This window comes from Esox lucius, chromosome 25 (assembly GCF_011004845.1).
Source record: "Esox lucius isolate fEsoLuc1 chromosome 25, fEsoLuc1.pri, whole genome shotgun sequence".
Classification (NCBI taxonomy): Eukaryota; Metazoa; Chordata; class Actinopteri; order Esociformes; family Esocidae; genus Esox; species Esox lucius.
The window spans coordinates 1,281,381-1,425,559 of NC_047593.1; the positions used below are offsets into that span (position 1 = coordinate 1,281,381).

At 40.5% G+C, this 144,179-nt stretch overlaps 4 protein-coding genes across 7 annotated transcripts; 2 read left to right on the top strand and 2 right to left on the bottom strand.

Moving 5' to 3' along the window:
• The first annotated feature begins 29,321 nt into the window (after window positions 1–29,321).
• Window positions 29,322–39,284, top strand: ufsp2 (ufm1-specific peptidase 2). 2 transcript variants are annotated; one of them, XM_010888559.4, is made up of 13 exons: window positions 29,322–29,440; window positions 29,957–30,026; window positions 30,204–30,220; window positions 30,321–30,387; window positions 31,669–31,729; window positions 31,900–32,054; window positions 32,621–32,813; window positions 33,623–33,769; window positions 33,853–34,017; window positions 34,502–34,626; window positions 34,737–34,813; window positions 38,688–38,812; window positions 39,114–39,284. In XM_010888559.4, the coding sequence occupies exons 5-13, from the start codon at window positions 31,688–31,690 to the stop codon at window positions 39,198–39,200; spliced, it is 1,116 nt and encodes a 371-aa protein (XP_010886861.2). In that variant the 5' UTR covers window positions 29,322–29,440; window positions 29,957–30,026; window positions 30,204–30,220; window positions 30,321–30,387; window positions 31,669–31,687; the 3' UTR covers window positions 39,201–39,284. The 2 variants fall into 2 exon arrangements, with proteins under 2 accessions (XP_010886861.2, XP_010886860.2); XM_010888558.3 differs by having other exon boundaries at window positions 30,204–30,387.
• ankrd37 (ankyrin repeat domain 37) lies at window positions 38,924–43,754 on the bottom strand. The gene is made up of 4 exons (XM_010888560.5): window positions 43,553–43,754; window positions 43,017–43,166; window positions 40,778–40,869; window positions 38,924–40,062 (listed from the first exon to the last, which is right to left on the bottom strand). The coding sequence occupies exons 1-4, from the start codon at window positions 43,577–43,579 to the stop codon at window positions 39,825–39,827; spliced, it is 507 nt and encodes a 168-aa protein (XP_010886862.1). The 5' UTR covers window positions 43,580–43,754; the 3' UTR covers window positions 38,924–39,824.
• A 1,612-nt stretch (window positions 43,755–45,366) lies between these two features.
• On the top strand, window positions 45,367–90,121 carry cfap97 (cilia and flagella associated protein 97). Of its 3 annotated transcripts, XM_010888563.4 has the most exons (8): window positions 45,367–45,581; window positions 46,136–46,496; window positions 60,007–60,179; window positions 63,772–63,940; window positions 67,830–68,220; window positions 68,417–68,709; window positions 83,027–83,195; window positions 89,177–90,121. In XM_010888563.4, the coding sequence occupies exons 2-8, from the start codon at window positions 46,170–46,172 to the stop codon at window positions 89,287–89,289; spliced, it is 1,635 nt and encodes a 544-aa protein (XP_010886865.1). In that variant the 5' UTR covers window positions 45,367–45,581; window positions 46,136–46,169; the 3' UTR covers window positions 89,290–90,121. The 3 variants fall into 3 exon arrangements, with proteins under 3 accessions (XP_010886865.1, XP_028974214.1, XP_019899489.1); XM_029118381.2 differs by lacking the exons at window positions 83,027–83,195; window positions 89,177–90,121 and adding an exon at window positions 70,543–70,582; XM_020043930.3 differs by lacking the exons at window positions 45,367–45,581; window positions 46,136–46,496 and adding an exon at window positions 49,608–50,060.
• Window positions 90,122–90,323: 202 nt separating this feature from the next.
• slc25a4 (solute carrier family 25 member 4) lies at window positions 90,324–92,806 on the bottom strand. Its single transcript, XM_010888561.5, has 4 exons — window positions 92,594–92,806; window positions 91,322–91,808; window positions 91,072–91,212; window positions 90,324–90,909 (listed from the first exon to the last, which is right to left on the bottom strand). The coding sequence occupies exons 1-4, from the start codon at window positions 92,702–92,704 to the stop codon at window positions 90,752–90,754; spliced, it is 897 nt and encodes a 298-aa protein (XP_010886863.1). The 5' UTR covers window positions 92,705–92,806; the 3' UTR covers window positions 90,324–90,751.
• Window positions 92,807–144,179: the final 51,373 nt, after the last annotated feature.

The window sequence follows — 144,179 nt, forward strand, 5'->3', positions numbered from 1 at the left end:
TTTATTAAGGGAGTATGGACATATAAACAGACATTTAAATATATTGGTATTAAATGCATTTTCTGAGAATTTATATTTTATGTTTTGACTGCAAATGTCACGTCCATAACGCTGGAATTGCCCACGTACTGTTTACCTGAAATAAGAAAAGTTAAAACTTATTACAGTTGCGGAATTTTTCCTGCTCTCCTGACATCTTGCAATGATTTCTGGGTTATCAGATGCGTTCTCGCTGAACAAGTCACCAACCCATGCATCCTCGTTAAAAGAGGCGGATGAAGTACACATCCAGGCATTTAATGCGTTCTTGGTAACTTGCATTATTTGGATTGGAACCGAGAAGGTGCTGGAAGATGGCAGCTTATGCACACAAACTTTTGCAAGCTAGTTATCGATGTCTCTATTTTTACGGATATCTCAAAATTCTCTTGTCTAAATATACTCAGATAAACCAAAATAACATTTTAACACGATATTGTACATTTTTGAAATAGTAAATAGTTAAAAAAAAAATATGTCAAGATCAAAATCTACCTCAGGAAATTTCTCTACAAACGCTAAAGGACCTAGCACCATTGGCAGCAGTGCCAAGGTTACTACAAGTGGAAACTCTTCTGACCACAACTATGTCCTAAGTTCGCCTTCAGTGGGACCGAACGAGAAACGAAGGGATTCATCACACCTTTCCCCTATTAAGGGACTTCGTTCAAAAAAAGATAAGCACGAAGAGGAAGAAGGTATGGAATCGGGAGTGGAGGATGTTTCCAATAGGATACTCCTTGATGCCATCAACATGCTTACAAACAGATTTGATAAGCAAGACAAGACCCTCGAGGACACAATTGCTCAAATTAAGCAATATAGCCTTATAATTACCAATGCAACAAAGGCAATTTAATTTAATGCTACGGAGATAAAAGAAAATACAGAGAAGACTGTCAAAAGAAAGTGTCACTACTCCTCAAAGACAACGAGGAAATGAAAACCAAAGCTGCGGAACTGGCGTGCTATAAACGCAGATGGAACCTCAGAATAAATGGAATGAAAGAGAATCATTCACACGAGGAAAATACCAGAGAGGAAATCATCCGTCTTCTAGCAAAGATTGCACCCCACTTGTCAGGGAAGCTCGAGGATGTAGTGGATGTTGTGCATTGGATAGGTCGGAAGGAGGAAAAGAAACATAGACAGGTGATTATACAATTCAGCATGCGTCGATACCGAGGTAAGTTTTGGAAAATCACAAAGACAACTCCCGTATGCAAGGAACATGGCATTCGGTTTGCTGAAGACTTTATATCTCAGTAGAGAAAGTAGGGTACTTATATTTTAGTTCGATAACACTTTACAGGCAGTTCTTACATATTAGTTAGCCTGTGTTACGAGGTTATGTTTCCGTTAAAACATTCTTTACAACGAGGAAAACATTCAAAGACAACGAGGAAATGAAAACCAAAGCTGCGGAACTGGCGTGCTATAAACGCAGATGGAACCTCAGAATAAATGGAATGAAAGAGAATCATTCACACGAGGAAAATACCAGAGAGGAAATCATCCGTCTTCTAGCAAAGATTGCACCCCACTTGTCTGGGAAGCTCGAGGATGTAGTGGATGTTGTGCATTGGATAGGTCGGAAGGAGGAAAAGAAACATAGACAGGTGATTATATGGAAAATCACAAAGACAACTCCCGTATGCAAGGAACATGGCATTCGGTTTGAAAGTAGGGTACTTATATTTTAGTTCGATAACACTTTACAGGCAGTTCTTACATATTAGTTAGCCTGTGTTACGAGGTTATGTTTCCGTTAAAACATTCTTTACTATGCACTTCTTTGAATTCACAAGGTCTTAAAAATAGTATTAAAAGGAAAGCAATTTTTCTATTTTGCAAAAGCCAAGGTTCGCACTGTATTTTTCTGCAGGAAACCCATTCGAGCCCAAATTAATGTACCTTCTGGACTAGTCAATGGGGTGAAAAAACTTTGTTTAGTAACGGTTCAACTCACTCTGCAGGTGTTGCAATTTTGTTTAATAATTGTCCTGGGGATATTATGACTTCTAAAGTTGATGAAAACGGGCATTGGGTAGTAGTGGTTTTAGATATTGAGGGGACTTGAAAAGAGGCATCAAGGAAGGAATGTTAATAACTCACTATATATTAGGGGGACGGAAACAACGTAAACAAAATTAATCACTTGTGACAACTGCTCCCTCTGCTGCTTCACCTCCCCCTGCAGCGGATGGGCTCCGGCGTTCGACGTCACCGGCCTTCTGACACCATCGTCCATCTCATCATGCTTTTCACCTGTGTCCTGTTTAACGCACCTGTTCCTCATCCTCATCATTTCCCCCCAGTATATATGTTCCCTCTGCTCCCCCTGTCTTTGTGTGTAATTGTCTCTATATATAAGAAAGAGCAGTGTACGCTTCGATTCTATTAAAAACACTGTATAACGATCACGCAATTCTCCTGCTCCTCCTTTATCCACCCCCCGAAGATGTGACATCACTGACGAATTGTTTTGTTTTTATAAGGAGTAATATTCCTCGTCTTACTCTTTTACTGATTGCAATGGTGTTTTTGAGAAGATTAAAATAAATATTCCTACTATTGATCTCCAGTTTAAAGAGGTCTGCGAGGAAATGCTCAGAATTGAAGAATTAGACAAAGCTGTGGAGAAATTAACCCCAAATAAACCGCCTGGCAATGATGGCTTAACATCACATTTTTACAAGTTTTTTTGGAATGATTTAAGAGAGTTGATCTTTAATGCATTCAATGTATTGAGAATAATTGTCTAATGCCCACTATGAAGCAAGGTACAATTATACTACTACCTAAACCCAGTAAAGATAGCAAATGCATTGATAACCTTAGGCCTATTACCTTACTGAACAATGACTATGACATGTTTGCCAATAGATTAAAGGACAGCATATCTCAAATTGTAAGTGAGACACAATCTGGTTTTATAAAGGGGAGGTCAATACACAATAATATCCGACTGGTTCTTGACCTAATAGACTATGGGGATATGATAGAGGATAATGGATGAATTTATTTCTTGGACTTTAAGAAAGCTTTTGATATGGTGGAGCATAACTTTCTTTTTGAGTGTCTTGAACATTTTGGATTTGGTCACAAGTTTCCTGATACCATGAAAATGTTATACTGTGACATTAGCAGTTCAATTTCCCTTCCTCATGACAAGTCTCAACGTTTTAATAAAGACTGTGGAATTTGTCAAGGATGTCCTATCTCGCCATTTTTATTCATTTTAACTGCAGAAATGCTGGCCATTCTCTAATTATAAGTCAACTGGCTGATGATACAACTTTATTTCTCAATGACAAGCAGCAAATCCCCATGGCTATTGAACTGATAAACTTTTTCTCAAGTGCCTCAGGTTTAAGGCTGAACTTGAACAAATGTGAGCTTATGGCCATACATGACCATCCCCTAGAATAACTACATAATATCCCTGTAAAAAGCACAGTTAAGTATCTAGGGGTCTTTATCACAAAGGATGAAGAGGCAAGCATTAAACTCAATATTGAGAAAAATTATGCTAAAGCCAAAGCTGTTCTTAATAGTTGGCTCCAAAGAGACCTGTCCATATTTGGAAGAATTCTTCTAACCAAAGCAGAAGGCTTATCCAGAATGATATATCCTGTTTTGTCTCTAGCTATCCTACCTAAGTATATTAAAATGGTCAACCAAGTTAATTTTAATTATATTTGGAAGAATAAAGTTCATTATATAAGGAAGGGTGATTCTCTAAAGCCATATGAGGAAGGGGGATTGAATGCTATTGATTTTGATTGTATGAATTATTAGAACTGAAATGGTTATAATCTTTTCTTTGCAATTTGGATAGCCTATGGTTTAATGTCCCGGTTGCAATCTTTAAAACTGTTGGAGGAATAGACTTATTAGTTCGATGTGACTTCAGTATAAACAAGCTACCTCTAAAACTCTCTAACTTTCACCAACTCAAATCATCAAATCAAATGTATTTATAAAGCCCTTTTTACAACAGCAGTTGTCACAAAGTGCTTTACAGAGACACCCAGCCTTAAACCCCAAGGAGCAAACAACAGTAGTGTTGAATTTCAGTGGCTAGGAAAACCTCCCTAAGAAGGTCGAATTTAGGAAGAAACCTAGAGAGGATCCAGGCTCAGAGGGGTGACCAGTCCTCTTCTGGCTGTGCCGGGTGAGATATTAAGAGTCCAATTGGAATAATAAATACATTTCTCTGGGCTAAATCCAGAGTCTATTTGATTTTAGACTAGGTCAGAAGTATGACCAGGTGGAAAAGGACAGGGACAGCAACGGGCCCCCCAAACCAGGTAACCCGCAGGTGTGGACCAGGACCTCATCTCCTCCTAAAATTTTAAACTGGAGGAGACTGAAAAAAAGTTTGTAGTGCATTCTTCATATCCCCCAGCACAATAATATAGCAGCATAACACCTTGGAACTAAGACGGGGGGGGTCCGTTGACAATGTGGCCCTACCCGGGGGAGGCCCCGGACAGGGCCCAACAGACAGGAAATCAATCCACCCACATTGCCAGGCATCAACCAAAGGGACACCCACCAACTGCAAGCCCCCTGAATGAGGGCCGAGTATTGCTAGCAGCGTACAGCCCGAGTGCGCAACAGAGAGTCAACAACAAGCCAGTGACTCTTCCCCCGAAAGGCATTGGAGGGAGGGCATCCCAGTGGCGACGAGAGCCCACCTGGCAAGACAGCAAGGGTGGACAGTATCAAACCTACTGGTCACATTCATGCCCCCGGGCCAGGCTGCACCTAATTATAAACCGTGCTGTAGAGATGAGTTTTTAGTAGACACTTGAAAGTTTGCACTGAGTTTGCATTTCTAACCTTAATTGGCAGATCATTCCACAGGAGTGGAGCTCTATGAGAAAAGGCCCTGCCGCCAGCTGTTTGTTTAGAAATTCTAGGTACAATTAAAAGGCCTGCATCTTGTGATCTAAGGTTACGTGTAGGTATGTATGGCTGGATCATTTCAGCAAGGTAAATAGGAGCAAGTCCATGTATTGATTTATAGGTTAAGAGTAAAACCTTAAAATCTGCCCTAAACCTAACTGGCAGCCAGTGTAAGGACGCCAGGACAGGAGTAATGTGTTCAAATTATTTTGTTCTAGTTAGGATTCTAGCAGCCGTGTGCAGCACTAACTGAAGTTTATTTATTAATTTGTCTGGATAACCAGAGAGAAGAGCATTGCAGTAATCTAGTATAGAAGTAACGAAAGCATGGATACATTTTTCTGCATCAGTTTTTGATAGAAAGTTTACAATTTTTGCAATGTTTCGAAGATGGAAAATAAGCAACTCTTGAGACATATTTTATATGTTCTTCAAAGGAGAGGTCAGGGTCAAGGGTAACGCCAAGGTTTTTTTACAGTTTTTTGGGATACGACCATGCAGCCGTCCAGGTTCACAGTGAGATCTGCTAACAACGCTATTTGTTTTTTGGGTTAATTTCTGTTTTCTTTGAGTTTAAGAGCAAGAAATTCTGTCATCCACTTCCTAATATCTGAAACGCATGCTTCCAAAGTAGCTAATTTAGGGGCTTCTCCATGCTTCATTGAAATATATAACTGTGTGTCATCAGCATAACAGTGAAAGTTAAAATTGTGATTTCGGATTACATCGCCCAGAGGGAGCATATATAGTGAGAACAATAATGGGCCCAGAACCGAGCCTTGAGGAACACCAAAGCATACCTTTGACTTGTCAGAGGATATGGCATCCACACTAACAAACTGATATCTTTCAGATAAATAAGATTTAAACCAGGCTAGAACATGTCCACGTAGCCCAATATGGGTTTCCAGTATCTCTAAGAGAAGGGAGTGATCAATAGTGTCAAAAGCAGCACTAAGATCAAGAAGCAACAGGACGGATGCGGAACCTTTGTCTGAGGCTATTAAAAGGTAATTTGTTACCTTCACGAGTGCAGTCTCAGTACTATGAAGGGATCTGAAACCGGACTGGAGTATTTCATAAATGTTATTTGTCTTTAGGAAGGCATTCAGTTGTTGGGAAACACATTTTTCGAAGATTCTTGAGAGGAACGGGAGGTTCGATATTGGCCTATAATTGTTTAATATGTCAGGTTCCAGATTAGATATTTTTAGAAGAGGCTTAATTTCCGCTATTTTTAGTGAGTTTGGTACGCATCCGGAGGAAAGGGAGCAATTTATTATGTTCAGCATTGGCTGACCTAGCACAGGAAATAACTCCTTAAAGGTCCCATGACATGCTACTTTTTGTAGGCTTTAATATAGGCCATAGTGGTCCCTAGTACTGTATCTGAAATCTTTTTTCAAAAATTCAGCCTTGCTGCAGAATTATAGCCACTACAATACAGTCACAGAAAGAGCTTCCTTCAAACGGCCCGTATTGGTGTCTGTGACTTTAAATTTTAATGAGGATGAAAAAGGCGGGGCAAGGTGGTGGGTGGGCGTGGCCTTTACTATCTTGCGGCAAAGGTAACGCCGGTATGTCTGGATCATATTGCAATGGCACGAAGACACATTGAAGCATTTCAGTTTGACCCAGAATCCGATCCAGATGGAGAAGCAACGGATGAAGAAGTTGCAACACAGCGCCTCCAGAAGGATGTTTCCGAATGGTTAGTTAAAAATATGAAATCATTCCACTGGTTCTTCTGTGGCATGTACGAAGGAAGTAAAAAAAGGCTTCGTTGCTCATCTCTACATCCTATTACTGAGCAATTATTGTGTTTCCTTCGCTCAAAAGCCATGATGCCCCTCCTCGTCGCGTAGACAAATTGAAGTCGCGCTCACACACATGTGTGCCTCACACCTGGCTCTATTTAAATTCTTTCTCTGGGCGGGCAAAGCAGAAAAAGGGGAGTTACCATGGGAGTTAACAATTTCTCCTTGCAACGTCACAAAGAGACGGGTCCAGATCAGCCTGTTTGATTCTCCGTTTTCTCCAAGTCAGAGAAAGATAGAAAATGCTCAATTTACACCGAATGGAATTTTTAGAAAATTTGGGACCATATATAGGCTAGGTGAACTCATATTAATGTTAAAAAACCTCACAAAATGAAAATTTAATGTCAGGGGACCTTAAAGTAATTTTGTTGGAATCGGGTCAAGCTGAGTTTGTGGGTTTAGAACTCATTACAAATTTTGTAAATGCGTCGAGCAATACGGTATCAAAAAATTCAAGTGTCCCCATTGACACCTGGTCAGGGAGGTTCAGGAACTTTTTTGGACAACTGAGATTTTGAGGACCATAACTATTTAAGGACGAGTCAGTTATTTGTTTTCTAATGGTGACGATCTTTTCATCAAAGTAGTTCATGTATTCATAACAACTAAAATGAAGACCCACTTCACTTGCTAAGCTTTGCTTTTTTGTTAACTTTGCAACTGTATCAAAGAGAAATTTTTGATTGTTTTTGTTCGCCTCAATCAGGTTGGAGAAATATGCTGATCGAGCGGACATGAGTGATTTTCGGTATTGTAGTGTACTGTCTATCCAGGCTAGTCTAAATACTTCCAACTTGGTGGAGCGCCACTTTCGCTCAAATTTTATGGAGGCTTGCTTAAGTGCTCTAGTATTGTCTGAGTACCAGGGAGCAAGTTTCTTGTTGCGTATTTCTTTTGTTTTTAGTGGTGCAACTGTCTAATGTATTTCGCAGTATTGAGTGTAGATCCTCGATTTGATTGTATACAGATTTATTTACTCTGTCGTTAATGAGCGAACTTGTAAGAATATCAAGGAATTTATTTGTAGTCCGAGAATTTATATTACGGCTTTTGAAACTCATTGTTTGGGGGGCAAGTGGATTTCTTGTTTTAACGGTAAATGTAATAAGACAGTGATCCGATAATCCAGGATTTTGGGGGTAAATTATTAGATCTACAATATCTATTTCTCATGGCAGGACTAAATCTAAGGTGTGATTGTGGCAATGTGTTGGACCAGAGACATGTTGGATGAAACCCATTGAGTCAATTATGGCTTCAAAGGCTTTTTGAAGAGGATCATTGGACTTTTGCATATGAATACTGAAATCGCCAAAAATTAGAATACTATCTGCCATGACTACAAGGTTAGACAAGAATTCTGGAAAATCATTGAGGAACATTGTGTATGGCCCGGGGTGCCTATAAATAGTAGCTATGTAGAACGATTTATTGGCTTTATTTATTAACTTTCATGAGTAAATCTTCAAAAAAATGAAACTCAGTGATATGTTTGAGAGTAAATTTATATATACTGTCATAAATATTAGCAACACCCCCTCCTTTTCGGGACGCACAAGGGATATGATCACTAGTATTACCAGGAGGAGAGGCCTCATTTAAGGCAATTAATTCATTAGGCTTTAGCCACGTTTCACATAAACCAATAACATCTAGTTTATGATCAGAGATTAATTCATATACTGCAACTGCCTTTGGAGCAATAGCACCAACAAGTGCTATTGTATTGGAAATTGGCATACAAACACAACTTCACCCCACATAACACACCAATTTGGAATAACAGATGTATATTATACCGTAACAAAACCTTATTCTTTGAAGAATGGATTAGAAAAGATATCTGGTCTGTCACAGATTTGTTGGATGACTGTGGTAATATTCTCAACTATAATAGTTTTATGCACAAATATGATTTCTTGTGCCAACCCAAACAGTTTTGCTCAGTCATGAATGCTATAACTAAAGGATTTTTATTGTTAATTAGAGGGATGATATTATATTCAGCAATTTCTCCGTTCCTCCCAGTGCAACAGATAGGTTGTAACCGGTGTAGGTGCGTGAAATAAGGAGCCAACGCAGGGAGGTAGTTCAATTAGCAATATATATATTAACAAAAGCACGCGTAACTCTCAGGCGCACAGGCGCAAAACAAGCGTGCAGACAGCTCAGATACAAACGTACACCGCACATAGAACAATACCACACAAAGACAGCCAGAAACACAGGAACTTATATATGCGATCTAATGAGGGAATGGACACCAGGTGTGTGCAATAACAAGACAGGACAGTGCCGTGGGAGGAGGAGCGGCGTGGCTAGAAGGCCGGCGATGACGCGCGCCGAACACCATGTCGGGAGGGGTGGCGCGCGTCCTCCATGCACGTCCTCGTTACATAGGTGGTGATTGCTTACGAGATGAAAGATGCAATAACAAACACATTAGGCAAACCTTATCTAAAACCATGTTCCCAGAACAGCTTTAAAGAAGATATATCTGTCAGTTCTTTGATATACTAACTACTAAAAAGATTACAACAAAATACCTATCATTCCCTATATCACCCAAAGTAAAAGAAAACCACTTTAAAATGTTAAATGATATCTATCCATCTAATGGGTTAGTTTTAAGTTTAATATTGAGCAAAATGACTGTGTGTTCTGTGGGGACAGCAATGAAACAACCGAACATATATTTTTTGAGTGTGATTGTGTTGCCTCTTTCTGGATGGAGCTGGATGATGTACTTAACAGCAAAACTATTCATATTCCCTACTTTACTTATTCTGTTATAAAATTTGGTTTTGTTGAAGAGAAAAGAGAGAGTTTTCTTGTCAGTAATGTAATTCTATTAGCTAAATTCTTTATACATACATTTAGGTTTCTTAAAACCTCCCCCGTGGTAGATATTTTCGAACGAGAGTTTTATTTGTTCGCTCACTAAGATTTGTTAAAACCAAGCCTGCTATAATACTAATTGCTGACCTTGAAACTTTCAAATTAATATGATGTTATGTGAATGTTTTGTAATATGCTCTTTTATTTTTATTTTATTCATAATTGTCATCGTAGTTATAATTTTATGGTGCATATGTATAATTTTTCAATGCGTTTTGAGAATGTCATCAAACTATGTACAAGATGGAAACATTTTAATTAAAAAAAATGATAATAAGAAAAAAAGATTGGAACCGTACTTTTGCCATGAAAGATGACGTCAAACGAGTTCACAAGAACACAAGTACGGACAAAAACGCAGATTGATATATGACCACTGTCTTCCTACCGAAAAGGGTTCCAGAAAGCGTCTGGTTACCTAAGCTTGTTTGCTCTGCAATATAAGATTTGGTATTTGCGATCTGTAGAGGATTTTTTAAAACAGACGCACAAAGGAAGTATATTGTGTTGTTTAACATTGTATGTGTGTAACGAGGACGCGCGTCACCGTGGTGTTCGGCCTTCTAGCCACGCCGCTCCTCCTCCCACCGCACTGTCATGTCTTGTTATTGCACACACCTGGTGTCCATTCCTTCATTAGATCGCATATATAAGTTCCTTTGTTTCCGGGTGTCTTTGTGTGGTATTGTTCTATGTCCTTTGACTGTACCGGAGTACGTTTGCACGCTTTTGTTTGCGTGCCATTTTTCACTGTTGTTAATACAAAGAAACGTTCATCGCCTCCCTGCATTTCGCTCGCCTTTTTTTCAACAAACTCCACTACACACACCTCGTGACAACGTGACTCATTTAAGTTTCAATGTACATGTGGGGCATCATTTTAATCAGGAGAATGTCCTCTTTTTAATAAAATATGGCTTGCGCCATTCAATGACTTCAAACGCTAGACTAGAAATAGTCAGAAAAAGCGCTTTTTTATATACTTCCACATAACGCGCAATTAATACCATATAGGACCAGATGTTTACTTCCTATGCCAGTTGTTATTTTTCAGTTTTGTTGTGAAATGAGGTAACAGTAGTAAAATAAACGAGGGGACCTGTTTTGGTGCTTTTTTGAGGCTATGGAATTTTAAGCTTCATTCAGGTTAGAGGCTGAACGAAGGTTAGTTTCAATTCACTTGCTATGGGGATGCGCTAGCGTTCCAGCTCAGCCAGCATTATTTTGCCGTTTTTGAGGCTAGGGTGAATTTTTAATGCGTTCTATTGTCCTGCCTAATACTACACTAAAAAGGAACACGTCGCTAACTAGCTTAGCAGATAGACGGCCGGCACACCACAGTAAACTACTTACCCTCGTAGTTGTGCAGATAACTCAATACGTAGAGTTTGAATCCCTTGTTCGCTTGCTTGTTGGAGCAGGGGACCAGGCATCAACAATTCGATGGACATCACTAATGCTTATTTTAGGCAGGTCTTAGAGACAAGACCTGCCTAAAACTGAAACTGAAATTTTGGGTGACCCGGGTGATTGCATAAAGTAAACCGGAAACTGATATGCCGACTTCTGGCTAAAGCGGAAGTTTGTCCATATGCTTGTGCACAGAGCCTATTTGTTGGACGTCTCTGAACAGTTACTAGCTACCCATACGGAAAATAAATGTATTTTAAATATATTATCTGAATACATTTGGTAAATGTATTTTGCAATTGGCCGCTTAAATATGTTGATAAAAAATGTATTCACATAAACGTAGTTTCGGGGCTCTTTAGCCATCCTGTCAGGCGCTCTACCCATTGCTCCAAACAGATGTGTGTTTGAAAGGAATAGGGTGACTTCAGTTTGAGTGGGACATCAGGTTGAGTGGGACATTTAAGCTCATGGGTAGTATACTCTGCCAATTTTGCAAGCCAATCACAACAATTCATATTGTATTGTTGCTGATTATGTGCTGGTGAAGGTTTATGTGAAGGTCTTTTATTGGTGTGACATTATCATAGTGGGTATGCTTTTATTTTTCAAATAGCCTGACCATTCAATGTTAAGCATGCTGACAAGTGAAAACATGTTCTACAATGATAAGGATGCCATTCTCTCAGTTATCATGGAACAATAACACTTTTTGTCTTCAAACAAGCTCATTTTAAAACACAGTGAAAATGTGTCGACTGTTTTCAAGATTTATACAAATCAGATTTTTAGCACTGTCCCGCTTAATCTGACAGTGGTAGATAAAGTGGACAGTGGTTTTCAGGTAAACTGGGACACTGACTAACTAAAATGCAGCACAGTAAACATTTGATCAATAATGATTCTCAATAAATTATGATTTTTACATGATTTTGTTGAACATATAAATATAATTGTAGTTGTAGGGAGCTCATAACACCTAAAATGAATTTTCCCACACAGCAAGGAGAGGGGTAGAGAAAGGAATGAGGAAAATGACAGAACAAACAAAGAAAGCATAGAAGTCTGAAATTTAGGATACTTAATCTATGGAGTGATTGCTGAATAAGAAGGCCTATGAAGCAGTATCAAGAGCAAGAGCCTAAGCTTAGAGTATCAAGAGCAAGGGCAGAATCCTAAGCTTAGATTTGTGGCAAGGTCATGGAACATCCCAAAATCCACACTCTAAAGGCATACTAAGGGACAGGTGAAAAGCTCTCACCATGCCCCGGGTAGAGGCACCTGGCTCTCACCAGAAGCTGAGAGGTAGTTAGCAAACCTAATCCAAATCCTTGCACAGAGAGGCTTCCAAAGATTCTGCACATAGAGGCTTCCCTATTATTCTTTAAAAATTTTCAACTCTTAATTATAATTACAATTAAATAATATAGACCATATTAGACTGTAACATTTGTTTAAAATCCAATTTATTGTTGACTGGTATGTACAAATCTTTTAGAATGCTTATTCTAGCAGGCCTTGTAATGGGTGTCCCACTTAAACTACCAATGTGTCCTACTCAACATGAAACTTACATTGATAATTCCTGTCCGGTAGAAACGCCGTTCTCGTTAGTTATCGTGGCTCAGCCGTGACATCACGTCATATAATTTTATATATTAACGATAAACTCATCCGCTTACATATAAACGCTGGCTATTGTCACCATATCGCCATTAATCTGTTCAACATTTAACAAACACAAGACCATAATACAGTAATCAAAAATCAGATTTCACAAGTTGGTCATTATGAGAATACAGCACATCTTACCCGGAAGTGACAGCATACGCCAATACTAACACAAACCGGTAATCGCAAATACTACAGTTTTTTTTTAACCTACGTTGCCTATTATTAAACATTTCTACCAATGTGTGGAAAACAATCTCGCGTTGATCCCCGTTGTACAATTTCAAAAGACGCCTTTACGAATGTTTTAATTACCTGAAATAACATATCCTGGCCGTCAACAATTCACTGTTGTTCATGCAAATTTAGACGCTACCTTGGGGTAACTTTGTAACGTTTTGCCATATAATGCAACTTAAAAGTTAATGCTGACTTAAAACAAAAAAATGGATTACAAAACTCACGATTGCTCATACATACACATGTACCAAAATCCTTGTTTTTATTTTCAATAATATTTTTTAACCCAAACCGCGACACAATCCCCCTATGCGTAATGTTTGGTTGGCCCAGGCTATGACTGTTCCTTCAAAATAATAGCATTGCTCATGTGATGTTTGTTTACTGTAGTGCTGTGTTGGACTACAAACTGTGAAACATGGGATGATTTTCGACCTGCATATACTACAGTTTGTAATAGTGGTTATTAAGGGACCATTACTACAGGGCAGATATCATCTTAAGGCCCATCTCTTGTTAAAATGAAAAAATGGGCTTAAACTCTCCAATTCGTAAGTCCTGACCCCTTCTTTATATCTCACAAAAAGCATGTTTCCCACATGCAATTCTGTTCTTGTGGAAAAACACCATGCTACACGCACATTGTAAAACATGGACGTTTACATCTGTTGTACCACTTGGCAGTGGACCCCTGGCTCCCTTTTGTTGAACACCAAACATCTTACAGCTGACACAACATTTATTTATTGCCTGGGAATTTAATATTCCGGAACCCTAAGACACATTTGTTAAACATCAAACATAACTCACCTGTTATAACACTAGTCTGGTTCGCTCATCAGGCGTTGTAAAGCATCGATTACAAAGTCACCGGGCATGCATACGTCACCCCAGAAGTCCCGCCCTAACACACGTCATACAGGAAGTCCCACCCTAACACACGTCATACAGGAAGTCCCATCCTAGAAACCGGATGTCCCGCCCATCTGTCACATCAATCTGGAAGTCCCACCCTCCAGGGTCATAAATCACCATTCTGACACATTATACCCTACATTTACAACTAGTGTGTCTTGCCTACAGTCAAGCATTGTGGTGGGAGTGTCATGGTCTGAGACTGCATGAGAGCTGCCAGCACTGGGGAGCTACAGTTCATTGAGGGAACCATGAATGCCAACATGTACTGTGACATACTGAAGCGGAGCATGATCCCCTCCCTTTGGAGACTGGGCCGCAGGGCAGTATTCCAACATCCCCAAACACACCTCAGAGGCGACCACTGCCTTGCTAAAGAAGCTTAGGGTAAAGGTGATGGACTGGCCAAGCATGTCTCCAGATCTAAACCCTATTGAGCATCTGTGGGGCATCCTCAAACGGAAGGTGGAGGAGCGCAAGGTCTCTAACATCCACCAGCTTCGTGATGTCGTCATGGAGGAGTGGAAGAGGACTCTAGTGGCAACCTGTGAAGCTCTGGTGAACTCCATGCCCAAGATGGTTAAGGCAGTGCTGGAAAATAATGGTGGTCACACAAATTATTGACACTTTGGGCCCAATTTGCACACTTTCACTTAGGGGTGTACTCACTTGTTGCCAGCGGTTTAGACATTAATGGCTGTGTGTTGTGTTATTTTGAGGGGACAGCAAATTTACAATGTTATACAAGCTGTACACTCAATACTTTATATTGTAGAAAAGTGTCATTTCTTTAGTGTTGTCACATGAAAAAATATAATAAAAAATGTGAAGGGTGTACTCACATTTGTTAGATACTGTAGGTACAATGCTGTGATATTTTTTTTTTCTAGACTTTATCCATGTTTTTGTCTTCAACAACTTTTCTTTTAACAAAGAGAATATGTTTTTTTATGTGTTTGAAAAACAGTTTTGCAACACAAAATACATGCTCACTTACAGGGATGTAAAAAAGAGTCTGATGCGCCTTATGTATGTATAGGAGATTTCTGGACTCTAAATTTCAATTCAAAAACGTTACCGACTCTTGACATTTTGCGTTTGAATTCCTTTCAATGTATATTAGATGTTTGCTAGTGAATCCTTGTTTAATGTGCATAGTTTCTGATATCTCTATGAAGAGTTTGAGCAAGGGTCTTATTTGACTACATATAGCAAAGTTCAACTATTCAACCCTTCATTACTTTAGGGAACCTGGTCTGAGAGACTTGTCATACACAAAGCTTGTTTAAAAATGTTATGGATGTTGTGCTTATGTAAAGAATAAATGTATTACATTCTGTTTCATAAATAAGTGAACATACAGACGGGTGACAAATGAAAGGAAAAACCTGAATAAATGAGTGGAGGAACATAATGAATGCAGATGCTTCCATACAGGTGTACTGGTACAATTATCAACCTATCAAGCCGCGAAGCATGTATAAAAATGTTGTGCAGGACCAGTTAACCTCGATTTTGGATCAAAATGGCAAGAGAAAAAGATCTAAGTCACTTTGAAGGAAGGTTCATTAATTGGATGGCATGGATAGCAGGGGCTTCAGTCACAAAGACTGGTTAATGTTTCAATAGGAACAGTGACAAAGTTAGATCTACATTTAGATCCATGGGACAGACATCACTAAATAGGGTTGGAAATGTATGTCAAAAGCACACATTGAATGACTGTGATGCTCATGCATTGTTGTGATATGCAAGGAAAAACTACTGAGAATGTCAATGCAGGACATGATCAGACTTTCAGGATGAATAACCTGTTGAGAACAACACAGAGAAATACATTATAGTAGGGTCGCAGTGCATTAACTCCTCATTACAGAGGGTTTTCCTGTAATTTGTCATCCATCTAAACCAAAAACAAAATGTCTCTCATTAAGGTGTTGGGCCACCACGAGACACCAGAATGGCAACAATGCACCTTGGCATAGATTCTGCATGTTTTTGGAACTCTGCTGGAGGGATGGAACACCTGTATGGTAGGGTTGTATCATTCAGTACACCTGTATGGTAGGGTTGTATCATTCAGTACACCTGTATAGTGGGGTTGTATCATTCAGTACACCTGTATGGTAGGGTTGTATCATTTAGTACACCTGTATGGTAGGGTTGTATCATTCAGTACACCTGTATGTTAGGGTTGTATCATTTAGTACACCTGTATGGTAGGGTTGTATCATTCAGTGCACCCTTATTGTGGGGTTGTATCATTCAGTAAACCTGTATGGTAAGGTTGTGTCCTTCAGTACACCTGGATGGTAGGGTTGTATCATTCAATACACCTGTATGGTAGGGTTGTATCATTCGGTACACCTGTATGGTAGGATTGTATCATTCTGTACACATGTATGGTGGGGTTGTATCATTCTGTACACCTGTATGGTAGGATTGTATCATTCAGTACACCTGTATGGAAAGGGTTGTATCATTCAGTACACCTGTATGGTAGGGTTGTATCATTCAGTACACCTGTATGGTAGGGTTGTATCATTCAGTACACCTGTATGGTAGGGTTGTATCATTCAGTACACCTGTATGGTAGGGTTGTATCATTCAGTACACCTGTATGGTGGGGTTGTATCATTCAGTACATCTGTATGGTGGGGTTGTATCATTCAGTGCACCTGTATGGTGGGGTTGAATCATTCAGTGCACCCTTATTGTGGGGTTGTATCATTCAGTACACCTGTACGGTAAGGTTGTATCTTTCAGTACACCTTTATGGTAGGGTTGTATCATTCAGTACACCTGGATGGTAGGGTTGTATCATTCAATACACCTGGATGGTAGGGTTGTATAATTCAGTACACCTGTATGGTAGGGTTGTATAATTCGGTAAACCTGTATGGTGGGGTTGTATAATTCGGTGAACCTGTATGGTGGGGTTGTATAATTCAGTACACTTGTATGGTAGAATTGTATCATTCTGTACACCTGCATATTCTGTACACCTTTTCAGACAATTTTACTTGTCTGAAAAGGCCCAATAAATAAAAGCCTATCAGGATTTCATGAATTTACTGTGTATGTGAGGTTGTTTATATGATTCAAGGCATGTTGACACAGAACATTAGTGGTTTGCCATGTAACTGCATACATACAATGCAAGTAAATATCCATCAAATACAAATTCAATTCAATTCAATTTATTAATGGATAGCCTCTTGAGATGCAGCATCTCATTTTCAAGAGGGTCCTAGTACCAGAACATAAATCCAAAATTCATGACTAGTAGCTTACACTCACCTAAAGGATTATTAGGAACACCATACTAATACTCTGTTTGACCCCCTTTCGCCTTCAGAACTGCCTTAATTCTACATGGCATTGATTCAACAAGGTGCTGAAAGCATTCTTTAGAAATGTTGGCCCATATTGATAGGATAGCATCTTGCAGTTGATGGAGATTTGTTGGATGCACATCCAGGGCACGAAGCTCCCGTTCCACCACATCCCAAAGATGCTCTATTGGGTTGAGATCTGGTGACTGTGGGGGCCATTTCAGTACAGTGAACTCATTGTCATGTTCAAGAAACCAATTTGAAATGATTTGAGCTTTGTGACATGGTGCATTATCCTGCTGGAAGTAGCCATCAGAGGATGGGTACATGGTGGTCATAAAGGGATGGACATGGTCAGAAACAATGCTCAGGTAGGCCGTGGCATTTAAACAATGCCCAATTGGCACTAAAGGGCCTAAAGTGTGCCAAGAAAACATCCCCCACACCATTACACCACCACCACCAGCCTGCACAGTGGTAACAAGGCATGATGGATCCATGTTCTCATTCTGTTTACGCCAAATTCTGACCCTACCATCTGAATGTCTCAACAGAAATCGAGACTCATCAGACCAGGCAACATTCTTCCAGTCTTCAACTGCCCGATTTTGGTGAGCAAATTGTAGCCTCTTTTTCCTATTTGTAGTGGAGATGAGTGGTACTCGGTGGGGTCTTCTGCTGTTGTAGCCCATCCGGCTCAAGGTTGTGTGTGTTGTGGCTTCACAAATGCTTTGCTGCATACCTCGGTTGTAACGAGTGGTTATTTCAGTCAAAGTTGCTCTTCTATCAGCTTGAATCAGTCGGCCCATTCTCCTCTGACCTCTAGCATCAACAAGGCATTTTCGCCCACAGGACTGCCGCATACTGGATGTTTTTCCCTTTTCACACCATTCTTTGTAAACCCTAGAAATGGTTGTGCGTGAAAATCCCAGTAACTGAGCAGATTGTGAAATACTCAGACCGGCCCGTCTGGCACCAACAACCATGCCACGCTCAAAATTGCTTAAATCACCTTTCTTTCCCATTCTGACATTCAGTTTGGAGTTCAGGAGATTGTCTTGACCAGGACCACACCCCTAAATGCAATGAAGCAACTGCCATGTGATTGGTTGATTAGATAATTGCATTAATGAGAAATTGAACAGGTGTTCCTAATAATCCTTTAGGTGAGTGTAGAAATACACGGCCTTGTGTATTTCAGAGACAAAATCATATCAACCCATGTTGGATAGCCTTAGTTAGATGGCCAGATAATAATATGATGGTAACGCATCCAAGGCAACCTACAGAATTGACTTGTACACAATGATATGAATGACTGCGTTAACCACACTATGTAGACTTTAATGAAATGAACACAATGTACACTAGGTAGCTAGCTACACAGCCTCTTACACCAGAGTGTAGTGCATGCCACTCTCCAAGGGGCATTACGAGATGAGACTCACGGGAGTAGTACATAAAACATTACCACGCTTGATGTAAATAAAATGAACGCAACTTATTCCACAGCCCCTCCCCTTTCCCCGCCTACATTTGCTATGCTCGTTTCCCGATTTCCCAGTAGAGAACCAGAAACGACAAATGCGGAAATCTGTCAATGTTTCCCTAACTGAAAACGGATTACAAGTAGGTTAAGTCAAAAAATGAGGACTTGTTTGCCTGTTTAGGATAGAATAACGATTGGCGACTCCATACACGGACCATTAAGTCTATTTTTGTTATGAATCCAAAAATGATTAACCAAAAACAAAAGTATCTGTAATCCGATTCTAATATTTTAGTTGATAACATAAAGTATTACAGTTACTGATTTCTTGTAATCCGTTACTCCCCAAGTCTGCTTAAAATATATGGCTGTTCAGCCCTTCTGATGTAGATTTTCTTGTTTTTTAAACTACTGTCTTGTTGCATCCCCCAGGTGTACATCAGATTCACTTATATGTCGTGGAGCTCCTACCCCTAGAGGGGCTTTAGCTCCTAGTGGTTTACCCTGTCCACGTCTGCGGCCGTACTGCAAACCCATTATGCAAGATGCAACAGCCAATCAGGGCACGCCTGCCCATATATAGGACCCGTGAGCCCAGAGAAAGCTCTCCCTTTTTATTCAGCAAAAGCTTGCTGAGTTCCTACTGATTACTCTTTTCTTTGCTTCAGCCTGATAATTTTTGTCGTCGGCATTGTTTTGTTCGATGTCTCACAATGAAGAAAGTTTTTCACCGCCGCTTGCCGTTGCGCTGACCTTTCACCGGATCAGGACCCTCAGGTTTCCTGCCTGGGACCGGCTCACGCTTGCGAGGTTCTCACCGACCCCCTGGCTTGCTCCTCCTGGGCTGCTTTGTCCCTCTCTACACGTGTAGACAGGGCAAACTTTTTAGAACAGGAAGTGGACATCTCCATCGTGTTGGATTCCATCAGCGACGACAACGAGATGTCTGAGGAGGACGCTCCTACGCAGGACCCAATCCCCCTGACTCAGACCCAATTCCCTTCCCACGTGGGTTGTGGTGGTGGATCTTGCGCTTCTCCCTTTCTCCGGGGAGAACTGGATGATGACCTCTCTTCTGCTGCTTCTCTCCGCCAGCCCCCTCTCCACATTTCAAACCGGTGGACTCCCCTGTACTTGAGGGGAGTTTAAAGCCTTCGCTGAGGGTTCCTGGTCTGTTCCAGCTTCCGCCAGAGCTCCAATTAAGTCCTACGGCACCTTCACCAGGGTCTACAGTAGGCAGAATCCCATCAACTCGGCCATCCCTCCTTTAGAGCCCGAGTTGGCCGCGCATTTCCTGACTTCCTTGGGCTGGTTGGGGAAGAAGCCTGCATTGCCATCCAACAAGGAATGCTACACGGGGCAGCTATGGGATAAAGTTTACATCCTGAGATCACAGGTCCTGGCCGCGGCGAACAACGTTGCTCCTCGCGTCGGCGGCCTTCCATATTTTAGACTGTTCACCTACTCCATCGTCATGTGACGTCAAAGAGGTAGCGGGTAATCTAAAGGCTATCCTCCACCTTAACCAGGCTCAGATGGTTCGCACCGGACGCGCAGTGGCTTCTTCCATGGTCGGACACCGTCACCTGTGGCTGTCTTTGTCCTCCTTATGCAACGCCAATTGTAGCACCCCTCGTGAACGAACCACTATCCCAGGAGTGCTTGTTTGGTGATACCGTTCACACTGCCATAGCTTCCTTCAAAAGGGCAGACGAAGGAGTTCTCGTCACCTCCCCCTGGTGGCGCTGTTCTATGGCGACACGCAGCAGCAGTTGTGCACGTCGTGTTTGTTTTGGTCATGTTTGTTTGTTTGTTTGTTTCTAACGATTGTGTGTGATTACTAATATAGTTCATTATTATTTAACTGCCTCGTTTGGAAAACAGAAAACAATGACAATGACTTACCTAAGACTGACCGGTTTTCTGCTTATTCTGACCCTCTTTGGTCACTTTATGCGGGTGCCCTGTTTGGAGTACCACCTCCGTTACAATCGGGAGTTCCTACTGTTACTCCAGGATACAGGAGGAGGAATCGTGGACCCAGCTGGAATCTTCCCGGCGGAGATCATCGGGCATGGTCCTTCCAATGGAGACCAGGGAATGAAGCCAACAAGGACGCGGAAAAGAGGTAGTCGTGGCGGGGTCCGTCGGAGGATCAAAAGACAGGGTCATCGGAGGATCCCTCTGCCCTCAATAATCCTCGTCAATGTACAATCCCTCCGGAGTAAGGTAGATGAACTCCAAGCAAATGCCAGATTTGTATCAGACTACAGGGATGCATGTCTTATTGCACTGACTGAGACGTGGCTTAAAGAGCAGGATCTACAACCCGACTTGGAAATCAATGGTTTTGGAGTACCGCTGCGACTTGATAGGGACCCGGCAGCAACAGGAAAATCACTTGGTGGTGGTCTGTGTTTGTATGTTAATAAGAGTTGGTGCAACACCGTTACGGTCAGAGAAACTGTATGCGCCCCTGACATTGAACTCATGTCTGTCTCTCTCCGTCCTTACTATTTGCCGAGAGAGTTTCCACAGATATTTGTCACACTCGTATACATCCATCCGAGGGCGAATGCTGATATTGCATCAAAGACAATTGTAAAAACTGTGCAACGGTTGCAAAGTATCGCCCCTGACGCGCCAAACTTTATAATGGGCGACTTTAATCATTGTAAGCTTGGTAAATCGTTGGGTAACTTTTCCCAATATGTCACCTGCCCTACAAGACATATGAAATGTTTAGATCTCTGTTATGCTACCGTTAAAGGAGCCTACAGATCATTTAGTAGAGCTCCCCTTGGTCTGTCTGACCATAACGTTGTTTATTTGGTTCCGGTCTACAAATCTGTCCTAAGGAGAACAAAACCCGAACGACGTTTGGTTCCGGTTTGGTCTGACGACGCTACATAGGAGCTAATAGACTGTTACTCATGCACAGATTGGGACTTATTTAAGGAAGAGTGTTCAGATTTGGATGAACTTGTTGAGACTGTTTCTGCTTACATAAGTTTCTGTGAAAATGAAATAATTCCTAAAAAGGCCATATCTGTTTTTCCTAATAACAAACCATGGGTGTCAAAATCTGTTAAAAACATTATTAACCAGAGAAATATTAGCTTTATGCAGGGGGATGCTTTATTGTATAATGACCTGCAGAAGCAAGTTAAGAGGGAGCTTAAATTAACTAAACTTAAATATAAGGACAAAGTCGAATCTCTTTTGAGCAGTGGCCAGTCTCGCCTCGCATGGAACGGTGTGAAATCTATGATGGGTTTACAAACTAATCATAGAAAAAACCTTTCCTTTGATGGCAAGACAGATTCTGAGCTCGCTGATGTATTAAATATTTTTTATAACCGCTTTAATGTTTACGATTTTACTAAAGAATTATCTGTGTTTAGGGAACCATGCCCAGAACAAAACGTGTCTATCACTATAGGTAAGGACAGGGTTCACAAAATTCTTAGGGGGGTGAAGGAAAGGAAGAGCCCTGGACCAGACAATATTGGTGGCCGTCTTATTAAAAGCTGCGCGGAACCATTATCGGATATACTTGCCTTTATATTCAATAAGTCACTGCAATTACATCGGGTACCTCATCTCTGGAGAGAGTCAGTGATTGTGCCTGTGCCGAAAACCAAAGGACCCAAATCAATTGACGATTTTAGACCAGTGGCTCTTACATCGCTTATTATGAAATCTTTTGAAAAGATTATTAAACAGGAGATTGTAGCACTAACACAGTCTCACATTGACCCTTTACAATTCGCCTATAGGGAAGGTAGGGGAGTCGAGGATGCGACGGGCAGCCTGCTCAATACAGTTTTTAACCATTTGGAAGGGTCAAAGCAATTTGTGCGATTATTATTTATTGATTTCTCATCAGCTTTTAACTGTATTCAACCCCACATTTTAGCTGATAGACTTTTAAAGAATCACAACATCAACCCAGGGCTAATAGCCTGGTTAGTAGATTTTTTAACCTCAAGATCTCAAAGGGTTAAAGTTAATGGTGACTTTTCTGGCAATCTTCTATCTTCTACCGGCTCCCCCCAAGGATGTGTCCTCTCTCCTCTTCTTTTTGTTTTATACACATGTTTTACTCTTGTTTTATCGAGTCTGTCTTAACCTTTTGTTTTATCTGCTGGTTTGGTTCCTTGTCCACAAAAAACAAAAAACGACTAGAGAGTATTGTGAGGACGTGTAGTAAAATTGCAGGCATTAACTTCTCCCCCCTTTCTCACACTTATTCCAACCGAGTAGCGAAGAAGGCCCAAGCTATTGCAGCTGACCCTAGTCATCCTTTGTGCTGCCAGTTTAAGCTACTTCCCTCAGGCCGTAGGTACTCCATGCCCAGATGCAGGTCAAACAAATTTAGAAACTCTCTTATCCCGACTTCTATCTCGATTTTAAACAAATTGTCAGAACTGTTTTTTATTGTATTGTTTTCTAAATAGTGTGTTTTAGAGGCTTAGAGATTATGTGTGCTTCTACACTATGGTGTATGTGTGTTGTGTTTTTGTGTTTTTTTCTGCTGGCTGTACAAATAATTGCCCCTCGGGGACAATAAAGTATCCTTGACTTGACCCTGGCTAGCTGTTCTACCCATTTGGCCTCACAATCTCCATGGCCTCCTCTACTCATCGCCCGGGCTCCTCTGCTAAGCCCACCAGCGCCGCCAAGTCTCTGCTGCCGCCTCTTCTGCTGCCTCGGCGCCTCCTCCTCCTACTGCTGCGACTCCTGCTCCTCCTACTCCGTGTGACATAGGCAAACTGCTCCCAGACTAGATATTCCGTGGCGTGGAGCCACGGCCCCTGCCTCTTCCTCCATCAGCAGAGTAAGGGCCGAGTCTGACGGCGTCGCAGATTCGGCCCGACTATCTTTTCCTTGCAATAACCAACTAAACGTTGCTCGGGTGTAAGTTGTGCTTTTGTGCAGACTCGGACGGTGTCTGAGCCTGTTAAGTCACTTGTACCTTTTGCATGCCTTAGTTTGCCTCCATTTGTGGCTATTAGAGAATCAGCAAGTGCTCTCTCTGTCTCTATGTCTGCCCCATTGGATATGAGCAGTGGCGCGAATGAGCGTCTTTTTCCTCATTCTCGCCCTGCAGCCTGCAGGTCTTCTAATGTTTTTGCTTGTGCATGCTCTATTCCTTTCTCTATGCAGTGTAATGGTAAGAACTATGTTAACTATGTTCAGGGTAGTGAATGTTCTCAGGAAGTTATAGATATAACTACTTTCCCCTCTCTACCTGCCACCTCCGTGCCGGGCTCTCAGAGTGCTCTCAGAGTTCTGCCCGGCACGACCGTGTTTACATTCACTTGCCTTCAGTGAAATGTTTGCCTATGCAAATGCCAGGCTCCTCTGTCTCCCGCCGTTCGTGGTCTACCAAGCGTCCTGAGAGTTCACTTGGTGTTACAGATGTAACTGTGGTGGCTTCTCAACCTGCTCGCTCTGACGGGATCAAACACCAGGTAACGTCGCCGTCTCTCGCCTCCGTCTCACTACCTGTTTCTTCTGATCACCTCATTCCCGTCTGCACTACTCAGTGTCTCCTTAACAATGCGTCCCCACTCAGGGTGCATCGTTCGTGTATGTAAATGCCGGGCTCCTCTCTCACTCAGGTTCCCTATGAGTGAGAGCGTGATATCAATTGTACAGTGGGATAGATTAGTGGTTAGTGCACTTGGCTCTCGTTCAGTAGACCTGGGTTTATCTCCTGATGCGGCTTCAGATTTTTCTCATCTCTTTCTCTCCCTGCCCTCCTTGGGCTGTGCCTCTTCCTCTCTGGTTGAGCTTGGCGGCGGTAAGGGCAGAGAGGGAATTCAAACCTGACCAACGCCTCCCAACTTCATGCTCTTCCTCATCAGATCAGTATGCTCCCCACCAGTCACCTGCTAGAAGCCTTCCTTCCGGGAGATTTCTGTTCAAGGATGCTTACATCCATGTCCCGATCTTTCGCAGACACAAAAAGTTTTTCAGGTTTCCCTTTCAGGGAAAGGTCTACGAGTATACAAGGATTCTGTTCGGCTAGGCTCTGGCTCCATGCACCTTCTCCAAATGTTTGGAGGCTGTGCTGGAACCCCTACACAGGGAAGGCATCAGGATCTAGACGACCTCCTGATTCTAGCATCATCCCTGGAATTGGCCTGGATACACACTTTCCGAGTGGTGTCCCTTATCACGCAATTAGGTCTCGTTGTGAATTGGAAGAAGAATGTGCCCAGGCCAGCCCAGCAGGTTTCTTACCTGGATCTGGTCATAGACACGCGCACGATGAGAGCGCACATTTCAGACACGCGGCCTCTCAATCTGCTCTCTGCCCTCAAGCTATGCCGACCGCCCTGCAGGCGCCCGGTTTGGGGCATCATGTGTCCTGGTGCGCACTCTTGCCCTTTACGTAGAGTGCACCAGGTCTATCAGACTGACTCCCCAGCTGTTTATTTGCTATTCGGATTCCCGGCTGGGTTGTCCACTTTCTAAGCACCGTCTCTTCCACTGGCTTTGTGACTGCATCACTTTGGCCTACAGAGAGTCTGGTTCTGTTGTTCCGGAGGGTCTCCCTGCACACTCCACGCGGGGTGTTGCTGCCTCCTCTGCTGTTTTTCACGGGGTCAGGTTGGATGACATTGGCGCTGTGGTGTCATGGTCGTCGCCTTCTGCGTTTCTATTTACTAGACGTGTCTCCATCACTTGATTCAGTTCTCTGTGCTGCTGCCTGAGATCTCTGAATTTTGCTAGGGAATCTAGTGCTTTGCCTTGATTCTATCTTTTCCCTAACAGTACAGAATCCTGTAGCCTGCTTGGTTCAGGGGTATTGTTACTGCCTGCCAATACACATTTAAATGTTTTATGTATGCCCATGCCCCTCATCTCGCGATGGTGGTGCATGAGTGTTTTTTGTTGAGCTTATGTGGAACGGATACGTTTCTTGCTGGTTGGTCCGGCAGGTAGTACATCCTTGGCTCGCTCGTTAGTTACCGGGAATGTAACTCCGGTTATCTGAGTGGAGCGGAGCCCCCTAGACCTGTTGCCCTGTCGTCTCACGAGTTATGCTGAATAAATTCTTGGGTGGACTGACTGACATTCTCTTTTAGAATTCTCTGATACAGCCTACTTATCAGTGCAACTGCATCACTATGGTCGTGGATTTGAGACCTATTCGTGCCATTGGTGGTTGTGGCTGAGGGGGTTCCCATTGAGTGGCGTGTATTAGGCTAGGTTCGTTTTGGGAAGGGGGAGACAATCAGCATAGGGTATTTTGTTGTGAAACTGCAATTTAGCAACATCTCAACTTGCTAAATATAAGATAATGCAGGCAAGGAAATAATTTTAGTTTTGTAAAGTAAGTGGGTCTTCCTACTTCATCTATCCTAATAACCTGGTTTGACCAGAATAAATCGGGTCATCAGAAAAGATCAGCCGGTAAAGTTTCTTGTCTTGTTCCCACTTGATTACACTAAAATTAGAGATGCCTTAAATGCCGATGTCCATATAGATGGAAAGAGGTTTCACTGTATTTCAATGTGATTATATATGTGTCTGTTCAAGCTTGGGCAGAGACATTGAGGAAATCTCCTTTAAAAAGTAAATGTCGGTATAATTCAGTGGCTGATGCCTCCTGATGACTCTGAGAGTTGTGATCCCTTGATCAACCAGGTCAACGGGAGAGATCAGGCAATGAAACTGGCAGTCCCACCCAGTTCTCAGTTATGTGAGTGACTAGCAAGAAGGCAATAGCTAAGGCTAAGCTAGTTCTGAAGGGACTAGTTATAGTGGACGAAATGTGTCTACTGCAGTATTGATAATGAAGACTGATGTTCCTGAGGGGTTGACAGAGGGAGAAAGAGAGATGGAAACAAATGAAATACAGCTCAAACAGCATGCCTCTATGAGCAGGAATAGTAACATTTTCTTGGATGATTTCAAGCATATGACAACTTTCATATAATCCCTAACACCCTGTTCAGATTGTGTGCTTTTCCATCTCCCCTCATAGTCCCAGTATCTTTTTATCTAAACATGAACCACACAGAAACAGAGCTGGTGTTTAAAATAAGGATGGTGAGAGAGACAAGCAGCCCTGTAGCAAGGTATTCATATTAAAGGAACCGTATGTAGGATTGTGGCCAAAACTGGTACTGCAATCACTTTAAAAATACTGTAGAGCGGTGTATCCCCTCCCCCTCCCCCCTGACTCGAGGTTGCCAGACAAGCTGCAGGATTCAGAGGAAACATAGGCTGCTTCTACGAGCTTCCAATGGCAAGTGACGACAAGTCGTACACAGTAAGCTTTTTTTCCTGTTAATTATGTTTATGCTTAATTAACAGAAAAAAATATATTTTGCAAAGTAATTATGTATTGCAAAAATGTACTAATTGTCATTAGTCAAATACAATCGTAAAGATGTATGCTTGTATGTGTCAGTACATTGTTAGAACAGTAGCTGTTAGTCTAACTTGTAACGTTAGGTATCTGTCATTAACGTAATTACAAGCACAAGCCTATGTCACTATGTGTAACCGATATCAAAGATTCAGCTATTCATTTAGCTGACGCTATAAGTGAAAGCAGCCATCTGTATTTTTTTTACTTACCCTGCAGCACACGTACATAACGCTAAAATATGTGATGTGAAAGATTACATGACATTATACTATTTTTGGCTGTAGAACTTGCATGAAAAACAAGTAGGCTACAAAACGTTCCAAGTGGGCAAAGTTTTTTTACATCATAGGCTACAAAACGTTCCAAGTGGGCAAAGTTTTTTTACATCATAGGCTACACTATGCTTTTCATTAGTTTTATGGACATTAGAAAAAGTTATTTTACCTTGGAATTGCGCCTAGTGCTTCCAAACCAACCATAGTGCATAGCCCAAAAGGTAGAGAATGTTTATTTTGAGTTAGCACTTGTACTGCTCTCACTTGTTCCAGCCTGATTCAGACTAGTACAAAAGTTTTTGTCATAAGTAGACTAAGAAATAACCAAAACATTTGCCACAGCAAGTATAACGCGGGACAAATTCAATATCACCAATGGCTATCACAGGGTTGTTTTCAGTCCCATCAGAAATTATTTTGAGTAACTTCTTAACATTAGCAATGGTCATAACAGTTCAACTTGCAGCATGTGTAACTTTGTCCACAATATACACGAAGAACGAATGAGGAATACTTTTTTCCGAGGTGAAGTTAGGCTTCTGTCTCAATTACGTTTCAAATTGCCATAATGGGTGTGCTAATGTTGTTTTCCTCAGCGTCTCAGCATAAGAACAGAGAAACGGGCTCTGATAATGCATTGCTAATGTAAGCATACGTCCATATGAGCTAACGTAACGTTAGTTTGCACGAACATGCATAACTTTGTTCGACTGTCATGAATATATGAAATGTCCATTGACATTAAGTACAAGTTAGTCAAACATAGATGAATCATACCAGTCCAGAAGAAAATTTGCAACGTTGGCGTCTGTCTTCAAATTCTTCTCCGTTTTCAGCCATCTCCATCTTTCAAAGGCATCTCCTATACAAATTCTTGTTTTATTTCGGACTTTGTCACAACATATTTCGGAATTATAACGAGGTCTTTTAGATTTCGTAACGTTAGACATATTTATCCGACTAGAGTTAGGGTAGGTTAGAGCAGAGCTGGCAACCCGGATCCCGAAACACTACTGACTTCGTGATTGGTAGATAGGTGGAGGGTGGCCAACAGGCCAAAACACAACATGACCACATCAACATCAGTTGAGGGCTGCAACTCTCACTTTTAAATGACAACATCCTGGCCAGACTACAGTTGTCAGTGATATAAGTATTTGAAATGAACATGATTTCTTAATGTCTAGTGACACATCAGGGCCATTTTATGATTCATTGAAATAGATTTCTTACATACGGTTCCTTTAAACATGTCTATGAGCGGCACCTGAGGACAACAGTGTGAGATATGCAGGCCTAGATATACTGTACAATATACATAGAAAAGGATGCTGAAGAGAATGAATGGAACTACATGTAAAACAAGTCTTGGACTTATACCTAAAATGAGCGTTGTCACAAGCAGTCCACTCCATAGGGTGCCTAAATTGGGACGCAGGTGCTATTTGGGATGCATAGTATGTAAACTAGTTAGCTGGAAGGAAGATTACCAGTCCATTACGATAACCACGCAGTTAGCTAACTTGTCTAGCCACAAACAGACATGATAATTGTGTTTTCAACTGGCTGTGAGTAGTTAGCTAGATTTCCCAACATTAGCTTAAACGTTTCCATAACGTTTTCTATCTGCACCCGATGTAAACGAAATGAACGCACCCTGTTCGTCAGCCCCTCCTCTTTCCCCGCCTACCTTGACAAGTGCTCGTTTACCAATATCCTAAGTGAGAAATATAGAACGAATAGTGTATATTTGGATTTTTGAAGTATGCAATTGTGTAGGATTTTTCGGGTACTATAGTTTTCATATGTGTATTAAAGATTAAATGTGTGTACAGCGAATGTCTCTAGAATGTGTGAATATGCAAACAACTTCACCTCCTTGAACACATCTCGTTTAGGAGGGCGGAGCTATTCTTTCTCGAAGATGTAACTCTTTGGTTGGGCCACGTCACATGACAACAAACATGTCTGACTTCGGTGTTCGGTCTTTTTCATGAAAAAGAAATCAGTATATATCATATTTTTCTAAAGCATACAGAATGGTACGTGTTACATGAAATTATTATACAAATATTTGCCTTGTTTAAGTTTGTTCAAATTGTGCTTGCCGCGTATTATAACCCAACTAAACACAAAAAAAGTAACCAGCTAACTAGCATATGCCGAACAGTTAGTATACATTAATGGTTAAATAGCTAGCCAGCGACGCTAGTTAGATTAAACTTTTCTTAACATAAGGAGACTCTTTGCTTACGATATATTTGATGTAGCTAGCTACAGTACATACCATCAAAAAGTGTATAATACTAGAATCTATGTAGACTACATCACAACTACTGTAGTTCCCATTATTACTTACAAATAAAAAAAAAATCATTGAAAATAATAATGATGAACCGGAACAAAAACTATAGGGTTTCACCAATGAACTGAACCAAAGAGTAGCTAATACAACACAAAATACCGTTATAAAATGGCCTATTATTTAATGGGCAGAAATGACCGATGGCTTTATGGAGAATAGAGAACAGATCATCGTTTTAACTTTCTTTCTGTAGATAATTGGAAATATCCTTTTCCGCCTGAAAGGGTCTCTGGAATTCAAGTGCCAGTTGAACACCACAAATGGTAAGTAGAGTCTAAATTTGTGGTTGTTAGAGAGAATAAAAACACAAGGTCCAGATATGATGGATATCTCACAAAAATGTTTGAAATTGTAGTTTTAACATGTATGTTCTTATTTTGGCATTTTGGTTCCATGTTGTGAATGAAAGTATACAATGTCTGTCTCTTGTCTCATTGCAGAACCACACATACAAAAGGTAATCTCGAGGACCTTTGAGGACCTCTGCTCTCAAGTGAAATCAGAATCACTTGTTCTCAGTGTCTGTAACAGTCCAGTTTTTATTTGGCCTAACAAAGGAGGACGTGCAACGCCTGAATGTTTAACTCCAAACAGTCCATGTAAAGATCTCCAACAATTTATCCAGTAAGTCATGCATCACAGTTGGCAGCATCTTGTTCCACATTTATTTAGAGTCCACTATTTAACTGTTGTAAACATGGTAATATTTTTATTAAGTAACTACGTGTAATAATTAGTTACCACTTAATTAGTTCAACTTGATGAGTACATGGCCTGCAATCTCTATGTAGCTTATGCAAAATACTGTAAGTTACAGTGAGGGAAAAAAATTATTTGATTTTGTATGTTTGCCCACTGACAAAGAAATGACCAGTCTGTCATTTTAATGGTAGGTTTATTTGAACAGTGAGAGACAGAATAACAACAACAAAATCCAGAAAAACGCATGTCAAAAATGTTATAGATTGATTTGCATTTTAATGAGTGAAATAAGTATTTGACCCCTCTGCAAAATTTGACTTAGTACTTGGTGGCAAAACCCTTGTTGGCAATCACAGAGGTCAGATGTTTCTTGTAGTTGGCCACCAGGTTTGAAACATCTCAAGAGGGATTTTGTCCCGCTCCTCTTTGCAGATCTTCTCCAAGTCGTTAAGGTTTCAAGGCTGACGTTTGACAACTCAAACTTTCAGTTCACTCCACAGATTTTCTAAGGGATTAAAGTCTAGAGGCTGGCTATGCCACTCCAGGACCTTCATGTGCTTCTTCTTGAGCCACTCCTTTGTTGCCTTGGCTGTATATTTTGAATCATTTTCATGCTGGAATACCCATCCACGACCCATTTTTAATGCCCTGGCTGAGGGAAGGAGGTTCTCACCCAAGATTTGACGTACATGGCCCTGTCCATTGTCCCTTTGATGCAGTGATGTTGTCTGACATCCTTGGACAGCTCTTTGGTCTTGGCCATGGTGGAGAGTTTGGAATCTGATTGATTGCTTCTGTGGACAGGTGTCTTTTATACAGGTAACAAGCTGAGATTAGGAGCACTCCCTTTAAGAGTGTGCTCCTAGTCTCAGCTCGTTACCTGTATAAAAAACACCTGGGAGACAGAAATCTTTCTGATTGAGAGGGGATCAAATACTTATTTCACTTATTAAAATGCAAATCAATTTATGAAATGTTTTTCTGGATTTTCTTGTTTTTATTCTGTCTCTCACTGTTCAAATACCAATAAAATGATAGACTGATAATTTCTTTGTCAGTGGGCAAATGTACAAAATCAGCAGGGGACCAAATAATTTTTTTCCTCACTCTATGTGCAGAAATGCTGGTTCAGGTTATTACATTATTGTGGAATGAAAACCGAAGTAAATGGAAATATTGTCCAACCTCTTTTTTTTTTTTTAGGACCGATGACCAGGAAAGTATGAAATCTAAAAAGAAGGAGAAAACAAATGCATCAGCAGCAGTATGTGTGCTTGTTTTATGGCAAATTGGCTTGTTTGGTTACCTAAGTAATTCTATAGACAGTTCTTCATGCAAGCCACCACACATTTTTATGTCACTTGTGTGTCATTTACAAAACTTTTTGGGTCATATTTTTCTTTGGCCTCATTTGTTTTATTATGTGTCTTTCAGGTTGTTATAAACCTGAACCTTATGACTGAAGTGACAGAACCAGCCGACCTCTCAGCAACCACCCTCATGAGATGTAGTACTAAACACCACTTCCTATACACTGCTATGCCCATGGACTGCGTGGTCAGTTTGCCCTCCAGTGAGAGGTTATCAGTGTATGTAATCCTGAATTTCTCTAAAGCAGGGATCAGCAACTAGGTTTGGCCTAAAATTTGCGATCCATACTTAAACAAATTCCCAGGGCCCAATTCGTAGGACATGCTGTTCTAATCTAAAAACATTTTTAACACATTTGGTGAGAATCTCCATTCTATCACAATAGCATAGTAATTTTTACTTGGTTACAACGATAATATCACAGAGTCCTCTATTAAAACTGGGGGGTTTAGTGCATTGTTTGAAAAAATCAGTTTGGTGTTTATTTTTCCTCAAAGAAAAGGTGGATAATAAAAAAATATTCAGGGAAGAATGAGCATACATGCACTGTAGGCATTTTTACCATATTAAAACCAGTGTTTAGTTTGCAATCTTTACTTAGTATGGTAACAGAGATATCAATCAACAAACATTTGAGATTAATGTAGCTCACATGACAATACAATACATTCCTGACTGAAGTGACATAATAGAAAAACACAGGTTTTAAAAAGTGCAGTTTCTCATCACACAATAGGACATTCATTGTTTTAAATTTGAGACTATTTCTTTGTCATCCCTGCAGTGTGTATGATGCTCTTGTGGTGGCGCTGTGCAGCCAGCTGGATGAAATGAAGAAAGTGATGCTGCGGCACATGAAAGGAATGACCCTGTTGATTCCACAGCCATTCCACTTCCTCCTCCCAGACCCTGTGGGCCTGGTGACGGTGGTCTACCCTGCGGGTGTGCCCGATAGCCAACTGGAAATACAACGCAAGGCAAGGGCCAAATTCTAGGTGGAAAATTGCTATCCACGTATATCAACCCCACTATTTCCTAGGCAGAGGATAAACAGCTCATAGCTATACTCCTTTTCACTTTTGTTTGTTGCTTTATCACTTGAGTTGACTAAGAACACATTTTAACTTACAGGAAAGACCAGTGGCTTTTAAATTTACAGAATAGTTCTAATGAACTATTAGAAGGCATCAGTAAACCTTTTTGCTGTTTGACCAATGACACTAGCTTAACCATTGATCTCAATCAGTTTCATGGGGGAGTCTATTTATAGCTTTAGATTTACATCTTCCTGGCCTGGCAAGCATATTTTCTATTTACAAACATACAACACATGCTGATCTAGCAGCTGATTTAGCGTGGCCAGCTAATTTTCTATCCACCTATGCAAGCACATGTGTTAATGGACATTGTATATCTCTGTTTTGTCAAAACATTCATAGTGGGGCCAGAGAAATCGCTTGTTACACTGTCCCCCTTCAAATTTCATCTGTGGTGGTTGAAATTGCTGCCCTAACCTTGTTCAGCAGATCATGTTTACCTAACTGAATACTAGCATTATTTTAATTGTGTTAGTGATTTGTTGGAATAAAATCCTGCATATTAATTTCACCATCTTACACTTCCTGTACACTAGAATTGAGAAAAATACACACGTAGCGTTTGCAAAATGTAAACGACATACTTGTTTGTGAAATATATAATTCACATTTTTAAATGCTGGTTTTATATTTGGATACAATTGTGTACAGTACCAGATTAATTTCATAATGCTGTTTTGTCTGTGTAGGAGCTGCACAGTCGGTTTGAACTGCCAGGCAACCGGCCGTATCTGAGAAGAGCCAACAGTTTGCATTTCCCTGATGAGCCCTACAAAGATGGCTACCTCCGAAACCCCCACCTCCACCTTAAACCACCAACCCTAGGGAACGGCAAGGTTGGTCAGCACATAGACACAGCATCTAATGCCCACAGTAAATGCGCTTAGCTTGGTTTTCCCTTGGCTCTATCTCTTGCTAGCTGTACTTGGTCCAAGGGGTATACAGCTACCACCACTACATGCAGGACCGTGTGGATGACAATGGCTGGGGCTGTGCCTACCGATCCCTCCAGACCATCTGCTCCTGGTTCCAACAGCAGGGCTACACGGAAAAGGCGGTGCCCACCCACAAGGAGATCCAACAGGTAGGACACGATCACTCCATCCCATATCAGTGCCTCCACATACACAATTGTAGAGATCAGAGAGGGTTGGAAAGGTGTGTGAATTTGGGCTATCAATTCTATATAATATACATTTCCTTTTTTTGTGTGTATATTTGGTGAAGCTATGGTTATCAGTTTGTCCAGGAGGTGTTTTTCCCAAAAACTTAACTTTGAATTCAAGGCAGCAGATGGTCCTTGCTAAAAATGTTGACCCATGCAACACAGCAAGATTTGATAGGAATTAGTGAAAGCTTTGAGAGTATCCATTCTAATTTCACACTAGTTGGCCTGTAACTTCATAACTGGTAGTTAGGGCAGTATTTGGTGATAAGATCTATTAAATGCATTGACTTGTAGTCTCCTCATACATCTGTAGAGGCAGGACTATACGTAGTGCACTTTTTAGGAAAAAAATATTTCCAATTCAGTTTCCTGAGATAATCTTCCTGACGCTGTCACACAGGCCCTGGTAGATGTCGGAGACAAGCAAGGTTCTTTCGTAGGCTCTCGCCAGTGGATTGGCTCCATTGAGGTTGCAGCCGTGCTGGATCAGCTGCTGGGGGTCACCTCCAAGATCATGTTTGTGAGGTGAAATCAATGGTCAATTGTTCAGTGCCACAATGTTAAGCATTTTAGGGAAAAGGCTTAGCTCTGCTTCTTAGATTTCACTTTTAATTGTATGCTTGTATTTCCTAAAGCCAAGGCTCTGAGCTGGCCTCCAAAGGTAGAGAACTGGCTAACCATTTCCTTTCTGAAGGGACTCCTGTTATGATTGGTGAGTGAAATCTGCAACTATTAAGACATTTGCTTGAATGAAATTTATTGATTTAGAATGTTTTTATTTATATTATAGAACAAACTATTATGTACATTATAGATTATGTAGATTTACTGACAGCAGTTAAGAGTTAAGTATGTTGCTCAAGAGCATAAGAACATTTCAAATTTCACTTATGTTACATCTAGGTATGGGACGATAGACGATTTTAGTACTAGTCGCGATGGAAATTACTTACGATTATGAATTGTGGAGAAATTCCATAAATCGTGATAATCGTAACTCTGGATAATCCTCATGAGTTACTTGAAAAAGTTCTGCCAGTATCTGAAGTTTCCCTGACTGCTTGTTTTATTTTACAAATGGAGCACACATCTCACATTGTAGAAGAATATTGTCAATTACAATAAAAATCTAAATTAAATTCTTACATGTCATTGAGTTGGGATTGTATTGTAATGATATAAAGAATAGACTAATTTTCCAATTCCTGGATTTTAATTTCTTTATTTGGAGAGAATTTAAGTAATATTAGATAGACAGGTCTACTACCTGAGACAGGTCAACTTTTAACTAACCTTGACCAAAAATAAATGCTGATAGATATTACATATGTTGTTACTCTTAAAATGCATGATGAAAATATGTTTTGGGGAGTATGCCGAGACCCCCCAAAACAGGGCTTAGCCCCCCCATTCATGATTTTCTAGTGACGTCCCTGGATTCAACTTTGACATTGAACAAGTACAGTACAACGAGATGCAGTTAGCATCTAACATGAAGTGCGAATAGAAGAGGGCAAAAAATGTACTTGTATTAACTATAATGTACACTGAACAAAATTATAAACATCACTTTTGTTTTTGCCCCCATTTAACATGAGCTGAACTCAAATATCTAAGACTTTCTCTATGTACACAAAAGGCCTATTTCTCTCATATTTTGTTCACAAATCTGTCTAAATCTGTGTTAGTGAGCACTTCTCCTTTGCCGAGATAATCCATCCACCTCAAAGGTGTGGCATATCAAGATGCTGATTAAACAGCATGATAATTGCACAGGTGTGCCTTAGGCTGGCACAATAAAAGGCAACTCTAAAATATGCAGTCCTATCACACAGCACAATGCCACAGATGTCGCAAGTTTTGAGGGTGCGTGCAATTAGCATGCTGACTGCAGGAATGTCGACCAGAGCTGTTGCCTGTGAATAGAATGTTCATTTCTCTACTATAAGCCAAAGGCGTTTCAGAGAATTTGGCAGTACATCCAACCGGCCTCACAACCGCAGACCACGTGTAACCACACCAGCCCAGGACCTCCACATCCAGCAATCATCTCCAAGATTGTCTGAGACCACCCACCCGGACAGCTGCTGCAACAATCGGTTAGCATAACCAAATAATTTTTGCACAAACTGTCAGAAACCATCTCAGGGAAGCTCATCTGCATACTCGTCGTCCTCATCAGGGTCTCGACCTGATTGAAATTCGTTGTCGTAACCGACTTGAGTGGGCAAATGCTCACATTCGATGGCGTCTGGCACTTTGGAGAGGTGTTCTCTTCACAGATGAATCCCGGTATTCACTGTACAGGGCAGATGGCAGACAGCATGTATGGTTGAGCGTGTGGGTGAGCAGTTTGCTGATGTCAACATTGTGGGTCGAGTGGCCCATGGCCGCGGTGGGGTTATGGTATGGGCAGGCATGTGTTATGGACAACGAACACCGGTGCATTTTATTGATGGCATTTTGAATGCACAGAGATACCGTGACAAGATCCTGAGGCCCATTGTTGTGCCATTCATCTATGACCATCACCTCATGTTGCAGCATGATAATGCACAGCCCCATGTTGCAAGGATCTGTACACAATTCCTGGAAGCTGAAAACATCCCAGTTCTTGCATGGCCAGCATACTCACCGGACAGGTCACCCATTGAGTATGTTTGGGGTGCTCTGGATCGGTGTATAAGACAGCATGTTCCAGGTCCTGCCAATATCCAGCAACTTCGCACAGTCATTGAAGATATTTGAGAGAAACAGGCCTTTTGTGTACATAGAGAAAGTCTTAGATCTTTGACGTCAGCTCATGATAAATGGGGACAAAAGTGTTGCATTTATAATTTTGTTCAGTATATGTTACAGATGTGACATACAGATGTGCAATGTATAGATGGGCAATGAAGGCAAATGCAGTAGAAATGGCGATTCTAAATGCCACTAAACATCCTCTGCAATGTATTATCAATGAAGCTGGCAACCATATACATTTAGAGATTAACATGTTATTATAGTATTAATTATTTAAAACCTTCTTAAAAATTATTTTATTATAATGGAATTTAAATGCACCAGAACAATATTGATGTAATGGAAGAATATCCAATCAGCCGTTTTGGGATTGTTATTAATTGGAGTAAAATTGTAAATCTGGATAATCTTGGCCAGGATAATCGTGGCATGAAATTTTAATATCGTCCCACTCCTAGGTACATCACACTGTCAGATTTGCCTCTACCTAGAATGAATACTTGTTATGTGCAGAAAAAAACCTTAAAGTGGTTGTTCTGCATATCTCTTTAAATCCTACGATCTGGGTCCAGATGGGTGCACTAGTACATCAAGTTTTATGTGAAAATGACACGTTAACATCTACACTGCTCAAAAATGTAAGTGAACACGTAAATCACTGTTCCCACTTGTGTGAATTTCATCATGGCAACTCATAATGTGACTCAGTAGTGTGTATGGCCCCCACGTGCCTGTATGCACTCCCGAAAACGTCTGTGGATGCTCCTGATGAGACGGCAGATGGTGCCCTGGGGGATCTCCTCTCCTCCTGGATCAGGGCGTCAGTGATCTCCTGGACAGTCTGTGGTGCTACTTGCCGACAGCGGATGCACCGATAAATAACATCCCAGAGGTTTTCTGGTCTGGGGAACATGAGGGCCTGTCAAAGGCATCAATGCCTTTGTCATCCAAGAACTGCCTACACTCTCTGGCCACATGAGACCGGACCAGCGTAAGGTCTGACGATGGGTCTGAGGATTTCGTCCCGGTACCTAACAACAGTCAGGGTACCGTTGGCTAGCACGTGGAGGTCTGTGCGACCCTCCAAGTGTATGCCTCCCCAGACCATCACTGACCCACCGCCAAACCGGTCATGCTGGATGATGTTGCAGGCAGTATAATCACCACAGCGTTTCCAGACACTTTCCCGTCTGTCATATGTGCTCAGTGTGAACCTGCTCTCATCTGTGAAGAGAATGGGGCGCCAATGGCAGACCTGCCAATTCAGGTGTTCTCTGGCAAATGCCAGTTGAGCTGCATGGTGCCGGGCTGTGAACACAGGTCCCACTAGATGTCGGGCCATCATGCCACTCTACTGGAGGTCCTTTGGTAGGGCCCCGGCAGTGCTTCTCCTGTTCCTCCTCGGATACCGGTCCTGCTGCTAGGTTGTTGGTCTTCTACGGTCCTGTACAGCTCTTCTTGTGTAACGGTCCATCTCCTGGTATCTCTTCCATGCTCTTGAGACTGTACTGGGAGACACAGCAAACCTCCCACCCTATCCATTGAGTGAGCCAATCATAATATTTTGCATTAAGGGAAGATCTTTTTCCAAAACATGTTTGAGTAAGTAAAACTCCCAACTTCTAGATGTTTGCAGTTTCTGGACTGGGTTGTGGTGCACAGGGCATCACATTTAAAGCATGAACCAATACACTGTTCCTAGATCTGTTTGTTCTCGACTGTCCGTCACTGTTAAACATGACCATTTCATAATAAGTTCTCAAGTTAGCAGAAATAGACTTGGCAACCAGCCTACTGACATTGCATTTGATCTAACCTGTTACTATTTACTTCCACCCCAGGAGGAGGCGTCCTAGCACACACTATCCTTGGAGTGGCATGGAGCGAGACCACGGGTGAGATCCGGTACCTTATTCTGGACCCACATTACACCGGGGCTGAGGATTTGCAGGTCATCACGGACAAGGTACTGGATGGTTTTGTTAAATACTGGAGTTAGGTATTATCTTCAGACCTCATCCAGTGTAAATGTAGATTTAGTCTAAAATTCTGAATGAATCCCTCTTAAATACTGCAATTACAGTGCATAATTTCAATTTATTTAACTTCAATTTACAATGAAATAGCTATAAATGTAACTAGAAGCTACTATAGAAATTGTTATTGCAGTCTGTATTCTCAAAGTGCAGTCAAATTGTCATTCCCTACATAGATAATTTTTTTGTGCAATCCCAAAATGGAGAGTTGACATCCGTTTCTTTCCCCAGGGCTGGTGCGGATGGAAGAGCCCGCAATTTTGGGACCAAAACGCCTACTACAATCTCTGTTTGCCTCAGAGACCCAAGACCATATGAGTATGTATTGGTTTCAACATGTACCGGGACTCTTGTCCAACAGTAGTTACACATCTCTGAAAATAAATGAACATCAGAAGTAAATGTGCTTTTTTTTTTGTGTGTGTGTGATGAAAGTTTCAGTTTTTATCTCAATTTCCCATTCATGAAGAAGTATGGGTGTGAATCATTGGAACTCAAAGATTCATTGTAAACAAAGTTCTGTGTAAATATATTTTTGTAACTGGTGTCCAAAGGTCTTGAGGCTGACTATATTGAGCCTACATGACTTCCATACTTTTGTAGTATTATGCAGCATTACTAGTTATTTTTTTAGTACAATAATCACACGTGTTGTTCTCTGAACCACCACCAATACATAGTGGTCTCTGTCACCATTGGTTGCAGGAGAAGGATCCTTTCTGCCCATATCCATTTCAAACTTAAAAATATCAACATTGGCTGAAACTTTGCCAGTCATTGCCATGCTAACATGTGATCGACTCACTGAGACAACCCGGTTAAGGGTTATGTTAGAGACAGTTCCTGGGACTGTATAGGTTGACCTCCTGCATCCCTGTCCTGCATAGAACATTTATAAGCATTGTAAACCTTTAAAAAGTCTTGAGGTTCCTTGTTCAATCATCAGTCTCGAGCCCTTTTTCTGTCTTGGGTCCCGGTAGAAAAGTGTGCCCTCTTTTGTCCTGCCACCTTACTACATGGGAAACTGGGTAGTCGGCAAGCTGCAAGCCTGGTGGGTATCAAAGTCCTGCTGCTTGCCAGGAGTCGCGTCATTCGGAGTGTGTTCAGGAATCGTCCGCACTCCACAAATCCATAAGACCATGCCAAATCTTCAGCAGTTCTGCCCTCATTGTTGCAAAGTCTGCATGGGAAGTGTTTGTGGATAAATATTAGGGATCATAAAAGCAACTGGGTAGATGGAAAAAGTATACAAAGTAGTTTAGTTTTCCTTTGGAACTCTCATTGGTGAGTAATATGTTTAGGGCTGTCACTAATGACTATTCTGTCAATACTTACTATAATAAAAATAAAACTGCACAATATTTATAAAACAATTCCACATCCTTCATTGCAGGTTTGTGGGTTATGATTGGTATTGCAATACATTACAATGACTGAAATACAATTGCATATTGCATCTTGCATATTTTCCAAATAAAACAAATCCTGTACTTGGCAAATAATTTTACACAAAGTGGACTTTCATTGCTAAAGAAAGATACAGTAAAGAATGAGTCTCTGTAAAACTTTACCCTTTATAAAACTGCAGCTTGTTTGATAGCGGATGCGACCATTGCTTCCAGCAAATACATTGACACTAACTTAATTAACATTAAAATAAAACTTCAAGTAATTTAGCAGGAAGTCTGCCTCAGTAGCTATGTTCCCTTTTACTTTTTTGGTTGGGACCATGCAAGACCGTCTTCAATGTTCACCACCTTTTTTAATAGAAGCCTTGTAAATTCTAAAGAAAGGATATTTTTAAATCAAAATACTTGAGTTACTCAAATCGTGACAGCCATAAAGATGTTTACAAATTAACAGGAACAATTTTTAATGTGAACATGGACACTCACCCAAGTTTTGCATCCCTGGCAACGAGCACACTGATGCATTCCAAACTGCCAGCCTTGGCAGCTTTATGAACAGGTGTCTCCCCATTGCTGTCCTTCAATGGAAAACAGAAAAATGTACATGAAGACTGGTGCCTTAATAAACATTGATAACATATCCTCACTTCCCAAGCACCTGGCCACCATTTCTACTGTAAATGTATTTCATTCTAAAATCCTTCCACAACTTTTAGGAAAATCATTTCAATTGTTTTTTGTCAAAAATGACTTCCAATGGAGACCGGACCATTCAGGAACACTCAAACCATCTTGGAAAGCTATTTAAGCCTGCCTTTTGTCACATCCTGATTGTGTTCACAAGTTTTGTCTTGCCCCACCCACTCCAGATGTCTCCCATCTGCCCATTAGTCACTTGGGTATTTAGCCAGTGGGTCTATGTTCATCCTGTGCCAAATCTTGTGGGTTTGTACCGAGGGTTCCCCCAATAACCCTGTTACCAGTTCTGTTCCTGCCCTGTGCCATTACCTCTGCCTGTCCCGGACTTCGAGATCTCTCTGCCTGCTACCTGCTTGTCTCTTTGCCGCCAGCCTGTGTACAGATCTCCTGCCTCTCTACGACTACCCCAGCCTGTACATCAATGGGTCTGCAGTAGAGAGAGTTCACAACATCCGGTTCCATGGTGTCAAGATCAGCGATGACTTGACCTGGTCGCATCACTCTAACATCTTGGTGAAGGAGGCCAGGAAACGGCTCTTCTTCCTACGCCGATTAAGGAGATTTGGCATGGATACTATGATATTCTCCAACTTCTACAGATGCACTATCGAGAGTATCCTGTCCGGCTGTGTCACCGCCTGGTATGGCATCTGCACCGCCCTCGACCGTAAAGCACTTCAGAGGGTGATTAAAAAAGCAGAGCGGATCACTAGGTCTGACCTGCCATCCCTGCAGGATCTCTACAGAGAGAGGTGTAGGAGGAGGAGCAAAAAAATCATTACAGATCCCAGCCACCCATGGCATGGACTGTTTACCAAGCTGCCATCAGGCAGAAGGTACAGGAGTATTCCGTCCAAAACTAACAGGCTACGAGACAGTTTCTTTCCTCAGGCCGTAAGGCCGCTCAATTCAGGAACCCCTCCTCCCTTCCATCCATAGTCCCATGCACACCTGTCACTTTATATCATGCTCATCTGCCAATCATATCATGCACAGCTGTCACTTTTACATTGCACTACGGTTGTACAGTTGTATAGTTATAATTGAAGCATGTTTTTTGTGAAGTGTTATTATTGATAGTTCGTGTTATCTTGTTATATAATTACTGTAACTTTTTTAACTTTTAACTTCACTGTCAGGATTAGGAAAACCAAGCATTTCATTGCCATAATTTGTTATGGCAAATGACAAACCTTTTGGACTGAACATGAACTACCTCCTCCGCCAGCCTTTGTACCGATCTTTTGCCTGCCCGTGACTCCTCTCTGCCTGCCACTTGCCTGTACCTCTGCTGCCAGCCCGATGTCAACCCTGCCTTCTTCGACTACTCTTCTCCAATATAAATCATTATTTATTTGAAACAAGTCACCTGTGTCCGTGTCTACCTCCGAGCGTGTAACATGATACTTTGCATTGCAATTTGATTATTGTCTTATAGACAAACACATTATCCACTAACATTTTAGTTTGGTGTTGCAACATTATTTTAATTCTTGAACTCCCCTGCCAATTACAAGTGTCAAGTATACCCATAACATAAAGCTGTCATCACCACTGGTACATACCATTACAGCGAAAACTAGGTAGCTCTATATGGAACAGTAATTAATGTGTAGGTGTTGAATACTAACATATGCGCAAAATTTATTTTTTCTTACAAATATATTTGAACATGAAAACAATGTAATCTCAAAATAATAAAAAATTGAATACAAAATGGAATCACATTTTAATAATTTACCATTTTTAATTCAGTAATAAGAGAATTTGTCTGAGGTTTCAATACTTATGCAAGACACTGCTAGCATACACTAGCGCAGTTTTACTACAAACATCTGGCTACTCTTTTTGGAACATGACTGATATATTAATATAATAGCCTAAGTTGAATACAATGGTCAATATTTGATTTATCATGTTGGCCTAATATTTAGACAATGATTTTATATATACAGTGTTAAATGTAATTAACTTTATATTACTGTTTAATTTGATGTACCAAAAACATACAATTGAGTGGCAGTACCTGCTGATTTGCATCTGCTCCGGTTTGCAGTAGCCAATGCAAACAAAAGGCTTGGCCGCCACATGCCGCCAAGTGTGCAGGAGACTGTCCCAATTCATTGCTGTAGTTGACAGCATCTCCGCCTTCGAATAAATTACTTACACAGGCCATCTGCATAACAAAGGAAACAAAGAATAACATTTGATGAACGAAATGTGTATTTACATCTGCTGCTACTATGTTTTTCTGATATGTAGGCCTATTTAGGCCTAAAATAATAGTTTTAAAATGGGGCTACATTGTCATTGGGGTCATATGAAATTACCAGTGTGATAAATTGCGTTGCAACCTTATATATATATCAAGTCACTGATTATAAAAGGAGAAACTAACGGTAATTGACAAACCGTGATGAAAACTTCTAAAAGGCTACTCCGTTTAAATTAGTCTACCTTAAAACTAAATAAGAAATCAAATGACACAACTGCAATAAAAGTTGTAATGCTGCACTAAAGAAACTAAATAGCCTATAACGTCGTAATGCAACACATTCATACCTGTGAGTCGGAATCAAGAAGAAACATGGTCAGATGAAATAGCCAAAATCAAAAATGCCTCTTCCACAACCAACCACTCCTTCGTTGTAAATAAATGACTACATGTGATAGAAAGAACACAAGCACTGAAGTACAATCAGCTGGTCACGTGACATTACATTTACCAAGCTCCATGAGCGTGCGTCTAGCCCGCCCTATCCATATAAACACATAATGGACAAGGAGAGCTGTGCGAAATCACACGTACGCACTGGCAGTGGTGTGGCTGTGCTGAGCTGGGATAGTGTACCAGAGTGCTTACGCAAGGGCATAGGAAGTGGTCTGACATGGGGAAAATGGAGGGCACATTTCTTGACTTTTTTCGAAAAGGTAATAGAAAATTCTTAATTTACCAATGGACAAATAATAAGTCTTTGGCCCATGGAGATCCAAACTGTATCTAATAAAAACATAAATATTCTGGGTTGCTATCTTATATTGTTTAGTTTTTTTTAGGACACCAAATTGCACTTGTAGTAGCCACTCTTCCTGAGGCCCACATAAAACATAACATGACAAATGCAGACAAAAAATAATGTAGGTATCAAACCTAAATTGCATGTACCTGCAAGTCCAAAACTAAACAAGTGCATTTGCTTAGACCTATTTACAGACATGCTCAAATTTGTTGGTACCCCTCCACAAAAAATTAAGAATGCACAAATTTCCCTGAAATAACTTGAAACTGACAAAAGTAATTGGCATCCACCATTCTTTAATCAGAATTTGCTTTTTTTATTTTTCAACATAATATTGTAAATAAGAAAACAAATGAAAATAGCATGGACAAAAATGATGGGACCGCTAACCTAATATTCCGTTGCACAACCTTTAAGACCGGGTGTCTCTGTAAAGCACTTTGTGACAACTGCTGTTGTAAAAAGGGCTTTATAAAATAAATTTGATTGATTGAATCACTCTATAGAGTCTGCTAAACATTTCCTACAATACTTTCACTGCTGCGTATTGAATAGCTTTTTCTGTATGAGTCAATATGTAATTCATATCTATTGAGTTACATTGTAGCCAATGGTATGGGCGGAGTAAAACACTAGCATCAATTGTAAATACACAGTCTCCCACAGTCTCTTACATTTTTTGCATATAATCACTCTATAGAGTCTCCTGAATATTTCCTACTATACATTCACTGCGGCGTATAGAACAGTTTTTTTTTTATAGGGCAATATGTATTTCATATCCATTGAGTTACATTGTGGCCAATGGATGGGGGGAGTAAAATGCTAGCAACAATTGCAAATACACAGTGCCCCTTGATTTTTTTTGCTTATAATCACTGTATAAAGTCTCCTTGACATTTCCTACAATACATTCATTGCGGCGTATAGAATAGTTTTTTCTGTATGAGCCAAAAAGAGCGTGGGGAAATATTGTGTTGCTAGATGTAGCACACCATTCCCCATGATTAGACATGTTTGTCTTACTCTACACACTCTCCTGAACATTTCCTACATTGCTTTCTCTGTGGAATATTCAATAGTTTATGAGCTATGAGGCAATATGTATTGCATATTCAGTCATTGGCATTGTCTGAATTTTGCCCTTGGAACGTGTTTTAATAACCACTTTTTATTGAAATTATTCTTAAATATGATCATATTTGAATTGTTGTCAATGTTTTCAGAGGTACATTTCTTAAATAATTAATAAACTATTTATGTCAGTTTTGAAGTTATACGTTCGTCTCTTTTATTTTGAAAAAAAATGCTAATTTTCGTGACCCGGAAGTGTTTCTTTAATGTTGCTCACAAGACGCTGATTGATGGCGTTGCTTAGTTACTGTAGCTAGACTGCTAGCCACTGAATCCACGCATGAAGCCTTGCTAGCTAGTTACCTGCCATAGTTACATGTATATGCATTTGTTTTCAAGCATATCGAGGCTACTTGCTACAAAGTAGTTGGTTAGGTAGCTAATTTACCTGCCTATTTGATTTCCCGCGAGTCTTAAAATCTGCGTGCTTTTGACAGGTAAGTTAAGGTCTCTGTACTAGCTAGTGCGTTTTGTAGCGTAGCTAATGTTAGCTAGCTAGCAACACTATCGGGTCACAAGGCTACAGTCACTTCAATACAAGCAAAGTACAAGCAAAATACTGAATTGATACTGTAGCTGTCTGCCTTTACGGCTAGCTAGCGATTATAAAGAAACGTCTACATCATATTCTGCTGTACTTTTTTACGCTCACGAATTGTTAGAGCTCAGGTTAGCTTTGATTTGAGGATGTGGATGTTGTAGTTAACGTATTTAAACTTTTTACTTTAGCTACCTATCCATCATGTGAAAGTCAATGTAAGAACTTAAAGCACGTAAGCGGTACTGTACTACTAGTAGTACAGTATATAGGCTAGAACAGGTAAAACGTTAATGTACAATACTGTATACGGTATGTAACATTGCTAATTATGGTTTTATTAAACATCTTAGGTCATCTAACTGTAGGCAATGTTGTCGTTTGGCTTTTTAAATAATTGTTAACCAGTTGAGAGTTTTGACCATTAAACATTTTCCCCTTACTTCCCTTTAGTCAACAACCAGTGTTGCTGGAGACATCACCTGATATGTACAGCCCCAAAGAACTGGAGGGCGAGGTCGACCACTCGTTTTTTGACAGCGATGGTGATGTTGAAGACAGTGGCATTTACAAAGAGCAGAGCATTAACAGTGAAATAGGGAGTAAAAGAAGCTCTCTAGCTAAAAAGGAGACAGATACACAGCCAGATGCTCCCCAGGCTAAGGGCATTATTGGGACAAAGAGGTCCAATGCTGGGACTAGGGACCCCAGTCCTTTAGAATTGATACCTCAACCAGCGACAGAAGAGGAGAGTCAAGTCGTTGGGGCCGAAGACAGGAGCTGGTCTTCTAGCATATCCTCCACTAAATCAGAGGTAGGCATGCTTACCTCTAGTCTGTAGTGGGCAACTTGTAAGATACACAGGGTGGATAAGGGTTTGAATACAGTCTTTAATAATGTCCCTCGAATCTTGGGTGTAAATCTATTTGTATTCCAACATCAGCTTTTGTAATCACCTCTTTTGTTTTGATTAAAACATTCAGTACAAATTTGCCCATTATAAAAATGCTCAGAATGTAAAGTTTTGGAACTGAATGCCAAAACCATCAAGAGATCAGGGTGTTTAAAAAGTGCAAATTTCTCCATAATCCCATAATACCACTATTATTCATTGCGAGGTCTGCTGGCAGCCACTGGTGGCCTTCAGTGCTCCATCAATCAAACAATTCAATCTTATTTATTTATAAAGCCCTTTTTACGTTATTACAAAACACCTGGCCTTAAACCCCAAGGAGCTAACAACAATGCCCTCATGCCCTCCTAAGTTCAAAACGGGACGAGACTGGGAAAATTCAGAAAATGCGTTCTTCATACCAACAAGGATTTATAGTGGAGAAGGAGAACGGACCCTTCTCCCCCAGCACAATAATATAACAGCGTAAGACCTTGGGACTGAGACAGGGGGGTCCGGCGACACTGTGGCCCTATCTGGGGGAGGCCCCGTTCAGGGCCCAACAGGCAGGAAATCTATCCACCCACATTGCCAAGCATCAACCAAAGGGACGCCCACCAACCGCAACCACACTGAATGAGGGCCGAGTATTGCCAGCAGAGTACAGCCCAATTGCACAAGTGCGCAACAGAGAGACAACAACAAGCCAGTGACTCCACCCCCGAGAGGCATTGGAAGGAGGGCATCTCCATGGCATATCTTCTCCCATTGCATTATGGATTGCTTTATTTTGTCCTTGTGGCCCTCACACTAATCGCGTTTCAAATGTATTTATCAAATGTACTGAATAACACAGCGTCTTCCTTCTCAATGAAATTCTTGTGACATGGCACCTGACATCTACGTAGTAAGAATAAAAAAAATACTGATAGCAAATTATATAGCAAAAATAATAATAATATACATAACACTGTAAAACTAGCAGCTATTAAAAAGAGTACTGTAAGGTAAGGGTAGTTGTATTGAAAAGGGTAGTAGTAGTGAATATTATAGATATGGTAATAATATACAGGTGCTGGTCATAAAATTTGAATATCATCAAAAAGTTGATTTATTTCAGTAATTCCATTCAAAAAGTGAAACTTGTATATTCTATTCATTCATTCCACACAGACTGATATATATTCAAATATGTATTTCTTTTAATTGTGATGATTATAACTGACAACTAATTCAGTATCTCCGAAAATTAGAATATTACTTAAGACCAATACAAAAAAAATTGAAAAGTATGACTGAAAAGTATGAACATGAAAAGTATGAGCATGTACAGCGGTCAATACTTATTTCGGGCTCCTTTTGCCTGAAATACTGCAGCAATGTGGCGGGGCATGGAGTCTGTGGCACTGCTCAGGTGTTATGAGAGCCCAGGTTGCTCTGATATTGGCCTTCAGCTCTTCTGCATTGTTGGGTCTGGCGTATCGCATGTTCCTCTTCACAATACCCCATAGATTTTTTTATAGGGTTAAGGTCAGGCGAGTTTGCTGGCCAATTAAGAACAGGGATACCATGGTCCTTAAACCAGGTACTGGTAGCTTTGGCACTGTGTGTAGGTGCCAAGTCCTGTTGGAAAATGAAATCTGCATCTCCATAAAGTTGGTCAGCAGCAGGAAGCATGAAGTGCTCTAAAACTTCCTGGTAGACGGCTGCGTTGACCTTAGACCTCAGAAAACACAGTGGACCAACACCAACAGATGACATGGCACCCCAAACCATCACTGACTGTGGAAACTTTACACTGGACTTCAAGCAATGTGGATTCTGTGCCTCTCCTGTCTTCCTCCAGACTCTGGGACCTTGATTTCCAAAGGAAATGCAAAATGTACTTTCATCAGAGCACATAACTTTGGACCACTCAGCAGCAGTCCAGTACTATTTCTCTTCAGCCCAGACGAGACGCTTCTGACGCTGTGTCTTGTTCAAGAGTGGCTTGACACAAGGAATGCGACAGCTGAAACCCATGTCTTGCATACGTCTGTGCGTGGTGGTTCATGAAGCACTGACTCCAGCTGCAGTCCACTCTTTGTGAATCTCCCCCACATTTTTGAATGGGTTTTGTTTCACAATCCTCTCCAGGGTGCAGTTATCCCTATTGCTTGTACACTTTTATTCTACCGCATCTTTTCCTTCCCTTCGCCTCTCCATTAATGTTCTTGGACACTATTAATTTAGTTATGACCTTTTGTGTCTTGCCCTCCTTGTGCAAGGTGTCAATGGTCGTCTTTTGGACAGCTGTTAAGTCAGCAGTCTTCCCCATGATTGTGTTGCCTACAGAACTAGACTGAGAGACCATTTAAAGGCTTTTGCAGGTGTTTTGCGTTAATTAGCTGATTAGAGTGTGGCACCAGGTGTCTTCAATATTGAACCTTTTCACAATATTCACATTTTCTGAGATACTGAATTTGGGGTTTTCATTAGTTGTCAGTTATAATCATCAAAATTAAAAGAAATGAACACTTGAAATATATCAGTCTGTAGAATGAACGTATACATTATACACGTTTCACTTTTTGAATGGAATTACTGAAATAAATCAACTTTTTTATGATATTCTAATTATATGACCAGCACCTGTACATTACAAAGTAAACTAGCAGCAATTTAGGAGTAAGAATGGGAAAATTATCAATATGGGTCAAAGTATTGTATTATAGATATATTTGAGTGTAATATGCTTATGAATGGCGCATGAATGGGAATATTCGAGTGTACATTGAAAATACCTGAATAGATATCACAGCATCTGGAATGTTCATGTGTGATCAGTATGATCATGAATCAGTGTTGTTGGTTGAGGAGCCTTATGGTCTCAGGGAAAACAGTCTTCAAGTACATGCCCCAATGCACTGGTAGCATCTACCAGACAGCAGCAGTGTGTACAGACCAAAGCCTGGGTGGCTGTGGCCTTTGATGATGTTCTGTGCTTTCCTCCGGCATTGTGTTTTTTAGATGCCTTGCACGGAGGGAAGATGGCAGCCGATGACGCGCTCCACAGATCTTACCACCCTCTGGAGGGACTTGCACTCCACAGCAGAGAAGTTGCCATACCAGGCAGTAATGCAGCCAAGATCATCTCCTTAGTCTTGCAGATGTTGAGAGAAAGGGTGTTGTCCTGGCACCATGTAGCCAGGTTCTTACCTCCTCTCTAAAAGCAGTCTCATCAATGTTGGAGATGAGAACCAGGATGGTTGTGTTGCCTGTGAATTTGAGGATGGAGTTAGAACTGTGCATGGCCATGCAGTCATGCATGAAAAGGGAGTTCAGGAGAGGACTGACTATGCAGCCCTGCGAGGCACCGGTGCTCAGAGTCCGTGCAGAGGAGATGAGGTTGCCCATTTTCACCAGCTGGGGTCTGCTCGTAAGGAATTCCAGGATCCAATTGCCAAGAGAGGTGTTAAGTCCCAGGGTCCTGAGCTTAGGAACAAGGTTAGTGGGCACACTACTGTTGAATGCAGAGCTGTAGTCCACAAACGGCATATGTGTTGCCTTTTTCCAGGTGAGAGAGGGTGGTATGTGTCATTAGGGTGATGGCGTCCGTAGATCAATTGGGGCGGTAGGCAATTTGAAAGGGGTCCAAAGTGTCAGGAAAGGTGGACCACGTGTGAGTTTTCACCAGCCGCTCGAAGCGCTTCATGATGATGGAGGTCAGTGCTACAGGGCGGTAGTCATTCAGGCAGGTGATGGAAGGTTTCTTTGGTACAGGGATGATGGTTGTCTGTTTGAAGCAGGAGGGGACTGCAGACAGAGGATGGGAGATTGAATACAAAGATGCAAACCTCCGCTAGCTGGTCGGCGCACCCCCCTGAGGACACATCCTGGAATGCCACCTGGCCCTAGTGATTTCTGAGGGATCACTTTAAGAGCTCTCCTCACGTCAGCCATGGTTAGAGAACGAGTGCAGTCGTCCTGGTCCTCTGCCCGCCTCACCGAAGCAATTGAGTTGGTCCCCTCAAACCGTGCATAGAAGGTGTTGAGCTTGTCAGGGAGCCAGGTGGTGCGACAGCCATCACTGCTATTCCTCCCTTTGTAGTTTGTGATGTGTCGCAGTCCACACCACATGCATTTGAGATCAGAGCTGTGGTAATTAGACTCCAACTTATCCCTGTAGTCTCTCTTTCTATCTCTGATAGCCTTCCGTAGATATCTGGAGGACCTGCTCTGAGCTTCCATCCATCCATCATCTTCCGCTTATCCGTGGCGGGGTCGTGGGGGCAGCAGTCTAAGCAGGGATGCCCAGACTTCCCTCTCCCCAGACACTTCCTCCAGACACTTCCTCCGGTGGGACGGGACCGGAACACCTTCCGAGGAAGGCGTTCCAGAGGCATCCGGAACAGATGCCCAAGCCACCTCAGCTGACCCCTCTCGATGTGGAGGAGCAGCGGCTCTACTCTGAGCTCCTCCCGGGTGACCGAGCTTCTCACCCTATCTCTAAGGGATTGCCCAGCCACCCTGCGGAGAAAGCTCATTTCGGCCGCCTGTATCCGGGATCTTGTCCTTTCGGTCATGACCCAAAGCTCATGACCATAGGTGAGAGTAGGAACGTAGATTGACCGGTAAATTGAGAGCTTCGCCTTGCGGCTCAGCTCTTTCTTCACCACGACAGACCGATACATCGACCACATTACTGCAGAAGCTGAGCTTACCACGGATATAACCATTAACCCACGACTTTTGGTTGGGGAAAGTCCTAACATTGACCCTCGGGACGACATCATCAATGCTCCTGGAGATTAATGCTGTGACAGAGTCTGTGTATTCATCAATGTCCCCATTGGCTGCATCACAGAACGTCTGCCAATTTGTTGTTTCAAAGCAGTCCTGTGACGCAGGATCCCTCATTCCAGCAATGAACAGACTGAAAAAACGGTTTATCCTGTTTTAGGTATTGTCTGTTGGATGGGAGGAGCAAAATCAATGTATGATCAGCCTTACCAAAAGCAGAGCAGGGATAGATTTGTAGCATTTTCATATTTGTGAATAACAATGGTCAAGAGTCTGATCACCATGGTTAGGGAAGTTAATGTGCTGGTGGTATTTTGGCACAACGTTCCTGATACTTGCCCTGTTGAAATCGCCAACAACAATGAAAACTCCGTCAGGGTGAGTGTCCTCTAGACCAGGGGTATGCAACTGGTTCTGTGCCAGGGTCCACCATTCTGACTAACAAGTAATCGGCGGCCCACTTGTGTGGGTCTGGGTGTGGGTGGGTGGGGGTGGGGGGGTACTCCTTACCTGTTAGTGGGATTTCTGGGCGTGGTGACTTCCACACAGTCTGTCTATTCGTGGTGATATAGTGGTACATAGTGACAGCCTCATCATTCTCTGGTTCCAGCCTTGCCCTGTACTTGTTCTTTAGATATGCCAGTGTGGAAAAAACGCTCTCACAGAGGTATGTAGTTGGAAAGGGTAAAAGACACCTCACTGCTTTTACTGTAAGCTCTGGAAATTCTGTCTGGCAACTTATCCAGAACTTCTCAAGGGGTTGTGTATCATACATATGCCTCCTGACAGAGTCTGTGGACATCTCTATGAGCTGATCCTCTTCTACAGTAGATAAGCTTGACCCTGCTGCTGCATCATCACTGAATGGGAGCAGGATCCATTGAAGTACTTTCGGAATTGAAGCACAAGCTTCCTCAAATGCTCACACACAATGGCCCTCATTTATCAAAAGTGCGTACACCAAATTTCCAGCGTACACCTGGCGTACACCCAAAACCACGGTGACTTTGAGATTTATCAATATGGACGTTGGCGTACGGCACTCTCAAATCCTACGCCAGCTCAGGAGGTGGTGTACGCCCGTTTTGAGTTAGTGCGGAAATGTGCAGAAAAAAAAATCCTAACGCACTGACAAACTAAAAGATATGATATATTATGACCCACTGTAAAAAAAATAAAAACATAATTACAAACTTCAGTGTTTATTTTTGTGCAACATGGACTTCAAGGTTTCATTTGTGTGACTTTACCAAAGCATTTGACTTATATGTATTCCTTCAGATGCGAGCCTGTGCGCTTTACATGACGTTTCAGGGTTAGGCCCGGCAGTTGCGCATGGACTGGTTTCAGTAATAAAAGGCTTTAAATTACCAAAATATAATTCAGACTGACAAAATAATAAAAATGACATTCTTCTTCTTTTAAATAATAATAGAAATAATAATAATAACGACATTCTTCTTCTAAATAACAATAAACGTCATTAATAATAAATATCATGAAATAATAAAACGAATATTACAAATTGTCATGCAATTATTAATGTGAATGAATGGTACTCCACATCACATCATCATCTTTTATTCCGCTTTTTAAACTGCCTAAGCGGAAATGAAACAATTTTATTTCTTTCTACCTCCCTGATGATCGTCTCAATCTCCACGTCAGAGAAGTTTCTCTTTTTTGTCGTCTTCCGTGTGTATGGCGTAAAATGAGGGCGTGGGGGAAGCGGAGAATTGAATATATAGGGGCGTGTTGTTCTAATGACGATCGTTTTCAGCCGCTGCATTTATCAAGGGCAGGTATTGCGTACACCTGGATTTTAAAGGTACGCACAGCTTCATAAATCAGGCGGTGAGAGGAGTGTAAGCAAAATCTTACGCTCACATATACACCCGTTTCTACGCAAGAATGATAAATGAGGGCCAATGTCTTTAATGTCAGTGCTGTCAGAATATTCCTCAACTGAAGGGAACATAGCCAAGTTACCACTCTCCACTCTTTCTATCCTTCTTTACATTTTTTTAACAAATGCCTCTAGTTTTTCGTAGAGCTGCAGGACGTTTGAATCTCTCCCTTGCATTGAAGTGTTCAACTTGTTAAGCTCTGCAAAAACATTGGTGAGATACGCCAGCTTAGTTAACCAGTGGCTGTCCTTGAACATGTTAGCCAGTTCAATGCACTCCTCCTCGCACAGGAAAGTATAGGTAGCGTCATGTAGTTCAAACACACGGGCGAGCACCGCGCCGCGAGACCGCCATCTCACCTCTGAATGGTAAAGGAGAGAGGTGTGTTCACTTCCTAAGCCTTGACATAGGGATACAAACAGGCGTGTATTTAATGCTTTTCGTTTTATCAGGTTTAAAGTTTTAACAACAGCATCAAACACCTCGCTGAACTCAACACTGAGGTCTAGGGCCACACACTTCTGCCATGAAATATTGTGTTCTTTGAAAAAGTCATCAAGGGCTGAAAAGATCTCGGCACCTGTAGTTCGCCCTAGCAGTGGTTTGCAAAAAAGAAATTCCTTGCACATTGCACTATTATCCTCGTATCGCACAAATGCCAAAAGTCTAATTGAATGGAAAATCCCTGAACTGATCGAAGTTTCTCTATCAGCTGCTCTCTCACATCATTTGCCATTTCCTCAATGCATTGTGCAACTCTGAGAGCCACCAGATATGAGGCTTTCAGTGCATTTTCACTGACTTTTGCACTCTTTCTCATGAGTGTCTGCTGTCCTTTGAAATCACGCAGCATCTGTTGCATATACTCAATAGGCTTGGCCTTCAAGAAGCTGTGATGTGTCTCCATATGATGAGAGGGTTTCGACGGTTTCATGGTTTCATTTGAAAGCAACGTTGAACATATGAAACACAGTTCTACCTCCTCTCCTGTTTTGTCAGTCGTTACTGTAAATCCATATTTAACAATTTTCACTGTATTTTCTTTTTCGTTTCCCTGTTTCCTCCAAAGTTGTAGCTTTGTCTGAAAAGCATGCAGCAGAAGCCTGTCCATCTGTCCTGACATCTGTCACTTTCCTCACTAAAAAGCGATCCATGCTGGACAGCTCCACTCCAAATTCACCAATATTAAGCGTCTTTTCAATGAAACCTCAATAATGTTTTTCCTTAACTCTGAGATGCTGGTCTATTTCGCGCACAAGATTAATGTGTACGTATATGACGTTGGGGACGCAAAACACAATGTTAGCATAGCATAGAATAGACCTGATAGGTGCAAAGCTAGCCTATCCTGTGTCAGTTTGAATCTCAACTCCACTATATTATTTTAGATATTTTCATAAAATTTAGTATTCACACCAATGCGCAAATATTCTGGAAATGTTTGGCAAAATAAATTATGGAGAAAAAAGTGATTTCAATAGTGAAATTACCTAGGCTGGAATGCATGTCACGGACCACATGCAGTGCCGCAGCAGACCACCAGGGGGCTGCGGACCACCGGTTGAAAACCCCTGCTCTAGACTATTTATTACTCTGTATAAAGGCCTTCCAGCGTGCACGTTTTTTCCGCCATTGGGGGAATGTAGACTGCAGTGATTATAGTCGAGCTGAATTTCCACGGGTGGTAGAAGGGCCATACCTTAACAGTCAGTAGCTCCAGGTCTGGTGAACAGTGTGTAGCAGGAACTGCAACATCCGTACCCCAGTGAGAGGTAACCATAATGCATTCCCCTCCGCCCTTATGTTTACCTGACTCTGAAGATCTGTCCTGCCGGTAGATAGAAAAACCAGCTAGGTTGGATATAGTGGGATCCAGCCAGGTCTCTACAAATGCTAGCACACAACCGTTTGAAATGTCTTGTTGAAAGTTAATCTGTGCGCGTAGTTCGTCCATTTTAGTGTCCAGGGATTGAACATCTGTGAGTAAAATGCTCGTTAATGGTGGATTGCAGTATCTTGTCCCAGATTTACATAGGATATCGGCACTTTTGCCTCTTCCTCTTTCTAATATCATTATCCTTGTAGTAGTTGTGTTCATAAATTTGCAAAGCCACATGCCTGCACATGTTTATTGGTCAATAGCAGCCATATTTTTTAACCTACTGGCCTGGCTTATATAGCCTTTGTCCATAGATGCCAAATATAAATGTACGTGAAGATCGGTCATTTGGTGCCATAGGAGTAGCGTTTTAAGTGTTTTTCACCAAATCCACAATGGCGGAAAATCCATCATGGCAGACTTTATGGGTCCCATTGGGAAAAAAAAATCCTAGTGAGGAGATAGACCTATGTACCAATTTTCAGACTAGCTTACATGGGACTAGCTCACATGGGCTGGGCATGGTGAGCTTGCAAGAAGTGCAACTTTGGAGGCTTGTGGCAGTGCCACCCGTTAGGCCGATTTGCATGGCATTGCATAACATTGCATCCATACATTTTATCTTATGGGAATCTGCAAAAAACACCTTAAAACGGCAGACAAATAATAATTATAATAATTATAATAATAACCCTTAACAAAACAATAGAGTTTTACCAGTGAACTGCTGAAACCCTAAATGTGTAGGAATACAGAATTTATCACCATTTATTTATAATTATAATAGTACGTGCAGAGGGGATTCAACAGGTGCTGTTGTCAGATATCAACTCATTTTATTTTTGAAGGTATAAAGTGAGAGGAGCATGTCAATCGTAAGGGTCTTTTGTAACTCATTCCAGTAATTCGCAGCAACAAACTGAAATTAGTATTGAACAAAAGAAGAGTAGGCTTTAGGTGTAACCAGAGTGTAAGAGTGAGCGTTTTATGTTTGTCAGTGCCATGGGCACCTGTTCATTTATCTCAGAAAATGTCTCCCTCTTGGGCTTTTCACACACTGAGCTGTGTGACAGACAAAAAACATACAACAGTTGTCCTGTGGGCGTTTATAGCTTGATGATGACAGGGGTTGACTATAAAATAGCAGGAATTGTGCATCTTGCATTCCACAAGAGGTCCAAGGTCCTTTTCACGGATGGGTTATTTCCAATTAAGCATCTGAACACCACAGAGTATCTAAATGTTGTTGCTGACAAGGGGCAACCTTTCCTGGCTAAAGTTTATCCTTTGTTAAATGGATACTTCTTGCAGAATAATGTACCATGTCAAAAATCATAGATTTTCTGAGAATTGATCCAGAAACATCAGGTTCAGTTTAAGTGCCCTGTGCATTCCTGAGGCTTCAACTCAGTGGAGCTGTAGAAACCAATGAAAACAGAGAAATTACTTAACTACTGAGAATAGTAGTTACCACATTTTCATTGTTGATTTTGAGAACTGCACTTTGACTATTGGCTTGTTGTAGTCCAATCACAACTTGATCAAAGTGGGGCTACAATAACGTTAGACACTTAAGGAGATTTAGAAGATATTTCAGATAGCCTGGTGTTATAAGGATTGTTCGACCTATATTCGTATTTGGGTGAAATAATACTTACCTTGAGTTGTTCTTGAAGGCCCATGGAGTCATTTTTCACAACAAGCTTTTATTCAACCCTGTCCCAGCTTGGATTTTGCATTAATAGCATTGTCCATATACATGAATTGTGATTATACTTCCTGTGCTACAAAAGCTGCATTGCAAGCAGAAACCTACTTCAGAGTACTTCCAACTAAGATTTGTGGTGTTGTTTTCCTCAAAGATCATTTCAATGTTATATTCCTTGAAATAATGTTTTTATTTTCACTATTTATCTTATTTTCAACTGAACTGATACTTCCTGTGTTTACCCGTCAGTTTTGTTCACAATCCGCGTTTTTTCAAGTTTCAATTTAAATTAAACAACCGTTAATAGTGTTGCACATTTTTATTATTGTGTGTGCTCTTTTCAGGCCAGGGAGATCATGCAACTGTATTCTCTAGAATACTATAGTAGGCATACACAGGGCTCAAGATTAACGATGGCCGTGATCCCGGGGACGATACAAATTATGTCTGGGTCGGTTCAACACAGTCTTTGGGGTGATTAGGGGACGATGGGCCAGAAAAATACAAAAGGCATTCACCAGTGGTTCCATACAAACATGTTTAAACACAAGGCCGATTAAATCATATTTAGCTTAAAAGTTTGTTAACTATGAATAAGTCACATTACAAGTGATTCAATGCGTTCATCGGGAAGATGGCAGCGTGTCGAGAGAACACTGTTCTCAAATGATCACTTGATTCTATCGGTTTTTGTAGTGTGACCAATGGATATATTGACTATAGTTAATGAGGGAAAATGAGAGGAAAGATGCAACTATAGGATTGTGCCTTACTGCCTTCGGACAGTCCAGTAAACGTTATGTAAACCAAATAAGAAAGAAATGCAGGTTTCATTGGTAAATCAGGAAGTCTTCAAAATGATCCACTTTTTTTTCTATGGTCGGGTTTTGGCTATGGGCTATGAGAAAGCTAAGATAGGTACAAACCCGATTCCAAAAAAGTTGGGACACTGTACAAATTGAGTAAAAAAGGAATGGAATAATTTACAAATCTCATAAGCTTATATTTAATTCACAATAGAATATAGATAACATATCGAATGTTGAAAGTGAGACATTTTGTAATGTCATGCCAAACATTGGCTTATTTTGGATTCCATGAGAGCTACACATTCCAAAAAAGTTAGGATAGGTAGCAATAAGAGGCCGGAAAAGTTAAATGTACAGATAAGGAACAGCTGGAGGACCAATTTGCAACTTATTATGCCAATTGGCAACATGATTGGGTATAAAAAGAGCCTCTCAGAGTGGCAGTGTCTCTCAGAAGTCAAGATTGGCAGATGATCACCAATTCCCCCAATGCTGTGGCGAAAAATAGTGGAGCAATATCAGAAAGGAGTTTCTCAAAGAAAATTGCAGTTTGAAGTTATCATCTACAGTGCATAATATCATCCAAAGATTCAGAGAATCTGGAGCAATCTCTGTGTGTAAGGGTCAAGGCCGGAAAAACATACTGGATGCCCGTGATCTTCGGGCCCTCAGACGGCACTGCATCACATACAGGAGTGATACTGTAATGGAAATCACAACATGGGCTCAGGAATACTTCCAGAAAACATTGTCAGTGAACACAATCCACTGTGCCATTCACCATTGCCGGCTAAAACTCTATAGGTCAAAAAAGAAGCCGTATCTAAGGATCATTTAAAATAGACTGTGGCAAAGTGGACTAGTGTTCTGTGGTCAGACGAATCAAAATTTGAAAACTGGGACGCCATGTCATCTGCACTAAAGAGGACAAGGACAACCCAAGTTGTTATCAGCGCTCAGTTCAGAAGCCTGCATCTCTGATGGTATGGGGTTGCATGAGTGCGTGTGGCATGGGCAGCCTACACATCTGGAAAGACACCATCAATGTTGACAGTTATATCCAAGTTCTAGAACAACATATGCTCCCATCCAGATGTCGTCTCTTTCAGGGAAGACCTTGCATTTTCCAACATGACAATGCCAGGCCACATACTGCATCAATTACAATGTCATGGCTGCATAGAAGAAGGATCCGGGTACTGAAATAGCCAGCCTGCAGTCCAGATCTTTCACCCATAGAAAACATTTGGCACATCATAAAGAGGAAGGTGCGACAAAGAAGACCTAAGACGGTTGAGCAACTAGAAGCCTGTATTAGACAAGAATGGGACAACATTCCTATTCATAACTTTGAGCAACTTGTCTCCTCAGTCCCCAGACGTTTGCAGTCTGTTATGAAAAGAGGGGATGCCACACAGTGGTAAACATGGCCTTGTCCCAACTGTTTCATGTGTTAATGCCATGAAATTTAAAATCAACTTATTTTTCCCTTAAAGTGATACTTTTCTAAGTTTAAACATTTCATATGTCATCTATGTTGTATTCTGAATAAAATATTGAAATCTGAAACTTCCACATCATTGCATTCTGTTTTTATTCACAATAGTACAGTGTCCCAACTTTTTTGGAATCGGGTCAGGTTTGTAAAACGTTCAGGTTTGAAACAATGATAGCACCAGACATAGCACATTTGGTGCTACTGGGTTCACTTGTGTTTCTCAGCGCGAATGGTGCAGTAAGGAGGTCAAGTGCTGTTTGCTGAAACCCGCTAAATGCTGCTTGCAGCTTTAATTCTATATATTATTCTTCTATGACTGATATAACATTCACCCTGTATTCAATGGTATGTAATGTAGTGTCAACCAAAGACTGATGTAAAACCAAACCTTCAGATGATCTTAAGTAGAAATAGGAGTTCTGTGGTAATAACAGTTTTTCCATTGGCAACCGTTTCATGGATATATTTTTAAGTTAACTTTAGGGAAGCTGTTATGTGATTGAATTCCCATTAATTTACTCTACAGGTAAAGGTAAAATCTCCAGAAAATGTAGAATATGTAATTATAATAGATTGTGAATGCACCCTGATTGCTGGACACTTTCATTAAGCATCATGCAGTAGTCTTGTACCAAGCAAGTCTGAATGGCATCATTATTCCTCTTGATTTCTACCATTTCTATTCCTCAATTTCTACCAGGGTATGCAAACCTCTTTGAGCACAACTGTAAATGTATAATATGGATTATTTAGAATTCAGGTAATTTAAAACAGCAGTCACATCAAATGCAGTCGTCTGTGGTATGTTGTAATAATTGAAATGGTTGTCAACTTGGTTTATGGTTGTAGAAGGACGGAAGCGTGGAAGGGGAGGTGTCCAGCATTCACTCTAAGATCTCCTGTGACATCCGCACTGCGTCGTCAGCAGAGGAGCAGGAGGAAGGCACAGATGATGATGAGGACGGTTATCACCAGAGCCAAGACGAAAGCGAGGAAGAGTCGGGGAAGCCATCCGGTCCAAGGTTCAGACATTTGATAATTTGAATTTTAACAGCCCAAATTTGGCAATGTACACACAGAATGACGCGATTAGGAATAGCAGTAGTTACTGGTTTTAACTTTTAGACAGTTTAGAACTTGATTTAGATGGGGCAAATTATTTCAAACCTGTGCTTTGCAGTTATTGCAAAACACTGAAGAGGTGTTCCCTTCTGCCAGTCAACAATTTTTATTTCAGCTGTTTCATGAATGATGGGATGTAATAGTTATTGAAAAGATGAAAAGTACCTTGGTTGAAAACATTTTCACTTCTTTCATGTTTACTGCTTTGCTTGTATGTCTAAACAGATAATTAACATGGGTACAATTTGTCAAGGGAGTAAATTTGCAGAATGTTTCCTATTGTGAGAGAGAATGCCTTACAAAAGGAAACTACAATTATAAATGGTTCAATCAGGGGTCGTATTCAAAAAACATCTTAAGGCTAATTTTAGGACTCTTACATTTTTGGTCAAAGAATATTTCACAAAGTGTTTTAGCATGAGAAAACAGCTCCTAACTCTGTGAACAGTTAAGGGGAGTCAAGAGGACTCCTAAGTCACTAAGACCAAATCACGAACCATCCTAAAATGGCACAGAAAAATTGCAGCTTTGCGCTACAGACAATCTACATATATATCTCCGTTATCTGTCAGTAGAATATTACATCAAACAGTAAATGCCCTCCAGAACCCACATTGTCCGACAATTCTAACGGTTTCCTCTTGATGTTCGCCAACTCCAAAGAAACAAAGCCGACCTCATGGCCATAGCTGTACCACCCGTTGTAGTTGGTGCTATAAACTGGACACATTATTGCACATTAAAAGATTAACACACATTTGTTTACAAGCTGCCAGGCATGTAAGAGGCTGAAAATTAGCTTAACTAATACTAACTCTAGTTAGTAGGGATGTAACGATGCGCTCCTAGACGGTATAAAATCAATGAAAATATGTGACGATTCAAGTCGGTGGAGATGTTAAATGAATCGTGATTCACATTTTAAACAGCGGGGTGATGAAGCTGTATACTTTGACCTCACTTTATAGGCGCGATAGCAGCGAGCATGTTGTACGGCTTAACAATAGCAAACATGGTGGGGGCAAGTGTGGATGTTGATATTGAAGATGCCTCGTTCAAATCAGAGTTGTGGCGGCATTTAGGCGTTCTGAAGACTAAAAATGAACGCTGTGAGGTAGTAACAGAAACTGCAAGAAGATTTTAATATACACTTATAGCACAACAAACATGATGCAGCATACAAACCGTCACCACAGTGAGAAGCTCCAGTCACCTCCGCCTGCACGTAAAAAGGCCAAACCACACTGACTGGCGAATTTGCAGCCCCACTCGCGGCGACGAGAGCGACAGCCACGGAGATAACAAGGTGCATCTGTGTTTTTATGGCAAAAGATATGAGGCCGTTTTCTGTCGTAGAAAATGAAGGATTTCGGCTACTGTTCAACATATTGGAGCCCAAATACACCATCCCATCACACCCCCACTTTAGTGTCTCTCACTGTGCCCTTAAAGCATATGATCGAGCACAACATGGCATCCAACGAAGAAGACTCCCTTACTGTGAGCAACATGAAGAGAGCCATACTGAACAACCTTTCAGACCGATACACTTCAGAGTACAACCACCTGCTGGAGTGCACTGTATTAGACCCCAGATTCTGGGCTCTGCCTCATCTAGAGAAAGACCAGCGCGAGGATATATTCCACAGACTGAAAGAGAAAGCTGCGCTGTTGTTGCAGAACCAGGTGTTGTATTTATTTTACGCTCTTTTTCTCTAAATAGATTTTTAACTTTTGTGTTAACTTTTGCAAGAGTAATGATACAAATTAAAATCAATAATATTAAAATATTGCCTTTATAACAATGTAAAACTCCTATCACTGTTTTACTTAGATTTTACTGAGCCTTTTTATTTCTGCTTTTCCTCTGTGCAGAATGAAAGTGAAGAAGGTGCCAGTGGCCACCCCCCTGCAGCAGAGCAGCCTCTTGACCAGACAAACTGAACAGGAGCTGAGCTGAATCAAACTCCTTCCAAGAAAACAGCCTTGGAAGACACTTTCGATGAACCAGCTGCACTGCACATCAGTCAGATTGATGCAGAAATGTATAAGCACACAGCTGAAACATCCATCTCCCTCAATAGCTGTCCACTCAAGTGGTGGAAAGAGATTGCTAGGATTTACCCACTGCTCTCCAGCCTAGCAAAAGCATACCTCTCCACACCAGCCAACTCTGTCCCAATTGAAATGTTTTTTTCATCAGCAGGGGACATTGTAAATGTGCAGAGATCTCAGCTTTTGCCGGATAATGTAGATATGCTGATATTTCTTTTAAAAAACATGTAAAAAGAAATCCAAGCTAGGATAGCCTTAGTTTGTTTATATGAAGATATTTATTTGATTTGTATTATTCATTTATTTATTTTATTTGGGATTTGTTTTAAAATTTCTATTTAGTTTTGTTATTACATAAAATATATATCACAAAGAAAGTTGAAGCATTTTGTCTGATTGAGAAATAATAAAAGGACAGTTCATTTTTTGTCTTAAATCTCATTTTGTGGAAAACTGTGAGAAAATCGCATCGTGAAACCAATATCGTGAATCGAGTTGAGTGAATCATTACATGCCTACTAGTCAGTATATAATTCTTAGTTTCATGTTTAAGCAGTGACACATTTTTATTTGAATATCTTCATTTCTATATGGCAGCATGAAACATCCTTCAATAGTATTGCTATCATGAATTCACTGACAGAGACCCCTACCCTATCAGCCAATCACTCTGGGAATAGTAAGTAAGCTTTTTCATGGAACACAACATCATCCATAGCAACGGGGTCAACCCCGCCCTTTCTCTTAGCTTAAGATTTCTCCCCATTCCTTAGTAAAAGTTGGTCTCAGCAGCTTTGTGAATACGTTTTAAGAGGAAACTCTTAGCTAGAAACTTGTACTGCCCTTTGGGAGCCCTGTTAGTGGTAAGATATTTTTTTTTGTGAATACAGTCCCTGGAATTCAGTTTATTAAAAGAGACTCTTGGTGTCAAAAGTATTTCATTCCAAGCCAAGCATCTGAAGGTTTTTGCTCTTTAACTTGTTTGGTTAATTAAGGTGACTGGAATTCCTTCACGTGGTTGTCTATCTCAGTAGAACATCAATTGAAAGAAAATACATTTGTGAAATTAGTTTGGTAACCATGCTATAATGTCAATTTCTTTTTAAATGTACGTATTAGTAACTTTCAGTTAGCAGCATTTGCCATCTTGGACAGGTTTTCTTCAGAGAAAACGTATATTCTTAATGATCATTTTGTTAAATAAAGAATAAATATGTGAAGACAATTTTATCAACACAGATTTTGCCAATTGGTTTAAATATAACTTTAATAAATAGAACAGACAAATAATTGGAGACGTTTTATTCGTTCTATTTCTATGGATTTGTCCTGTGTGATAGCCGTAATCCAGGTAGACAGCTAAATGTTCCTTATTTAGACTGCCATGTAATTTAGTCGAAAGCATAGATTTTTCTGATAATTTTTTGTAAACCCAAGGTTGATACCTGGACCCAAAGGGACACACCACAGCCATCCCAAGAAGCCTGTCAGGAAGCTTCGCCACAGGAGCCTGTCCCCATCTTCCAGTTCGTCTGGATCGGAGACAGACGACAGTTACAGCAGTGGGGAGAGTAGTTCGTCCGAGCCCCCTCTCTCTGTGGACATGGTAAGATCACAACTTTTTCTTGTTTTAATGGTTTAGGCTAATCATACTCCAATCCGTCACTAGAATGGGTTGGACTGCTGCAAGGCTCTTTACTAATACCCAGTGGTTGTTCAAAGGAGGGTTGGGGGACAATTCTGCATGTTAAGAGTTTTCAAACTGGGTCTATGCTAAGTCACACAAACCTATTTACTAGGAACTCAACAAAAAAGAATGTTCCACTGATGCTGAAATGGGGAGAGACGTTACTAGTAGATCTTGTTCTCAATACAAACCATTGATTTAAGGTTTTCTGTAAGAATTCTCAGATTCATTGAAAAGTTGAAGGTTATTTTTTTTAACGGATTAACGATTCAGTTGAATGGGCACTTTTGTTCCATTCTTTTTATTTATATGCATTTTGCCTCTGTACATTAGCTTCCTCCAGGTGGATAACTTTGGATAGGAACTGCTTCTGTTGATTTAATACAATTGGGTTGGATAGGGCTTAAACCATTTGAGTCACAGGCTGTTCCAATTTGTGTGAATTTCATCACGGCAACTCAATTTGACTCAGTAGTGTGTATAGCCCCCATGTGCCTGCATGCACTCCCGACAACATCAGGGCATGCTTCTGATGAGACGATGGATGGTTTCCTGGGGGGATTTCCTCCAAGACCTGGATCAGGGCATCAGCAAGCTCCTGCACAGTCTGTGGAGCTACTTGGTGGTGTCGCATGCATTGATACATAACTTCCCAGAGGTTCTCATTTGGATTCAAATGAACGAAACAGGCGTTCAATTGAACGATAAAACTGAACGAGTCAGTCATTCACAAGGCTTTTTTACTTAGACAAAGATAGCGGCTCCATGCTTGTTTTCATCTGGTTTTTTTCATTACATGAGTAATCAACTAACTATATTAATTATTATAGTCTGAGTTCAATTATCAGTTATAAACATGTCTTCATGGTATTCCTGCCTTATCTGTTTTTCTCTGCGAATGTACATAGACATTGATCGGATAAGTGAGCTGGAGGACCCGATATGAAGCAAGTGGATCATGTTGAACTCCGCTGTCAAATGTTTGAATGAACCATACAATTAAACGAGTCACAAGAAAAAGGGGCTTGTGAATCCCGAATCCCTAAAAAGATTTGTTCAAAACAAACAAATCGTTTGTGAACTGCTTGGTCCCCAAGAAGAAAACTCGGAATGTCCTCCTCGTGCTCTGGAATTCGTTTTTTTGAAGAGGGGATCGTGCCAATTTTCAAATGTGTGTTCAGCATGGAATTTGTTAAAATATGTGGGACACTATTTGTCCATTTCACTATGACATCAGCCCGAAATTAACAACCGCCAAGCTCCAAATGCGGAGCAATAACGTCCTCCGTTATTATTAAGTGGGGTAAAATATAAATGAAACAAATTATTTGTGGTATAAATCTGGATGGCGATTCATGAAAAGCTTTTAAAGAATGATTAATTAAGGGGGAGTACTTCGGTTAGTTGGGAATTATGTTAAATCAGTATTGTCAAATAATGTTCAGTTGACAAGGAAGAGAGACTGGTATAAATGGATGACGTTATAGCAATGCATAAAAAAAATGCTAAAAAAATTATGTTTTGTGAAAATTTGGGGTTTGGAGATAAAGGAGTTTCCAGAGGCTGGTGATGAGTTATTCTGTGTATGGCCAGTATGCTAAAGATAAAAGCAGAAACAACTAATTTTAGTTGGAAATAAAAACTATCTCAATGAAATGTACTGAAATGTATGTATAAATGACACAAGAAGACAGTTTATTATTTTGCCCGTTAGAGGATATGCTTGACTGGTGGATTTCTTCATGTACCAGTCCCCTTGGCAGGTGAGCCAAAACATTTATTTCAGACACTGATTGTAGTCACAGGTGGGTTGTATGTTCAGAAAAAAACTCCCCACAAGTGATTTTGATGGATGGCTGCTTTATTTCCACATGGGTCCCATGCACTGAGTGATGCCATATCACTGTTTCTTAACCTTTTTTGGGCCAGCGCCCTCCTATCCATTATGCAGGTCACTTACCCCCGTCAAATAAAATGTAGGGTACTTGTTGTTATTGTTATGATGATTATTATTGTTGTTACTATTGTTATCAAAAATCATCAAGAAAACACAAGTGAATGATAAACAACAGTTGTATTAGTTTCCCAGCGAATTTTACATTAAAATCTTAATTAAATAACAGCCAACACAGAAATGCCAAACAATCATTCTTATGAAATGTTCCAACGGAAAACAAGCTGGCTCTTATCAAAGGGTAAAAGCAGAAGGATTAACTTTCAAAGGAAGGAAGGTTAGTGAGAGCCCTGCGGCTGGTTGTATTGATAATTTAACTAAAAAAAAATCCTCATGTTTGAACTGCAGAGGTGTAGGCCAAACATGGAGTAGGAAGCTGGAGTCACTTCCACTGTAATCCACTAGATGTCAGCAGAGTCTGGGTAAAGTTTCAGGCCATTTGATATAAAATTCAGTGATCTACTTACATTTGTAAAATCAAGGCCAAAGTGTCCTTCACAGATTGGCCACTTTGTGCTAATTGGACACTTTGGACACATTATGAATTTTCAAGTTACACAACATACATCAATGCAAAGGTGATTAAAAATAAGGGTTACACACTCCCAGGAATGTTATACATGATGGAAATGTTGCTTCCCTTCATAAAAGTACTAACAGGAGGCGCGACAAGGAGGCGGATCCAATGCCTCCTTACACATAGATAAACCTTTTACAATAAGGGCCAAGTTAGCAGCCAACACTGATCTATCATCATATGTGCAAACACCACAGTCAACACACAAAGTGGAAACAATACTATTTAGACACCATTTACTTTACACTATTTAGATTGTTCTAATGATTCCAAGATTCCACGTAGTGAGAATTATAAAAATATAGCAAGAATATAAACAAAGGAGATAACGGCACTTGTAGCTCCCTCCAGTTAACAGACACGGACACAAGGCGTTCTTGTTTACGGGCATTTATTGGTCGAATTATGTAATCTTCAATGCCATCAAACATGCCGTGAGAACTAAATGAAAACGTAGAAATCAAATAAGTTACAGAAATAAGAATATTCTCACAGAGAATTGCACCTTAATAAATAAGCAACAACGTCAAATTGACCGTTAATCCGTCACACAAATATGCTTTACATTGATAATTACATATTAAAAAAACTATTCATACCTCATTGGCCGCGTTAACTCCAGGGGAGTGAAACGGGTAAACAAAGGCAACTTCTCTTCGTGTGTCTCTCGGTGCACTTACAAATGTAATAACATTACCAAAACCCTTAACGAGCTGCAGTTAGCTTGGTGTAATATCAAATAAAAACGTCTGAACCAACCGAACCTCAGAACAATAGTTCCGCTATATAAGCCTACATAAACAAATCAGCTTGTACACATATTTCAAAGTACAAGAAATGCAGATAAATATAAATATATAATAATATATTTAAACGTGGTTTCTTATCAAATTAAAACTATTCTTTTATGGAACTTAAATTATGCAACTGTCTCTGCTGGCAGCTACAGCGCACACTCTGATGTCAAACAAAGGAGATAGCAGTGCAGACTGTCTACACGTCAACACTGAAATAGGAGTTTTTCAAATGATCTGTTCTCAGTGACCTCAAACATGGTTTGTGTGTGGACAAAAGGCCAAAACATAGAAACAGTTAAGTTTTAAAGAATAGCGGTGTACGTGTGGTCTAGGCCTAACAGTAAGGATAAGTAAGGATACTCTGGATAAGAACGTCAGCTTCTGCTAAACAATAAAAGGCAAACATGTACTTTTTACGCTTGAAAGATGCAATTTCTTTTGTCAGAACATCTCTCAACACACAATTTATTGTTCCATCAGGTGCATCCCGGAAGCCCAGATCCCCACCCCAGCCTCCCAACCACACAGACATTCACATCATCCTCTCCCAGACGAAGGCCACCCCGGCTTGGGTCGGCAGCAGACAGCAAAATGCTTCACCCCATCACCGTAAACGCCACCATGGAAGAAGAGGAGGACACGGTGACTGACGTAACCCCACTGTCCACACCAGACGGCAGCCCAGTCCAATCCCTCAACCTGGGTGTAGGGAGGAATATGATGGTGGTGGAGGCGGAGTATCAGGGGGCTGGGGGTGTAGGTGTCAGGCAGCATCAGCATCAAGGGACTGGGGGGAGCGCTGCCACTGGTAATCTCAGCAGTATACCTCCGGAAGAGGAAGGGGGCTCCTGCGACCCAGATTTGGATTTAGGTGAATAAGTGGTGGTGATAAGCTCGGGCTGATTTTGGCAGCTGTGGTCAGTAGAGGAGGGACGGAAATATCTGAGTTAGGGGCAGTTCAATGTGTTTTGAGTATTTTCAACTGAAGATTTGTAACAAATCAGCCAGCAAACTAGGGATGTACTCTTCCATCTCATCTGACCTTTTTTCCTTTTCCCTCTCTAAAGCCTTACTCAGTCGCCTAGGGAATGACCTCACCATCCACTGCCCCAGTAGAGGCGGAAACAGGAAGAACTACTCGTTCAACAACGACGAGGTGCGGCACATTGACCGCGAGAACCAGAGGCTGCTGCACCAGCTGTCTCTCCGTTCACGACCTCGCAGCACAGGGGCAACCAGCACCAATAGCAACTCCCTGAGAAGGTCCAATGGACGGGGTGGGGGACCTCCTCCTGCCCGCCTCTACCACAGCGCCCTCAACCGGCAGCGTGAGCAGCAGCGCATCGAGAAAGAAAACCTGGTAGGTGTTCTTTTTCTGTTCTGTTGGGGGTGTGGATTTGTTTTAGTGTCACAATTAGTTTTTCTTTTAGTTGAAATCATCAAATTAAACTTTTTTTTTATATAGCAAATGTTTTACATAAAATGAAATTAAGTGTAAATAGACCATACTTTATATAAGGCCACACAATAACTCTTAATTATTAGTAAATGGTCTATTAAATCTATTAAACATAGGGTAACCAGATTTTCCCAGGTCAGTCCCGTATTTCAGTCTGTTTTTAGGTGTCTCGACTTATTATATACGTTTTGTCCCGTATTTTCCTGTATTTTGATTGGTCTGACCTACTGCCCTACTGTTCCTTTTTTTATGCAGTCTAACAAAGATCCAATCACATTTTACTTCTCACAAGCTGCCAAGCTTGGTACAAGGTATGAGGTGTGGGTGCATCAAGTGTGCCATGACATTTTGCTCAAATGATAAAACATGATATGTAATACAAAACAGGATTGTCCCATAAACATTAAATCCAGGCAACATTACAATGAATAAAAGTTGCAACTATTATACTAATTCACAGCCTCCACTATTTTAAAACAAAAGTAATGCTGCGCTTACTTAAACTGAGCTCTAGTCCTCTGTCATTTTGAGAATGTCTACTCCATCATTCCACCTCTCTATACAACAAATATTTTTTGGACCTTGATCAAATACACGGGGCTAATATGGAAAGACCCGGACAGACATTACTGAATCAAATAGGATGTTTTTTTTTTACCCGGAGCCATTATGTATAACAATTGGAGCTGCAGTGTGTTGAGTCTTTGAATGTATTTTTTTCGGCGAGCATGTTCGTAGTCAAAGTAGCCCATCCATCATCACCAGTACATCCAGAGATAATGGGCTGGTTATTGTGACTTTTTAAATTTTTCCCCCTCAAAGATTTCAGTTTGTTTTTCAATTGAATTGTTCACATTATAGGTCACATTAAAAGTGGAAAAGGTTCTGACATGATTTATCTTTGTCTCATTCTTTTACATCTTATACACACACACACACACACACACACACACACACACACACACACACACAGTGGGGAGAACAAGTATTTGATACACTGCTGATTTTGCAGGTTTTCCCACTTTCAAAGCATGTAGAAGTCTTACATTTTTATCACAGGTACTTTTCAACTGTGAGTGATGGAATCTAAATCCAGAAAATCACATTGTATGATTTTTAAGTCATTAATTAGCATTTTATTGCATGACACAAGTATTTGATACATCAGAAAAGTAGAACTTAATATTTCGTTTCAGAAAACTTTGTTTGCAATTACAGAGATCATACGTTTCCTGTAGTTCTTGACCAGGTTTGCACACACTGCAGCAGGGATTTTGGCCCACTCCTCCATACAGACCTTCTCCAGATCTTTCAGGGGCTGTCGCTGGGCAATACAGACTTTCAGCTCCCTCCAAAGATTTTCTATTAGTTTTAGGTCTGGAGACTGGCTAGGCCACTCCAGGACCTTGAGATGCTTCTTACGGAGCCACTCCTTAGTTGCCCTGGCTGTGTGTATCTCGCTATACCTGGCCCCATCCATCCTCCCCTCAATACGGTGCAGTCGTCCTGTCCCCTTTGCAGAAAAGTTTAGACCAAAAAGCTCTATTTTTGTCTCCTTAGACCACATGACCTTCTCCCATTCCTCCTCTGGATCATCCAGTTGGTCATTGGCAAACTTCAGACGGGCCTGGACATGCGCTGGCTTGAGCAGGGGGACCTTTCGTGTGCTGCATGATTTTAATCCATGACGGCGTAGTGTGTTACTAATGGTTTTCTTTGAAACTGTGGTCCCAGCTCTCTTCAGGTCATTGACCAGGTCCTGCCGTGTAGTTCTGGGCTGATCCCTCACCTTCCTCATGATCGTTAATGCCCCATGAGCTGAGATCTTGCATGGAGCCCAAGACCGAGGGAGATTGACCGTCATCTTGAACCATTTTCTAATAATTGCGCCAACAGTTGTTGTCTTCTCACCAAGCTGCTTGCCTATTGTCCTGTAGCCCATCCCAGCCTTGTGCAGTTCTGCAATTTTATCCCCGATGTCCTTACACAGCTTTCTGGTCTTGACCATTGTGGAGAGGTTGGAGTCTGTTTGATTGTGTGGACAGGTGTCTTTTATACAGTTAACGAGTTCAAACAGATGCAGTTAATACAGGTAATGAGTGGAGAACAGGAGGGCTTCTTAAAGAAAAACTAACAGGTCGGTGAGAGATGGAATTCTTACTGGTTGGTAGGTGATCAAATACTTATGTCATGCAATAAAATGCAAATTAATTATTTAAAAATCATACAATGTGATTTTCTGGATTTTTTAAAATAGAAATTACAGACCTCTACAAGCTTTGTAGGTAGGAAAACCTGCAACATCGGCAGTGTATCAAATACTTGTTTGTGTATATGTATATATGTTTGTGTGTGTGTATGTTATAGGGATGACATGTGGCTGGTTCTAGCTTTCTCTTAAATAAATGTATTTCATAATTCTTAAAATGGCCATCTTTGTGGTTTTAGTGTTCCATTTAATTGTTCTTTTTAATGTGAACATTTTTGTTGCTGTAGGATGTGTTGAAAAAAAATACACTTCTCAAAAGTATCCGTAAGATAGTGAAAATTATCGAGAGTCGCTACAATGTTATCCAGTGATCCTTAGACCAGTATTTTTCAACTCATTGCAAAAGGGAGCAGTTCATCCCTGATTAGTTTGAACTAGCCTACAAAGCATTTAAATGCCCATTACAAAGTGAGCAGGCAAAATACATGTACTTTATTTCTTATGGGATTCACATTCAACTGTTGGTCATAACAGAATGGCACAATCCTAAAACAAAACATGGCAAAAAATAAATAAAAAAAGAACTGACCCCTGTTCAAAATTCTGCATACACTTAGTTCTCAATACTGCGTATTCCCTCCTTTAATGACAGCTTGCAGTCTTTTGTAATAGTTGTCAACGAGGCCCCTAATTCTTGCAGGTGGCATAGCTCCCCATTTGTCTTGGCAAAATGCTTCCAGGTCATGCAAAGTCTTTGGTCCTCTTGCATGAACCGCACATTTGAGATCTCCTCAGACTGACTCAATAATATTAAGGTCAGGAGACTGCGATGGCCACTCCAGAACCTTCACATTTTTCTGCTGTAACCACTGGAGGGTCGACTTGGCCTTGTGCTTAAGGTCATTGTCGTGCTGGAAAGTCCAAGAGCATCCCATGCGCAGCTTTCGTTCAGAAGAATGCAAATTGTCTGCTTGTATTTTCTGATAACATGCTGCATTCATCTTGCCATCAATTTTCACGAGTTTCTCTGTGCTTTTAGAGCTCACACACCCCCAAAACATCAGTGAGCCACCACCACTTGCTTCACAGTGGGGATGGTATTCTGTTCACTATAGGCCTTGTTGACCTCTCTCCAAACATAGCCATTATGGTTGTGACCTTATAGCTCTATTTTGGTCTCGTCACTCCAAATTAGTGTGGCAGAAACTGTGAGGTGTTGTCAGGCATATTGTAAACAGGCTTTTTTGTGGCAACTCGACCATGCAGTACAAGTGTCGTCGTATTGTGCACATTGAAATAACCACACCATCTTTTTCCAGAGCTCCCTATATTTCTCCTGGGGTTACCTATTGGTTTTTCTTTGTTTGGCTGTTTTGGCTGAAATCATCTTTGCCATTTTTCACGTCTGTCACCTTGTGTGTCTGTAACAAGGCCAAACATTCAAGGGTATGTAAACTTTTGATCCGGGCTATTTGGGGGATTTCTGTTAGAATTATGATTTAAAAAGGAGCCAAACAAGGATGTGATAATAAATGGCTATATCACTATCTTAAATAAGAGAGTTTTTTGCATGATCAGTCATATATTCTAAATCAATGCCAGAGTTTCACAGTTTCTGCCAGGGTATGCAAACTTATGAGCACAACTGTATAATGAAATGACCAAAGTGAAAATACCAAAACAGACGAAACTGTTGGTAACGGTACGCATCCCGAGCATATGTAAATTAAGTGAAAGGGCAGATTTTGTGATTGGACAATAAACTTTCTATGGTTTTGTACTCGACCCTGTTTTACACTGGTTATTTTGTCACCATGTTTCTCTGGCTAGCCCCCCCTTTTAATTTTGTTATTTATAATGTAATAAATTTTCTCCGGTGGGACTCGAACCCACAACCTTCCAATCACCTCATGATTTTGTGCATAGTAAAAGACCAATGCCTCCTATTATACAAGTGTGACTTTTTTCGTCTGTCTGTGTGCTCATTTAAGTGTGTTATTTTTTGGTTGTTGGCCAAGATGTAAAATAATTTTCTGTAATCAAATATCTCAAAAATGGTCACCCTTGATGGAGTAAAAAAGGCTGTATGAAATAGACACCAGTAATTAGCTAGAGTATAATTTCTTAACGTTTGTAAATATATTGTACATCATTAATGATTCAAGGGAATCCAACAAAACTTGTTTTGGGTATTATATCTACTCTTTGCTTGATTCAAGAAGGTAAACATTTTTGTAATTGTGTTTGTTTCATTTCTCATTTCATTTGACTCCACCCCAATGTGATCGACAACAAATTATCTGCCTTTTTTTTTTCATTTTTATACCGCAGTGAAACAATGCCATGAAAGGCCACAATACAGTTGAGTGTAATGTTAATGCAAAATTAATTTTAATAGATTTGTATTGATTAGAATGGTGGAAATAATTCTGACATCTTTTGATATCTTTTTAATAAAGAGTTTTTTCTCGGAGCAGTTGTATTAGTAGTAATTAATATACAAAGGTTTTGTGTAACATATTGTTTGTGAATTTTAAAGCCTTTCATGCTCATTTTTTATTAAGGGTGTCATTTTGGATGTGCCTTTTTAGCCATTGTGTGTATGTATAGAGGAAGGGCCTATTCAGGGAGGATTGTTGGTGGGTGTTTGCTGTCAGTGTCTGAGAGCACTGGCCGGTCAGTGAAAGCAGACACGGTGCGGCCTCAGAGTGACGGCAGCAGGTGGTATGACAGTGGTAGAGGCAGTACAGATTAACATAGAGTTAATGTGCCCTGCAACTGCCAAACTTTACTACCACATCTCTGCACTGAGAGTTTTATACATGATTAGATCAATATCATTTTTTTTGTAGTACATTTACACATTGCCAGAATTGCACTTATTGTTAAAGATGTTGCTAGTGGTTGACAACATAGGGACTGAATACACAAAATGTACTATAAAGTCGAAATGCAACTTGACAGTTCCCATTTTGCATTTTTTTAATACTATGCCCAAATCACCTTTTGAAATCAATTGTCACCCTTTTAGCTTCAATTTTCCAAAGTCATCCTATGTCAAAAATCACCCATATCTGATACTGTTTTTGTGCAATATCTAGTCAGTCTGCTGGCTGGGACAGGCTGTACAGTACTCCAGCTGTCTTAAAGTGCTCTCTCACTTTCTTGCTTACTCACGCTTTTACTTTCCAACCCCTCTTGAGTAGTTTCCTCTCCCTCTTTCACTTTCCCTCCCTCCTTTCTTCCTCCCTATTCTTAGTGTGGTAATTGAATATGCTGTGTGACCCACAAATACCATCGCTCTCTTAAATGTACTCTCACTCAGTAAGTCACACACAGACAGACAAACTCTCACTTTCTCCATTTGACTACTCCTAATTTGTCCAGCTTTGGAGTTGTTCATCATAGTTTAGTCTTTTTCTCTGACTGGACACTATGATGATAAAAAATTGTATCACTTTATTTTAATGGTCTCAAGTGTTTGTAGATTAAGTTCATTAAGTGCCATCTACATTTCAACTAACCGTCCACTAACCTTGACTGCTATTCAAAAGATTAAACCGTAACCCTAGCACTTACACTAACTTTAACTGGTATTCTAACTCTAACTGGAACCTAAGAATTTGCATATCAAGATAGCATCTTGGTCATAATTTGGCCCTATCAAAATAAAATGAGGCTTAGGGTGGTCCTCTTGTCTGCCTCTGCACATGTAATAACTAGGAATTGTTTTAGATATAGTACAGGTCAGATCTGCCTCCTATGGACTGTGGGGGAGGATTCATAACCTTTCGCCTTGTTTCCATTCCCAGCTCCACCTGACATTCTCCTCTCCAAAGGGCGTGTTGGTACAAGCGTCACCTCAAGTGACATTTTGAACTACTGGTTGCGCAATGGTTATTTTTACTCTCAATTGGCCATGTTTTTATCTCTGCTTTTTAGGGCTCACAATCCTCCTTCCCCGTTTCAAGTCTCTGGTGTCATGGCTTCTGATTTCTGGGTAGTTAACGTGACTTACTGCATCTGATATTAGTTGTTAGTATCCCTTTTAACTGAAGCATTTGTTACTGTTCCTGGAGCAAAAACACATCAAAACAATATACAACCAATGGTTTAGCAGTTCAAGCACTGGGCGTCAGTCCGAAAGGCCAGATCCACTGTTAGCAGAATAGTAGTAACTGAACTAGCTTGTTTAGAACAATATATATGTATGTATATTTCCTGAGGCATTAAAAGGTGCCTACATTTATACCATAAAGTGTATAATATATGCTTTTTAAAACTAAAAAAGAGACCTGTTAGCTCTTTAGCATGACCGAATGGTTCAAGTAGGTTTCATTATTGTGTGATTGTGTGTAGAGGAGAGATGAGTGTGTGACCTTGTGCTATTTCTTTCCAATGAGTGCAAGGTCTTGGTTTAGGTCCAACCAACCAGTCCAAGTAGAGAAGCCCATAGTCTCAGATATCAGCAAAGGGTTGCTCTAGTGTAACGTCACATGGAATGGAAAAGCATGTACATTCTTATGTGTAAAAAGTGATGACATCATAGAATGTAGTCTGCATGCTCAATGGATTAAAGGTTCCCTATGCAACTTAATGCCACCCATTTGGCTGTGAGGTGTATATCAGTTCTATAACTCCCTTAGGATTTGTTATTGTTATTCCTAACTATGAGCATACTGACTGGTTTGATGCAGTGTCACCTCCAACCGTTGATGCTGGAACAATGAACACAGACTTTCGTTTCGAATGGGGTTAAACATGATGTGCCCTTTCCATAACTCCCCATAGTGTCCCCATAGCAAGTGAATTGAAACAAAACTTCGTTCAGCCTCTTCTAACCTGAATAAAGCTTAAAATTCCATAGCCTCAAAAAAGCACCAAAACAGGTCTCCTCTTTTATTATACTACCATAACCTCATTTCACAACGAAACTGAAAAATTAAAACTGGCATAGGAAGTAAACATCTGGTTCTATATGGTATTAATTGCGCTTAAACCTGCATTACGTGGAAGTATATAAAAAATCGCCTTTTCTGACTATTTCTAGTCTAGTGTTTGAAGTAATTGAATGGCGCAAGCCATATTTTATTAAAAAGAGGACATTCTCCTGATTAAAATGATGCCCTACTTGTACCTTGAAATTTAAATGAGTCACGTACATTATATTTCTTTTTTTTTACATACAACAGTGTCACTCATCTTGTTGTGAGTTTAGGTGTTTACTAATGTGGATGAGTATTAGTAAGTAAACCAGAAACTGCAATACCGACTTCTAGACAAAAGCGGAAGTTCGCCACTACGCTGGTACACAGAGTCTATTAGCCTCCCCCTAAATAAATCAATATAAGTCAATATATTTTCTGTGATTTCTTTTTTCGTCCATCTTTCCATCACATCTGAACTTCTTACTAATTCTATAGAAATTGTATTGAATCGTGTTCATTTGGCAGTATGTTTTTTTTGTTTGATGCTTTGAACGTAACTCACTCTTCTGAAGCGAGCTTTCTTCTGTAAATATTAGCTAACGTTTCTGGTGGTCGGAGAAGTAAATGTTTAAAATGGAATAGAACTGGAAAGCAACGGTAGGTTTTGCTAATCAATATACTCTTTGAGCTAGCCCACCACCATTTTTATAGAAATGTATGGGGGTTAAAACATTTTGAGGTCTTAAAAATATAATGTATGGAAATTGTTTAAACAAGTTGCAGTTCATAAATTTCTACTTGCACGACCTCGTGTAATATCAAAGTGATCCGTCTTTTTCTTTAAGGGAAGGCAAGAAAGCTAACTACAACTTTAGTTGTATAAGGAGACAGTGACCGAAAATAGGGAGTTGTATTTTTACCTATGTACCAACTATTGAAAATATTAATTTCCCGTTAATGACATGCTAGCTAACATTTGTATGTCACTAATAATCATCATAAACATTGACGACTTGATTAAATGATTAGCATAGCAGCATAGCATCATCTTCCGCTTATCCGGGGCCGGGTCGCGGGGGCAGCAGTCTAAGCAGGGATGCCCAGACTTCCCTCTCCCCAGACACTTCCTCCAGCTCTTCCGGGGGGACACCGAGGCGTTCCCAGGCCAGCCGGGAGACATAGTCCCTCCAGCGTGTCCTAGGTCTTCCCCGGGGTCTCTTCCCGGTGGGACGGGACCGGAACACCTTCCCAGGAAGGCGTTCCGGAGGCATCCGAAACAGATGCCCAAGCCACCTCAGCTGACCCCTCTCGATGTGGAGGAGCAGCGGCTCTACTCTGAGCTCCTCCCGGGTGACCGAGCTTCTCACTCTCTAAGGGATCGCCCAGCCACCCTGCGGGGAAAGCTCATTTCGGCCGCCTGTATCCGGGATCTTGTCCTTTCGGTCATGACCCAAAGCTCATGACCATAGGTGAGAGTAGGAACGTAGATTGACCGGTAAATCGAGAGCTTCGCCTTGCGGCTCAGCTCTTTCTTCACCACGACAGACCGATACATCGACCGCATTACTGCAGAAGCTACACCGATCCGTCTGTCAATCTCCCGTTCCATCCTTCCCTCACTCGTGAACAGGACCCCTAGATACTTAAACTCCTCCACTTGAGGCAGGCACTCTCCAGCAACCTGAAGTGGGCAAGCCACCCTTTTCCGACTGAGGACCATGGCCTCGGATTTGGAGGTACTGATTTTCATCCCCACCGCTTCACACTCGGCTGCAAACCGTCCAAGTGCATGCTGAAGGTCCTGGCTTGAAGGGGCCAACACGACAACATCATCCGCAAAGAGCAGAGACGAAATCGTGTGGTCCCCAAACCTGACACCCTCCGGCCCCTGGCTGCACCTAGAAATTCTGTCCATAAAAATTACGAACAGAACCGGTGACAAAGGGCAGCCCTGCCGGAGTCCAACATGCACAGGAACAAGTCTGACTTACTGCCGGCAATGCGGACCAAGCTCCTGCTTCGGTCGTACAGGGACCTGACAGCCCTTAGCAAAGGACCCAGGACCCCATATTCCCGAAGCATTCTCCACAGGATGCCGCGTGGGACACAGTCGAATGCCTTCTCCAAATCCACAAAACACATGTGGACTGGTTGGGCAAACTCCCATGAACCCTCCATCACCCTGTAGAGGGTATAGAGCTGGTCCAGTGTTCCACGGCCTGGACGAAAACCACACTGTTCCTCCTGAATCCGAGGTTCTACTATCGGCCGTATTCTCCTCTCCAGAACCCTGGCATAGACTTTCCCGGGGAGGCTGAGAAGTGTGATCCCCCTATAGTTGGAACACACCCTCCGGTCCCCCTTCTTAAAAAGAGGGACCACCACCCCGGTCTGCCATCCCAGAGGCACTGTCCCCGACTGCCACGCGATGTTGCACAGGCGTGTCAGCCAAGACAGCCCCACAACATCCAGAGACTTGAGGTACTCAGGGCGGATCCCATCCACCCCCGGTGCCTTGCCACCGAGGAGTTTCTTAACCACCTCGGTGACTTCAGCCCGGGTGATGGACGAGTCCACCTCTGAGCCCTCATCCTCTGCTTCCTCAATGGAAGACGTGACGGCGGGATTGAGGAGATCCTCGATGTACTCCTTCCACCGCCCGACGACATCCCCAGTTGAGGTCAACAGCTGCCCATCTCTACTGTAAACAGCGTTGGTAGGGCACTGTTTCCCTCTCCTGAGGCGCCGGATGGTTTGCCAGAATCTTTTCGAGGCCAGCCGATAGTGGAGGATTAAATGATTACTCGGTACAAAATGTTTTTCAAAAATTTATGAGAGATGTGGTTATTTCTCTAAAAATACATGATGAAAATATATTTTGGGGAGTATGCCCAGACCCCCCAAAACGGGGCTCATCCCCCCATCCATGATTTTCTAGTGATGTCCATGGATTCAACTTTGTCATTGAGCAAGTACAAGTACAGTACAACGAAATACAGTTTGCATCTAACAAGAAGTGCGAATAGAAAAGGGCAGAAAATTTACTTGTATTAAGTATAATGTATATTACAGATGTGGCATACAGATGTGCAATGTATAGATGGGCAATGAAGGCAAATGCAGTACAAATGGCAATTCTAAATGCCTCTAAACATCCTCTGCAATGTATTGCTAATGAAGCTGGCAAACATATACATTTAGAGATTAACATGTTATTATAGAATTCATTATTAAAACCCTTCTTTGATATTATTTTATTGTAATGGCTTTTTAAATGCACAAGAACAATATTTATTTAATGGAAGAATATCCAATCAGCCATTTTGAGCTAGAAACCAGGGTTGTGATTGGGATTGTTATTAATTGGGATAAAATTGTAAATCGGGATAATTTTGGCCAGGATAATCGTGGCATGAAATTCTCATATCATCCCACCCTTAGTCAGGGCAACGCCTCAGGTCAAATCAGCTTTAGCCCCAGAGCCCAGAACAGTAACAGTGCCACAGGACAGAGCAGCAGCACCGCAGCTAAAGCTCCAAAGCCACAAAGAATGATTTGCCCAGTTGTTGCAGCATTTCCCCTTATAATTACTTTAAGAAAACCTATCCATTTATGTATATAGCAAACCGGAAGCTGGGTTGCTCTGTTTGCAATAATGCAATGTGTCTTGTTGTTCATAAGGTACACTTTCTCAAGTGAATGGCAAAACTGCAGAGTTTGTCCATATGGGAACACAAAGCAGAAACAACTCACATCATTAAGAAACAAGTTATATGAACACAACCTTTCACATAGCCATAAAGTGGCAGTTGAAATTCTACAAAAGAGAACAGAAAGTGTTGTGCCGCAATGGGGCGAGTACCACATTCTAATGTTTCTTCTGAAGAAATAATCAACTTCATCGCACAAGAAATGCTCAGATGTTTGACTGCCAGCATTAAATCTACTACGTCTAATATTACCATTCTCATCGATGAGAGCACGTCTCTGAGGAAGACGTCATGTTTAATTGTCTGAGATGTGCAGTGAACAACTCTGAACCAACTACTTTCTTTCTAGACCAATATGAACTGTTGTCCACCAACACTGAAGGGATCACTGAAGCATTACTTAACTGTTTAAGTCTACATGGCTTTGATGATGCTTTTCTGAAGGAATGTTTGGTTGGGTTTTGTACAGATGGAGCTTCAGTAATGCTTGGGAGGAAGGCTGTTTTTGCAAAATTGAAAAGGATGTACCCTCATCTCATTGGATGGCACTGTCTCAGTCATAGGCTTGAGCTGTCTGTTGGGGATGCTGTAATGGTTTGCACTGAAATTAATCACTTCACTAGTTTTGACAAATTATACTCTGTTTATTGCCAGTCCCCCAAAAATCTAAGAGAACTGGATTCAGCAGCCTCACTATTAGGCATTCAGTTGAAAAATATTGGACGAGTCCTTGGTATTAGATGGGTGGCATGATCATATAGAACAGTTAAAGCTGTGTAGACAATGCATGGTACCTTATACATTCACTTCTCTATTGCGAGCAAAAATACAGCACGCAATGCAAATGAGAGATGCATGTTTGAGGACAGCAAAGCTGTCCTAGGAAGACGTTATAAAGAATATTGGCATTATGCTAAATGCTCTCAAGGAACTGAAAGATTTGTCTGAAAGTTTACAGTCAAGGGGTAAGACATTGTCTTATGCTGTACATCTATCTAATAAGGAGGCAAATAGATGTTTTGTCAAGAAAAGATCATGCTGCATCATATTACACACAGACAATTAAAGCAGTTTCAAGTGGATATTTCAAAGGAGTCACAGTGCAATATGACTCCAGACAGAGGGAGATTAAGCCCACTATATTCTATGAAGCCCTGGGAGGCAGTATGGTTGCACGAAAGGTGACCAATGAGGATGTAGCACTTTTTGACAAGATAAATGTCCTTCAGCCAAGTTCATGTTCAACTTCTTACCTGAGTTTTATGGAGAGGAGGAAACCAGTGAGCTTTGTGATCTTTTTGGTTTAAGTTTCTCCTCAGTCAAACAAGGCTACAGAAATTGCAAGGAACATCCAGACACCCCTGTTATGAATGGCCTAGTAAAACTGCAATAAACAGTTAAAACACTTGTCAGTAGTGCCGATTGTGAAAGGCATTTTTCTGAAATGAACAATGTCATTACACCTTTACGCACACAGCTAAAAACCGTGAATGTGTCTGTCCTGGTGTTTATTTCTGGTTGGGCTACCACTTGAAGCATGGGTTCCAACAAAGTAACAAAGAAAATGGCTTCTGAAAAGATGGTCTGCAGATTTTTTTGCATGTAGAGAATTGAATAACTCTGTCCAAATCTCTTCCTATGCACCACTTTGGGAGCTGTTTTGAGGTAAGCTGCCAACCCTCTGCCCCTGTTGAAGGTCAAGAGTTCCCTTACCCTCCAAATTCAAATGTAACCCCTGGTTGTAACACTATTTTCCAGCAAGAAATGGAAACAAGGAGCGTCTGCTTGGACACAACTTAGCTCGCAACCTTGGCACTGGGGATAGTGTCACTCCTGACACTCTGCCAGAGACTGTTTTTTAATGTTAACTGATGGTATGTAAGGGTTATTACCGAATATTTATTTTTATTTTTAGCCACATAGGGCACCTTTAACACAACTAACTCAGACACAGAGTTGAGTGACTCCTTGTGCCATTTCCTTCCAATGAGGACAAGATGTTGGTTTAGGACCAATCAATCAGTCCAAGCAGAGGAGCTCATATTGTATGAATGTATAAATAGTCAATGAGTTTGTTAGCTTGCACGTGGATGCACTGAGCAGGCTAGATACTGAGCCATGGGTAGCAGAAAATAACTGTCAAAAGACCTGCGTAACAAGGTAATGGAACTTTATAAAGATGGAAAAGGATATAAAAAGATATCCAATGCCAGTCAGTACTGTTCAATCACTTATTAGGAAGTGGACAATTCAAAGATCTCTTGGTGCCAAGCCAAGGTCAGGTAGACTAAGAAAGATTTCAGCCAAAACTGCCAGAAGAATTGTTCAGGATGCAAAGGAAAAACCCACAGGTAACCTCAGGAGAAATACAGGTTGCTCTGGAAAAAGATGGTGTGGTTGTTTCTAGGAGCCCAATATGATGATACTCGAACAAAAATTCGCTGCATGGTCGATTTGCCAGAAAAAGCCTTTACTGGGCCAATGCCACAAAAAAGCCCGGTTACAATTTGCCCAACAACACCTTGACATGCCTCACAGCTTCTGGCACAGTGTAATTTGGAGTGACAAGACCAAAATGGTTATTTAAGGTCACAACCATAAGCGCTATGTTTGGAAAGGGGTCAACATGGTCTATAGTGAACAGAATTACCAACCCCACTGTGATGCATGGTGGTGGCTCACTGATGTTTTGGGGGTGTGTTAGCTCTAAAGGCACGGGGAATCTAGTGAAAATGTATGGCAAGATGAATGCAGCATGTTATCAGAAAATACTGGCAGACAATTTCCATTCTTCTGCACGAAAGCTGCACATGGGATGCACTTGAACTTGCCAGCATGACAATGACCTTATGCACAAGGCTAAGTTGACCCTCCAGTGGTTACAGCAGAAAAAGGTGAAGAATCTGGAGTGGCCATCGCAGTCTCCTGACCTTAATATCATTGAGCCACTATGGGGAGATATCAAACAAGATGACCAAAGATTTTGCATGACCTGGAGACATTTTGCCAAGACGCATTTTTGCAGCTATACCACCTGTAAGAATTTGGGGCCTCATAGATAACTATTACAGGTGACTGCACGCTGTCTTTGATGCTAAAGGGGGCAATACATAATATTAAGAACTAAGGGTATGCAGACTTTTGAACATGGGTCAGTTCAGTTTTTTCTTTGTTGCCATGTTTTGTTTTATGATTGTGTCATTCTATTGTGACCTACAGTTGAATGTGAATCCCATAAGAAATGTGTTCTGCCTGCTCGCTCATGTTTTCTTTACACATGTACATATATTACCAATTATCCAAGGGTATGCAATCTTTTGAGCACAACTGTTGGTTTACTAAAGTAAATGGTTACTACCCTTTCTCACCAGGCTTTCCTACGGAGGCTAGAGTCTGTGAGGCCCACCCGTGGCATGAAGAGGGCAGAGCAGCTGGCAGACTATCAGCGCCATGCAGGATACCTGGGCATCGCCACCCCTTTACCTGCCATGGACAGATCGTCATCCAAAATGGAGCGAAACACCACCGGAATGTCACCAGGTAACCTCTCAGAAGAGCTGAGAGTCAGTAGAACTCAGTAGCTCTTAGAGATGTTTCTGTCATTGATTGGTGCAGAAGATCATGAGAGAGCAATGTGAAAACTGGTCATTGAAATACATACTGAAAACAAATTGTCTCCTTATTTCAAAACAACATGAGAAGAAGCTTTTGCGAATAAAATCACAATTTGTCGTCAGGTTGTCCTTTGTGCTGAAAGGGGCTACTTACATGCTAAATTATTTGTGACACAAAATGTCCTGTTGTGACACAAAATGTCTTATTACACCAGTCTATAATGTAAAACCATTCAACAAAAATCTTGACTTGTAATTAACTCACAATTCACCAAATACTACTAGGCAAGAGAAGTCCCTGAAAATAACAGAACACATTTAGTACTGTCTAAGATTTCTCACATTTTAGAGAGAATAATATTTTTCTTTTAATTGCATTTTAAATTTTGTTAATTAGTAACATATTACATCTTATTTCAGTTTTAGAAAAAAATAAACATAAAGGTTATTTTGGTCTTAGTTGTAGCTCACTTTAAGTTTGCGAATGCTTGGAATTTATTTTTTCCCCCCATTAATTATATTTATATCGCCCTGCTAACGTCATATGAGGTGTATTATAGCAGGCTCAGTTCTCATGTGTTCATGGCCTATACCTGTCATGTAGTAGCAATAGTCTGTAAATCAGTTGTGATATGGGAAACATTGATACAGTTACTTAATATGATGCTGACTTTGATTACAACCCCATTTCCAAAATGTTGGGACGTTGCGTAAATGTTTGAATTAAAAACGGAACACAATGATGTGCAAATCATTTAACCCTATTTTCAATAGGAAGTAGTACAAAGACAACATAACAAATGTTGAAACTGAGACATTGTATTATTTCTTTAAATATATTGTCCAGTATTTGATGCCAGCAACACCTTTCAAAAAAGTTTTGACAGAGGCAACAAAAGACTAGAACAGAAATCTAAACCTGGTGGAATATCACAGAACTAATTAGGTCGATTAACAACAGGTCAGTAAAATGATTGGGTATTAAAAGATCGTTCCAGTGAGGAGGGGTCTGTCAGAAGTAAGGTTGCAAAGGGTTGGAAGCTTTCCAGTAAATTTCCAGATTTTTAAACAATTACCTTGGGAAGTTAAGCCCTGGAATTTGGGAAAAATTCATCAAATTAGTTAGCTTATAACTTTTTGCCCGAATACCCCCAAGTATGCTGACAAGAGCATTCTGTCTGGTGCAGAGATCAACAAGGCCTATGGTGTCATCACTACCATGTCTCGCCACCTTGGCCTGTCTGGTGAAGTACACTTCCAAGAAAGGGCTTTGGGATGGAGATGCAATATGGTTGTGCCAACATATCTCCTCACCCACCTGGTCGAAGGGTATTCACATTCAAATTGGTGCAAGGGTTTAAGAATTACAGCTCTTTAATATGTAGCCTCCTGTTTTTCAAGGGGCCAAAAGTAATTGGACAGTTGACTCAAAAGCTGTTTCATGGACAGGTGTGGGCTATTCCTTCATTATTTCCTCATCAATTAAGCAGGTTAAAGGTCTGGAATGGATTCCAGGTGTGGCATTCGCATTTGGAAGCTGTTGCTGTAAACCCACAACATGCAGTCAAAGAGAAACATGCCATTTTTAGGCTGCAAAAAAAATTTATCAGAGAGATAACAAGAACATTAGGAGTCACCAAATCAACAGTTTGGTACATTCTGAGAAATAAAAATGTTTTGGTCAACTCTACAACCCCAAAAGGCCTGGACGTCCACGGAAGACAGCAGTGGTGTATGATTGTAGGATCCTTTCCATGGTAAAGAAATACCCCTTCATCACATCCAGCCAAGTGAAGAACACTCTCAAGGAGGTAGGCATATCATTATCCAAGTCTACCATAAAGAAAAGGCTTCACAACAGCAAATACAGAGGGTTTCACCACAAGGTGCAAACCATTCATAAGCCTCAAGAATAGAAAGGCCAGATTAGACTTTGCCAAAAACATCTAAAAAGCTAGCCCAGTTCTGGAACAGCATTCTTTGGACAGATTAAATTAAGATCAACCTGTACCAGAATGATGGGAAGAAAAAAGTTTGGAGGAGGCTTGGAACTGCTCATGATCCGAATCATACCTCATGATCCAAAGCATACCACATCTGTATAACACGGTGGAGGCAGTGTGTTGGCATGGCCATGCATGGCTTCCAATGGTACTGGGTCACTAGTGTTTATTGATGATGTGACAGAAGCACCTGGATGAGATCTGAAGTGTATATTGTCTGCTCAGATTCAGCCAAATTGAGCAAAGTTGATTGGACACTGCTTCACTTTACAGAATGATGCAAAACATACTGCCAAAGCAACCCAGGAGTTTTTTAAGGCTAAGAATTGGAATATTCTGCAATGGCAGAGTCAATCACCTGATCTCAACCCGATCGAGCATGCATTTCACTTGCTGAAGACAAAACCTAAGGCAGAAATACCCACGAACAAACATCTACTGAAGACAGCTGTAGTAAAGGCCCTTGGAAAGTAGGAAACCCAGTGTTTGGTGACGTCCATGCATTCCACACTTCAAGCAATAATTGCCTGCAAACAATTCTTGACAAAGTATTAAGAATTAACATTTTATTTATGATTGTGTTAATTTGTCCAATTACATTGGAGCCGGTGAAATGAGAGGACTATATGAAAATGGTTACAATTCCTAAATGTTTCATACAATTTTTTTTTTTCAACCCCTTGAATTAAAGCTGAATGTCTGCACTTCAATTGCATCTCGGTTATTTCATTTCAAGTCCATTGTGGTGGCGTACAGAGACAAAATGTTGTCAGTGTCCAAATATTTCCGGACCTAACTGTATGTCTACGTAAGGTAAACTGTTTTTATTTCTGTCTGCATATGATATTGTAAATACACTGATCAGCCATAATGTTATGACCACATGCCTAATATTATGTTGGTCCCCCTTTTGCTGCCAAAACAGTCCTAATGCATCGAGGCATGGACTCCACTAGACGTCTCAATCAATCAAAGTTATTCATAAAGCCCTTTTTACATCAGCAGTTGTCACAAAGTGCTTTTACAAAACACACAGCCTGAAACCCCAAGGAGCAAGCAACAATAATGTTGAAGCCCATTGTCTAGGAAAACACCCTAAGAGCTGAAATTTAGGAAGAAACCTAGAGAGGAACCAGGCTCAGTGGGGTAACCAGTTCTCTTCTGGCTGTGCCGGGTGAACATTTTAAGAGTACAAGTTGAAATAATTTGTAAATGCATTTGGGTTGTGTCCAGAGTCTATAAATCCTATGCCAGGTCAGAAGCATGACCAGATGGACAAGGACAGGGACAACCGGGAGGAGAGGGGGGTTATCAGACTGGCAGCTGGAATCGTCAGGTATCGTCTTTATCTGCAACACAGCCAGGGGGACTTGGGCAGTGGAAGCAACGAGTCTCTGAAGGTGTGCCGTGATATCAGGCACTAAGATGTTAGCAGCAGATCCTTTATGTCCTGTAAGTTGCAAGGTGGGGTCTCCATGGATTGGACCTGTTTGTTCAGCACATCCCACAGATGCTCAATTGGATTGATATTCATAATTTGGAGGCCAGGTCAACACCTTGAACTCGTTGTGTTCCTCAAACCATTCCTGAACCATTTTTGCTTTGTGGCAGGGTGCATTATCCTGTGAAAGAGGCCAATGCTATCAGGAATACCGTTGCCATGAAAGGGTGCACATGGTCTGCAGCACTGTTTAGGTTGGTGTTACGTGTCGAAGTAACATCAAAATTAATGGCAGGACCCAATGTTTCCCAGCAGAACATTGCCCAAAGCATCACACTGCCTCCGCTGGCTCGCCTCCTTCCCATAGTGCATCCTGGTGCCATGTGTTCTTCAGGTAAGTGACGCACACGCACCCGGCCATCCACGTGATGTAAAAGGAAACATGATTCATCAAACCAGGCCACCTTCTTCCATTGCTCCATGGTCCAGTTCTGATGCTCACATGCCCATTGTAGGGTTTTTTGTGGACAGGGGTCAGCATGGGCACCCTGACTGGTCTGAGGCTACGCAGCCCCATACGCAACAAACTACGATGCACTGTGTGTTCTGACACCTTTCTATCAGTACCAGCATTAACCAGCAATTTGAGTTACAGTACCTCGTCTGTTGGATCGAACCACATGGGCCAGCCTTTGCTCCTCACGTGCATCAATGAGCAGTGGCCGCTGATCACTGATTTTCCTTCCTTGGATCACTTTTGATTGCTACTGACCACTGCAGACCAGGAACACCCCACAAGTGCTGCAGTTTTGGAGATGCTCTGACCCAGTCATCTTAGCCATCAAAATTTGGCCCTTGTCAGAGTCGCTCAGATCCTTAAGCTTGCCCATTTTTCCAGCTTCTAACACATCAACTTTGAGGACAGAATGTTCACTTGCTGCCTAATATATCCCACCCACTGACAGGTGCCATGATAACGACATTATCAGTGTTATTCACTTCACCTGTCAGTGGTCATAATGTTATGGCTGATCGGTGTATATCCAATGCAAAAATGCATCTACATTTAAATGGTATTTATATTAATTTGCATATATTTCTGTTATTTCCCATATTCCTGTTAAATCCCATGGAAAGTTTCTACCTCTGAATATTCCCTAAAATGTACAACCCTAGTTAGAAATTAGGATGTGGAGGGTTCACCACTCAGTGAAAGACTGCGCGGACAAATAGTGTGACAATTTAAGAATAACATTCATCATCTATGGTACATCATGTCATTAAAAGATTCAGAGAAACCCGGGGAAACCTCTGTATACAAGGGACAAGGCCAAAAACAGTATTGGATGGCCGTGATCTTCGGGACCTCAGATTGCACTGCATTAAAAACAGTCTTGATTCTGTAGTGGAAATAACTGCATGGGCCAATTATTTCAGGAACACTTCCAAAAAACATTGTCTATGAACACAGTATGTCAATGCATCCACAAATGTTAGTTCAAACTCTACCAAGTAAAGAAACCATATATAAAGTAGATCCAGAACCGCCACCGCCTTCTCTTGGCCTGAGCTCATTTAAGATGAACTGAGGCGAAGTGCAAAACTGTCTTGTGGTCGGATGAATCAAAATGTGAAATAATTTTTGGGAATCATGGATGCCGCATCCTCCAGATTAAAGAGGAGAAGGAACATCCAGCTTCTTATCAGCGCACAGTCCAAAAGCCAATCCGTGTTGGTATGGGGGTGCATTAATGCACGTTGTGTCGTTTTCACGTCTGTGAAGGCGCCATTAATGCTGAATAATATATACAGGCTTTGGAGCAACATATGCTGCCATCCAGACAATGTCTTATTCAAGAAAGGCCTTGCTTATTTCAGCAAGACATGCCAAACCACATTCTACACATACTACAACAGCATGGCTCCATAGTGAAAGAGTCTGGTGCTAAACTTCACCTATAGAAAACATTTGGTGCATTATGAAATGAAAAGTACGACCAAGGAGACCCCGAATTGTTGACCAACTGATATATCAAGCAAGAATGGGAATACATTTTCTTTGAAATGTGTTACAGGCATCAAATTCAAAATGAATTTCAACATTTGATACGTTGTCTTTGTACTATTTTCAATTATATATAAGGATAAATGATTTGCACTATATTGCACTCTGTTTTTATTTGCATTTTAGGCAGCTTTTTTGGAAACAGGGTTGTATAATTTAGCGTTTTTCTTAAACTTGTTTATCTTATATTATCCAAACTGGTGAATCTTATTCTCCATTTTCTATTTAAACAAGAACCCAATGTGAGCAATTTTTTAAACATTGAATCTCTCTAAAATCACTATTGATTTGCAATACATATTGTATTGGCACCCAACTATCATGATAATATCATAATGTGAGCTCCATGGCAATTTATAGCCAGGTAAATCAATTTTGACCCCTTATTGTTCCCTCAGGAAAAAGTCCCCGGCGTGGTAGTACCAACCACCATCAAAATGCCAGGACATCATCTACCAACACCCCCACTCTCCTACCCAGATACGCCAGTGCAGAAATGTCCCATTCCTGAGAGCTGTGCCCAAGGAGGAGCATCATCCCCCAACTCTCCCACCCCCTCCAAGTCCTGCTTGGGGATAGAATTGGATTAAGTTGCCCCTCAGTGCGGTCCCAAGTTAGGTTTTGCATTTTTTCCCCAGGAAGGGTAATTTTAGGATTTTGGGGGTGTCCTACAGAATAAAGCATCCTTTTCCGATAAGCGTTAAAACTAAAGAATTGTTCTACACTCAATCTCCAGTTTGCTGTCATCCGATGTAACTTATTTAACACACTTTTGTAATTATTACGTTTTAGTGCATATTAATAATAACCAAAGCAATCTGATGGTCAGTTTCCAAGAGTTGGATAACAATTACTCCTGGCCTAAAAGATTTTTCCCTCTTGTACTTCTCTTTTGATTTCATGACTAGGCTTGATTTTGAAGCCAGTCCTGTATGATATACGAGTGATTGCCATTAGTCCACCATTCTCATATTTTTTTTTAAATTGAGGTTCAAGGCTTGCTGCTCTAAACACTTATGAACTTTGCTTCTCTCGTAATTTAAAGTGTATCATTTCACCCTTGATATAGTGTAATATGGTTCAGGGACCAGAAACATTCCTTGGTCAGCATTGCAGGCAGTCCTATCTATGTGCTCAGTGAATCTAGTACTAAATTTGCCGTACTGTATTCATAGTTTTCAGAACTTTGTGCTACATTCTAATGAAAAATGAGGGAGTTCTTTCAGATCAAGTAAAGAATTTGCTAAACATCATAGGAGTAAAGTCATATATACTGTATATGTTTATTTTTATTGAGATGTGAATGTTTTGCCGTTTTCCAATTAAACTGCTTGTTGCACACACCAGTCTTGTATGCCTTAAACTATGTTCATTGTTATTTTCCACTTTACTGGAAGCCAGTTAGCTGCCCGCATGTAAAAAAAGACAGCTGACACATCTGCCCTAGTGCCGATTCAGCACACTTCAGTCCTATTAATAAAGCAAAAATGACCCCCAAACCATTATAGAAATGTGAATGACAGATTAACCAAAACAGAGGCCACATTGCATATCGTTCATATAGATTTTTATTTAAAGAATGTTTCAGATGGCATACATAATGTGGGATAACAAGAACATAAGGTCCTTGCAGGATAACGACCACTTATGAGTTCCTTTGATTGGCTGAGAGAACTGAGAAGAGTGGATACAATCTGTTTTTGCAGCAGTCGTTTTTTTATTTGGACCAGATGGACAGTCCACTCGGAGGACTGGCTGTGCGTTTTCCTGCAAATCTTGAGTAAGATAAATACAGGTTGAAAGTTGGAACGTTGCTCCCATGACCAAATACACTGGCGACAAGGATAATGCATAACCAACTCCTGGGCTGGTTCAATAAAATAAACACCAACCCTGATTATTCACCCGAGCTTTATCATTCTATGAAAATTAAGACAAGAGGGTGAAGGGTTTCCTTAGCGAGACTTGAATGTTTATGTGTACTTCTTGATCTCGTCATAAAGCACCAAGACGAAGGCGCCACCCATGCCTCGGATCACATTGGACCAGGCCCCTTTGAAGAAAGCTTTGCCTCCCTCGTTCTTCAATATCTTCCTCCAGCAGTCGATTGTGCCAGTGTACATGATGTCCACTATTGAAAAAGATTCATTGATTATTAAAATGTGACAAATTAATACTGTATGTGACGTTGCTGTGCATAACCTGAATGTGTGTACACTTAAAATATTTCCCAGGATAATTTACAGTAAATACACTAACTAAATGAATCCAAGAATAAGCACAACTGGCTCACCTGTTTTGCGTCCTGACTGCATCATCATACGACGTCTGACTGTGTCGAATGGGTATGAAATGATACCAGCGGCAGCAGTCACGCTCTGGGCAATCATCCAGCTGATGAAGATATGTGTGTTCTTCGGGTCAGGCAGCATACCTAAACAATGACGAGAAACACCATTGACAGAAGTTTTTTTTTTGTTTTTTTTTTACACAAAATCCTAATAGCATGCAGCTACGGTTTGACTGAAGCTAAAGTGCCTCACCCTTGGCTGTGTCATAGACTCCAAAGTAAGCAGCTCTGTAGATGATAATGCCCTGGACAGACACATTGAATCCCTGGTACAGGCCCTTGATACCGTCAGCTTTGTAGATTTTGGTTAAGCAGTTACCAAGACCGCTAAACTCTCTATCAGGTCCGGTTTTCCCAATATCCGCTGCAAGTCTGGTTCTGGCAAAGTCTAGTGGGTAAACGAAGCAGAGAGAGGTGGCACCTGCAGCGCCACCAGATGCCAGGTTACCAGCAAACCAACGCCAGAACTGTGTTTTCTGATCTATTCCCCCGAGGAAAATCTTTTTGTACTTGTCTTTGAAAGCGAAGTTGAGGGCCTGGGTGGGAAAGTAACGGATCACATTGGCCAGGTTTCCTCTCCAGAAGGAGATAAAGCCTTGCTCCTTAGGGATCCTCCTGACGCAGTCCATGATCCCTTTGTACTGCTTTTCCTTTGTGATCTGTTGGCTGGCATGTTGGACCTGATTAGTGGAACAAAAGAAGAAAAGGCGTTTTATGCTTCAGAGTCAAATCAGCAACAGGAGAAAAAAATCCATTGTGCTTTAGGCATTATTGCAAACCACAAGTAAAGTTTATTTGATAAGATATCAACATTATTTAATTTGATGTAAAGCAAAATTCCTAATGAACTTGGTGTTCATATTCATGGTTTGAATTCACAAATTTCTGCATTTTCGTTCATAATCAGACATTGTCAATGCTTTGCTAGTCCACAGCACACAGCCTCAAGTCACTTGAGCAGTCTGTGAGTATTGGGTTGCATGATGATATATTTAGCTATAGTTATAGTAGCTACAGTTATATCGTTGCGTTAAACATTCTAAAGAAACATTCTAAAGAACATGGATATTGTTATGAAGATTAATAAACTTAATATTACTGGAATCAAAACATTACGTGTACTTTAAATCAACAAACAAATACTGAATCAAACAAATGTACTTTCTGTTATTTATAACTTTTATTCCATGACCTGATATTCATTTGATTCTGGTTCAGTCCAGACCAAAAGGCCAAATCCAGAGTACTATCGAATCTCATTTTTAAAAAAGCACCATAGCACCTTGGACAGCGACTAGTCACGTGTCGTGTCGTCTCCACCGTATATTTCTAATATCAGTAAGAAAGCCATTTGACGTATACATTTACACATATTTTTATGGTTAATTAAGTGTTAATTCTAAATACTCAATGAATAATCTAATATATTAACTTATGTCAGCTGCAGGAAAATAATGACACTTACCTGGAGCAACAATTTTACTCTCTCAATTGGAGCAACAGCTGTCTTTGAGATAGCAGCAGCAACACCACCAGCCAAAAAGTCCTTAAGGAAGCTAATCGCCGCGTCCGTCATGTTTGGAAGTTCCTCTTAAAGTAGAGGTCAAATACTAAATGCTCCAGTTAGCCCAAACCTGAAAGCAACCCAAAGCCCCACCAAATGGACGAAGCCCTCCACCACGCCTAATATATCTGGGCTGTTTATCGCGAGAATTTGTGGGTGATGGATATGCAGTCTGTCGAACAGTCCGGCGAGGCTAAATAAATATCCTAGGTTAAGGTTCAAATCTACGCCATGTCAATTAAATAAAGTTTCAAGGAACTCTTGGGGACGTTTAAAGGGCATAGTTAAGTAATTGTTTAAAAGTAATTATTGAATGGCACAATGTTATCTATTTATTTAACTAATAAGTATATATAGAGTGCAAGTATTCAAACCCCTTCGCTTTCACACATTTTGTTACGTTACAGCCTTATTCTAAAATGTATTAGGCTACATTTATTATTCCCCCTCTTAAATCTTGACAGAATTCCTTTGACCTCTCAGCTGTAGTACCTTACGTAAACATGTGTGTTCCTTTTAAAGTCATGTCCAATCAATTGAATTTATAACAGGTGGACTTCAATGAAGTTGAAGATATCTCTCAACTCAAGGATGATCAATGGAAACAGGATGCAATTTCGAGTGTTATATGAAAGGGTCTGAATACTTATGTAAATGTGATATTTATTTTTTTATTTTATTTAATACATATGCTAAATATTCTAAAAACCTATTTTGCTTTGTCAGTATGGGGTTCACCTTCCAACAGGACAACACTGTCAAGACACTAAGCACACAGCCAAGACAACGCAGGATTGGCTTCCGGTCAAGTCAGTGAATGTCCTTGACTGGCACAGCCAGACTGACACACTTGAACCCGACAACTCCAGAGAGAAGTGACGTTGGCTGTGCCAACACTGAGGAAATGACACTTTGTTACAATGTAAAGTAGTGAGTGTACAGCTTGTATAACAGTGTAAATTTGATGTCCCCTCAAAATAACTCAACACACAGACATTAATGCCTAAACCGCTGGCAAAAAAAGTGAGTACACCCCTAAGTGAAAATGTCCAAACTGCGCCCAATTAGCCATTTTCCCTCCGAAAGTGTCATTTGACTTGTTAGTGTTACAAGGTCTCAGGTGAGAATGGGGAGAAGTTGTGTTAAATTTGCTGTTATCGCTCTCACACTCCCTCATACTGGTCACTGGAAGTTCAACATGGCACCTGATGGCAAAGAACTCTCTGAGGATCTGAATAAAAAAAATTGTTGCTCTACATAAAGATGGCCTAGGCTATAAGAAGATTGCCAAGACCCTGAAACTGAACAGCAGCACGGTGGCCAAGACCATACAGCGGTTAAACAGGACAGGTTCCACTCAGAACAGGCCTTGCCATGGTCGACCAAAGAAGATGAGTGCACATGCTCAGCGTCATATCCAGAGGTTGTCTTTGGGAAATAGACGTATGAGTGCTGCCAGCATTGCTGCAGAGGTTGAAGGGGTAGGGGTCAGCCTGTCAGTGCTCAGACCATACGCTGCACACTGCATCAAATTGGTCTGCATGGCTGTTGTACCAGAAGGAAGCATCTTCTAAAGATGATGCACAAGAAATCCCGCAAACAGTTTGCTGAAGACAAACAGACTAAGGACATGGATTACTGGAACCATGTCCTGTCGTCTGATGAGACCAAGATAAACCTATTTGGTTCAGATGGTGTCAAGTGTGTGGCGGCAACCAGGTGAGGAGTAAAGAAACAAGTGTGTTGCCTACAGTCAAGCATAGTTGTGGGAGTGTCATGGTCTGGGGCTGCATGAGTGCTGCTGGCACTGGGGAGATACAGTTAATTGAGTGAACCATGAATGCCAACATGTACTGTGACATACTGAGGCAGAGCATGATCCCCTCCCTTCAGAGACTGGGCCACAGGGCAATATTCCAACATCAAAAAACGACCCCTAACACACCTCCGAGACGACCACTGCCTTGCTAAAGAAGCTCAGGGTAAAGGTGATGGACTGGCCAACCATGTCTCCAGACCTAAACCCTATTGAGCATATGTGGGGCATCCTCAAACTGAACGTGGAGGAGCATAAGGTCTCTAACATCCACCAGCTTCGGGATGTCGTCATGGAGGAGTAGAAGAGGACTCTTGTGGCAACCTGTGAAGCTCTGGTGAACTCCATGCCCAAGAGGGTTAGGTCACAGTAGTGACTCATAACAACAAAACACAAGTCCTGAAATTAAATTAGATTTGAATGATGATGCTTCAAAGGGCTAAACATTCTGTCTGCAATTGGCTGCTGAGAAAGTACCCTTAAAGTTTCATAGAAGTCATTCACTGTTATGTGCCTTTCCAAATATGGAAAGCCTCCAATTCTTTTTGCATAAACCAGCTACATCCTTATGATCTAGACGCGTATGTAGGTTTCTGCCTAAGTAACTGCATTTCAATTTTTTTCGAGCAAATGTGCTTCAAAACCTGCGTTGTTCTTTGTTGTTTCAGCTTGTGAATCTATATATGCACTTTTTGAGAACCACGAGGGGTTTCATAAAATACGTGCTATTGATTGATTGATTAAATAATGGACTTTACAAGCTCTTATGCGATCCATTTGTTGTAAGACGATATTTAAAATGCTTGGTTCAGTTCTTGTCCTGCGTAATCGGGCCAAATCCTTTCAATTGAGTAATGGCGCAAAAACTTTGAATTGTAATAATCTAGTGACTTTGTGACATCTTTCATCAATATAACCTCCAATTTGATCGATCAATCATTCAAGAAATTGCTATTGCAGTTTGTTCTAATAATCCTGTTCAAAGGTCTGCTCATCAGCGTAATTACAAAAAGCACTTTTGTGTTGTGGAGCCAATTGAATACATAGTGAATGCTAAAAAGAGAGACTTTCCAATATGTCCCAATATTGAAGTCCTTACAGCAGCTTTTAAGTAGACAGGAAATTGTTGATGTAATTGTTGAGAATCATCGAGGACAGCAGCATTTTAAAATTGAACCATCATATCAATACACGTCCCCTAGAGATGGTTCACATTTTAAGGAGAACAGTTTTCTTTCTGGTGAAGAGCTAAGGATACTCTTAAGTGTTTGTGACTTTCAGGGAAGTCAGGTGCTGCTTACGATGTTAAAAAGCCAACATATCCCTCAGGAGAAACTGAAGAGAGCCTCAAGAACATGCGGAAAGCACTACTGTCTGATGTAAAGAAAAGGAACGACAGAGAGGCCATGAAGATAAAAATAGAGAAGACATTTGGGTACAGGAGACATGAAGTAGTCCGTGATGCACCGATGGTAGAACACTTCATGGCCAGATGGCCTGCACTCTTTGAAGTCAGTGAAGAAAGAACCATGCCCATCACATTGAAACATGTTTGTAAAATGGGATTGGTTGTTGGTGCAGATCAAAGCCGGTGTAAATTGTATAATATTTGCTAATGTATGATTCTATTAGTTATCTTGTCATCAATGTTTTTGTTTTCAGTGCATGATTACAGTTTTTTTACAGTCACAAGGACACATTTCCCAATACTTAGGTCACTTTTTCAAAACTTTTCACACAGTTCTCCAAACCAACTTTCAGCCTGGCACAGCAGTTAATTTCACTTTCAAAATGCACTAAAACTACCAAATCACTTCATACATGTCTCAAATCAATTCATTCTTCTGGAACACTAGCAAAGGTTGACAGACAACAAACACACTTTGTCACCCACAAAAGAATGACCTAAAAAACACTAAAAACAGATAGCATTTTACAATGTTTTCTTGTGTAAAACAAGGACAGATCTCTGTTTATATTTCACTGCAATATATGTTACTGGAATGTTACAGACATAATGCAGAAAGCCACAATATGTTTTATGTCTTTTATTAATTGTAATTTTTTTGCACTGAGTAATTCCGAAATACAAGAATTTGTATAGACACCATCCACTGATACAGATACAATAATAATGCTAATCCACTCTGTCTTCTCCATTTGGCCACAGGTTCTCATCCACATCACATCTTATGTCATCTAGGGCAATACACCTAGGAAAGAATCTTCTGGCAAGCCTGATCCATCCCTGACAATCTTCTGCTGATATGTCCAGGCATCCAGCATTCATTGCGTCCATGAGGGATCTTTGATCATGTGGATGGTGATCATAGACCTTCCACCTCCATGAGGAAAATAATTCCTCTATGGAGTTGAGGAATGGAGAGTAAGGTGGAAGGAAAAGTGACACCATTCTGGGATGGGCTGCAAACCACTTGTGACTGCACGGGAGTGGTGAAATGCCACATTGTCCCATACAATTATAAATCTTGGCTGATTTCTTCTCTCTCCATCCCTTTCCTCACCTAGCACAACCCTTCCATAGAGGTCATGCAGGAACGCAAGGAGACGTTCAGTGTTTTATGGCCCAATTAGTGGTTTGTGTAACAGCAGTCCATCAGTGGATAATGCTGCGCACATTGTGATGTTGCCACCCCTCTGGCCCGGGACATCCACTGTAGCTCTCTTCCCAATCATGTTCAGAGTTCCTCTCAAAAGGCACAGTGTACAACTGTTTCATCCTTACCTGATGTTTTTTCAGGACTCTAGATATAGTTGTTATGCTTACACTGTGAATATTTGCAAAAGTAATGTTGTCTGCCAAGAGTCTGTCTCGAATATCAGTGAGTTTTATTCCATTGTTTCTGATGACCATATCAACAATGGCAGTTTCTTGCACATCAGTGAACATCCTTCCTCTCCCACCTGTGTGAGGTAACCATTGAGTCCTAAGCAGATATGCGAAAGCAATTACACACAAGTCTATTTACTTCTGTAATGTGCAACTCAGTCAAATGGCCTTGCAGAATACAAGTTACCTGTTGGTTTGCTGGAAAACTCTAACAGTAGATGCCACTGTTGAGCGTTGCAGATTTGGCTGCACTCTCTGACCAGCCTCTCTCATTGAGAGACCATGATTAACTACATGATCAATTACAGTAGCTCTGATCTCATCTGAGACTACAGCTCTTGATCTTCCTCAAGAGAAAAAAACTGTAAGTTATTTTCTGTATTTTACCTTAGTTTGTTTTCAGCTGTATTCAGATTACCAAAATTTGTGCTGTCCTTTTGGAAACCATCTGGTTCTTTCTAGTCATGGAAGCATCTCTAACCTGTTTCCTATCTACCGTTTTTAAATTAAATGTGTTTAATTTCCATTCAGGTCAATGCTGAGTTTAAATGAGTCCCCACAATCTTGCTCCAGTCCACATTCCTGTCTCAACTTGATGTGCACTCAGAAAACCTGCTGAAAAAGAGGCCAGCTTAGAAGAAGACTCAAATCAGTCATGGCACTTTTTTGTAAGTGTTTATTCTATTTAAAAATACATTCATTCATGTGTGGTTCAACACCAATGGGTGACTGAACTCTAGCATGTGTTGAAATTATACTTTCTTTTAGGATGGCAACGTAGATGTCGGATGAGAATACATCATAAAGGGAGTGTGTGTGGACTTGTGCGCAGACCCAGATAACCTTGTCAGGGAATATGTGGTATGTTAATTCATGTTTTATTTTTTATTCCTCTCCTTTTCTGATACATTTACATATAGCAGACAGTCTTATTTGGAGTCAATTATAGTAAGTACAGGAATATCTTCTGGAGCAACTTGGGGTAAAGTACCGTTCCAAAGAACAACATTTGGCTAGACAGGAATCAAACCTTCCAATTACAAGTCTGACTGCCTAACCACTGAGTCACCTGACACCCGGTCATATTCTGTTACTACTTATTGTATTACAGTGTCCTCTCTAACCTTATTTAATTCTACTATTAGAAGTACTGTGTACTACTATGGATAATATTTCTATACCAAATTAAATACTAAAAACTTTCTGATTCTGACTAGTGACATGTTCCCAGTTCACATGAGTGCTGAAGACAATGTTCAAATTTGTCTCAAATGTAATACGATTAAATTGTTGCTTTAATAAAATAGCTTGTTTTTAACAACTTCTTATTTTTACATTTGTAATAGGTGTTCTTAAAAATGTACAGTGCTTCTTGATTTGGTTGACAATTCTACAGACAACAGTCTGAGTCCCTAAACGTGAAAACGTAAATAATTCACTTTGTAGGATTGACATGTTTTACATTGTCTTCTGTAGGGTTTGGATGAAAAGTCCATCAAGACAGCCATTGAGGAGTCTACTGTTGGTATCTATGTTATCAAAGATCACCCTGCAAGCAATGAACTGGAAGATACAGGAATTGTCCTTGAAGGAGTCAAGGTGCTTTGGGATCTGGAAAACGTGGCATTAGCTGTCGCTATGCTGTTTGGTTTAATGTATGCTATGAGCCTCAGTTTCCCTGATGAGCTTCGTTACACCTTTGAAGTCATAAAGAATGTTTTTATGGAAATTAATGGGGTCAGACTTTCTAACAAAGCCCTTACATTTAAAAACATGGCTGTTTCACTAAACTGTGTAGCCGTCTGAGTTGTTTTGCCGGCTGATGTATAGGGAGTGTTGGTTTTATTTTTGTATTTGGAGGATTTAGATTGTATTCAAAAGTCTTACAGAAGTGTACATGTTAGAATAAGATGTCTTCTCAAAATTGTATACAGGTTCATTGTTCTTGAAATTATCCTGTATGTGAGTTCAGTTCAACTTGTAAGTTGTGGTTATTTTAGAAAAACAAGTTGAAATGCAAATATCGCGTTTAAGTGCATACTTAGTTGTTCTATACAATGTAAGAGAAATTAAGCTTTGATTAACAAAATGCATTTTTGAAAGGGCATCTTTGGAGATAAGCTTTCTCTAAATCAGCTTATGAACCCAGTAAAAAAGCAGAACACTTATTCCCGTTTAGTTTGCTGAGCATGTGTTAAACAAATTGTTTTGAAAATGTGTTGCACCTAAGAGGTTAGGGTAGTGCATCTATGTCCTCCATGGAAAGAAATTGGTTTCTCCAGCGCAATGCGGTTCTTGCTGTTACCATGTGAAAGAAAAATGTGTTTCTCAACAACATAATGCCTTCCTAAAGACAAATAACATTTATGAAATACTCCAGTCCAGTTTCAGATCCCATCATAGTACTGAGACTGCACTCGTGAAGGTAACAAATTACCTTCTAATGGCCTCAGACAAAGGTTCCCCATCCGTCCTGTTGCTTCTTGATCTTAGTGCTGCTTTTGACACTTGATCACTCCCTTCTCTTAGAGAGACTGGAAATCCATATTGGGCTAAGTGGACATGTTCTAGCCTGGTTTAAATCTTATTTATCTGAAAGATATCAGTTTGTTAGAGTGGATGGCATATCCTCTGACAAGTCAAAGGTATGCTTTGGTGTTCCTCAAGGCTTGGTTATGGGCCCATTATTGTTCTCACTATATATGCTCCCTCTGGGCGATGTAATCCAAAATCACAATGTAAACTTTCACTGTTATGCTGATGACACACAGTTATATATTTCAATGAAGCATGGAGAAGCCCCTAAATTAGCTACTTTGGAAGCATGCGTTTCAGATATTAGGAAGTGGATGACAGAGAATTTCTTGCTCTTAAACTCAAGGAAAACAGAAATGCTCGTTTTAGGACCCAATAAACAAAGAGCGTTGTTAGCAGATCTCACTGTGAACCTCGACGGCTGCATGGTCGTATCCCAAAAAACTGTAAAAACCTTGGCGTTACCCTTGACCCTGACCTCTCCTTTGAAGAACATATAAAATATGTCTCAAGGGTTGCTTATTTTCATTTTTGAAACATTGCAAAAATTAGAAACTTTCTATCAAAAACTGATGCAGAAAAATGTATCCATGCTTTCGTTACTTCTAGACTAGATTACTGCAATGCTCTTCTCTCTGGTTATCCAGACACATTAATAAATAAACTTCAATTAGTGCTGCACACGGCTTCTAGAATCCTAACTAGAACAAAGACATTTGAACACATTACTCCTGTCCTAGCGTCCTTACAATCAATCAAATGTATTTATGAAGCCGTTTTTACAACAGCAGTTGTCACAAAGTGCTTTACAGAGACACCCGGCCTTAAACCCCAAGGAGCAAACAACAGTAGTGTTGGATTTCACTGGCTAACACTGGCCTTACACTGGCTGCCTGTTAGGGCTGATTTTAAGGTTTTACTCTTAACTTATAAATCAATACATGGACTTGCTCCTACTTACCTTGCTGAAATGATCCAGCCATACATACCAACACGTAACCTACGATCGCAAGATGCAGGCCTTTTAATTGTATCTAGAATTTCTAAGCAAACAGCTGGCGGCCGGGCTTTTTCTCATAGAGCTCCACTACTGTGGAATGATCTGCCAATTAAGGTTAGAAATGCAAACTCAGTGCAAACTTTCAAGTGTCTACTAAAAACCCATCTCTACAGCACGGTTTATAATTAGGTGTAGCCTGGCCCGGGGGCGTGAAGGTGACCAGTAGGCTTGATACTGTCCACCCTTGCTGTCTTGCCAGGTGGGCTCTCGTCGCCACTGGGATGCCCTCCCTCCAATGCCTTTCGGGGGAAGAGTCACTCATTCAGGGTGGTTGCGGTTGGTGGGTGTCCCTTTGGTTGATGCCTGGCAATGTGGGTGGATTGATTTCCTGCCTGTTGGGCCCTGTCCGGGGCCTCCCCCGGGTAGGGCCACAGTGTCGCCGGACTCCCCCGTCTCTGTTCCAAGGTATTACACTGCTATATTATTGTGCTGGGGGATATGAGGAATGCACTTTCTAACTTTTCTCAGTCTCCTCCAGTTTTAAATTTTAGGAGGAGATGAGGTTCTGGTCCCCACCTGCAGAGTACCTGGTTTGGGGGGCCCGTTGCTGACCCTGTCCTTGTCCACCTGGTCATACTTTTGACCTAGTCTAGAATCAAATAGACTCTAAATTTAGCCCTGAGAAATGTATTTATTATTCTAATTGGACTCTTAATATCTCACCCGGCACAGCCAGAAGAGGACTGGTCACCCCTCTGAGGTTGGGTCCTCTCTGTTTCTTCCTAAAATTCGGTCTTAGGGAGTTTTTCCTAGCCACTGAAATCCAACACTGCTGTTGTTTGCTCCTTGGGGTTTAAGGCCGGGTGTCTCTGTAAAGCACTTTGACTACTGGTGTTGTAAAAAGGGCTTTATAAATAAATTTGATTGATTGATACATTATGTTAGAAGTTTTCAGAATTTCATGTTGTCCTGACATGAATAGATTGAGTAGTACCTTAATAATAATATATTTTAGTAACATAATCACTAAAATAACATGTCAAATATTAAGTAGTTAATCAGGTATAGGATGTATGATAAAATCGCCTTGAAGCTACAAAAGTAATTTATATTAAATTAGTTTAAACATATTATGTTAACTTAATCGTATAAAATGTTGTTGAATTTACCTAATTTCATAAACTGTGCTTGACAAAAATAAATTACTTTATTGTTAAAGTATAATAGTTAATCGTACGTATTTCATTTGATGTACACAATTGAATCAAGTTAAATCATCACTCCTGCCCAGAGGCCCAGCTCAGGATCCAAGTGGACCAGGTATATTGCCTTCCTTCTTTCTCTCTCCCTGTCTTTCCCATACAAACCGATCATCCCTCCATTGCTCTGTCTCTATCTCCATTTTATAATTTAATCTAACTCAAAACTCTCAGAACAGCTCCATCTGACAAACTCAGAGTTTGGTTGTGATGTTGAGTGAGCATGTTTACAGACTGAAGGAATTATAACTCTCAGAGATGATGTATTTTGCCTAAACAGTTTTCATATCTTTATATCATGAGACGTAACATCTCATGCACAAAAAGTATGCATGACTATTTTGGAAAAATATAATTCCTTCTTTAAAAAATTCATGACAGTTTAAACATTAAGTCAAAATATTAACATCCCTTTATTGAGGAGCATTTTTTGGCAAGCAAGTACAATTTGTTGCTATAGCTGACACAGGACTGGCAGGAAGGTACATTTTATAAGGGTGCTCATGGCAATGTGGATGAAGGATACCATATTGTGGAACAAAACACACATTCTGGATTAACTTAAATATGGGTATTGAATTAAAGTAAGCTTTCAATCCATGTACCTACGTAGTTGTAAGTGTCAGTGTAATTCATTAAACTCATAGAACATAAATTAAAATTTTTGTTTTAAGGGGTAAGTGGAGAACAAATATGGCATGTTGGATATTAAATCAATGTTGTAGGCTGGACAGCACAGTATTCAGTGATGGGTCAGTTGTATACAGGATGGTGTCAATGGTTTAAGGTGGATGAGGAAGTTATCAGCAGCAAGTAGGACATTATTAATTTAAGCAGAGTATAGTCACTGCCAGTGCTGTAGACAGTACGCCCTCAGGCTTGACCCATTCTATTGAGTCCAAAAAGTAGTTTTCAAACCAGTCTAGGCAGTCCTCTGGAGAGACCCACACTGCTGTATCTATTAATTAGGATGCAATGGTTGACAGAGTGAAAGGTTTTATCAAATAATTATAAACAGCCTCACAAAACAGCTCGTTGCCTAAAGCAAAATGTTCTTTAGTACCTTCAGTGATAATGAGATACTACAATGGCCAGCTATTAAGCGTGACTGAGATGCGCAAAAAGAACACTGTGGTAGTAAAGATGGCAGGTTAACAGTTTGTTGATATGTCATTCAAAAACATTAGACAGGCAGGTCAAGAGGGTCCAGATTGTGCAGCATTTTGAAGTTCAGGTTTTGATGATTGTATGTATAGCTATTTCAAGAGCACAGATTGCTTCTTCGCTATGAATTTATCTATAGTGCCATCAGGAAGTGTTACTCTCCATTGACTTCAAAGTCAAACTCCTTAAAAGTTGAAATAAAAGACATAGATATGCTGCAGTTAGGATTTTTGAGTGATTGTGAAGCACATTTTCCTCCTACCAGAGGACCCCTAATAATACCAACAATTACAATTGGAGGGACCCTAATTGTAATGACAATGCCAACAATGAATAATAACAACAATTACAACAGGGTTCCTCCTACCGGAGGACCCCATATAATAATAATAATACCAACAATTACAATAGGATTCCTCCTACCAGAGGACCCTTAATAATAATACAGACAATTGCTCACAGGAATTAATTGCTGATGATCCTTGCCAAGTTTCTGGGTAGGTTTATCACAAAGCAGCAGTAAAGCCAATTGCTTCTCCAGTTAGTACAATAACAGTATCAATCTAACATACAATAATTACACACTCAACCATATATCCACACTGTACATCTTTTTGGGGGGGGTTTATTGAAATTGACCAAAAAGCAGCAACAACATGTATAATGTTTTTTGCCAAAAACAAAGAAATAAATAAATTAGGTGTTTTGCTAAAAGACAATATGTAGATAACCAAAGACAAAAGACCATTTAGATTTATTGTAAGGTTGTATTCTCCTTGCACTGGCTATCTGCATGAAAATTTTTTTAATGAAATAATAATCCTTTTACTTTAATATTTGGCAGCATATTGTGTCATAATATGGAATGGCTCACAATGAAAAGATAACAAAATTGCTAACTAAAATGCCCTATAATGATAAGACCCCTAATTCCTAGATTGGAAACTTTTGAAGGTAGAGTAAAATACAGTATCCTGCAATGTTTTCTGTACAACCTCGTTACTGCTGGTGGATTGAGCTCTAATCTTACTAATGTCTGCCAAAGTGAGTTAAACTGGTCAATTATCAGATATTAAATCAATTTTAAACTCCCTCTCCAATGGAATTGTCACTGCCTCAAAGTATGCAGTGTCATTGCAAGACCAGGGTTTGAATCATGTTTGCAGATTAGCCCAAGGATCATGCAGAAGGCAATGAAAATTACCAAAATTTCAGGATTTTGGGATCGAATATGGTTACCTTGCCTTGCCTTGAGGCCAGAGAATACTTCCTTATTGAGCAAGCAGAATTAATAGAATCGTAACTTAAACTACTGAAGGGATTTAAACTTGCAGTAGACAGGACTGGAAACACTTTAATGGTGATTAGAAGCTTTCAGGGTTCCCACTAAATTGTTTAGTCAATTGTCAAATTCCCTGACTTTTCACAGACTAAAAAGCTGAATTTCCATGACGTATAATGAACGGAAAACCAAGCAGGCTGTGTGCAGAGAACTGAGCAGACAAAAACCAGCCCACAATATATTACACCCATCAATTTGCAAGCTATATTTACTAGTTCAAAGTTTTCACTGCTTAAACATAGACCATTCAGCCATAACATTATGACCACTGACAGGTGAAGTGAATAACACTAATAATCTCGCTATCATTGCATATGTCAGTGGTTGGGATGTATTAGGCAGCAAGTGAACATTCTGTCCTCAAAGTTGATGTGTTAGAAACAGGAAAAATGGGCAAGCGTAAGGATTTGAGCGACTCTGACAAGGGCCAAATTGTGATGGCAAGATGACTGGTTCAGAGCATCTCCAAAACTGCAGCACTTGTGGGTTGTTTCTGGTCTGCAGTGGTCAGTAGCAATCAAAAGTGATCCAAGGAAGGAAAATCAGTGAACCGGCAACAGGGTGATGGGTAGCCAAGGATCATTGATGCACGTGGGGAGTGCAGGCTGGCCCGTGTGGTCCGATCCAACAGATGACCTACTGTAGCTCAAATTGCTGAATAAGTTAATGCTGGTACTGATAGAAAGGTGTCCGAACACACAGTGCATCGGAGTTTGTTGCGTATGTGTCTACAATGGGCACAAGAGTATCAGAACTGGACCACGGAGCAATGGAAGAATGGCCTGGTCTGATGAATCACATTTACTTTTACATCACGTGGATGGCCGGGTGAGTGTGCGTCACTTACCTGGAGAACACATGGCACCAGGATGCACTATGGGAAGGAGGCAAGCTGTTGGAGGCAGTGTGATGCTTTGGGCAGTGTTCTGCTGGGAAACATGCATCCTGCCATTCGTGTGGATGTTACTTTGACACATACCACCTACATAAACATTGTTGCAGATCATGTGCACTCTTTCATGACAACGGTATTCCCTGATAGCATTGTCCTCTTTCAGCAGGAGAATGCGCTCTGCCACTAAGCAAAAATGGTTCAGGAATGTTTTGAGGAACATAAGTTCAAGGTTTCTCCATGCCTCAACTGGTCAGGGCTGTTTTGGCGGCAAAATGGGGACCTACACAATATTAGGCAGGTGGTCATAATGTTATGGCTGATCGGTGTAATGCATTAAGATGATGCTCCTGTTGGCTTCATGCAGGCAGTATGCTTCTTATTGTTTGCGTGGCTGCAAAGTGCTCCCTCTCCCATATTTGATAGATTGACAGTTTTTCAAACTTTTCTGTTATCTACTTTTAATACCCAGTCTTTAAAGTCATCATTATGTAGCCAAAGCTCTTGAAATTTACATTTCTCTGGCATATTTGCCTTCGTTAGCAGGTACAGGAAACTGCATATCTTGACTCAAGTGATTGCCAGTTGATGAGCGGGAAGGGGCTAAATGGACGCTGAAAAATTAAGTAGCCTAACCATAACAATACACAATATGGGAAATGCATGAAATAACCCAATAAAGAAGAATACTGCATGGAAAATACATTTTGATAAATGGCAACTAAAATTTAAACATGCTACAAAATTCCCTGATATTCCATGACTTGGACAAAAAAATACATATTATATATCTGGAATATACTTTTAAAATCCCAAGATATTCCAGAAATTCCATGACCAGTGGGGACCCTGAGCTTTAGAGAAAGGAAACATCATCCAAACTTAAGGGATATATTTCTGCACTAAACACTACTTGAAATACCAAAATAATGTTTTAAACCTTTTCAATCAATCGATTAATCACATTTATTTAATAAAGCCCTTTTCACATCAGGAGTTGTGCTTTTATACAACACCCTACCCGAAACCCCTAAAAGCAAGTAACAACAGCATTGATGCACAGTGGCTACCAAAAACTCCCTAAATGGGCAGTTACTTAGGAAGGAACCTGGAGAGGAACCAGGCTCTGAAGGGTGGCCAGTCCTCTTCTGGGTGTGCCGAGTGAACATTTTAAGAATACAAATTGTAATAATGAATGAGTGTGTGCTGTGTCCGGAGTCTGTAAAACATAATCAAAGTCTGCATAATCCATAGCAGTGTAAAACCTTGGGGCTGAGAGAGTGGGGTCCAGTGACACCGTGGGCCTGTCCTTGGTGAGATCATGTTTCAAAATATCTCAGTATGATGTATGTAAATTCTTCAAAAGTGTGAGGGTCTGTCTTCATGTTCATATTTCAGACATGACTAGATTTGGTGTTAGAAATCATTTCTTTTTTACAGGTATTTTTCTTTGAAATAATGCAAAAAAAAGTGTTTCTCACAGCAGTTTACTCGCACATCTTTGGAATAAACCACACAGTAAAATATAACCCATTTACCCTTTAGACGGCATTTGTCAAACAAGACAGCCATTGGGTTTGTGGAGTTGTGGGAAGCCATAGGGGAGCCTGGAGCAGGTGGGCCAGCCACTTTGTTGAACCCCTCCCCTGGCTCCAGCTGAAGTGACATCCTCCCAAACCCTCTCCCTACTCCGTGGGAAAAACCATAGCAGGTAAGTCTGTAGAGAAGAGAACCACCTGCATAATATTTTATGTTGCGCTGTAGCTGTGCTGAAGTCATAGTCTTTTTTTTAAGGTTTTCAAGATGTATCACAGATATAAAAGTTAGGCACAACTGTTTTTCACCTACAGCCATGAAATACCTTGACAAAATTATAAATTTCATCATAGTGTATAGTAACACTGGTTGTGATTTACAGAAATAATAATCTAAAAAAAATTACTAGTGAAGTTTGTAATCTCCAGGCCAAATAAGGTTGGGCATTGACTAACAATGAAAAGATAATACTAGAAACAAGAAAGACTAGGGTTGGTAATACCGAAACAGTGTTGAGTCCAAATGACCGTTCCTGTACTAAGACAATCCTTGTGCTTTAGAGCAAACTTCTGTGAAACTGGGAAGGAATCTTTTAACGCTGGACACATTTACACTCCTTCTCCACTAAATGGCTAACTCAAAACCACAGGACTCATGGGAAAGGAGATTATTAAAGTATTTTCCTCAAACTCTTTGGTGCCATTGTCGAGGTGTCAAAAGCAGTGTGTACGTGTTCACGGGCTTGTGAACTTGAGCATGAGTGTGTGAGCAAGTGTGCGAGAGATCGTTTATCATCCTCAGCTCTCTCAGACGGGGAGGTGTGCATATCCCCTGCAGTGAGGGCAAACTGTAAAAATGTCTGGGGTGGACAGACAGAGACAAACCCACACACATTAACACACACCAACGGAGCCAGGAAGGACAGAGCCACTGGTTCAAAAATCCCCATGACCAATCAGGGAGACCTGGAGACTCCCAGTCACTGGGGGTGATGGGGGGAGGTGGAGATAGAGGGAAAAGCAAAGGAGTGGGAGGGGGAAGAGAAAGGGGGGGAATTTGATAGAGAGTGACAAAGAAGAATAGAGTGAAAAGGATGAGAAAGAAATGAAGAGGCCAAAGAGAAGAGTCATTTAGGATGGGAGCAGAGGGACAAACAAATGGTGAGAGATAGAGAACAGAAATAGGGAGGGAAAGACGAAAAGGGAAAGAAATAAGACTTATTTTTGTCACTTGCTCTTCTGGGTTTTAAGCTCAGTATCTCTCACCATTTGATGTATAAGCACTTTCTGTCAAATGCTGACGTAAAAAGGGCTTTTTAAAATACATTTGAGAGCGAGATGGAGAAAATACAGTGAGAGGGGAAGGAAAGTCTAATGATTGTAAACTCTTTAATCTCGTTACCCCTTCCTAATGACATGTCTGATTGACAGGACTTTTTTCTCGCTTTTTCCGTAAGTTGTTCACTCACAGGCGTCCTTGTATTGTTATGTTTTGAAAGCGTCCGTTAGTCACTGTAGCAACCACGCTGTGGACACGGCTACATATTATGGTCAGATCTCTGATATATTTTTTGATTAGTACACATGAAGTCTAAAGTGATTTTTCCTATACGACTACTTCATTGGTGCTCAAAGAAGCATCTATTTTGTGAATAGTAATCATGTCTATAATATAATGGAACTACAATTTCCTAAATCATCACCCTAAATCCTTTTTTAAGTCATGCAGTCATTTATCTGATGCATATGCAACATACAGTATGTTATTACATGTGTGAACGCACAAACACACAGAAACACACACTCAAACATGTGTGCCAGGTATGCATATGCATCTGAACCTCATAAAAGCCTTTTACATTTAACATTCAAATATTTTCACCAGGGCTCTTTTACATCACAAGTGTATACATTTTCACTTTCTTTAGGTGAATGCTAGACCAGACACAGCTAGTTAGGTTGATGAGAGTCTGTTTATAGATGAGTAATGTTTACATGTTACAATTCCCTCACAACAGGTTTCTGGAGGTCATAAAGGCACATCCCACAGAGATAGGCCAACAGAGGACTGGTTGGATTTTAGCGCAGTTGGACTTCAACTTAGAAGTCCAGGAGGTTGATAAGGTTTCGAGAAAGTGCTTCTTCAAAATTACGAATATATCTAAAATTCTATACACAGTCATTTATTAATTTACTTTTTATCTATCTGTCTATCTCATTCTATTTATTCATCCATCTATTAGTTGTATTTTTCTCCATCTCTGTCCTGATATTCTATATACAAAATATATTTTTAAATAACTTATGAGTCATACAAAGTGTTATATAGGTAAAGTCAATAACATTTACAAATGTTGCATTCCTCTGAATTTATAAATGAATGTGTGCACACATTTCATATGTATATTTGTATATGTCATGTTTGAAAAGTTCTGGCTATACAGTTTGAACTGTTTCTATGTATTTCTTTTTTTTTTTTATTAAAAAAACAATTGACAACGATGGGCATGGAGCCGTAAAAGTGTTTGATCAGGAGACAGGAGCAAAGCCTAGGAAAAATGAACGACCCCAAGAGTAATAATGATTGACAAGATTCATCCTCTGTCAGTGGTGACAAAAAAGGGTTAGAACAACAGAAAATCACATTCTGCATAGCTACATATTCCATCCAGATAAGCCAAAATTGTGTTCTGGCTATAGTAGTGTCACTTGTTTGTGTGCAGTTAATTGTGCAGTGACCTAAAGTGTCCAACAGAGGGCACTGTGGTATCACACCAGTCAAATAATGGCTACTCACCCTTATAAAAGACCCATGAGTTCTACATATAAAATCCACTCAAAGATATTATGGTCTTGATACTTAATACTATAATATTGAAATTGCTTGTTACTCATATATATATATGACTGGTTAAGGTGTGGATATTAGAAGTGATTCCTCCTGAATTTGATGGTGCAATCTTTAGGTTTTCCACACACACAAACATCCTTTCTTTCTTTCTTTCTTTTATTTTGGATAGCCCCTTGAGATGTACCATCTCATTTTAAAGGGGGTCCTATGTCCCTTATTGCCTTAAATAACATTATTTAATTTATTTGGCAATTTTAGGCAAAATCATGTTCTTCACATTTTGAAGGAAGTGTGATAAAATATGGATTGAAACTAAAACACTATCCTTTTTTTCCGGTCACACGTTTGTGATTTCAGCCAGACCTAGGGCCCTGTCGAAGAAAGTGGAGAAACGTGGAACATTCATCATCATGGAGACATGGCTTAAAGACAGGTTTAGGGAGGGTGAAAGCACACATTGACCAACTGGATCCAGACAAGACCTACAAGGTGAGTTGGTTAATAGCTAGGGATTAAAGACAAGTAAAGCTTTCAGATTTAGTAAAGGTTCACTTCTATTCAAAAGTACTGAACTGGAATTCAACTGAGTGGTGTAGGGATTTCAAGAGTACAAGTGAAGCGGGGGGGAATAAGGTGAGGACACAGAAAAAAGTATTCAAATATGGTGTGTATGTTTGCTGGGGCATTGGTGTACTGTAGGTAAGCCTGGAGGAGTTTCTGCAGGTGCTGCAGACGTTTGACCTTAATTTAAAGAGGGAACATGTAGGCCTATTTCTGGCCTGTTGTGGACTGATACTGAACAAGATGGGTGTGATCAATTACGCAGAGTTCCTTCGCAAGTTCCAGGGCCGCAGTGAAGAAAGGATCATGCATAGGATCCTGTCTAACCCACACCACAAGTCAGAGGTTACAGCCGACAATCCAGTAGGAAAAGCTGGTTGGAATGAATGATGTCAGACCGTCTTTTGTAATGTTGTATAGGGTTTTCAAATGTACATTTTTTATGACAATTTGCAACAATTTCATTATCTATGTACTAACTGGACAATGGAGCTATTTTCTTTTTTTTTTTATACTGTTCGACTCTAAAATGAAACAGGTACACACGTCTAAAATACTGCTGCTCATCTTTTTCTGTGCCACACTTATCCAGTTAGGTTTAAATGAGCAGAGGTTTACACCATGCTTGCTGTTAAGGTTTTCAGAGGCTTGTCTAATTTATTACAGCTTTTGCAGATTAGACCCCAAATTGGATAAAGCCGTACAAGCAAACATTAGCACAGATTATCTTAGATTAAAGTCCCTTTCACTGGGATGAGTTACCACGACGGTGGTGGACAGAAGTCAACCTTCAAATGTTACCTCTCCTCAAACTAAAGGAATTCTGTGTCTGTGCTTGTGTATTGGTTTCATACATTTTTAAATGACAGCTGTTTTTCATACATAGTCCCCTTACATCGCCCTGAAAGTATTGGGACAATTTACATGACTGGTGTTTCTGGTTAGTCGGCTGTTCATTTGTGCAGACATAAGAGAGCAGTCAACATTTAGCTGTGATTTTAGTTTTTACTTTTTGCAGTTAGCTATTCTTTTCTGTGAACATGAGGAAACAGCATTCAAAAGAGGAAACCACTTGTGAGCTCATCGATCACAAATGGCATGATAGACGAAGGACAAGCTCTTCAGTCAACGACAGAAAAATGGTTACCATAATGAAGAAAAACTTCAATCAAACAACTATCAGATAGATCAGGAACACTATCCAAGTGGTACAGTAGGCATGGAGGTATCAATCAGTGGATAAATTGAGATTTTGTTGTTGAGGGGACTCAAATATGCGGGAGAGACAGGATTCAAAACACCACACATTTGTCATGGGCAAAAGGATGGGATAGCTGTGCAAAAATAGAAAGTAAATTAACCAGATACTGTCACAAAATGTAATATTTAATACAGTAAATCACCCAGATACTGTAAGTTGTTTATGTAGGTAGCGTAACAGCTAAATAATAATAAAAAGTGAAATATTGTTAAGTTAGCTACAAAAAAATCCACCCTCATCAAATAACCTCCTTTTCACAGAAAGTTAGCCAACTTTATAAATGGCTAACTGCACACCACATTCCAGAGAAAGTTCACTAACGTTAGCACAGACAGTATTATTTGCTTCAGTTAAGACATTGAATATCTCTTGGATTGGCAGCATTGATAGATAGCAACATACTTAAATTCATTATGTAACTACAACTTTACCTATAATTCAACTTAGAAGTTGCCCATATGGAAATGCAATATATGGCAATATACAGCAATATAATATATGGAAAAATTAAGAGACCACTGCACGTTTATTTTCCTTTCCAAAAAAGTTGAAAAGGAAGGTTTTGAGTGAGGAACAGAAGGGTTGAAACTAAGAGACCACTGCAAATTGAACGCTTCTGTTCCTCACTCAACATTTTCCGTTTCAACTTTTTTGGAAAGGAAAGATAAAGGTGCAGTGGTCTCTTAAGTTACATTCATAAAGCTCCAGAAAAAATGATGTCTTTATGAGCATACGTTGTAAACATATTTGGTTTGATAGACATGTACATATGTCAAAATCTACAATAAGTTTTTATATATGTCAGATTGAAATATGTAATTAACATACAGTATGATAATGTATTTTAAAGTATGTTTTTTAATGTATATGGTCATATTAGATTTACTTATGGGTAGGAACAGTACTTACTGGTATTTTTCCTTCTGGATACTGACAAACACAATAACGTGAGACTGATATTTGTTCTTTTTTAATTGATGTTTGATGTATTCTTTTTCCCTAAAGTATACTAAAGTACTGAAAGTATCTAACCCTTGTGGAATGTGGTGTTTAACATTTAATATTGTTAAATACCACAGTATTCTTGGTTTGCTTATTCTAAGACAGGCTAATGTTGCATTGGTTTATCGCCGCCCAACTCAAAGCTAGATAGCCGGTCAACTAACCTGGCTGATGTAACCCACTAAGGTTACTGTTCTGCAGCTAGCTAGCTAAAATTAATTTGCTTACGTTACCAGCACCAGAGCCAAGCAACACGTTACTTTTCTGACGAACTATGATCATGCAAAACGAGTAGCAAAGTCAACTTAAAGTCTAGTTATCAATATTAATTAAAACACCAACATGATACAGCTAAATGAAAAGGTGAATAGTATTCCATACTAGTCAAGTAAAACATAATAACATATAGGGTTGCCACCCGTCCTGTATATTATGGTATCATCCCGTATTGAAAAAAAAATGCACTGTCCCTTACAGAATCAATACGGGATGCAATTTGTCCCGTATTTTCGCGCACGCACTACTTTACGTTTTCACAAGCTTGGACTGACACGACAAATATTAAAACCAAAAGAGTTTCATAAAACATAGCGGAGAATTATTAAATCAGAATGACAGGCGAGTTGTCTGTCACTCAACGTCATCGTTGCCCTGGTTACGGAGACTCAGACGCACTGTAACAGCAGTGCGGTTCTCCCAGATAAGTTGACAGTTCTGTAAGCAGAAGATACGACCCTCCGCACGCAAGAGCAAGTCTGATAGCCTCCAACTTTTCCATTTATTTTAGAGGTTAGATAGCTGGGAAATTGACGAATTATAGTCTTATAGACAAACATTTACCAATGTCTGGTTCTCCTTGAAATCAAAGAGCCCCGGCCCACCAAAGTGTACAAAAGACAATGGTGTGTGTTAAAATTGGCACCAGTAAAAAACCGCAAGGCAGCATGATAGATTGCATCAAGGGGCTTCAACACTGAGACTGAAGCATGCATATACAGTATATCCCCATAGTCAAGTTCTGACATAGAAGTAGCTTCTACAATGTGAACTCTATGCTGGTAAGATAGACATGATTTGTTTCTATAAAATAAACCTATTTTTAGTCTTAGGTTCTTCACCAAGTCAGTTATTTGTTTTGAAAGAAATATGTTCATCCAACCAAATCCCTAGGTATTTGTAAAAGGGAACACGTTCTATAACAGAACTATCCAGGGTACACATTTTAAGATCATCCAAATGCTTATTTCTGGAATTAGAAGAGTATATATTTAGTTTTACACATTCAGTACCAATTGAAAAGCAATAAGGGATTTTTGTAGGAATAAAAGCATTGGATGGGACAGTAGCATAAATAACTGTCATCACCATAAAAAATATTTTTAAATAATCACAGTATTAAAAATATTATTTATATATAGAGTGAACAAAAAGGGACCACAAATCAAACCTTGAGGAACACCCTTTTGAACAACTAGGACATTTGACTTCATACCATCCAATTCAATGGCCTGGGTTCTGTCACTCCGATCATTTTCAAACCACAGGCATGTGTCACTCGACCCAGTGAAGACAATTTTCTCAGCAATTGAATGATCAACTGTACCAAAAGCTTTTGAAAAGTAAATAAACAGAGCTGCAAAATATGCTTTTTCATCAAGTGCTTTGACAATATCATTAACAATCAACGTAGTAGCTGTAATAGTACCATGGCCAGGTCTGAAGCCAGATTGATATTTGTTTAGGATGCCCCTTTCAGATAAGAAAGCATGCAACTGTATATTTATCAGAGACTAAAATATTTTAGCCAGGCAGGATAATTTTGAAATTGACCTATAGTTATCAAGGTGGCCAGTGTCTCCACACTTATAGAGACAACACTGTGGGTGGCTTTCCATACCCTTGGGATAATTCCAGTTTTTAATGTAAGATTATAACTGTGTTAAAGCTTCAGAGATCAATGGTGCAGCACTAACCATTAGGCCTGGATTTAGACCATCGGCCCCTATTGCTTGTTTAGTATCAGTGGCACACAGTGAATCAAAGACATAATGTACAATGAAAGGTTTCAGTGAAAAACCCTGCTTATTAACAAATTGACACACACAAATACTTGATCATCCCTTATCCTATTTGCAATTACATTATGAATAACCCGAAGAGTTTCTTTCAAGTGGCAAGCCAGCTGTAATAAAGTGGGGATCGAAAGTTGCATAATTGCATATTTTTCATTAATTGGCCCGGTTTCTAATACTATCTGTTTTGGGTAATGGGTTGAAGGAATTGTTCTTTAGCATTTTAACTGTTTTCCAAAGTTTTCCTGGATTTGCAAAAACTGATTTCGGCTTTCGTTGTAGCATTATGCAAAAGTTTCTCAGTTGCTTAAAAGTCTGCCCATCTGAAATTGACACTGTTTTCCTAGCTTTCTTCCATGACACATTTTTTTATGCATAGCATCAGAAATATTATGATTGAACCAGGGATTGGATTTTTGACCATGACTATTATATATGGAACATGGTAATCTGTGATTTTCTGTGATTTTTCCACGAGGGGCACGACTTGCTACCCCTTGTGGAACCTGGCCTGATAGCAGTGATGCATTCAAACTTACTTAAGGAAAGATCTTGCAGAAAATCTTGTGCGTTAAAATTTTAACAGTTACTTTTAGGGACAATGTGAGGTTTGGAACTACGATCTCTGGTGCATACAACAGGACATTGGTCGCTAATGCCAAAAGGCAACACACCACTTGTCAAATTATTATCAGGTACATTTGTTAAAATGTAGTCAATAACTGAAGATTTAGAAATCTCATTTAGATTAGAGCATGTTGGCTCAGGGATAAACTGGGTCAGGTTTAGGCCTTGACACAGCTTCTTCAAATGATCTTAGCCAATCAAGTCATGTCATAGCCAATCAAGATTAAAATAGCCGTAGACGACCACTTCAGATAACATAAAATATGCTAATGAGTTCATCAGCTGACTTGGCAAGCCTTTCTTATCAGAGGGAGGGCGATATACATCTATTAGGGTAATGTTGCAGTTTATTCCTAATTTAACGTTCAAGGCTAGAAAATCTAATTATTTTGGCACAGTGTTAGAGTTCAACAAAGTGAAAGAAATATGGGGTTCAAACCATCGCCACTCCTCCACCCTTGCTCATCCTATCCAATCTGAAAACATAACCATTAAGAGAAATATCTGCATCAGTTGTCCTCTTTGATAACCATGTTTCAGATAGATCAGGTTAACCCAGATATCCTCATCCTGTCAGGATTTTGACAAAATCCAATGTGGGCAATAGGATTCTGATTTAGTTGCAAGAACCCAATCCTCTTGCAGATGTTTAAAATTTGGTTTTTCAATAAATATAGGAAAACAACTAACAAGTATATACACTGCATGTACAATTATTAGGCAAATAGTTTTCTTCAAGATACATTTTATTGTTGAACAAACACAATGCTCTCAGTCAATGCAAAATATAATTGAACCTCAAACCTGAATGTTTTAGACATTTTCTTTTGATCTTTCTCAGGGGAATACATGAGTGTGCAGAATTATTTGACAACAATTAGTGTGCAGAATTATTAGGCAACTAAATTACAAAAATAATTCATCCTACTCACTTGTTTATTCAACATTTTTAGAGTAAGTGCAGCAAGTAAGTAACACAAAATGTCTGCCCTTTCAAAAATATTCAGTGACCGATATAGTCACCCTTCTTTTCAGTAACTGCCATGAGCCTTCCATCCATGCAGTCTGTCAGTTTCTTGATCTGTTCACGATCAACTTTCACTGAAGCAGCAACCACAGCCTCCAAAATGTTGTTCAAAGATGTGTATTGTCTTCCCTGACCGTAAATCTCAAGTTTGCAAAAGTTTGCACAAGTGTCCACAAGTTCTCAATAGCAAGCAAGCAAGTTTATTTATATAGCATAATTCATACATAGAAGCAATTCAATATGCTTTACAAAGAAAACATTTAAAAATACAATAGCATAAAAACAAATACTGAAATGAAAACATCAAAACAACATCATAATAATAAAAAATTGAATAATAAAATATAAAAAGAATAAAAACGGGATAAAAACATAGGAAGCTATAAAAGCTTTAAGGCTAAACAGTGCGGGTAAGTTTAAGTGATAGGCATGTGAAAAGGTAAGAGTTTTTAACCTGGATTTAAAAATGTATACGTTTGGGGCACGTCTAAGATCTTCTGGTAGTTTATTCCAGTTGTGTACAGCATAACTGCTAAACGCAGCTTCTCCATGTTTAGTTTGGACTCTGGGCTCTACTTGCTGTCCTGTGTTCATGGATCTAAGAGCCCTACTCGGTTTATATTCTTCAACCATATCAGAAATATATTCGGGTCCTAAACCATTCAGAGATTTATGAACTAAAAGCACCACTTTAAAATCTATTCTGTAACTGACTGGAAGCCAATGCAAAGATTTTAGAACCCGAGTGATGTGCTCGGTTCTCTTGGTCCTGGTTAACATTCTAGCAGCAACATTCTGAATGAGCTGCAGCTGTTTTACAGACTTTTTGGAAGACCAAGCCAATATAATTTAAGTCAGGTAAGGAAGGGGGCCAGGTCGTTATTTGGGCATCTTTGAGACCCTTGCTTGCTAGCCAAGCAGTGGAGTACTTGGATGCATGTGATGGAGCATTGTCCTGCATAAAGAACATGGCCTTCTTGAATGTTGAGGATTTCTTCCTGTACCACTGCATGAAGAAAGTATCTTCCAGAAATTGGCAGTAAGTAAGGGAGTTGAGTTTCAGTCCATCTTCAACCTGAAAAAGTCCACTACCTCATAATAATGATAGCAGCCCATACTAGTACCCCTCCTCCACATTGCTGGTGCCTGACTCGAAGTGGTGCCCTGTGTCCATTAGTGATGGCCACAGGTCCATCAATCTGGTCCATCAAGAGTCATTCATTTCATCTGTACATAAAACCTTTGAAGCATCTGTCTTCAGGTATTTCTTCGCCCAATCTACAGTGGGGAGAACAAGTATTTGATACACTGCCAATTTTGCAGGTTTTCCTACTTACAAAGCATGTAGAGGTCTGTAATTTTTATCATAGGTACACTTAAACTGTGAGAGACAGAATCCATCAATCAATCAAATGTATTTATAAAGCACTTTTTACAACAGCAGTTGTCACAAAGTGCTTTACAGAGACACCCGGCCTTAAACCCCAAGGAGCAAACAACAGGAGTGTTGAATTTCAGTGGCTTGGAAAAACTCCCTAAGAAGGCCGAATTTTAGGAAGAAACCTAGAGAGGACCCAGGCTCAGAGGGGTGACCAGTCCTCTTCTGCAACAACTGTTGGCGCAATTATTAGAAAATGGAAGAAGTTCAAGATGACATTCAATCTCCCTCTGGGACTACATGCAAAATCTCACCTTGTGGGGCACCAATAATCATGAGGAAGGTGAGGGATCAGCCCAGAACTACACGGCAGGACCTGGTCAATGACCTGAAGAGAGCTGGGACCACAGTCTCATAGAAAACCATTAGTAACACACTATGCCGTAATGGATTAAAATCCTGCAGCGCACGCAAGGTCCCCCTGCTCCAGCTAGCGTATGTCCAGGCCTGTCTGAAGTTTGCCAATGACCATCTGGATGATCCAGAGGAGGAATGGGAGAAAGTCATGTGGTCTAATGAAACAAAAATAGAGCCCTTTGTAGGAAGAAGGATGAGTACAACCCCAAGAACACCATCCAAACCGTGAAGCATGGAGGTGGAAACATCATTCTTTGGGGATGCTTTTCTGCAAAGGGGACAGGACGATTGCACTGTATTGAGGGGAGGATGGGTGGGGCCATGTATCGCTAGATCTGGGCCAACAACCTCCTTCCCTCAGTAAGAACATTGATGATGGGTCATGTCTGGGTCTTCCAGCATGACAACGACCCCAAACACACAGCCAGGGCAACTATGGTGTGGCTCCGTAAGAAGCATCTCAAGGTCCTGGAGTGGCCTAGCCAGTCTCCAGACCTGAAACCAATACAAATCTTTGGAGGGAGCTGAAAGTCTGTATTGCCCAGCGACAGCCCCGAAACCTGAAGGATCTGGAGAAGGTCTGTATGGAGGAGTGGGCCAAAATCCCTGCTGCAGTGTGTGCAAACCTGGTCAAGAACTACAGGAAACATATGATCTCTGTAATTGCAAACAAAGGTTTCTGTACCAAATATTAAGTTCTGCTTTTCTGATGTCAAATACTTATGTCATGCAATAAAATGCACATACAATGTGATTTTCTGGATTTTTGTTTTAGATTCCATCACTCACAGTTGAGTACCTATGATAAAAATTACATCTACATGCTTTGTAAGTTGGAAAACCTGCAAAATCGGCAGTGTATGAAATACTTGTTCTCCCCACTGTATACAGTATGCTTCAATGTGTGAATCCTATTCAGTAATGGTCAGCCTTCTTGACCTTGGCCAAATTGGATGAAATACAACTAAGAATCATCTCACAAAAAAGGATTATGGATTGCAGCATCATGATTTTCTCAGAAATGTGGCTACACAACAATTTACACGACAACGTAATTGAGCTGGAAGAAGCGCCGTCTTCTCATCAACTGTTGGCAAGAACGCCCCAGTTCTCATCGATGGCACTGAGGTGGAGCGTGTGTCCAGCTTCAAATTCCTGGGTGTCCACATCTCTAAAGACCTCTCCTCTTCCCTCAACACCTCTGCCCTGGTCAAAAAGGTGTGGCATGTACCTTTTGAGGAAGCTTAAGAAAGCCCACCTGTCTTCCAAGATTCTTGTGAACTTCTACCGCTGCACATTCGAGAGAATTCTGACTAACTGCACCAGAGTTTGGCTTGATGGTTGATCCGCAGCCGACTGGAAGGCCCTGCAACAGGTGGTGAACACCGCCCAGCACATCACTGGTACCCAGCTCCCAGCCATCGTAGACCTCCAGTGCAAGCGGTGTCTGCTCAGGGCGCGCAGCATCACTTGGGATCCTTCACATCCATTCCACAAACTGTTTGCCCTCTTCCCATCAGGCAGGTGGTACATGTCTCTCCGTTCTCGCACAAGCAGGCTCAGGAACATGTTCTTTCCATCTAATGTAACCCTGCTGAACTCTGTGACCCATCATTAACCTTATCCACTTTTAGTACTACTGGACTACTGAAGTTTTCTGCTGACTACAGGTACGTGTCATTGCTGCTATTCCTATGTCTCATTTGCACATACTGACTTGCACCTTAAGGTTTCCTTCATTGCACATTTATAAATGCCACGGTACTTTCATTTTCAATTACTTACATACATTTTACATACACATGTCTGTCTCAGAAACCTCATTGCTGCTGTCCCTGCATTTCAGTTACACGTACTACAGTACCTTACTCCTTCAATTTGCTTTGCTTGATTGCAAATTCAGAATGCCATTAAGGATTGTCACTTGTAACTGCCCAACTATTTCTCCCACTTGTATATACATTACACTTAATATTTGTACATTTTCTGCCTTCTTCTTTTTGCTTCCATTGCACATTTAGCATTGCCATATGTAATGTGTTTGCATTAATTGCACATCTATACATTCCACTTGTACATTTAATAATACTTGTACATGTTCTGCCCTCCTCTATTTGCATTTCTGGTTAGATGCAAACTGCTTTTTGTTGAACTGTACCTTTACATGTTCAATGACAAATTAGATTAATCTAATCTAAATCTAATAACATTTTGTTCTCAACAAATTACACAATGTATAGTAAAGAGTTTGATCTTTAATATGTTTCATTGAGACCCAGTGTGTGATTTAAGTGGTCCCTTAATTTCTTTTTAGCAGTGTGTATTAATATATTTGGCTTACACTTTTTGTTATTTGGCTTCTGGTGTTGAAAGACAAAATCAATTTGTGCTCACATCTGGTTTAGTGATATTGTTATCCACTGCCCGCAGTGCACCTGTACTGCTGCAGTGTGGGTTTAAATCTGCACACTGCTCTTTCTGCAAAAACTCTCTATCTTTCCCGACTTTCCTGTCATGAATGTGTACTTGGACAATAGACCAAGTGGTTTTATAAATCTTACAAGAGCATTAACAAAAGTGAAAGGAGGGTGGTGAGTCAGCAGGGGTTTGGAGTAGTGAAGTGAGAGCTGGTACCTTTGTCGATCTCCTCCTTATACTACATATACTTTATAGTATTGAGGTACCCTTACAGAGAACATCATTAGATTGTTAAGCTAAATTAATTTAATATGCATCATTGAATTCAAACAGTATGTAAAATATGAAATCTGCTTATTTCCTGGGAGGGCGTTGACATATTGCAAGTTATGCACATACACCCACACTGCACACACTTGAATACACACAACCTCACCACATGAAGATTTTCTTTGGACATTTCTGGAATACACAGCAATTATTGATTACATTGTTCAGGGGTGAACATAAATGACTGTACAACCAAAAATTTGAATCAATGTATTTTCTACACCTAATCTTTCTCTGTGACCATGTAATTGGTTAACAATTACTAATGTGTCAGTTATGTTGCTTACATGTATCACTCATATTGTGTACTGTTAATGTATATTTTCTTTGAAGTTTTGGTTTATTATGTGTATTTCTCTGGTTGGATAGTTTGAGGTGTATTGTATGTGTAACTGTGTTTGTAACTATGAAATTGTTGTGCACCATTAATACTCTGGTTGAGAGATAAGGCACTGTGTCCATCTAAGTGTGATGGCCAGAGACCGATCTGATTGACCCTTGACCAAACTGTGTGGGGTGAGGAGATTGCCCAGTCAGAGTGCTAATGAACAGCGGCTGCTCAGGGTCATTGTGAGCCATGGCTAGGTGACTGGGCCTGATGACCACCCTCTGTTCTGACCCCATGCCTCTTTTAGGTCCCCTCTCGTGCCCTTGCACTCTTAACCCCTTCAGACACACATTCACACACACACACACACACACACACACACATACACACACACACACACACACACACCCTCACTAGATTCAGCCTGGAGGTCTTGGACTCAGAGTTTGAACAGCTGCTCGAGAGGCTTCCCCTTGACATGGACAGAAAGTCCAGTACCCCATCTTTATGGCCGCTTTCGACACATGGTAGGCTAATCCCCTCCCAACACCCATACACCGTCTCCCCTTGACCACTCCGCTATGCCTCTACTGGACATATCCTTCACCCTTTATCACTGTCTCTCTTTTAATTTCTCATTCTAACACTTTAAAGAAACCTCTTCCCTCTGCTCCCTGAATGCAGTTTAAAAATGTATCCCATGTTCACCTACTGTTAAGATAACTTTTGTTTGGTTGACTTTTACAGAGTTCCTTCTTTATTTTTGACATATGTTGTAAATCTCCCCTAAAAAACTAACCACGGCAAAAATATTAACTGAATTCTTTTTTGTTAGGTGTTTGGTTTTTTATGTAATAATTTATGTCATTGCACTTTGATAGAAATCTTTTACTACATTTCTTAAAATAGACAGAAATAATGCAAAGGTCAGTCAAAACATTGATTTGGCTGTTTTCTGATTTTATGGCACCGTGAATATAGATTTGTAGATTTGTAACATGTTGGTAACTTATTCCGCTCTGTTGTACTTGGTGTGAATGTTTTAAAAAAGAACATGATTTATGAAAAGCATATATATATTGAACAGCGTATCATTTTTATCCATGATTTTGACAAGAGGTATAGGATCTTTTTTCTCTGGGCTGTGAAGTTCTCAGACTTTTGTTTTAAACCTTTAATAATGGCACTTCTATCATGGATGAAATAGTGGTTACACCTGTTAAATAGTTGTTACACCTGCTATTATTTACAAAACAATTTGCTCACCTGAATGACTGTCAATTTGCTTCTGTTCACTTGAGGCAAAGTTGGGATTGAAAATATACTGGTCAATAAGGTGAAACGTGATGGCCAAGGGGAAGGATAGAGTCATAATGCACGTGAACCCCCAAGTTGCCTCGCACCACCCAGTGAATGGCCAACAAAAACCTCCCCAGTGTAAACCTTTTTTTTTTTTTTTTATTGAACTGGGTAATGAATTTTAAACTGCAAAAGTAACAGCTCCCAGACATGTGGTTTTACTGTGTGAACGTGTGTGGGTGTGTGTGGTTTAGATTTATGGATGGGTCTGTGTGTGTGTGTGTGAGAGAGAGAGGATGTGTATCTAGCGGGGGGGGGAGGGGGGGTTGGGAGTGTGTGTGTGTGCTGGGGATAAAGACCTATAAAACCAGTCTGGCTTAGTTGACAGGTGACAAGGGTTATTTTGAATGGGGATTTTGTAATACCAACAGTGTGGATAGGCCTGGCTACCAAGGGAGCCCTGAAAAGAGAGAAAGAAAACTTTTATGCTTGCAAAGGAGGAGGAGAGAAAGGCCGTCCAAGTCTCCAGGGGGACTTAGGATCTCCCTAATCAAACTGCTCCACTGTCTAGCGCGCTCATTTTTATTCAACCCGGGGAAAAAGCTAAATCATTTCAATCGGATTGATCCCCTGTGTCAGTGCCTGTGTGGCATTTTTCAGTCCCTCTTTTTCCTGTTTGTTCTCAACTTTGACATATCAGTCAAGCTGGATCCTGGGCTGTCCACACAGAGGCCTGCCCCAGAGGTGATTGAATGGTTTAAGAATTAACGTCAGTCACTCTCTCTCTCTCTCTCTCTGATTTTGCAAGGCAGTTAATAAGAGGCCGAATCGAAAACAAAGTGATAATATCAAATCTGGACAGATCCTAATTGTTTCATGTCTTCTGACCCTACATGTTGCCCACCAAGCAATATTTTGAGTATTTTGTAAATTATATTCAGAGAACTATAGTGTTGAGACAAAATACAAACTCAATCACATGAAAACAGCAACTGAAGTAATATACTTTAATATATAATCTAGGATCAGCCTACCTTCCTTCAATCCTAAAAATGAACAAAACAGGCAAATCTTAATCTAAAACCATATATAGTCATTACATTATACCCAATTATTTTTGTGGAATCATCAAAAAGAACTTTTTGCATTGATAGATCTGTCATATCAATAAAAAATAGTGCACTTCAGAATTGGCTACCAGCTAGATTTGTTGATTGTGATTGAGTTAATGGGGGGTAAAAGGTTGTGGGGGGGTGCAAGTGTATTTGGAGTTGTAAAGACTCAAGTTTTGGTAAGGCTGAATACCCTGCTGATGCATAAACCAGTTGAACAGAGGATGGTATTTACCAAGGCAAACAGAGGCCTCCCTCTCATCCTTGGAAAGATGTAGTCTTGTAAACATATAAATATGTGTGTCTGTCAGAGGAATAGAAAGGTAAGAAGTGGCATTCTCATCTTTTATCCTGGTTCTCTGAGGTGGAGGCCATTTTGTCTTAAACAGGCTCAGAATAAATCATCTAGTGTTTGTGTGGTCTTCCTAGTTAGGCAGAGCAGCATAGTGTTTGGATCCAGCTCATATTCGTGTGTGGGAACCACATGAGGAGAAATCCCTGGCTGATCCAGAGCAAGCTTATTTGCCCCCCTCCTTTCTTTCAGTCAATTTTTTGGGGGGTTTTCATTTTTTATTCATAGGGTGGTAGGGGTGTAGAGAAAGGTGTTGTCGGGAGCAAGGGACCTAAGTAGTGTGCATCTGTGAGCGTATGCCTAAGTGTGTGTGTGTGTGTGTGTGTGTACACGCACATTTGCATACATGTGCACTCGTGCATGTATTGGTGCTTGTACTGATGCATGTATTGACGTTTGCAGCGATAGCAGTACGACTTGGTTTTAGGTCTCAGACCAGGGCCTATGCTAACAATAACAATGGCCACAGTGTTGTTGAGGGAGTTGCGTCCAGGACCTTCGGACATTCTTCCCATGTCAGTATAATCACTACTGGGAGGTAGCTCCATTAAGGATTACCATCTCATTAATAGTATCCATGACTTTTGTTCAAAGGCTACTTGTTGTAATGTTGCCTTGTGGATGACGCCTAATCCTCTGAGCCTGCAGCTGTAGCGAAGGAGAGGGGTAGATCCCACCGTTTCTCTCTCCTGCACACACACACACACACACACACATTGAGCATCTCCCAGTATGTCCCGGACGGCCTCGCAGGGATCAGGCCCCCTGAAAGACAGATACAAACAACAGTCAAATCCAAAGTTCCCCCTTCTCTGAGAGAAAAAGAAACATCCATTCTGAACTTCCACCCACCCTGATCCCCTCTGTAAAAGCCAAAGCCTAGCCGCCATCCCTCCAAACCCTCCACCCCACCCTCCAGTCCCCTGGCTCTCATCCTCCCATTCAGGTTGCCCCTTTTCCGACATGCACGGCCCTCCTCTCAGATGGTGGGCCAGATTAGGAGTTGAACAATACAGTTTTCAATGTAAAATGTGCATCTAGTTAGTCTCATTCTTCATCCCATCCCGGTTTTAAATAGGAGAGATGGAGGGGATGAAAAGAGTCTAAGATGACTATTCACCAAGTTATCTTTGGGTATCTAGGAGGCTGGGTAGCCTAATGGTTGGAGCATCTGACCTGTATCTGAAAAGTTGCTAGATCTGAACTCCCCTTACTGGCAAGGTGAGAAAAGTGTCATTCTGTTCCTGGGCAAGACCGACAAACAATGGAGAATCTCTCTATGTTCCTTCACCTCATTCCTGCAGTCAGCATGACAATTTCATGCTCACTCAAAACTTGAGACATCTGTGGCATTGTGCTGTGTGATGGAACTGCACATTTTAGAGTGGCCCTTTATTGTGCCAGCCTAGGGCACACCTGTGCAATAATCATGCTGTCTAATCAGCATCTTGATATGCCACACCTTTGAGGTGGATGGATTATCTCGGCAAAGGAGAAGTGCTCACTAACACAGTTTTAGACAGATTTGTGAACAATATTTGAGGGAAATTGACCTTTTGCGTACATAGAGAAAGTCTTAGATCTTTGAGTTCAGCTCATGATAAATGGGGGCAAAAACAAAAGGGTTGCGTTTATAATTTTGTTCAGTGTATGTAAAGTATCATTCATTTTTTTATGGATTTTATGTAGCACTCTTTTGCAGTTATTCTTCACATTGCCTTTTTTTCAACTCCCCAGTTTCCAATGCCTTCTATCTTTCTTTAAAAAAAAATGTTTCTCCAAATGAAGGCCATGCAATTCTTGAAACAACTATGTATTCTTTCAGATTTTATGATTCTATAGATATCCCATATACATTCAATGTATGCTACTGTATCTTGCCATCAAAGTGAGCTGTCATATTTACACACTACTTTCCTTATTTGATGTATCAGTTATTGGTTATACTGTTGGTATAAATGTTGGCTGTTCTCCAGGTTATCTTGTGGTTTGTAGTCATTGTGGTATTTTCTCTGCTCCATGTGATGTCATCTCTTCTGATCCTCGGCCCAGCCCCAACATACTGCCCCAGGTCCTAGCATTGGGCCCCCGAGTCTTGGTCTGCCCCTGTACATTATAGGTATGTTATAGGGATGTAAACGTTGCAATAATGACAGTATTCATGCCTTGAGTGTGCTGAAGGGGGAAATACAGAGCTATTTTTCAAAGCTACTTTTGAATTCCTAGGTCAAGCCATTTTGTTACTACCATCTTCATTAGATACATATATTCTGTATTTACTGTAGCTAGTATTGTGTTTTCAGATACTGACTAAAAAGTGTTGTATTTCAGCAGACACTGATTCATCTAGCCCACTAGTTCTCTGGCTCCCTGAAAGGTTAAGTGCCAAAATAGTGACTTGTGTCAGGGCAAATTCCAACAGGAGCAAAGATTAATTTCAATCCTCGTCAGAAGGGTCAGGGAGGCAGTTTTAGTCTCATTGTCAGCATGAATGGGTCCCAGCCCACCTGTTGACGATTAGGACCAAACTGTTTTGCAAAAGCAATTTGTGATGGCTGCCTGTGCACTGTTCCACTCCTATCAACCTCTTCTGTCCTTTTGCCATGTTGGCAGAGGGCACAGTGGGCATTGCCAACCAATTATAGGCTCTCAAGCCACTGTTTGTATTTGCCTAAAAAAGAGACACTTTCTGTTAGCCAGACAGAAAGCATACTCTTATTTTGTGGACAATGTGTTTTCTAATTTATGAAAAGCTGTGCTAAATACCCTAGGAAAAACAAACAGTGACTTACAAAGATGTAAGGCCAGTGAGATTAGTGAGCAATAAGGATGGGGGTGGTTAGTGATGGCCATTCAAGGCTTCATTGGCGTTATTTTAGCAGCAGGATATTATGCTGTCAGCACTCAGATCTTTATCACAATAAAAGCCATAATTGATATGTATAGGACAGTATAGTTAACAATCTAGTCTGTGAAAAAGACAGACAGGAATAACATTGGAACGGACATTAAATATAAAATGTACAGAGTAGATTAACTATATTACCTTATATATTTAAATTATGGCTTTTATTTTGAAAAAACAAATATTTTGAACCACACTTTTTATAAGTGACTTGCTAAAGACTGATGCTAAAGACTTATAAGTCACTTGATGCCTCGCTCATACCTAAGCTTCAGGTCAGCGTGCTATCACAGTGTGCTTAGGTGCCTGGGTATATGCGTGAGTGGCAATGTAATTTCAGAGCTGACTTGTCACCTAGGCTGTTCCTGCTGTGCTGTTATTGATGCCCTGGTGTCTGACATGGATGCCCCACTGTGATGGCTACAGTTGGGTTACGAGGTCACTTAAACCCCTCAGCCCCATTCGTTTAAACTCTCTCTAATATCTCTTTCTCAGTCCCTACTCTGGGCTTTACATTTAATTTAGAGTTATTACAGTCATTATTTAATGCAAAGGTTAGGACATTCATCTTAAGATTACTAGGTGAAACAAACATGAAACTCAGTAATAGTAAATACATTTTATGCGATCAGCAGAGTCACCCCTCAATTTGTGATTTGGTAAGATTCAGTGATACCACAAGATTTGTCAGTAGGATTTTGGCTTGGTTTGAGTGGGATACTGAACTGTGTCAAAATAGTGTTGTCTTTTAAACATTTAAGTAGAGCAAGATTTTGCTTAACGGCTGCAATGTGTGGGAAATTTCTACTGGTGGAATTAATTCAGCGAAAGTGAAATCAGGCGCATCTAAATTATTTTGAAAGAAAACCAATGCAGTTCCCCTTTGATCTGATGAAATGGAATAGAGTGGATTAGCTTTTGTAAATGTCCAGCCTCTGCTGGACATAGTTTAGTGGGAGTGTCACCTCACCATACTTTACACAATAAACACACACACGTTATTGATCCAGTCAAAGTCATTCACTTTGATGGCATTCATCACTTGTGATGAAGTCCTCAACGCTGCTAGCCTGCCAGCCCTAATTTCAGCTTTGTTTCTTACGCCTGATTGGTTTCTCCCCGATTGGGTCCTCCGGGTCTGACCTTTCTCGGGTGACCTTTAAAACCCACAGTCCTGCCCAACATTGGCCTCAACTCTGGCCCCAGTTCTGAGTAGAAGGAGCCAAAGGCAGAGGAGTGGCTGGGACGTTTCTCCTGACAAAAGGCTGGACGGCAGGGGCAGCTGAGGGGACACACCAGTCCAGACCCTCATGAGTCCAGCCAAGTGGACAGGAAGCAAATTAGGACCAGTGGTTTCAGTCCTCCTTTTCTTTTGGCTTCCTTAAAGGGTTGACTGGCATGTCAAGTTTGTCAGGTGCCCTCGGACTGTTGCACAACATCACGTCTCATATGTCCTTTCAGACAGCCTCAATGCATCTCTTCTCTTCGCCCCTGATTCGCATTGTCACCTTGCATATGTGTGATGTAGGGCCACTGAAGCATATCTGTGGAAAGGTACAGGCTTGGGGGGCCAAACTCTAAAGCCACCCTGGCGTTTTATTATGTGACACATTGCACCACATCATTTTCCTGTCCAATAAGACATTTTTAAATTATGTTTTAAAAACAACATCAATGAGAGTGAAATTAGCTTTCTATTTATTGTATTCCAGGAGAGTTCCTAATCTTTTTAATTGGGATGCACCAATGGAGAACAAGAGGGGCTGAGTGTTCAACTTGCAGATGAGGTAAGTGGGATACTGACACGGGGGAAAGTGTTGCACAGGTATATTCAGCTTTTTTGTATTGTATGTTTCAAATGTGCATTGTTGCACAGTCAACAGGATGAGTAGTAGTACAACATTTAGTGGTATTGTTGTATTAGTATGGCATTAATGTTGTAATCATTTAACTTGTCCATTCTTATCCAGTGCGACTTAGTGATTTGTAGTACATGCTGCACACTATACTTCAGTGGTAGGGCTAGTAGTGTAACTATAGTACATTATGCATATATATTTAGACTGTATGGTTTAAATGTTAAGAGTGGCTCTCCTTTTTCTTCAACATAGCTTTTCTTGATCATCAAGGCCCTGGTGAAGAAACATTACCAGCCAACAGAGTGAGTCTTTCAGGAGCTGGATGAGAAGAACACAAAAATTCAGTCAGGAGACCCTCCACCAGCTTCTGAGGAGCTGCTGCCCGTCTTCGCCAGTTGTGTTGTAGTCAATTTTATGTTCAATCTTAACACACAACTCCCAGTTAATTTTGGAAGAGTTGAAGATTGCGTGGGTCAAAGTATGTTAGAGCACACTAAACTCAGCTGACAACATCAGTTCTAAGGGAGTCACTTAAGGGCTAGAGCACACTAAACTCAGCTCACAACATCAGTTCTAAGGGAGTCACTTAAGGGCTAGAGCACACTAAACTCAGCTGACAACATCAGTTCTAAAGGAGTCACTTAAGGGTTAGAGCACACTAAACTCAGCTGACAACATCAGTTCTAAGGGAGTCACTTAAGGGCTAGAGCACACTAAACTCAGCTGACAACATCAGTTCTAAAGGAGTCACTTAAGGGTTAGAGCACACTAAACTCAGCTGACAACATCAGTTCTAAGGGAGTCACTTAAGGGCTAGAGCACACTAAACTCAGCTGACAACATCAGTTCTAAGGGAGTCACTTAAGGGCTAGAGCACACTAAACTCAGCTGACAACATCAGTTCTAAGGGAGTCACTTAAGGGCTAGAGCACACTAAACTCAGCTGACAACATCAGTTCTAAGGGAGTCACTTAAGGGCTAGAGCACACTAAACTCAGCTGACAACATCAGTTCTAAGGGAGTCACTTAAGGGCTAGAGCACACTAAACTCAGCTGACAACATCAGTTCTAAGGGAGTCACTTAAGGGCTAGAGCACACTAAACTCAGCTGACAACATCAGTTCTAAGGGAGTCACTTAAGGGCTAGAGCACACTAAACTCAGCTGACAACATCAGTTCTAAGGGAGTCACTTAAGGGCTAGAGCACACTAAACTCAGCTGACATCAGTTTTAAGGGAGTCACTTAAGGGCTAGAGCACACTAAACTCAGCTGACAACATCAGTTTTAAGGGAGTCACTTAAGGGCTAGAGCACACTAAACTCAGCTGACAACATCAGTTTTAAGGGAGTCACTTAAGGGCTAGAGCACACTAAACTCAGCTGACAACATCAGTTCTAAGGGAGTCACTTAAGGGCTAGAGCACACTAAACTCAGCTGACAACATCAGTTCTAAGGGAGTCACTTAAGGGCTGGAGCACACTAAACTCAGCTGACAACATCAGTTCTAAGGGAGTCACTTAAGGGCTAGAGCACACTAAACTCAGCTGACAACATCAGTTCTAAGGGAGTCACTTAAGGGCTAGAGCACACTAAACTCAGCTGACAACATCAGTTCTAAGGGAGTCACTTAAGGGCTAGAGCACACTAAACTCAGCTGACAACATCAGTTCTAAGGGAGTCACTTAAGGGCTAGAGCACACTAAACTCAGCTGACAACATCAGTTTTAAGGGAGTCACTTAAGGGCTAGAGCACACTAAACTCAGCTGACAACATCAGTTCTAAGGGAGTCACTTAAGGGCTAGAGCACACTAAACTCAGCTGACAACATCAGTTCTAAGGGAGTCACTTAAGGGCTAGAGCACACTAAACTCAGCTGACAACATCAGTTTTAAGGGAGTCACTTAAGGGCTAGAGCACACTAAACTCAGCTGACAACATCAGTTCTAAAGGAGTCACTTAAGGGCTAGAGCACACTAAACTCAGCTGACAACATCAGTTCTAAGGGAGTCACTTAAGGGCTAGAGCACAGTATGACCAGGAAATCATATCGAACGATCCCTTCCTGCTCATCAGGCGATGCTCGCCAATTTACATTGACCATTGGTCTTCTCCTTGTCAGCTAGTGGCTTAGTCAAGGCTCAAACATAGTGACCTGTAAAAGCGTCATTCTGTGAAAGAGCGCCTTATATTGGTGGTTCTCAAACCTCTCCTGGGTACCTCCAGCCATTCAAATAATTTCATATTGGAAAGCTAGCCCTCTGGGAATTTGGGAAAATGGGAAGGGAGAGAAAAGGAGTCAGAGAATATTGTGGCTAATTGATTGAAAACAAATTCTGCTCTTAGATTGTTACATGATTGGACTACACGTTGAAATGCATGAATTTCATACATAGCCCCTGTATTTACAAGCATCATATTTAGCATCATTCCAATACTTCAGTAACCAAAGTAGTTTGGTCTGGGTTTGATCATCTAAATAAATATTTTATTGAATGTTAGGTTTGATTAAACAATATAGACCCTCAACTTTCCTGCAAAGAAATAAATAATAATGTGTATGAATTAAATGTTCACTTCATCAAAACTGAGTAAAAAAAAATGTTGTTGTTGCATTAGATTTTTCCTCTTTCAGTTAAAAACCCCATCTATGAATACTGGCATAATGAAATTATAGTTTAGTACAAAAAGGCTTTTAATCTGAACATTTTCCCCATAAATTACACAATTCGTCAGTTCGTCAGAATCCATTATATTCTCTCAGTGTCATAGAGTCAAGGAACGCATATTGTGTCTCTTTGTCTACCAGCGTGTCAAATCACCTGATTCATTTTTATCACCTCTCAGATGTCACAGAACCCTGTCTGTCCTCGTGACACAAGTGCCCCTTGTTGCCACACCACAAGATAACCAAGCCACCCGCGCGATACTCACACAGGCATAGGCGCTGATCTAAGTGTCGCTTCGGAGACCTTTTGTTTCCAAAAACAATGTCCATCAGAAGCTGCACTTTCTCCAGGCAAATGATGCCTTAATTGTGGGAGTTAACAAGCCCCCACCTCTCCACATGAATAACAAAGTGTTTACTGTGATTCTATTTTCCTTGAAAGCGCAGGCAACTGCTTATTCACAGCGTATGTATTGCTTGCTTGTTTTGCATTTCTCTACATCACACTGGACTACATGATGTTCAGAAATCCAGTACATAACAAGTATGAAGTGTGAAATTAGGAGAAAACAAATCAGGAAAAAGGAAAGAATCAAAATACATTGGAAAGTAAAGTGGTCTGTAAAGGTTACCTAAAAAAATAAGTAGGTAGGGTATTTATCCAATATACTACAAAAGCTAAAGGCTGTTATTAAGCACGAAACAACATTGTGTGCCTGAAAACAGCCCTTAATTGTGGCATTGGCCTAATGATAGACATCACACACCTGCAAGGAAACTAATTACCAACACAATTTAAAGATTTTGTTTTGCCATAGTCATGGCATTTGGTCTCATACACCACGGACTTTGGTCTCATACACCACAGACTTTGGGCTCATAAACTACAGCCAATTGAGAGAAAATAATGTGAATCACCCAGTATATCATTTTTATTTGTTCATTTATCTGAGTCTTCTTTTGACCCTTTCCCACTTATTTTGTTGTTTATATTGTTGCCCTACTTTATCTGTGTATTCATTTTTTGACTGGAATATCCCAGTCGCTGCCCTAAATAGAGGTAGTGTTAAATAGGACATCTCCATGCATTTGCATAATCTTGTGGCATTGGAATTCTCAGTGAGAGTGAGTGCATTGAGGGTCGTGCCAACTGCAAAAAGGTAAAATCCCTCATCCCCTGGCAGGGGGGACCTTTACCCCACCCTTTTAGTCTTAGTATTTAGGACTTGGTAGTCAGAATACAGCAAGTCCAGCGCTAAAATACCTAATAGAGTTAAGGATTTCCCTTAAGGATTCTCTGTAATATTTTCTACTGAATAACTTTTGTTTCTTAGCTTTCTTTTTCCTCAATTTAGGCTTCGCCATTTGAAAATGTTTGTGATCTGCCAATGCTTACTGACAGTATATCCATATAAAATATCATACCTCACTCAAAATATTTTTAGGCCAAGCTGCCATCTGGTACATGCACATGCTGAATTATCAGACCTATCGTTCTCACTCTATATTGTGTTTCTATAATGTTTATATGCGTTTCCCTTGTGTATAGTGGTTGTTTTTTTTTCATTTATATTTTTATAATATTTATATGATTTTTGTCATGTTTTCTTGTAACTGTATGCTCAAGTCTTGGCCAAGTTACTATTGAAAATGAGAATAGGTTCTCAGCTGACTTACCTGGTTAAGTAATAAATAAATAAATGTGCACAGAATAGTTCAATTATCTGGGTCAAATCTGTTTTTCTTCAAAGGAGTTCAACGTCCTTACTCATCAATGATATCTTGTCATGGAGAGACAGACAGTATAACAGTGTAGACTTTTTCTTTTTTTCCTCACGTTTCTTACAGACCTATTCATGTCTGCTCTCTTACAGTGCTTCCCATTCTTCGGCCTCCAGTTGGTGCCAACAAGGCCTAAGATGTCTGCTTGCTCTCTGATGGGAAACTGTTGCTTATGTGCTGGCTTGGCTGCCAAGTTTTGGCATTGTTATTGATGTAGTGGGGAGTGGGGGGATGGGTTTTAGGTGGGGGTGGGGTGTGGGGGGTGCCGAAAGGGGGGCCCTTTAAACCCTGTGAGATAGTTGATATTCATCTATCTTCATTCTCCATCTTTTTCTCCCCCATTTCTCGCTTGCTCACTCACTCTCTCTTTCTCTGTCTCTCTCTTTCTGTCTTTTGATCCTGCAGATTTGACATCCACCTCGAGGTGAGTCAGGGGGATCCGACATCTTTGGTCCACTTGGATTACCAACCAGGACAGAAAGCTGGATTTCTTGCATCATGCCCACCACTTTGGCTACTCTTCCAAGTCATTGTGTTTTCCCAATGCCAAACACAGCCCTCCCAAGAAAGGGGACGAGGATCTCCGGCAGTGTTCTAGAACACTTAACTGTCTGTCTGACATACTTGTGGATAGTGTGCTTGCCAAGGTATGAGTGAAGGGGTTAGGAGTGTGAAAATTAGAGCGGGGGTAGTGGGCACAAAACACACAAAACAAACTGTGTGTGTGTGATTTAAGGGTACCGTCGAGCGGGTGGGTATGAGAGCAGGGGGCTGTGGGAGTTCCCTAGGGGACCTTGCTGCTCACGCTCAGCCAGCAGAGACAGCATTGTCCTCCATGTGGGAGAACCAGAGGTCCTCTACTCCTGTCACCCTACAACAACATCCCCACTGATGTGAGCTTGAAGGGGGAGGCCACTTAACTTGGGCATGAAACTCATGGACAAACTCACAATCGCTATATTCCGATTGACATTCTTCCACCTGTCTTATTGTGATAATAATTATCATCCCACTTCAAACAAACCCATTAAGGATAAACAAGTCTGTCATAAACTAATTTTTATATATATTCCCCAGCTGAAATACTGTAACTTTCAGGCCTTGAGGTCAAATCAAATACTATAACCATCACCCTCTACACTGGCCTAGGTGGAAATGTCACCGGATGACTTGCAGAAGGAGTTTGAGGAGATGGAAGGTGGGTGAAAGCTGGGGAATTGAGATTATCCACTACGGATGTGCTATCCTTGTTGTTTTTTTCAGTGTTTAGTAATAAAGTGAATGTTTATTTAGTGAACATTTAATTAATCCACCCTAGCCAAATACATAAAATTGCTTTTGAAACCTAAGTGTGTTTCTTGAACCATCAGACAGACTTATAATCCGATTGTGCCTCTGCCACATTCATTGTAGTTTATTTAGCTGTTATTTTACCAGGTTATTTGAGAACCAATTGTCATTTTAGAGGATGACCTGGCCAAAGGCATTGAAATGCAATACAAGACAGTACACAAAAACAACCTAAATAATGTAAGATTTTTTTTTTATGAATACAAAGAGACAGATTTAAGAATTAAATTATACTAAATACAGTGGGACACGTATGGATAGAAACAAGGGGTTCAGCAGGTGCAGTTGTCAACAGCTGGTTTATTTTATTGATGGGGTAAAGGGAGATGAGCAGGTTTAGCTTAAAGGTGCCATTTGTGAGATTTTGACTGTACTACTAGCATAAATACAAACATAAATGACCAGAAGACATGAAGTTAATGTTTAATGAAATGGCATTTAACTATGGTGCTACAAATGTATTACTCTCTTTAGTGAGTCTGGCATTGATTGTCATTGTAGGGCCAATTTACCAGTGTGTAAAGGTCACAGTAATGAGTGTTGAAGGGGGCAGAGGTTACAAAGCAGATGGCACACTGGTAAATTACATCTAACGTATAGAGGAGTTTTTAGCACTAAACCAAAAGATTACATCATTCAAGTCAAGGTTTGGAAGGATGATTTACAAGTATACACTTAGCAGCGTGTGTCACAATGCCTTATTGTAGAACAAGAAACACGTTCTGGATTTAAGTTCATACTGCAAGTGTGCAATGTGGGTATTGAATGAGAGTAAGAGTGTCAAGGTCAGGTCAAACCAAATACCAATATATTTGTAGGTGTTTACACACTCCATTCATCAAGAGGTAATGATTCTGATAGTTATAAAGTGATGAAGCAGCAACTTGTCATCCTTAGGGTTTCCTTTGTTGAGTTCCTGAGGCCCTTTGGCAGGCAGAAACAATCGTAGAGGCATGGATCCAACATGGCAACCATCCTGCAGTCCCAAGCAGAAACAATGGATTTTTCTGCAGAGAAAGACTCTTCATTGCGTGACCAAGTGCCACTAAGTTCAAGAGATTTCTTTAGAGAGAAGGTAAATTATATTTCTGAATCTTTAGAAGCCAACCAGTAGTTTTCCACCCTAGATTTAGTGGCACTTAGAGCGCACATTTTATTTGTTTACTCCAAGAGGTTGCTCACGGAATGGCCTCCTGATTTTAGTAGCTATTAGTTCAGCCATTCACAATATGCCTTTTCTTGAGTGTTGTTTATAGACATTGCACCACCAAATTACACCCAGAAGAAATGTTGGTCTTGTCATAATGTTGTATGGACTTGATCTCAGGATTGCAGTCAATAAAACACCATGATTAGCTCAAAAACAGGGGCTTTAGTTCGGTTGCAATTTCTGTGGTGTGGTTTGCTGCAGGTTAGACTGCAGTCCAGATCCAACAAAGGTTAAGAATCAGGGGTGCAGTCTAATTGCTGGAGTAACTGACAGCAAGCACTAATTGAAATAGATACAATAACTAATAATATAAACTGCAAATGTTAGAAAACCTAGAATATACCGCTTGCTTTTAGAAAACATGCCTTGAATATCGTGTAATTTGTCTTTTTCCATTGGCAGTTTATTTAATTTATTTCAAGAAAATATCTCCTCAAAAATAGTTAAATTGTCTTGTTCCATTGGCATTTTTTTTTTTTGCAATGTATGTTTTACCTTCTCTGACAGATTCTGAGTAGCTATGCATTTATGGGGGCTATTCTGGTGATATATACAACATATTCACATAAAGGTAGAGCATGTATTGTGAATATTATTTAAGACCAAAACATAACATTTGGGGCACACAAAGTTCTCGATAATCGAAGACTTAATGTGCGTATTAATCCCATGGATTTATCAATGCATTTAGTGTGTTTTAAATTTGGCAGGGAGAAACCCTTTGGATCAAATGAAAATTTTATTATTTAAATCTGATTTCGGATGGGTTTTTGCATTATTGTTCAGCTTTTGACAAGACGAGGGCTGTTACAAAGCTAGACTCATACACCATAGTTGATTAATGTGTGGACTGTGTTCATGTTGCTAAGTACATTAGCAATTCCATTTGCTGAAGGTATACTGTTCTGCTAAGTTCTGCTAACTAAATGTGCAAAAGGTTTTGCCAAACCCACTTTTCAGCCATTCTGTTTACGTAATACTGGAGACTCACGTGGCCAATGCATATCATGCTATATGATCTGGAAATATAACCTGACAGTTGACCGGTTTCTGAGTAAAACAAACAATGATGAAGTACCTTTGAAATGATGAAGCACCTTTAAAAGGTGTGTAAACATCTGACCGGTCAAGTGGAGGCCATCAATAAGCCTGTGCCATCACATTACCAAGAACCAATCTACTACCAGATATTTTCTAAGAACTTTGCCCAGGTTTTTGCCCCACCTATAGATGTGAACAGTCCCCAAGTCGGACTTTTAAGAAGAACGTGTGTTAGCATCCACTCTGGTGTTTAGTGTGTAGGATTTCTGTGGTCCTTTCACAGTTTTTTACAATGCCTGCAATGTATAAATGAATAATAATTTTCTTCCATATTTGCCACATATAATTCTGTCCCAAACCTGGATTTTGACAATCTTTCCAATTCTTCCTTGCGGATCTTCATAAGCTCTGTGAAAATCTGTGAATGCGATCTTCAGGCCTCGCCACAGATGAGCTGAGCGTCTCAAGGACATTTAAAGACTTCCCGGATGTCCCGAAGCCACTCCAGTACTTTTAGGTCATTATGCTGAAAGACTATTCTTCTTGTATGAGAGGTTTTCTTCAAGGACCTCTCTAAATTTTGCTCCATCCTGACCAGTCTCAGTCCCAGCCAGTGCAAACCATCCCCATTACATGAGGCTCCCCCAACAATTAATTACCGTAGGGATGGTATTTGCCACATAATTAATTGTATTTTGTTTATTTTGTTTTATCCTTAGGGATAGGGTGAGAAGCTCAGCCATCCGTGAGGAACTCAGTAGAGTAGAGCCGCTGCTCCTTTGCGTCGAAAGGAGCCAGTTGAGGTGGTTCGGGCATCTGGTAAGGATGCCCCCAGGACGTCTCCCTAGAGAGGTATTCCAGGCACGTCCAGCTGGGAGGAGACCTCGGGGTAGGCCCAGGACTAGGTGGAGAGATTATATTTCGACACTGGCCTGGGAACGCCTCGGGATCCCCCAGTCAGTGCTGGCCAATGTGGCTCGGGAAAGGGAAGTTTGGGGTCCCCTGCTGGAGATGCTACCCCCGCGAACCGATACGGATAAGCAGATGAAGATGAGATGAGATTATGCCAGATGTGATACTTGGCATTGAAGCTTAATCGTTTGATTTTGATCTTATCCAACCAGATAAAAAAAATCGCATGATCTGAGTCCTTCAGGTGGCCTTCCGTCTAGCCACTCTACTGTAAAGTCCTGATTAATAGAATGTTGCAAAGATTTTCCTTCTGGCAAGTTCTCTCATCTATGCAGAAAAGCTTTTAAGCTCTGTTAAAGTGGTCATATTGTTCAGTCCTCCCTGATCTGCACCTTAACACAATTCATGGAGTACTACATAGAGTTCTTTGAACTTTATGGCTTGGTTTTTGCTCTGACATTCATTGTGAAGTGTGGGACATTATTTTGTGACAGGTGGACTCCAATAAAGTTTGAGATATTTCAAGGATTTTCAAAGGACACAGGAAGTATTTGAGCTGAATTTGTAGTGTAAAATGGCAACAGATCTGAATACTTAGTACATGAGTTAGTTGTTTATGTCATGATGGGGTAATGTGTGTACATTGATAATCAATTATAAATATACAAAGTATATTAAAGAACAAAATGTGTAAAAAGAACTTTTGCTGGTTTGCTGATTTTGCTGGTTTAATTCAATTATATCTATTTAAGTATTTAATTCAATTTTTTTGCTGGACCGTGTAAACAGAGCTGGCCAAGAAGAGCTAATGTATCTTACTGAGTGACTGACTGACTGAGTCTCCCTTGTTAAATAGCGTAGTGGTTAGAGAAGCGGATCTATAAACTATTGGTCCCGCATTCGAATCTCGTCACAGTCAGTGCAAATTTTCCATATAAACAAAAACCTTCAGTAGCTGTGTTATAGTAAGCGTAAAATAAAACTATTCATTGTTATGTTGCAACTATTTCTGGTGGAATGTCGAAGGACACGTCTGTGTATGCTTTTTGGGTCAGGATACACAAAAACGTTGCTGGCTACAAACTGCAGTAGCTACGTTATAGTAAGCCTTAAATAAAACTGTTTATTTTGTGCCTATTTCTGGTGGATTTTCGAAGTTCGCATCCGTGCATGCTTTTTGGGGTAATATAGGCTAGATCAAAACCCCTTGGGTAGTAAAAGAGTAGGGGTTTCCACGATTCTCTTGTCTTTTCACTTGACAAAAAAAGTAAGTTATCGTCACCTATATTCATAGTTATTGTATCCATCAAGAGATTCAAACCTGGATTGTCCACATGAAAGGCTGAGTCTCTAACCACTAAGCCACCAAAGGTACTCTTGTGCTAGGTGTCGGTATAGCCTCTTGACATCATAAAATCTTGTCACGCATTAACACCACATCAAGTTTGAATATTTCATTAGACACCATTAACCATAGTGTTAAACTGAGTAACGTTTAAGTTTTCCTCCACCACAAATGGCATCTATGAACTTTATGGATTTTGCCACTGGTCGTTTTAATAGCTTATTAGCCGTTCATGAATGACATTGATACAATAACTACTGTATCAATATAGGTGACGATAACAGACTTTTTGTATAGTGAAAAGACGAGAGTTTCATGCAGTAAGTAACATTTTTGTCTATCCTTAACAAATCCTAAGACATCATTTGAAAATCCACCAGAAATAGTCGCAATATAACAGTAAACTGTTTCATTTTAGGCTTCTATATAAAACGTAGCTATTGAAGGTTGTAGCCAGCTAAGTTTTTGTCTATGAGCAAATCCTCTTTTGCCACTGGCCATTTTAACAGCTAATTAGACATTTGGGAATGATATTGATACAGTATCTATCAATATAGGTGACAATAATGATGGCCATTCGGGGCTTCATTACTGTTCTTCTAGCCGCAGGATAGTATGCAAGCTGCGCTAACTCAGATTTTCTTTATCAAAATAAAAGCCATCATTGAAATTTATAAGGTAATATAGTAAACAATCTAGTCTGTACATTTTTTTTTTAATGTCCGTTCCAATGTGATTTTTATCTGTTCTTTTTCAAAGACTAGATTGTTAACTATATTGCCTTATACAGTTCAATGAAGACTTTTATTGTGATAAAGAAAATGTGAGTGCTGCCAGTTGATGTTAACTGACTTTTTCGTCAAGTGAAAAGACGAGAGAATCGTGTAGCCAGCAAAGTGTTTGTCTATTCTGACAAAATCCTAATATCCACCAGAACTGTTTTATTTTAGGATTCCAATTACGTAGCTACAGAAGGTTGTAGCTAGTGAAGCTTTTATCTGTCCTGAACACATCCTGAAGCATAATATGTTTATTAGTAACGGGAGGATAACCACTACGCTATTTAACAACGGGTGGTCAGTCGGACATTTAGTCAGTCACATTTGCTTTTCTAGGCCAGCTCCACTTACGCGATCCAGCAAAAACAAACGTTTTTCTGCCATGAAATGAAATAGCTTTGGCAGTGTAAATTTCATATTCAGTCTCGCTAGCAACATCTCATCTCATCTTCATCCGCTTTTTTGGTATCGGGTCGCGGGGGCAGCAGCTCCAGCAGGGGACCCCAAACTTCCCTTTCCCGAGCCACATTTGCCAGCTCTGACTGGGGGATCCTGAGGTGTTCCCAGGCCAGTGTCGAAATGTAATATCTCCACCTAGTCATGGGCCTACCCCGAGGTCTCCTCCCAGCTGGCCGTGCCTGGAACACCTCCCTAGGGAGACGTCCTGGGGGCATCTTTACCGGATGCCCGAACCAGCTCAACTGGCTCCTTTCGACGCAAAGGAGCAGCGGCTCTACTCCAAGTTCCTCACGGATGGCTGAGCTTCTCACTCTATCTCTAAGGGAGAAGCCAGACACCCTTCTGAGAAAACCCATTTCAGCCGCTTGTACTCGCGATCTTGTTCTTTTGGTCATGACCCAGCCTTCATGGCCATAGGTGAGGGTAGAAAGGAAAATTGACCGGTATATCGAGAGCTTTGCCTTCCGGCTCAGCTCTCTTTTCGTCACAACGGTGCGGTAAAGCGAATGCAATACTGCCCCCGCTGCTCCGATTCTCTGGCCAATCTCCCGCTCCATTGTCCCCTCACTCACGAAAAAGACCCCGAGATACTTGAACTCCTTTAATTGGGGTAACGCCTCATTCCCTACCCAGAGGAGGCACTCCATCGGTTTCCTGCTGAGAACCATGGCCTCAGATTTAGAGGTGCTAATCCTCATCTCAACCGCTTCGCACTCGGCTGCAATCCGGTCCAGGGAGTGCTTAAGGTCACTAGCAACAGCCAGTGGCAAAATCCATACATTTCATAGATGCTATTTATGGTGGAGGTAAACTTTATAAGAAACATCAGTCAGTTTAACACAATGCTTAATGGTGTCTAGTGAAATATTCAAACATGGTGTGACGTTAATGCCTGACGAAATCTAATGTCTAGATGCTATAACGACACTGTGCAAATGTGTAATACTGTGGTGTAGTGGCTGAAGACACAGCCACTCATACAGCAGACCTGGGTTCAAATCCAGTAATAGTAACAATATGTATTGCTTTTTATTGGGGGCTGGCTGAACTATGCTTGCCTGGTTTCTTTTCTGATTTGTTCATCTCTACACAATCTAGTCACCACTTCCGTAGTAAAGAATATTGGAGTAATTTATATATTTACAAAATAGAAAATGAGCCTATAATTATTGTGAATGTCTTCTTGCCTAGAGCAAAGACATAATGCATGCCCCTTTTGACATTACAACTGTTAATCTTTTGGAATAATATTCTACCACTTTAGACATTTTAGAGCAGCAAAATGTATTATTGCAGTATTGTTTTGGTCAAAATTGTATAAGCTCAGAAATATGTTTTTTGTCAGGATGGACTCTACCATTCAGGAAACTCACCACCTCTTTACAAACCATTCTGGTATTCCCTTGGAATAAACGTTAATGGATTTGTCTTCCTGAAAATATCTCTAATCCATGGTTTGGTTTTCATTTGACTGAAGTAGCTTTTCCTTTGTGTTTTTAAATTGGCTTTTTTAATTCTAACAAACAGTTCCTGCGGCTGATAAGCATATCCATGAAGACCACAGTATTTGAGAACACAAAGGAATCAATAACATTGAACTCACTTCACATTACTGGTCTTCATGACAATATGAAAATAGTCTGTATTACATTTTTATATGGACTAAGTGCAATATTATGAAAACTCTTTTGATGGTATCAGTTGAGTCAATCAACAGCAACATTTAGTTGTTTCCTTAGTTTCAGGCTGAACCATTCCGGAATATTCACCATTTTGTTTGACTTTGGCATTAAAAGTTGGGTACTTTATTAAAAGTTGTGTACTAAATTTTTTTTACAGCTGACAAAAGTGCTTGCCAAAGGTGCTTGCAACAGGTATCTTTATATGTAATGTAATCAATATATTCTCATTATTTTCTACAATAGATTGAAAGAAGGTTGTCTAGATGTAACTGCTTTTTAGTTTTATAATGTGAAAACTGCATGTGTGCACTTCTATTATTGATTACATATAATACATGGACTGTATATAAAGCTGCAGAAAATATTAAGAGACCACTGCACCTTTTTCTTTCCTTTCCAAAAAAGTCAAAAAGGAAGGTTTTGAATGAGGAACAGAAGGATTAAAATTAAGAGACCACTGTAAATTGAACGCTTCTGTTCCTCACTCAAAATGTTCCCTTTCAACTTTTTTGGAAAGGGAAGGAAAAGGTGCAGTGGTCTCTTAATCTTTTCTGGAGCTGTATATTGTACATTATTTATAGATAGATATTTGTAACAAATTGTCCTTGTGCTTCATGCTTTTCCATTTCTTTATGTTAAAATTATTTCAAATTGGGATTTTGTTCCATTTTAACATTCCTTTATGTAGGAAAGACTGAAAGAGTGGATTGTGAAAGTTCACAGTGTGATATTAATGCGAAAGATAAACATTCACTAACCAGTCAGACATTGAAAGCTTGCTTATTGAGCCTCAGTTTACATGACAATAAATGGTTTTTGGGGGATCTTTTTTCTCGTTGTTCAATTTATTATTATTCATGCTGTGTGCTGTTGCTAAATCTTTCTCATCTCGCTGAACAGGGAGTCTTTTTTCTTTGCTAAACTCTGTGTTTAGAACAAGGATTTAAACCAATATTGGGGCTGTTGTGAAAAGTATTCTTTCAAAAGGCCTCCGCTTTTATCCTATTTTTACTTTTCCATCTGCATAGGCACTTTGTCTTCTACTTTTGGTCAGTGGTTGGTAAGGCGATTAACGTTGTTTATCCATCCATCTATCTATCCTTCTATACATAAACAATTCCTCCAGACCTCCATCTTCCAGTCCACAGAAGGACACCTGCAGTCCCCTCACTCTATAATTTGTGTGTGTTTGTGTGAGAGTGTGAGAGAGACTGTGATTGTGTTCAAAAGCAAGTTTTTGGTGGAATTGGGAGAGGAGAACCACAACTGGGCAACCCAACTCCAAGACTCTCTGACCTGGGCAGACGGGAGAAGGCCTGGGGGAGAGTGGCCTGTGGTGCTCAGCAAGCAGCTTTAGGCCTTCCCTTCTGCAGAGAACACTTTGATTTCATTGGGGTGATCGTTTTTCTTCCAATTCACTCAAGGATGAAGCCCAAGGATCCAGAGAATGTCCTCCTATTCACACTGACCACAAAGGAGAAACCCTAGGAAAAACCACTATGAGTTTCTCATTTTCTCTTCTTTTTTTAACTCTTTTCTCTGCGCTCTCTTGGAAATTGATGCCATACAACTTACTTAAAGAAAGAGCGAAGAGACAGGGGTTGGGGAGATTAGTCAAGTTATTGAGAGAGAAAGGAAGAACATTTAAGGCACAAGCTGGTAAAAATCAGCTCCCTCCTGGTCCAAATAAATGTTTTTGGCCCTGCCACAATTGACTTCTCATAGTTTGTCTAAATGGTGGTCAAAAATGTAAATGGTGCAATTATTCTTTTAAGGATTGCAGGTCTGACAATGGTTGAAATAGAAGGGTTGAAATATTTTTTTTTTCAATATTGATAAGAGATGACCACTATGATCAATCCAAGGGGACTTCCTCAGTCAGCTATTACGTTTTAAGGTACATTTTAACCTCTGCTGATGACTTCCTCTTCCAAAGATGGATCAACAATGTATGCCACAGCTCACTGACAACTGATAAAATTAATGCAAATGAAGGGCAACTTTTTTACCAAGGTGGCCTAAGTCGTCTTCTCAAAACCGCAAACTTTTAATCCGAACCACAATGAA

What these genes read in the sequence shown, in the direction of transcription:
- ufsp2 (XM_010888558.3), top strand. An exon ending in CCAGTTGAACACCACAAATG is followed by an intron (nt 30,027 to 30,203) that starts GTAAGTAGAGTC and finishes GTCTCATTGCAG; the next exon opens with AACCACACATACAAAAGGTA. An exon ending in GATCTCCAACAATTTATCCA is followed by an intron (nt 30,388 to 31,668) that starts GTAAGTCATGCA and finishes TTTTTTTTTTAG; the next exon opens with GACCGATGACCAGGAAAGTA.
- cfap97 (XM_010888563.4), top strand. Translation starts at nt 46,170, where the DNA reads ATGTACAGCCCCAAAGAACTGGAGGGCGAGGTCGACCACTCGTTTTTT. An exon ending in TATCCTCCACTAAATCAGAG is followed by an intron (nt 46,497 to 60,006) that starts GTAGGCATGCTT and finishes TTATGGTTGTAG; the next exon opens with AAGGACGGAAGCGTGGAAGG. An exon ending in CCCCTCTCTCTGTGGACATG is followed by an intron (nt 63,941 to 67,829) that starts GTAAGATCACAA and finishes TTGTTCCATCAG; the next exon opens with GTGCATCCCGGAAGCCCAGA.
- ankrd37 (XM_010888560.5), bottom strand. Translation starts at nt 43,579, where the DNA reads ATGTTTCTTCTTGATTCCGACTCACAG. An exon ending in GAGCAGATGCAAATCAGCAG is followed by an intron (nt 40,870 to 43,016) that starts GTACTGCCACTC and finishes TTTCCATTGAAG; the next exon opens with GACAGCAATGGGGAGACACC. An exon ending in GCCAGGGATGCAAAACTTGG is followed by an intron (nt 40,063 to 40,777) that starts GTGAGTGTCCAT and finishes CTTCCCATGCAG; the next exon opens with ACTTTGCAACAATGAGGGCA.
- slc25a4 (XM_010888561.5), bottom strand. Translation starts at nt 92,704, where the DNA reads ATGACGGACGCGGCGATTAGCTTCCTTAAGGACTTTTTGGCTGGTGGT. An exon ending in AGTCTATGACACAGCCAAGG is followed by an intron (nt 91,213 to 91,321) that starts GTGAGGCACTTT and finishes GTCATTGTTTAG; the next exon opens with GTATGCTGCCTGACCCGAAG. An exon ending in GCAGTCAGGACGCAAAACAG is followed by an intron (nt 90,910 to 91,071) that starts GTGAGCCAGTTG and finishes CTTTTTCAATAG; the next exon opens with TGGACATCATGTACACTGGC.